We start from the raw sequence: 143,191 nt of genomic DNA on the forward strand, positions 1-143,191 counted from the left end.
ACATGCACATAGATCAGGAACATATTACACACAGAAATATTAATGCATGAAGCAGCCATGAACATCTCTAGCTCTCAAAAAAGTCACTGATGATATACCTCCAGCCGAGAAATAGGTTGAGGACCAAAGCTTCCCTCATCTGTTGACAAATCTGCACTTTCATCACACTGCATTTGCATGGCCATGGCACAAAGTATTCCGTCAACGTTCCTACAAAAGTAAGAAGTGTGAATAACATCATTTAGTATTCAAAGCAATGAACATGCATTAGTTTGCTTGCAATCAAACTCCATATAGGCAAATGTCCCATGTTGAATGGGTCCTTACAGCTACCTAGTGAGTTCACAGCAGAGACTACATGAACGTCAGAGCCTGGCTCAATTGCATGCAGCGCCATCCCTTTCTAATATCCCTCTCACCTTTTGACCTAGACATAAGGGCTGATGGATCTGTGTTCTAATTTGTGTCTGACAAAGTGAACTTTGACTCACAAAAACTTAAACCTTGGAAAATGTTGTTCGTCTTTAAGGTTGTAAACTTGAATTTTATTTCCCTAAGCAGAGTCACACCCTTCTAAGGTACAGATGCTTAGGTACAGATGCTTAGACTAGCAAATACCAGAAAAATATTTTATTGGAAAACTATAATTTATCAATCGTTACACCATGATTAGATTCAAGAGTGGAACAGCAGACAGACATTCCTTTAGCGATTCTATCCCTGCTCCTTCCGCCGCCCGTTAATCCACTGTTAATCCACTAATATGTATATGTTGCTAAAATCAGTGCTGGATGACTAGCAAACAGAAAATGTCACCCTAACTTTTAAAAAGGGGTCCAGAAGGGATCCAGGAAATTACAGGACAATTAGCCTAACATCTGTTCCAGGTAAATTAGTAAAAAATGTTATTAACAAAATTAAGCAAATTGAGGAACAAAGTGTGCTAAAGGGGAAATCACCCAGGCTTCTACACAGGGAAGTCCTGTCTAAGCTGCCCCTTGGACTTCTTTGAGCAAGTTACCCAGCATGTGGATTAGGGAAATACAGTAGACCAGGGGTAGTCAACCTGTGGTCCTCCAGATGTTCATGGACTACAATTCCCATGAGCCCCTGCCAGCATTTGCTGGCAGGGGGTCATGGGAATTGTAGTCCATGAACATCTGGAGGACCACAGGTTGACTACCCCAGCAGTAGACAACATATACTTTGATTTCCAAAAGGCTAGCAGTCATGAGATCAGAGTACTGGTCCTCTCATATTTTAAAAGTTGGTCAGATGGCAGTAAATAGACAGTTTGTGCAATGGAAGAAAGGGAACAGTGAGGTCCTGAAAGATTGGTGTTGGAACATGTGCTATTTAATCTGTTCATAAGTAATTTGGAATTGTGGTTGAGTAGTGTAGTATTCAGGGTGCTGACAATCCATGCAGATTATTGAGAGCCACTGGACAGGTATTTAAACTGGGTGACTGGGCAACAATATGGTAAAGGAAGTTCAGTGTGAATAAGTGAAAGGTGATGCATATTGGAACAAAAAAATCCTAATTTTAAATGCATGCTGATGTGATCTGAACTGGATGACACTGAAATTGGAAGAGTTTGTTGTGGCAATCTGAATGTAACTGCCAACCCAGTGTACAGTAGAAATGAGAAAGACAAACCTGTATTAGGGATTATTAGGAAAGGGACTGAAAGTAAAACAGCTGATATTACAATGCCCTTGTATAGATCTATGGTGCAGACTCATTTGGTATACTGTGTGCAGTTCTTGTCTCCATATCTCAAAAAAGACATTGCAGAGCTGGAAAAAGAACAGAAGAGGGCAACCAGAATGAGTAGAGGGTTGGAGCACTTTTTCTATGAGGAAAGGATGGAGAGTCTGGAATGTTTCAGCCTAAAAAGGAGACAACTAAGGGGAGATGTGGAGATTTATATAATTATGCATGGGGTAGAGAAACTGGATAGAAGCTTTTAATAATACTAGAACTCAGAGGTACCCAGAACAGAAAAAAGAAGCATTTATACAATGAAAATTGAGTCCAGTAGCACCTTTAAGACACATAAAGTCTTAAAGGTGCTATTGGACTCAATTTTTGTTTTGCTGCTTCATTTCAATACTTTATTCAATGAGTAATTAAACATGAACACCGACATTTTAGGAATCAGTGAACTAAAATGGACAGGAATGGGTGAATTTAATTCAGATGACCATCAGGTATACTACTGTGGACAAGAATCTCGCAGAAGAAATGGAGTAGCCTTCATAATCAATAAGAGAGTAGGAAAAGCAGTTTTGGGATACAATCCCCAAAATGACAGAATGATCTCAGTTCGAATCCAAGGCAAACCATTCAACATCACAGTGATCCAGGTCTATGCCCCAACCACTGCTGCTGAAGAGGATGAAGTTGATCAGTTCTATGAAGCCCTACAACACCTTCTAGAAGCAACGCCAAAAAATGATGTGCTTATCATCATGGGGGATTGGAATGCTAAAGTAGGAAGCCAAAAGATAACCGGGATAACAGTCAAGTTTGGCCTTGGAGTACAAAATGAAGCAGGGCACAGGCTGGTAGAATTTTGTCAAGAGAATACAATGGTCATAGCAAACACTTTTTTCCAACAACCCAAGAGACGACTCTACACATGGACATCACCAGACGGTCAACACAGAAATCAGATTGACTATGTGCTCTGCAGCCAAAGATGGAAAAGTTCTATCCAGTCAATAAAAACAAGACCAGGAGCTGATTGTGGTTCAGATCATGAGCTTCTTGTTGCAAAATTTAGGCTTAAATTGAAGAAAGTAGGGAAAAGCACTAGGCCATTCAGGTATGAACTAAATCATATCCCCGACGAATACACAGTAGAGGTGACAAATAGATTTAAGGAATTAGATCTGATAGACAGAGTGCCTGAAGAACTATGGACGGAGGTTCGCAACATTGTACAAGAGGTAGCAACTAAAACCATCCCAAAGAAAAAGAAATGCAAGAAATCAAAAAGCTTCTGAGGAAGCTTTACAAATAGCCAAGGAGAGAAGGGAAGTGAAAGGCAAGGGAGAAAGAGAAAGATACACCCAATTGAATGCAGAATTCCAGAGAAAAGCTAGAAGAGATAAGAATGCCTTCTTAAATGAACAGTGCAAACAAATAGAAGAAAACAATAGAATGGGGAGGACCAGAGATCTTTTCAAAAAAATTGGAGATATGAAGAGAACGTTTCATGCAAAGATGGGTATGATAAGGGACCAAAATGGTAGGGACCTCACAGAAGCAGAAGAGATTAAACAAAGGTGGCAAAATTATACAGAACAACTATACAAGAACAAGCTTAACATCCCTGATGACCACAGTGGGGTAGTTACTGACCTGGAGCCAGACATCCTGGAATGTGAAGTCAAATGGGCCTTAGGAAGTCTGAGCAACAATAAAGCTAGTGGTGGTGACAGCATTCCAGTTGAACTATTCAAAATCTTAAAGGGCGATGCAGTAAAAGTGCTACACTCAATATGCCAGCAAATTTGGAAAACTCAACAATGGCCACAGGATTGGAAAAGGTCAGTTTACATTCCAATCCCAAAGAAGGGCAATGCCAAAGAATGTTCAAACTACCGCACCATTGCACTAATTTCTCATGCTAGCAAAGTTATGCTCAAAATCCTACAAGCTAGGCTCCAGCAATATGTGGACCGAGAACTTCCAGAAGTACAGGCAGGATTTCGAAGAGGCAGAGGAACTAGAGATCAAATTGCCAACATACGCTGGATCATGGAGAAAGCTAGGGAGTACCAGAAGAACGTCTACTTCTGCTTCATTGACTATGCTAAAGCCTTTGATTGTGTGGAGCACAACAAATTGTGGCAAGTTCTTAAAGAGATGGGAATACCAGAGCATCTTATTTGTCTCTTGAGAAATTTATATGCAGGTCAAGAAGCAACAGTGAGAACTGAACATGGAATCACTGACTGGTTCAAAATTGAGAAAGGGGTTCGGCAAGGCTGTATACTGTCGCCTTGCCTATTTAACTTGTATGCAGAGCACATCATGAGAAATGCGGAATTAGAGGAGTCACAAATTGGGATCAAGATTGCAGGGAGAAATATCAACAACCTCAGATATGCAGATGATACCACTCTAATGGCAGAAAGTGAAGAGGAACTAAAGAGCCTGTTGATGCGGGTGAAGGAGGAGAGTGCAAAAGTTGGCTTGAAACTCAACATCAAGAAAACAAAGATCATGGCATCCGGCCCTCTCAATTCCTGGCAAATAGATGGGGAAGAAATGGAGATAGTGACAGATTTTATTTTCCTGGGCTCCAAGATCACTGCAGATGGGGACTGCAGCAAAGAAATTAAAAGACGCTTGCTCCTGGGGAGGAAAGCTATGGCAAATCTAGACAGCATCCTAAAAAGCAGAGACATCACCCTGCCAACAAAAGTGCGTTTAGTCAAGGCTATGGTCTTCCCAGTTGCAATGTATGGCTGCGAAAGTTGGACCATAAGGAAGGCCGAGCGTCAAAGAATTGAGGCTTTTGAACTCTGGTGCTGGAGAAGACTCTTGCGAGTCCCTTGGACTGCAAGGTGAACAAACCGGTCAGTCCTAGAGGAGATCAACCCTGACTGCTCTTTAGAAGGCCAGATCCTGAAGATGAAACTCAAATACTTTGGCCACCTCATGAGAAGGAAGGACTCCCTGGAGAAGAGCCTAATGCTGGGAGCGATCGAGGGCAAAAGAAGAAGGGGACGACAGAGAATGAGGTGGCTGGATGGAGTCACTGAAGCAGTAGGTGCAAACTTAAATGGACTCCGGGGAATGGTAGAGGACAGGAAGGCCTGGAGGATCATTGTCCATGAGGTCGCAATGGGTCGGACACGACTTCGCACATAACAACAACAAATTAAACTGTGGAATTCATTACTAGACGCCATAATAAAAATGAAGTCCAATAGCACCTTTAAGACCAACAAAGATTTATTCAAGGTGTGAGCTTTCGAGTGCAAGCACTCTTCCTCAGACTAATGAACAACCATCATAACTGTGTAGAAACAAGGTAAAAGCAAATTATGGTAAATTAATAAACTGTGTCATAATATCCAAGTTAAGCCATATAATGCCATAGGATAATTCTTTGCATAATGATGTCTACAAGGGCAGGAAGCTTTAAAATGAGGATTAGGCAAACTCATGGACGAAAAGTTCACCAGCCATAGCGACTGAAGGGAGGCATGGAACCTCTGAATACCAGTTCGGGGGATGGGGTGAAGAAGGGGGCAAGGGCAGGCCTCATAGTCTGAGGAAGAGTGCTTGCACTCGAAAGCTCACGCCTCGAAGAAACCTTGGTTGGTCTTAAAGGTGCCACTGGACTCTTGTTTTGTTTTGTTGTTCCTCTCGGACCTGTTAGGCTGACCCTCCAGAAGAACTAATCGGTGGCCGCGTAAAGCAGGCGGCTGGGCCACTGGTCGGCCCAGCAGGCGCCTGTTATGTCCTCCGGAACTCCGTTCAGCGTATTAATGCCTGGAAGTGACGCCAGGCGAGACAGGCCGCCGCTTAGGCGCTATTAACAAGCGCCTCATTCCCCACCTCACCTTGCCAGGTAGCCCGACGACGACAAGTCCCGAAGCCCTCTCGGCAAGGGGGAAGGGCGGGGGAGGAGGGCAGACGCCGCTCACCTGGGACGCCTCCCGCGACAACAACGCCGCCGCCCGCCTCCCTCCGGTTTCCGAAGAGCCCGCCACCGCCTCACGTGACCCCTGCGTCAGTACGCAGCAACGCCCCATTCGCGCGCTGAACGGAAGGAGGGGGTGATCTTGCGCATGCGCGCTGCAGTCGGGCCGTGTTTTGTGTTACTCCCGGCCTGCGGAGCTTGCTGGTGGCGACGGCGACGGGAAAATGATCTAGCTGCCAATGGGGACCTCATATAGGAACGCACGCTGGGGAGAGGAACAGGGGCGGAACGCGGAGCTTACAAAATAAGCCGCCTGGAGATGGTTCGTGTGTCGACAGTCTTGCCGAGCGGTTTCCTTTGTACGCACCTTGTCATACAAACCGAAGTGACAACGTTTACTATAAGTAGTAAGGCCTCGTCTTTGTTAAATGGTGCAGTGGAATCGCTCTGCACGTCTACAACAGCCAATAAGCTCCATGACCCCCAAGACTGAACATTTTACTGTATCCCTTAAAAGCGAGAAAATGAAGGCAGTTTGGACAGACTCTTCTGATTTCCTTTCAGATGCTTGCAGGTCCCTACCACTTTAGGAGGTAATGCTGTTTATTGCATCAGTGCTTGCATGAACTGAGCCTGTATGTGATGCTTTTCTGAAAGAATTCTGGTGAAATAATTTAATTGGAACAATTTGCATTGACAAAAGCTAGTCAAGCTACTGTTGGCTTTATAGCATTAGACAAAAGGCCCCTGGCTAGGGATTACTTTTTCTACCCTGAAGATGGGCAAATGGCAAGTCAGACAATAGATTTACATCACAGAAAGCCAGAGATTCTCAAGATCAATATCAAACTTATATTAGATGCAAAAACTGATACAACCATCCTTAGCTATGTAAAAAACATGATTGCCAAAAATATAGCAGCAATTGCCATTTTGGAACATTTAAATGCTTAAGGCTGTGTAACAATTACACAAGCACAGAATTAATCTGTTTCCATATAGCAGCATCCAGGCAGGTTTGCCCCCTACTGAAAAAGTTTGATCCGTGAACCTTGTTTCTGGGAAGGTGGTTGAGAGGGTTACCACATATCAGCTCCTGGCATACTTGGAGGAAACTTCAGTGCTTGATCCATTCCAGTCTGCCTTCTGACCTGGCCATGGGGTGGAGACAGTGCTTGTCACTCTTATGGATGATCTCTGGCACCAGTTGGACAGAGGTGAGTCAGTGCACCTCGTGCTGTTAAGATCCGTCAGCATCATTTGATGTCGTTGACCATGCTGTTAGCCCAGCACCTTGCCAGGGCCAGAATATGAGGGACCAGAACCACACATAGAGGATTGCAGTGGGAGAGGAACAATCGCACAGTTACCAGCTTCCATGCAGAGTCCCTCAAGAGGTGGTCCTTTCTCCCATGTAATTTGATGTTACATGTGCGTTTTGGCCCAGTTGGTCATCAATATGCCGATGACACCAATAATCCTGATTGGCCCTGCCCCTGCAACTCCCGCTCTCTGTCCCTGGACTCTAGCCTCTTTGCTCTCAGATGCGCCTCAGTGCCTGGAGCCAGCAAGCCATGTACTTGCTTTTAGAATTAATCCTTTATCAGAAGTATAAAGAACTAAAGTTAATGTAGAACTATCTATTTCTGGCAAACACATGTACATATTCTATCACTTTTATTCCAGTTACAAAATATTGTATGGGTGCCCTCTGCTGACTAATTACAGCCATAACATTTAAACTTCTGAACAAAGTTTAGTGTCCAGTGGCACCTTTAAGACCAACAGCATTTTATACATAGCATAAGCTTTCTTGTGCACACACACTGTGTCCTAGCCCAACACCTTAATCACTACACCACTCTGCTTTGAGTTTATTTACTGATTTGTGTTAACTACTGGAACAATGGCACAAGTATATCCAGCAGCAATTAGTAGACAAGTATACTGTTATGCACATGAGTTTTAGCATTAAGTAAACATGATAAACATTAAGTAGATAAATATGATAAGGACAATGGGAGTACCATATATAGTGAAGATATTTTTTCTCTAATACATTGAAGGATTTTGACAAAGGAACCATGAAAAACAAAGAAATAAACAAAAGTAAATTGGGTGGGGGGAGAAAACAAACAAGAAGGATCAAGAAATAAACATTAGGAAGCTGGAAACAACAGTGATTTATATCCTAAGACTGAATACAGCTAAGAGTCGAGTGTTAACACATAGAGCATTTTTTGCCAACATAAAACAACGTCCATAGATGCACATAGTTGTAGTATATAGTCATTTAAAAATTGCTAGCACACAAGTTAAGGCAATAAAGAATATGAATACACATGAAATACAAATGCATTCTATGAGGGAAAATGTGGGGAAAAGGCAAAGGGACAGTCCAGAAATTATGTATCTTCTAACAATGTATAAAATAAAAAGCTTTTGAAAAGTTCCAGGTGAAAAGACTATGCAAAACATGTCTAAACTAGGCAAGGGGTGGGGGCTTCCAAACACTGTCTAAAATTAAAATTACAAGTAACACAGAACAATATAACTAGGAATAAATAGAGGATGTTTAATCTTTCAAGTCACTTCAAATACAAGTTTATTAGTGTAAATACATTTACTGTCTTCAATAGAAGAAAAAAAAACATTTCATAAAAATACCAATTCCCAGGATTCACAACATGTTATAAAATGATATACTTTACATACGTACAGAAACTGGCAGGTAACTAACTATACATCAGAGAGGAGAAATTCTGAATGCTAGAGTATGATATTCCCAACCATGTATACCTATGAGGACCATCAGCAATGACCTAAAATACATCACTTGTGTTGTGATTGAGATATTGTCAAAAGTTGAAGAATTCTGGCAAACAGAATATGAAAGCAATAGCTCATCCTGGAATCAAGTCTATTGCACAGGCATTGGAAAGAATGTTTAGTATTTGAAATACAATATTTTAATCTTGTGGTGCCAATAAATGTGATTTCAGTTTAGGGGTTATTTCAGCTAGTTTTTGAAAATAAAACATTATTTATGCTGGGAGGGGTGTTAAAGGCTAATGCAAACCTAGATATGCACAAAACTTGGAAGATACCCGTAACTCAAGTAAAAGACTTTTCAAATTGTAAAGACTATTGCAATTGAATTACATCACTTTCATGGTTTAGAGGGGCTGGTTTCCTAAAAATAAAAAAGTCATAGGCAGCACCAGAAACTCTGGAAAAGTGACTGGGGAGGAGGGGAACCACACACAAAACCAAAAAGGAGCCATATTACATTCTTTCATTATTACTGTTTTCCATAGGCTTCATGATACTATGTATTTGTGCTTAGATTGTGTCTAAAGATCTGACCACAAATATTGCTTTCTTGGCAGCTGACATGTTTCTCAGCATTCAACAGTCAAAGTGTGCCATTTGAGAGTTGCACAAAGAACTATTTTCACTGTCTGTGAATTATTGAGGGATTCTGGAGTAGACTATGATGAATCTGACTGACTATTCTCTTCAAATAGTTGGCTCCCACTGGAACTCTAGTCAAAACCTCAGAAATTTCTTCTTGGCTGGGAAGAGAAAAACATACAATTATTTTCTTAAAACTGTTTCACAGAACTGTAAATCTCTGGTTTGTTTTACTTACCCAAGATTGCCTGTGTATTTTTGAACAGTGAAAGCCATAGGGGATGTAGGGTAGTTGGCAGAGAGAGAAAGCTCAACTTCAAACTTTGCAAAAACCAGAGAACTGGAGAATAATAGTTTCACTCTGTATATGAAGCAAAATATAGATACAAAAGTTAAGGTTAGGGTTGTATTTCATTACTTGAATGTTGGTCTGCAGAGGTAAAACATATCAACTTTCTATTAGGCACATACAATCTTAGAATCATAGAGTTGGAAGGGGCCTCCTGGGTCATCTAGTCCAACCCCTGCACTATGCAAGACACTCACAACCCTATTGCTCATCCACTGTAACGTGCCACCCCCTTGAGCCTTCACAAAATCAGCCTCTCCGTCAGATGGCTATCTAGCCTCTGTTTAAAAATTTCTGAAGATGGAGAACCACCCCCTCCCAAGGAAACCTGTCCCACTGAGAAACCGCTCTGTCAGGAACTTCTTCCTTATGTTTAGATGGAATTTCTTTTGAATTAATTTCATCCCATTGGTTCTGGTCCGTCCCTCCGGAGCAAGATAGAACAACTTTACTCCATCCTCTTTATGGCACCCTTTTAAATACTTGAAGAGGGTTATCAGATCTTTGAGGACCCTGGGGTTTCCTGACAGCCCTGGTAGTGTTTTGGCAATTGGGTAGGAGTTACTTAATGTTTAATATATTTTTAATTTAAAAAATTACTGGTGATATGACCATATATGGTCATGTTGGCCTGCCCCTCCCATGACCAGTGATGGCCCCCAGGAAGGGCCATACCCTAACTGTCTCTGTGTGGGGATAGAGTGGCCTAGGCCTGCTCTGGCCCTGTTTCTGGTTTGGGGGAGAAGGGTGGAGGTAACAGAGCACGGTAGGCCTGCCCAAGCTCTTTTTCTGCTGGCTCCCACTGCAGGCTCCCTTTTGTGAAGAAGAGCAAGCTGGTAGGCAGCCCAGAGTGCAGATATGGTTCTGTTCACAAATCATCTGAAAATATTTTTGTGCTGTCACTTCCAGTGTTGTGTGAGTGCTGTGGTGAAGTCACATCCAATGGGAGTATCCGAGTGATGTCATTTCTGGTGACATAGGGGTGTGTGGCAGGAAGGTGAGGCCTGCTGACATAACTTCTGGGGTTTCTTGAAGCCTGAAGAATTTCAGGGGTTTCTCAAGGGTAAAAAGGTTGAGAAAGGCTGCTTTAAGCACTTACTTTGTATCATTCACTGCTGTCTTCAGAAGATTAAATTTCCCACCCCATCTGTTCAGAAACACTATCTCTTCTCCTAGGAGCTGACAGTGACTCACCACAAGAGAGATGTCATGCAGCAACTGATGTGACAATCAAGAAATTGCAATCAATTACAACATTTAAAAATGGCAACTCTATAAAGCTAATTTTATCCTATTTTATTCTACATTTTCATACACCCTCTTGCACAATATGCAGATGACATCCAACTCTTCCTCCTGATGGATGGCTGCCCTGACCCCCCCCCCCCCCGAAACAGCCAGCTGCCTGGAAGCAGTGTCGAGATGGCCTCTGAAGCTCAATCCTTCAAAGATGGAGGTCCTGTGGCTAGGTAGGAAGAGTCCATGTGAGGTAGCGCATCTGCCCACCCTGGATGGTGTCCAGTTCTCAATGGCTCATTCTGGCCAGGAACCTAGGCATGATCCTGGATGCTTCTCTCACAATGGAAGCCCAGGTCACAAAGGTAGCATGGCTGGCATTCTACCACTTCCGCCAAGCCAAACTTGGCCCCGGAGCACCTAGCCGCAGTGATCCATATGACAGTCACCTCTAGACTGGACTTCTGTAGCTCAGTCTATGCAGGCCTGCCCTTAGCCTTGATCCAGAAACTACAGATGGTCCAAAATACAGTGGCCAGGGCAACACCATGGAGGTCCCACATTCAACACATTCTCCATCAACTATAGTGGTTACCAGTTGAATTCTGGATCAGGCTAAAGGTTCTGGTAATTGCTTTTAAGGCCATACACGGTCAGGGCCCAGTGTATCTGAGGGACTGCCTCCCTGCCTATGCCTCTCAAAGAGCTTTACGCTCCACCACCACCAACTGGCTAATGATCTCTGGTTGTAAAGAAGCCTGCCTGGCCTCAACCAGGGCCAGAGCCAGCTTGATATAGTGGACAGGAATGTGGACTTCTACTCTGGTGAGCCAGGTTCGATTCCTTGCTCCCCCACATACAGCCAGCTGGGTGACCTTGGGCTTGCCACAGCACTGATAAAGCTGTTCTGACTGAGCAGTAATATCAGGGCTCTCAATCTCACCCACCTCACAGGGGGTCTGTTGTGGGGAGAGGAAAGGGAAGTTGAATGTAAGCTGCTTTGAGACTCCTTCGGGTAGAGAAAAGCAGTATGTAAGAACCAACTCTTCTTCTTTTCTGTCCTGGACCCACTTGGTGGAATGAGCCCCTGGAGGAAATTGGGGCCCTGATGGAGCCAAAACAGTTCCACAGGGCGTGCAAAAGGGAGCTCTTCCCTCAGCCATTTGATTGAGACCCAGTGATATCAGCAACATCTACAGGACCCCTGCTTCCTCTCTCCCATAAATACACTCATGCATTCTGCCCCTGGACCTGTTCGTACTGTTATAGTCTGTTACCTCTGTTATAGTTATTATGGAAAAAAACAAGATCCATGTATTGTTTTTGGCTTCTTTTTTTTACGTTCTACGTAAACTACACTGAGTCTCAGGGGAGGGCAGTATATAAATATAATAAATAAATAAAAACAGGATTAAAATAAATTATTTGGGTAATCATAGCATGAATACAGTATCAAATTAAAGCCAAGAATATACAGATTTTTTTCTAGAAAAATATTGATATATCCCCAAAATTTCAGAAACATGCAAAAAAGCACCATGTGTAGCAATAATAAGCTACTGTCTGCTGCAGTTTTTGCTTTGCTTTTGCCTTCAAATGAATTGTATCCCTTACCCCCACCCCATCAGGTTGCGGGGAATGTCATGACTAATTGCACAGCAGTTAAGCATGCAGGGCCTGTGCATGAAGTGAAGTAGTGGCTATTCATGAAAAGGATATAGAGAAGCAAAGAGCATTGACTGAGGTGGAGCAGGGGCAGACAAACAGTGCCAACAAATTCATTTTAGATACTTTCCCTATGCATTCCACAAGCTCAATGTTGTACTAAGCAGTATAGCTCAGCAAGACTTATCACCAGAGATGCAATGCCCAATCTATGAAGGAAGCTAAGGGCCAAACTGAAAACCTACATTTTAGAGGAAAAAAACAGCCATTTAAAATTGCCACATGGATCTGATTCCATGGTGGCAACAGGCGATCCTGTTCCCCCAGTTGGCCAATTAAATTAGCAGAATTTAAAGACATTATTGGCTGCACTGGCACAGCTTGCTACAGATCATATTCTAAACTTTACTCAGAAAAATGCTTCCTGTTACATTACCTGATCAAGCTGCTGTACTGTTGAATATTTCTCTTGCCATGTACATTGATCAATACACTGGAAAATGAGCTTATGCACTAGTTTGGAAGAAGTTGGCGCTTTTGCTTCTGCAAGAACAACCAAAGTTTTGTGGTAAAATAAGTTAAAGCCAAGTCATTTCATTCATAGCGGAAGAGTTCTGTGGGTCTGGCGAGCACATGGAAATCCTTGGTAATTCACCAGAGTTCCACAATGGAAGAATGGCAGAATATCATAAAGAAACACATCTGAGATGCAAACTTCCCAGCTCAGAGAACACTAGGCCACAATCAGAAGCAAAATTGCTAAGTGAAGGACAGCTATTGCTCAGCTGCACAGGCCTGATTAAGCTGCAGCCATATTTTGATCCTACCATTTCAAAAGAGCCCTGCATCTTTTGAATACGTAGTTCCTCATCAACTACATATTTCTCTCACTTTTCTTGATTGTTCTACCATCTTCCCCTCTGACCATGACTAGGCTTCCTATCCCAGCTTCTGCATTACAAAGTCATATTGAGAAAACTGTGAAAATGCATAAGGAACATCACGCCGTCAGCTCTCTGCCTTGATATACACATATAGTGAACAACACTTGAACCTCACTTCCTAGGAATGAAGCCTATACACGTGGCAAGGAACAAATAAGAGAAAGAAAGGTGTAGGAGAGAAGGAGCACTCCTGTACAGCTCCTGCCTAGCTCCTGTCTGCTTAACAACTAAGCCAAATAGAAGGAAAGCAGGGAGAACTCTAAACAAACATGCGGTCTTGCAAACCTGAAGATCCAAAAAGCAACTTTCTTGCTCAGTGGAGGCCTGAAGTTAATTGGGAGGGACTTTTTCCAGGAGTTGAAGAAGCAGTATCTAGAAAGTCCTGCCTACTGAAACAGAAAGGAGGCACCTCTATCACAGCTCACTCTCCTCTCGAGTAAATATAGCTGCATTTATATGTATTCTAAATTGCTTTATTGACTGCCCCAAAATAAATACTTTTGCATTGTTACAGCTTAGCAATTTCACTGTTTTTCTATGGAGTAGTTAAGAACAAGGACTCATAAAACTAGATTTTTTAATATTTTAGTGAAGGACAGACTGGGAGGTTATTTCCCCTGGCTGAAGATTTAAAATCCCTTTCAAGGAGAAAAAAGTTTTTGAGAGCAAAACAGTTCAGAACCTTACCATCCAACAATGACTCAAAGTGCAAACCGATTATCTTCCTGTCGAGCTTTCTGGTGGTGAAAGCAGCAACATCTACGAAAAAGCCAAAGCAAGATAAAGAGCGAGATGGATTTCTGAACTTGTCTCTAGGCAACACCACTTCAAATCGCAGAGGAGGACTCACATTAAATAAATATAAAAACTCTGAACACAGAAAAGAGGCATGCCAAGGAGAAGGTTGGCTGGAACTTTTCTCCCTGACATCTAAGCTTCCTGTACGGATATCAATTGGTTTTGTAGAAACCAAATTCACATCTGATTAGCCACAGGTTGACTGCCTTAGTCATGACATCAGAATGGAAGGCAAAATAATACTCCCATCTGCATCCATCAAATCATGCACGCTGTATAGATCTGATACTCTGAACAAAAAGATCTCCAGCTGCTCCCCAGTCATTCCATACTTCAACTGGTGCTTAAGGTTTTTTACCTAAATTTACCCAAAATTAAATAGTTTTCATTATATTTTCTCAGTTACTGTGAGAATTCTGTTGAACTTTACTACTCCAATAGATAATAATAATTCAGTCTGGATTTTGGGTTTGTTTGTTTTTGCCAACAAGTCACAGCCCATGTTTAGTGACTCCAGAGGGTTTTCAAGGCAAGAGACATTAAGGGGTGGTTTGCTATTGCTTTCCTCTGCATAGCAACGTTAGTATTCCTTAGTGGTATCTCATCCAAATACTATCCCAGCTATGCTGGTCAGGGCAATAATTTAACATGCTGGAACATATGAGAAAATAAACTTGTCCAACATGCAGTAATGGTGAAACTTATTTGAGAAACAGTTCAATTATGAAATTTGCAAAGAGATGAAGTGTATACTACACAAGCAGGAGACAAATTTATAATGCAAAACAGTTTACAATATTGTATACAAATATATGGTAACGAAGAAGCACAATGTGAACTAGTTTTACATATAACAGCCTGAACATAAATATAAGGAAGCAGACTACAGAGACACATCTTCTAAAATGTTCTCATTATAAAATATAATAGACTTTCCTTCTATATTATTGCTATAATGCCTACATATTAAACATATTAGCAAGTATGCAGAAAAGATGAAAACATGCAATACTGAATGAGCAGCAATGTTAAAGCTAATAATGTAGCTATGCAATAGACTAGTTACAAAGTTTGAAACGTAAAATGATGAATATAAATGTACCCACTATCAGAAGTAAGTATCACTGCCCATTATAGACAAAAGTCCTAAAAAATGTTCAATGTAACAAAGGGGCGTTGTAGACAAATATATTATTTTATACTTTGTTATACCAGCTGGGTGACCTTGGGCTCGCCACGGCACTGATAAAACTGTTCTGACCGGGCAGTGATATCAGGGCTCTCTCAGCCTCACCCACCTCACAGGGTGTCTGTTGTGGGGAGAGGAATGGGAAGGCGACTGTAAGCCGCTTTGAGCCTCCTTCGGGTAGGGAAAAGCGGCATATAAGAACCAACTCTTCTTCTTCTTCTTCTATATATAATCATCTTTGATAATCACCTTCGGGGAGGGCGGTATATAAATCTAAATAAATAAATGTATAATTATGCTAAGTAACCCTTACTTTCCTTTCTGTATTTCCTCTGTATTATTTCTTTGTTTCCTCAAAATAAAATATTTTTAAAATACACTGAAAAATAAAAACATCCATTCAGCAATTCTTTTATGAAGCAGGAACAAATTCTTTCTGTTTTTTCCACTTACCTATGGGGCATTCAAGTGCAACAATAAGTTCAATGGAATCACAAAGGAAGGTGAAAACAGCCTGCTGATCATTCCATTCTTTCATCACCCACTCAGAGAAGCTACAGAAAAATATTATAAATATCATTTATCAAAAGACAATCAGAACAAGGCAAATATGCGTGCTATTAAGCTTTTGTGGTTTATTTTCCTTTCTTTCAAAAGTCAGGAGCATTTCTAACTAAAAAGTGTTTAAAAATGCAGTGCAAAGATGGGGCTCAATATCCATGGACTACTTGTCTACAAATTGTTTTTCTATTCTGCATATTGAACACAAAAACAAAGTATTGTGGAATCTTCCCTCACCCTACCACACGGAGGGAGAAAGGCCTGTTTGTTCTTTCTCTTAAGAATGTCTCAGTGCAGACATGTGGTCACTGAAAGTTATAAATCTAGGGGCAGATGCAGGATAAGAAGCTGTCACTATCAACACTACCACCTCCTTACTGTTGCAGAACGACATCAAGGATTAAAGCACCTTCCCCTAATGGCAGAGACAGAAGGATGCACTTATGTGCTCCCCTCATGCTGCAGGGCCTGAGGCACTTAAGGCTTAAAGAACTAAGTGAAGAGGGAGGCCAAGAGAAGAAAGTGCCTTCTCTCTTTGACCTTGATCCTATCCCTCACTCTGTAAAGTTAGGGTTAGTCTTCTGTCAGTATTTTTTTAAAGTGTCTTAGCATTAAGCTACAGAACCTCATATTGGGCATGGTTTTTGTCAAGAAGATAAAGATGCCACATGAGAGCCATGTGTACTCTTGTCATTTAAAGCACCAAACAAAATTTACTGTTTTGTAATCCTTATTCTCTTAAGATCAGTAGCAGCTGTTCACAAAAAGCAGTTTCAATTTCAATTTAATTTTAGTTGCCACTGAGAGAGATGACTTACATACTTAAATTGAAGTTGAGTTCCTAATAAAACATAATTAAATGTCATATCTGTATGTGAATGTAATTAGTGTTCTCAAAACAGAGAAAATCCACCACCCCTCTGAAATGGAGTCAGTCCTGAATTCTAGATTCACTGCCCCTGAGGATGAAACTCAAAGACATCACCAGCCTTAAACACATTGCAATGAGATATGCTGGCATGTAGCTAATTGGCTGGTGGGTAGCATCAGAATTTAACCCTCTTACTTGTATTTCTCCATATGTTCCTGACAACTTTCGGCTTCTTCCTGGAGATGTCTTATTTCAGAAACTCTCTGTTGTTGCTGTCCTCTAAGATTTGACTGATCTCTGCAAGTATGCCATTAAAAACAACAGCAATGTATGAACAAAATACCCTGGGTAAGTTAACCAAGAAAATTTTGTAGGATGAAAACGCAGGTAAAAATCTACCTTTGAAGTGCCTCCTCCTGAGCTTTGTAGTTTTCTAGCTCTATGAAGGGGGAAAAGACAGTAAGATTCTAAAGGCAGGCAATAAGTACATAACTATTTGATTAAGATACTCCAGTTCCCAGCAAGACTGAAATGCATGTTTCCTCACTAAAGGCCAATGTGCACATTATGAAGTTCTTACATGGAAATAATTTCAGTATATTATGAATCGTACACGATGGCCCTACAGGAACGCAGTTCACAGCATTTACATAAAACATACATGTTCTGACAAGCTACAACCAATCACAGCTTTCCAGTACACATACACAAAGATTATGATAGAGAGATTTACCATTTGGAAAGCTGGCCTAAATGTACAAAAATATGATCTTTAATTTTAAGCAATACTATGGCAGTCCATCTTGAAGTACTTAAAAAGCTGGACACACCAATTCAAAACATTTATTCCTGACCGACAATACATCTATCACTTAATGCAAAACAGCCCTCATACCTTGCTCAGTCTGTCTCACTTTGGACTCATACTTTGCCACAGATTGACTGACCTCTAGTTCAGACCCTGCCAATTTAGCAATTTCTGAAAAGCAAGCAGTACAATTGTCAAGCCTTATACTTAGCTTGAGTGAACCCAACAACAAATGCAAACTATGTGACAAAGTAATTATAGAATCATATAATAATAGAGTTGGAAGGCACCTCATGGGTCATCTAGTCCAGTGGAACCCAACCTGCGGGCCGCGAAGGCCATGGCGCCGGGCTGCAGCTCCCTCTCCCCGCCCCCCCCCCCCGCAGTAAAAAACTTCCCAGGCCGCAAGCTTGCGGCCCGGGAAGCTTCTTACTGCGGGAGGGCGGGGAGAGGGAATCAGGGCCGGGCCGCGCATGGGGCCACGATTCGACCACGCATGGCGCATTTGTGCATGCGCAATGCGTGGGCGTGGCCCGATGCGTGGGCGTGGCCTGCAGGCGTGGCCCGATGCCCTGCCAGTCCCCAGCCTCAGAAAGGTTGGGGACCACTGATCTAGTCCAACCTCCTGCACTATGCAGGACACTCCCAATCGCTCATCTAGTGTAACCTGCCACCCCCTTGAGCCTTCACAGAATCACCCTCCCCATGAGATGTCTATCTAGCTTCTGTTTAAAAATTTCCAAAGATGGAGACCCCACTACCTTCCAAGGAAGCCTGTTCCACTGAGAAACCACTCTATCAGGAACTTCTTCCGGATGTTTAGATGGAATTTCTTTTGAATTAATTTCATCCCATTGGTTCTGGTATGTCCCTCTGGGGCTTGAAGAATTCAACTTCCAATAAGCAATAAGCAGTAATTTTATTTAAGTAGAGTTATCAGTTGTCCTCTTTTTAGAGGGCATGTCCTTTTTTTTGCGTGTCAGTCTTTTGGGGGGCTCTTTTTAAAAAAAAAGTGAAAAAAAGCCACTTTTGGCTTTGGAAGATTAGGAATTAGTAGCAATTATCACAGCTTAAATAGGGATATTTAAAATTAGATTTGTTCTAGTGATCACTTGTTTGAAGAAGTCAGTTGGGAAATATGTCCTCTTTTTTGCTTTTCAAATTATGGTAACCCTAATTTATATTCACATTCCTTCAACCTTTTGCCAAACAGCTCAAGAGAATAAGTGGATATGTAAAAAAGAAACTCTCAGGCAACCGTAAATTAGTGGTATTTTATTTTTCATAGTATCATTAAATATATCTTAGGATAATGAGCCAATACCAAAATCTCCAATATCTTTAAACAGCCCGTGGCGCCACGGGCGCCACGGACTAAATAATTCGTTAAGCCCCCTAGAGGTGGGCTTTGTCCGTGATGAGGAAGGGTCCGGGTTGGACCCTTCCTCACGACAGACAATCGGAGGGACCAATCCGGATTGGTCCCTCCGATTCCCAGCCTGAGAAACTGTGAGCCACGCACAGCGCGGCTCGCAGTTGCTCCCGGACTGACGCGAAGCGCCTCTCGCCGCGTCAGACCGCCGCCCGAGGGAACCCCCAGCAGTCGCGTGAAGCGCGGCTGCTGGGGGTTCCCTCCCTGCCGGTCTGACACGGCGAGAGGCGCGAAGCGCCTCTCGCAGCGTCAGACTGCCGCCCGAGGGAACCCCCAGCAGTCGCGCAAAGCGCGGCTGCTGGGGGTTGCCTCCCTGCCGGTCTGACGCCTTCTCCCCTTTCAAAACCCCTTTTTATAAAGGGGCTTTGAAACTAGTATTAATATAATGTAGGAGATCCCGTAAGATCCTATATTTATTTTACTTTTGAAGTGCAGTTTAAGACGAAAGCATGTTTAGTCATTGGGGCTGTCACTGGAAGAGGTGGGGCCACGCAAGGTTTTGTTGTGGTTGGGGACTTCTTTCCAAGGGAGCCCTCCAACCCTACATGTATAGCCTTTCTCTTCAGTCCCAGAGCTGGGAAGGACTTTTGTTGGCTGTACCGCTCGGCTTGACTATAAAGACCCACAATACGCCTCCCCCACCCCCACCCTGCTTTCTCTTTGGAGTGGGCATGCCTTACATATGAGGGCACAGATAAAGGAGAAGGGTTGGTCCTTATATGCTGCTTTTCTCTACCCGAAGGAGTCTCAAAGCGGCTTACAGTCACCTTCCCTTTCCTCCCCCCACAACAGGCACCCTGTGAGGTGGGTGAGGCTGAGAGAGCCCTGATATCACTGCTTGGTCAGAACAGCTTTATCAGTGCCGTGGAGAGCCCAAGGTCACCCAGCTGGTTGCGTGTGAGGGAGTGCAGAATCAAACCTGGCTTGCCAGATTAGAAGTCCGCATGCCTAACCACTACACCAAGCTGGCCTAAAGAATCCAGGCACAGTAAATAAAAAGGACTAATTTATTAAACAGTACAAGTATTTGTAAAGACCAGATTAACACAGAATATGTTACAGATACACAAGGCAAAAATTCCAGGGAAAGAAGCTGTCCGGAAAACAATAGGGTCCCCTAACATAACTATCTGACTGGACACCTGTCAATATTTCACCATCTGATCCCCCCTTCAGGTCAGACTCAACCCCACCTTGGGGTTAAGGGATCAGGTCACTTGATAATAGCCCCTCTGGAGAAACGACATGGGAGTCCAGCAAAGGCTTTTATCACTCAGGAAGGACAGAAATGGAGGATTAAGAGATGAGACCTTTGGCTCAGTGGCAGAGCACATTCTTTGTACCCATCAGGTCCCAGACTCAATCCCTGGTGTTTCTAGTTCAAATTCTGACTAGCAGCATTTGATTTACTTTTGACAAAAAGCACTGTCAGCAATACTTCAAATCAGTTCTAAATCAAATTAATGTTTTGGGACTTTTCAGAATAGTCATAGCTAACAGAGTTGCTCTACCAGGAGAACAGGATGGTCTAAAAAACACCTGAGGCTGTACCTGCTTCCAGAGTGACGCGACAGTTATCCATTTCTTTGAAGAGTTCATCCATTTCATTTAGTCTTGACTGAAGTTTTTCCCACTGGAACTTAAATGGAAGAAAAATTTTAAATCTAGTTTTTATTTGTTTTTTTTCATTTTGGCAAGGATTCAGTTTACTTAATACCAAAACAAAACTAGCTTTTAAAACTCCATTCTCCCTTTTATCTAACTCTTACAAAGATTATCATCTAGGAAATTAGAACAGATTCACACTTGCTTATCCTTAAAATTACCACAAGTATTAGTTATTCCCAATTGTGACCAGGATAGTACAAACTAATCTGGGTCTTGTCAGCTATCAGAAGCTGAGCAGGGTTGGCCCTGGCTAGTATTTGGACAGGAGACCTCCAAGGAATACTAGAGTTGTAACATGCAAGCAGGCAGGCAATGGCAAACTGCCTCTGAGCATCTCTTGCTTTGAAAACCCTGCAGTGTAGCCATGAGTCAGCTATGACTTGACGGCAAAAAGCAAAATAAAAAAATAGTTATTCCGATACCATCTACTGGTCCTCTTTGTTATGTAGTCCCATTCCTGGCTCCATGTCGTAAATCAGAGGGTCTGTCATGACTGTATTTTCTGTTATTTTCCCATAGGCCCATTGGCCTTAACTCACCCCTCTTCACCCCTCGGTACTCCAGGGTAGTGTTTGTTGATGTTTTGTTATCTTTATGCCTAGCTCTGTTCAGTGTCTGAAAGCGTGAATGACCTTGTGTCTGAAATGCTTTCACTTTGCTTTGGTGATAAACAGGGAATGTATTTTATCCTGATTTTGCCATGAGATATTGTCTTTAGCAATGATTTGCTGTGGTGACTGGAAACCCATAGTTGCTCTCTAGAATCAAAATAAAGCAACAAGAACTTTCCTCTAGAACTGCCTATGTATGTTTTTGTTGGTCCTTAGATGTACATCCCAGGGTTATGACACCCTTGTCCAATGGACAGATTTGCAAGAGGAGCTATGTCTGGGTTAATCTGCTGCCACCACTCAGTCCAGTAGCACCTTAGAAACCAAGCAGATTTTGGGGGTATAAATGTTTGAGAGAAAAAGCTTTCTTCATCAGGTGGTATCTGACAGAAGGAGCTTTGACTCTCAAGAGTGTATACCCTCCCAAATCTGCTTGGTCTCTAAGGTGCTACTGGGTTTAAATCTAGCTGTTCTATTAGAGACCAACATAGCTACCCTCTGAAAATAGATATTGATGTAAAATGATATCAAACAAGATTACACATTTTTAAAAGTGATACAGCTCCAAGGCTCTTCCCATACTCCATTGAGATCCCCTACCATTCCACTAGCCTCTTTATTTACAGCCCGCAGACCGTATAATCCAATGCCTTCCATTTATTTTCAGTGTTACCATGTTGCTACTACATGTTGTAACACAGCAGAAACATCCAGGACACTGAGTATCTATTCAAGAATGCATGAGAAAACTGCTTTTGATGGATTAGTTTCTTGCCATTTTGCCAACAAGATTTTGGGTGGTATACGTGGGGTTTTCATGTTTCTCTCAAGAACAACATGGGGTAGCCTAGGCTGAGACATACCGATGGGTCCAAAGCCTGATTTATCGCTGAGCAGGAATTAAATATTTTCAAAGCACACATAACAGCTACATATTTTCGAACTCAACTTTTTTACATTTGGCCTCTTGTTTAGAATAGGAACGCCTGTTGATAGATACTTCTATACTGGGGGGGGGGGGGAGCCACGATTGCCTCACACTGGCTTTCTGAATCAGTTTTACCTGTGCATTCTGTACCAGTTTCATGTATAATTTAGCTTTTCCTCTGTGGGCCAGTACTTTGGTCTTCTTGGCCAAACGGGATTTAATCTTGTTCAGTTCTGCTCCAAACTGTTTAAGCTGCAGTAGAATTCACCATAGTACCAGGAAGAGTAAAGAAGATAATTGATTAGGTTGAGAATATGGTAGTAGCATGTTAAAGTCCCAACAGAATAAAGTTTCAAGCCTAATTACCTATTTAAATAAGAATAAACCTGCAGTTGAAAAAACAAACAAACTGAGGTGTTTCTGCAAGATTTAGTAGGATTTTTGACAATATTTGTGAACAGCTTTTTTTTAGAGTATGGACAGATTATCTTGGACAACAAAACTATCAGGCCTAGTCACTTCTGCCTCAGATTCTTTTGTTTCATTTGTGACTGATTTAGTGTGTACTTTATCCAGTGTCTTGTTGGATGCTTCACATATGGATTTAGTGTGCAAGTGAATCCTGCTCCCATAAGGGTGCTCAGTTGTTTTTGTACATGTACACATATTTTTGTTAAAAATCCATCTCTGAAATTCTAAAAAGAATCAGCATGTATGAGTAGACAAACAGTGCACAAAGAACAGTTGTTGGGCAACCATGTATAGAAGAAGAAGAAGAAGAAGAGTTGGTTCTTATATGCCACTTTTCCCTACCCGAAGGAGGCTCAAAGCGGCTTACAGTCGCCTTCCCATTCCTCTCCCCACAACAGACACCCTGTGGGGTGGGTGAGGCTGAGAGAGCACTGATATCACTGCCCGGTCAGAACAGTTTTATCAGCGCCGTGGCGAGCCCAAGGTCACCCAGCTGGTTGCATGTGGGGGAGCGCAGAATCGAACCTGGCATGCCAGATTACAAGTCCGCACTCCTAACCACTACACCAAACTGGCTCTCGAAACAATAGGTGAAACAATACATTAAAAATAGCAACAATGGACTCTAAATACACTTCAGTAGCTACCGTTACACAAATACATGTCCATACCTCCTCATCAGAGCAGGTTCTCATTACTTCCCACAGACTTTTATGCACATTTGCCAGAAGTTTATCTTTATTATCAGCACACAACTTGAGTCTGAAACATTAATAAAAAGTGCATATTTTAAATTAGTTGTAGATTTGGGAGTATCAAGTAAATTAAACTGTGCTTTCAACTGACTGTATAATCTTAAAATGTTTTCTGGTATTCATTCTCTTTTCTGTAAAATTAATAAGGACTGCTGTACTGTTGATATTTTACATCTGAGTACAGGATTCTTTAATAGCAGCAACAGAGTTTGGGACATGTAAAAACATACTGGTTGGGAACCAAAGAGCCATAAAGTATGAAGGTGGATTTCCTTCAGTTTTGTTTTGATAGCAGCTTCTGGGGCTGTAGCTGGCACAGTGGAGCATCCCATAAGCCTTGAGAGCAGCTTTCAAGCAGACCTGGGAGAGTGGGGGCTTAAATGCCTTGGTGAATACATATTACAGGCTCAGACTACAGTGGCACCCCCTCCTTCCTTTGGCTGAGGCTTTATAAAAATATTTATCTGCATAAAGCCCTTCAAACTTTTTGGAAAAGTTTCCCCTGAGAGCTCAAATATTCTTCTGTAAAACAGGACAAATATCTACAATATTACAACACATTTTGCCTACTATTTACTCAGACCTCCAGCCCTTCAGTGTTGCTGAGTTTTCTAAAACTCAAAGCCCACTCCAGCTCTCTTGTTTTGCTCCATAGACACAAGCAAATACCAAAGCCATTGTGGATAATTTTCTACCTGATAATGTTAATTACCAAGACAGTTTTGCTGATGGCTATGGCCAGGTATTTCTACTATGTTCTTGAAAGTCAGCAGCACCCTAATAGGAAGGGGGTTGATAGTAAAGGTTAGTACATGGAAGTGATTAGGCTTGTTTTACTATCCTTGAAGAGTAAGAAATCTTAACTCAAGTTCAGAAAACTTGCAAAACTCAGCAGCTACAGTCAAGCAAACTGGTGACAGACAACAGAATGCCAATGATAATACAGTTCTTTCAGATTTCAGTTACATGTTAACACATTAAGAAAAACTCCAAGTAGCTTACTCTTCTATTGTCTCAGAGAGAGCTTGACAATCTTCTTTGTAAATCTGCAACTTGGGATGGTAAACGTACTCGCTGAGAATCAAATCTTCTGCGGTAGGAGGTGCATTGACTGTGTACTAGGAAACAGGGAAAAAGCAGACCCAACATAGTTCTATGCATTTCAGATCCAAAAAGATGATGCCTATGCACAGGCAGAGCTTAAATGTGACTGTTTTTGTTGCAGCAATCCTGGAGAAATAATAAGCAGCTTATCAAACTGTGCAGCCACTTGCCTCTTCCAAACCACCACAGCAAGGACTAGCAACTATCCCTATATGGTCTGGCTGCAGAGTATTCTGGAGCTCATTGGAGTATGAGTGGCCCCTCCTTCCACTCTAAAGATTTTTCTCACCTGAGGAGGAGGGGGTACATCTCTCACTCCTAAATTCTTCTGAGCAGCTGCAAAACCCTGCAGGTATGTTTATTACAGAGCCTGGGAGGGGGGGGGGGATGCGGGACAGCATAGTTGTCACGGATCAGGCAAGTAGTGCAGCTGTGGAGCCCTTCCTCGATATCCCAGCTTAGTGACTACCGATGCTTGGCATTTCACCAGAAGTTAGTTTTATTGAAGAGAGGACATACAGAGGAACACTCAGCTAAGGCAATACGTAGAACAGGAAAATTGACTGCAACGCCGCTCTTAGATCGGACCCAGGTTTTATAGGCACATGAGTAGAACCTCCCCCCCCCTTCCCCAAGTTCGCAAGAAACGCTTTCCCAAAGGGAAGTGTTTGAACCCAGCCGGGTGCGACATGCTGAAGATGAGCAGGCTGGACTGTCTGCTCATGTTTTTAACACTTCAAAGCCGAGCACCAGATCCCACTGCCCAGAGAGATGGAGAAGAGGGGGGAGGAAGGAAAGCAGGAAGCAGCGATCAGGGTGACCTGGAGAGATCAGAGAGGGGATCTGAAAAGGCACCTGGGTGGAACGGAAGGAGCACCTGACAATAGTTGATCACTTGATGGGATGGACAACTGTTATAGGCAAGAACAATGCTGATTTCTTCATCTTATTCTCTCAGCAGTCCCACATGAGAGATTTAACATTAACATTGAATTAGATGGTGGGTGTGAGGCTCACTGCTGAATAAACTTTGGTAACAGTTTTTCCCACTTCCATCTCACTTCTAAATATTACTTCAGTTGAGTACTGCTGGTTAAATGCATAAGGATCAGAAACAGCCCTACACACACCTACTATAGAAACTTTCCTCAGAAAGTTGGCTGCAGATGCTCCAGCTGTTTGATTGCCCAGGGCACTCAATGGGCACTCAACTGCTGATATCCTCCAATATGCTGTTATCAAGAAAACAATCCAGTGGAGGTAAAGAGCATCTGCTCAATCTTTCCTTTCATTTTATCATCATAATAACAACAGAACTTTTTCTTAAATCTCTCCATAAGGCATGCTCTCCACATCTCAAATGACTGGAAGGTAGAGAAAATGGTTAGCAGGAGAAGGAAGAATGTCTCATGCTCCAGTGAGCTCTAGAATATTCCATGGCTGGACTTTGCAGTTCCCATGTGGTACACAGACTATGAAGATCAAAAGATAATATTGCTGCACTGGTTTTAGGCAGATGCATGTGCCATGGATGAGATAAACATGTTGATCTATATACTTACTTTGGGTGGGAGCAGGCTCTGGCGAGGCTTCTGTATGAGAATATGAACTTGGAGAAGTGTAAAAAATTCCCCAACTGTGATGACACCTTCCTGTAATTTCTGAAAATGAAGAATTCAGATTCTTCAAAGCAGGCTTATACAAATAAACTCTAGAATTTACATCAAAAGCTATCAATACAGTTCTTGCCAGAGAAGGAAATTAAGGGCTATTAAAATGACTAACATACCTCCTGCAAATTTTGTTCACATATACTGTCCATAAGAAGTTCAGCCTCTATTTCAGCATGTCGCTGAACTAGGAAAGAAAAGGAGGCCTGATTAGCAAGAAAATGTGCTTTTAAATATATATCAATAGTAAGTAAAGAACCCATGTAGTTAGGACCAATAAGATTTTGTTGTCAACCTAGAATTCTCATCCACATTTAAATTATAATCTTCTCCCAGCATGACATCTGATTGGCTGTGCAGATTATCTTAAAATATGGTCTCAGCAGCATCTGCCACTACAACACAAGGGTCTTCACTTTGTGACTGAGGTAAACTGTTTGGACCCAAGAATATACTTTAAACAATGTGTTCATTTTAAAAGGCATCCTATTAAACAGATCATATGCCTGAAATATTATATTATAGTTATGCATAACCTCATTCCCTGTCACTTCATGGCTAGTTGGACTAGATGGCCTGTATGGCCCCTTCCAACTCTATGATTCTATGAACATTACCACAAAATTGACTCCAGAAACTGGATGGATAGTCCTTTAAGCATCTCCACATTGCAACCTTCTTCTAAAAGCAGAAAGGATGGAAAAGGAAGCCTGCACTACAGAACCAAGAATGCTGCAGATAAAGCCCAGGAATGGATAAAGGCTGTTCTAGTCATCGTTGGCGATTCTAAGGTAAGCAAATGTTAATAAAAGAACGAGTATACCCAGCAGATGGATTAATATAGGAGGAGACAGTCCCTGACAGTCTCAGGAAATAAAGTGTTTTAAGAGGAAAGAACTGGAACCTCGTATATAGTCTGGAAACAGAGAGAGAATCAATACAACTGCAGTCTCAGAACTAGGGTAAAATGCTCCACTGGTTCATCCTAGCCCACATGTGGGCAGCTGCATTCTGTGTCAACTGCTGTTTCTAAGCTGTCTTCAAGAGTACACCCCATAGTGTGTTACAATAACAACCATCAATCGGTGTAGCCAGGGGGCATGAAAGCTTCTGTGCCAAATGTCGGTAAAAGTTCCCTAATGTGACTTCACTCTCCTTCAATACCAGATCCTCCTTAGGTCAATACATCAGCTCCTTCCAGTGGCTACCTCACCACAGCCCAGCTTTGGGGGTGAACAGCCTTTCTCCCAGTGCAGGGCCTTATAAACCTTGCAAGACTCTGCCTCCTCTAGAGCCTGGCTCCCATTTCCCCTTCCATTCTCCCGGGTCTACTACAGAATCTTGAAGCCTGAAAATTTATGCCTCCAAAAAAATTTGTACCAGGGCCTGAGTTGGGAGTGTTAGGGAAAAGCTGTCTTGAGGCCCATGGGTCACTCCAATCTTCAAACTCATTATTTCCCCATAATGTCACAGAGGGCAAAAGAGACTACTCATATGGAAATCTTTGTGTCTCATTTGCATTGTCTTACCTCTTTTGCATACGTGTATGTTACACACACAACACAGCAGAGTTCCTTTACCTACTGAAGTTAAATTAAGCAGTTTAGAAAGAATTCTTACTACTCAGATCTGAATCAGCCTTTGAATCCAAGGAGCTGCCATTACTGCCATGAGTCCTTTCCATATTTGAAGCCACCATGTCTTGGGTGATTTTGCCTTCAAGAGTTTCTTCATTAGGCACTTTCATGATGGAATAAGGCTGAAAATAACAATCATTCAACATATATTAGGTCAGTGAGAGAAGAAATAATTTAAAGTATCAATTGCCTGTGGATCATCATAATAAAGAGCCTCTTGTGGTGCAGAGTGGTAAGGCAGCAGACATGCAGTCTGAAAGCTCTGTCCATGAGGCTGGGAGTTCAATCCCAGCAGTCAGCTTAAGGTCAACTCAGCCTTCCATCCTTTTGAGGTTGGTAAAATGAGTACCCAGCTTGCTGGGGGGTAAACGGTAATGACTGGGGGAGGGAATGGCAAACCACCCTGTATTGAGTCTGCCAAGAAAACGCTAGAGGGCGTCACCCCAAATGTCAGACATGACCCGGTGCTTGCACTACCATCACAATAACCAATTTTTAGATCATAAATGAGGTAATTGATTTTTCTCCAGGCTGCTTTTTCTACAGAAGTTTTCCAAGTACAGCAAGTGTTAAATGTCATCAACTGACCTGCAAAGTGCCTCACATTATAGAATTAAACTACATTCATTAGAAGAAACACTAAAAACCCTGGTTAGCTGTATATTCCCTTCATGCTTGATTTTTCTAGGTGACATGAAAAAAAAATTAAGTATATAACCTACAATAGAATCAAATGTAAAATCTAGGTGGGCAGAGGCGGGAATCAACTGTGTATGTCATGTTTCTCAGACTCCCAGAATAAGTCCACGGGCTGACTTGAAGCTATATTCATTCATAATTTAAATAGTACCAATAACAATTGTTGAAAGGAAAAATAGAAATGCTTTAAAATAAATACTGGATATAAATAAGCGAAGTAGACTAAGAGGTATAATTTGTTTAGAAAAATTAGTTCTTATGTTGCTTTTCTCTACCCGAAGGAGGCTCAAAGCGGCTTACAGTCGCCTTCCCTTTCCTCTCCCCACAACAGACACCCTCTGGGGTAGGTGAGGCTGAGAGAGCCCTGATATCACTGCTCTGTCAGAACAGCTTTATCAGCGCTGTGGGAAGCTCAAGGTCACCCAGCTGGCTGCATGTGGAGGAGTGTAGAATCGAACCCAGCATGCCAGATTAGAAGTCCACACTCCTAACCACTACACCAAACTGGTTTAATTGTATTCAGCACTCTTATGATAGTCCAGCACAACAGTTGGATATTACCTCCATGGCACTGAGGGGGGTGGGGAGAGGTGAGTGTGTAGTCACTACACTATATCAGCTTGCTTTAGGATAAAACTGTTAACTATGGCTTGGATCCATTTGTGAGTGTCCATAGATAGCAGTTCCCACCCAAGGAGCACGGGTTTCTTGCTTCCATCTGCAACCTTCAAGGGCATTATGGGCTACAACAGGAAAGAAAATGCACTCTGCAAGCAGAAATACTAGAGGACCCAAGCTCTCAGACTGTTCCCTCCCCTATATTTTATAGACTTTGCAGGAGTGGCCATGGTCATACACAGGACTGCAAACACATCACCACCATACCTGTGACCGAGTCCTGGCTGCCACACAGCCCATGAAAGTGTACCAACTTTACCAATAGATATAACAGAGCTGTTCCTGCACATTCCTGGGCCTTTCAGAACCAAGCTCCAATGACACCCAACATTGTGCTCTGTCTACATCGTCAAACTCCCATTAAACTACAGGTTGTTTGGACTGATTATGTAAAGCAGTATGAATGTTGGAGCATGTCAGAATATTAATGTAATATTAGCAATATTAATTTAGTAATATAATTTTAGCTACATTTGTCCTCTTATTCCCCAAGTCATTCACTCCACTACAAGCCAGCATCATGTAGTGGTTAAGACCAGTGGACTCTAAACTGGAGAATCGTGTTTGATTCAACTTTCTGACCTGCCTGGCTGACAATTTCATTTATCAAATGGTAGATGAACCCACAAGAGGTTCAGCCATACTGGACTTAATACTGACCAACAGGCAAGAGTTGGTGGATGAGGTAAAGGAGGTGGGGACCCTAGGGGGAAGTGACAATGTCCTCATAGAATTCCTTTTGAGATGGGGAGCCAAGGAGGCTTGTAGCCAGACGCGGACGTTGGATTTTCGTAGGGCAAACTTTAATAAACTCAGAGACATGATGAGTGTCATACCATGGACGAGAATGCTGGAAGGGAGCATGTGAAGGGTTGGCGCTACTCAAACAAGAGCTACTGCATGCTCAATCAATGACTATCCCAGAAAGACGAAAACACTGCAGGAGCTCTAAGAAGCCTATTTGGATGAACAGAGAACTTCAAGAGGAACTAAGAAAGAAAAGGAAAATGTTCAGGAAATGGAGGGAAGGACAGAGCTCTAAAGAAGAGTACCTACAGGTTACTAGGCACTGTAGATCAATCATCAGAAAGGCCAAAGCTGAGAGTGAGCTAAGATTGGCCAGGGAAGCCCATTGTAACAAGAAAAGATTTTTCAGTTATGTGAGGAGCAAACGTAAAGTAAAGGAGGCAATAGGCCCACTGTTGGGTGCGGATGGACAAACTCTAACAGAAGATGCAGAGAAAGCAGAAAGGCTTAGTGCCTATTTTACATCTGTGTTTTCCCACAGGTCAAAGTGTTTAGGCACATCTAGAGATGGCCGTAGCCAAAGGATAGTGTCTGGGTGGCAGGTTAACATGGATAGAGAAGTTGTCGAGAGGCATTTAGCTGCACTGGATGAGTTCAAATCCCCTGGTCCGGATGAAATGCACACGAGAGTACTCAAAGAACTTTCTAGAGAACTTGCACAGCCCTTGTCCATCATCTTCGGAACCTCTTTAAGGACTGGAGATGTCCCGGAGGACTGGAAGAGAGCAAACGTTATTTCGATCTTCAAAAAAGGGAAGAAGGATGACCCGGGAAACTACAGACCAGTGAGTCTGACCTCTGTTGTGGGTAAGATAATGGAGCAGATATTAAAGGGAGCCATCTGCACACATCTGGAGGACAATTTGGTGATCCAAGGAAGTCAGCATGGATTTGTCTCCAACAGGTCCTGCCAGACCAACCTAGTTTCCTTTTTTGACCAAGTAACAGGTTTGCTGGATCGGGGAAATTCGGTTGATGTCATTTACTTGGATTTTAGTAAAGCTTTTGACAAGGTTCCCCATGATGTTCTGATGGATAAATTGAAGGACTGCAATCTGGATTTTCAGATAGGTGGATAGGGAATTGGTTAGAGAACCGCACTCAAAGAGTTGTTGTCAATGGTGTTTCATCAGACTGGAGAGAGGTGAGTAGCGGGGTACTTCAGGGCTCGGTGCTCGGCCCGGTACTTTTTAACATATTTATTAATGATCTAGATGAGGGGGTGGAGGGACTACTCATCAAGTTTGCAGATGACACCAAATTGGGAGGACTGGCAAATACTCCAGAAGATAGAGACAGAGTTCAACAAGATCTGAACACAATGGAAAAATGGGCAAATGAGAACAAGATGTAATTTAATAAAGATAAGTGTAAAGTTCTGCATCTGGGTCAGAAAAATGAAAAGCATGCCTACTGGATGGGGGATACGTTTCTAGGTAACACTGTGTATGAACGAGACCTTGGGGTACTTGTGGATTGTAAACTAAACATGAGCAGGCAGTGTGATGCAGCGGTAAAAAAGGCAAATGCCATTTTGGGCTGTATCAACAGAGGCATCACATCAAAATCACAAGATGTCATAGTCCCATTGTATATGGCACTGGTCAGACCACACCTGGAGTACTGTGTGCAGTTCTGGAGGCTTCACTTCAAGAAGGACGTCGATAAAATTGAAAGGGTACAGAGGAGAGCAACGAAGATGATCTGGGGCCAAGGGACCAAGCCCTATGAAGATAGGTTGAGGGACTTGGGAATGTTCAGCCTGGAGAAAAGGAGGTTGAGAGGGGACATGATAGCCCTCTTTAAGTATTTGAAAGGTTGTCACTTGGAGGAGGGCAGGATGCTGTTTCTGTTGGCTGCAGAGGAGAGGACACGCAGTAATAGGGTTAAACTTCAAGTACAACGATATAGGCTAGACATCAGGAAAAAATTTTTCAGTCAGAGTAGTTCAGCAGTGGAATAGGCTGCCTAAGGAGGTAGTGAGCTCCCCCTAACTGGCAGTCTTCAAGCAAAGGTTGGATACACACTTTTCTTGGATGCTTTAGGATGCTTAGGGCTAATCCTGCGTTGAGCAGGGGGTTGGACTAGATGGCCTGTATGGCCCCTTCCAACTCTATGATTCTATGATTCCCCACTGCTCTACTGGGCCAGCTTGGCCAGTCACGATTCTCTTAGAGCTCTCTCAGTCCCACCTACCTCATAGGACATCTGTTGTGGGGAAAGGAAGGGAGGGCGATTGCAAGCAGCCTGGAGACTACTTCAGGTAGTGAAAAGCAGGGTATAAAAACCAACTCTTTTCTTCCTGAGGACACATTTAGAAAAAAATGTCCTGCTGTATCCTCAAGGGACCTATAGGTAAAGGTAAACGTATCCCGTTATACATTTAATTTTTTAAAAAATCAACACACCTACCTGCTTCAGCTCTGTAGTATCATCGCAGCCTTCATCAACTTTGAGTTTCTTTTCTTTCTGAAGTTCTCCCTCTTGATCCCAAACTCTCTTTTGCTTATTAGTTTCCCTAAGACATCCTTCATTAGTAGTAATCTCTTTTTCATTCATCACATCAGAAACCTCCTGCAGGTCACTGTTTAGAAACTCATTGGAATTCATTTCGCCTACACATGGAGGAAGTAATTCCTCGCTTATATAGTGTGATGGACTCAAATATTGTGTAATTTTATCTGAGGATTTCTTAACCAACAGAGAGTTTTCTAAATCTTGAGGTCTTGTTCTTATACCAGTGTCTTCTACATGAGCACGTTTTCGTTTGTTTGGCAGTTTAGGTGGAAAGATACCCAGGGGTAACTTTTTTATTTGACAGTTGTCCTTTTGCATAGTATTGAAGGGTTCAGGAAAAGAATCACCCTCTTTTAAACACTTATTTTTCAGTTCACTGGAATCAATATAATTACTGGATTCTATTCCAATCTCTTCAGTTAACTCCAAATGACCTTTTGGCTTCATTAGCTCTTCTCCAAGACTGGACCTACCATTTTGAGATATTAAACCAAACTCTGGCTTCTTCCCAGGGTGCGTAAGCTTTAAACAATCATTAACAATACTAGGTGGTTTAGACAGGAGGAGTGGGTCTTCTGAGCATAAGTTATTGATGGGAAGATCCAAATCAGTTTGCCAGTCTTTCGTAACATGACCCAAGTCTATTTTAGTTGCTGTGTTTGCAACTGGCAGACCTTCCATAACTCCAGTGGGGTTACCTTCATGTCTTGATAGATATAATTTTTCTGGGTAATCTTTTGAGGTCTCACTTTCGGTAAGTAGCATGCACATTCTCTCTATGTTCAAATTAAGAGTAGTGTCACCACACAACTCTGGATTTTGAACTACCATTTCAACTGGAAACATGCATTCATTTTCTTCATGACAGTGCACATAATTTGCAGCAACCTCTGCAAAATTATTATTTCTTGATGTATGGGTTTCTAGTTGATTGTCTTGCATTCTCAACAAATTCTGTGTATTGACATTCTTTACAGATACAGATAATTCCATATTAGAGGATGAAATTGATTTTTGAGGCATATGTTTGTAAGTTTTAGTAATGCCCAATACCTTTTTATTTGGGACAACCAAAGGAGGCACTTCAGAGCCAGATGCAGTCTGGGAACAAGAGCTGTGTTCATTATTATAATTATTTGTATTCATAAACTCAATTCCAATTGTGTGGTTTTTAGTCATCTCCATGGTCTCACCATCTGAAAATGCAATTGTCTTTTGTCTTGATTTTGTGACTGAGTGCTGTATGTGTTTCTCGGGATTTGGTCCATAACAATCCGGACCATAAATATTAAGTGTGTGGTTTCTAGTAATGTCTATATCATCTGTTATTCCATGGCTGGTAAACAATGACATATTACTTAATTGCTGGTTTGTGTTTTTATTTAGCTCATGTTTCTCTTCCAGGTTCTGATCAGCAGTAGCATTAGGAGGAAGCTTATTGATTTCTTTGCCATTCTGGTAACAAGTAAACATACTATTTTTATTGAGAGGAATTATGAGCCCATCTTTGCTAACTGATTGATGATGCTGAATTGTTTTGTTATTCATAAGCATTGTATGCCTTTTAGCACTCTCCATATTATCAACAGTAGCCAATGCTACCGTTTGGTCTGAGGACACTTCCCATTTAGACTCCTTTTCCATTTTCATTATATTTGCATGCATATTTTTCATATCATTGTGAGATCCTGTAGTGTCCATACAATCTTGATAAAATTGCACTGGAGGTCTTCTTTCATGCTGAGAAAAAATATCATGGCTCACTTTGACTGTGTCACATTTAATAATCTCCATTTCATTATCATGCAGTTTAACAGTAATACTATTGCCTTTAACTGGCCCAGATAGCATTGCCTTGTTAGGTTCCTTTCCCTTTGGTGGCAAAACTCTGCAATTGGTATTTTTCAGCGATGTATCTGTTAAAGGTTCTGTTATTTCCATGTCATTACTATGCATCCACATCAAAGTTTTATCTGCAGGAACAACACTTGTGGCCATGCTACTATTATGTCCAGACACCTTGGTTTTCTCTGCAGGAATCAGGGACAGTTCTTGGGATGCTCTCTCCATTTGTTGGATATCATGGTTTACTACAACTGTAAGGCTTTTAGTAATGTCCATCTCTTTGTCTTCATGTAGGAAAAATTTAACTGTCTCTTCCTTGACAAAACTTGGTAGGATTACCTTATCCATTTCTTTTTCTTTATTTTTCTGAGATGAATCTATTACATGTTCTATGGGTTTAGTTATTTCTATGTTGTTGTGGTGACTGAGCATCATTATTTTATCTGCAGGAATAAAATTTATATGTTTATTTACTGCCATATTATTGTCATCCGCTGGAGGAAATAGGGAGGATGCTTGACAAGCTCCCCCAATTTGTTGGATAATATCATGATTAACTGCCACTGTATGACTCCTGGTAATTTCCATGTTGTTGTTGTCTTTGACAAGAGAGAATTCAACAGACTTGTCTCTGGTTGATCCAGTGGGAGTTCTTCCATCAGCCTCTTTATCTAGTTTGTGCACAGCATGAGCACCAGCATTCTCCAGTGACTGATCTATTATGCATGAAATTGGCTTGCTCCTGTCCATGTCATTATGCGATGCATAAACAGCCTTATCAACAGGTTTTAAGGGCAATACTTGAGGGACTGTCTCATAATGCTGCATAAAATTATGGTTTACTGCCACTGTGCAGCTCTTAGTAAACTCCATTTCATTGTCTTCACCAAGGGAGAATACAACAGTCTTGTCACTAGCTATCCCCATTATCCTTTTATTTCCAGTTTCTGGACCTTGCTGGGATACAGCAAGAGGATCAGTTATACTTTTCAGAGATTTATCTATTGCCCCTGCAAGAGGCCTCGTTATCTCCATATCCTCACTACATGCAAACTTTACAGTTTTATCTGGAGGCACATACATTGCAGTGGGGATGTTGGTAAACTGGGGGGCATCACCATAGTTTAATGCCACTGTGTGACTCCTGGTAATTTCCATTTCATTCTCATCATCAAGAGTCTTGTTTCTGGCTGATCCAATGGGAGGTCTTCTGTCAGTCTCGTAATCTATTTTGTGTAGAGCCTGGGCACCATCGTTTTCTAGATACTGGTCTATTATGCATGTGTGGGGTTTAGTCATGCCCATGTCATTATGCGATGCACAAGCAACAGTCTTATCAACAGGCTGTAAAGGTAACACTTGAGGATCTCTCTCACAATGCTGTATAAAGTTATGGTTTACTGGCACAGTACAGCTCTTGGTAATCTCCATTTCATTGTCTTCATCAAGTGAAAATACAACGGTCTTGTCAGTAACTGGTCCAATTATATTATGGTTACCAGGTCTTGTTTCTTCCTGAGACTTCTTGTAAAATCCAGCAGTTTTCAGAGATTTATCCATTAGGTATGCTGTGGGCTTAGTTAGTTCCATGTCTTCACTGCTTGTAAACATAACAGTTTTGTCTGCAGAAACTGGACGCACTCTAATATTTGAACAGCCACTTTTCCTATGAGTTTTATCATTTACAGCTGTTGTACCACTCAGTTTAGAAAAGACTGCTTTGTCATCAGACAGAAAAAACTGACATTCTCCTTGCTTTACCTCACTCTTGGCAACATAATTTTTACTTAAATCTATGCCTTTTGCAGAGAAGAGTCCCGACTTGTCACTCAGTAGTGATACAAGCAGAGCATCTTCTTTCCTCTCAAGATGGGAGGATGTCCAAGGAACAGATTTTATACTTAAATTTTGTAGCTCCTTATTTCCATAAAGAGCCTCTTGCTTTGAGGCAGTCATCTTATTGTAGGGGATGAAATGAGGAATACCATTCAGATTAGCATCTGTAGAGGCTTGATTTTCTGTGATGTCCATATTACTGTCTCCAAAAACAGTTCTTTCCATTAGCCTAGAGACAGTCTTGCTCTGTTTTTCACAAGTTCTATGGACAGGTTTGCTAATTACCTTAGAATTAGCATCACAAGTGAAACCTGTGCAATTTCTAGTCATTTCCATAACTGAACTGATGCTGGAAGAAACAGTATTTTTATTACCATCAAGAACTGGTGCTGGTCCAAAAAACTGCTGGGTCACAGATATTCCCTGATTAGGGTGCCGTGAGCCATCATTGCTTATCAACTTGACACCATGTTTTCCAGAAACATCTGCTTCTCCATTGTTTACAGTTGGGGGTGCAATGGTCTTCTCATTAAATATGCAATGTGGTGTAACAGCTGCTTTATTATTAAGTTCTCCAAAGGCATTCATAATGTTGCTTTTCCCTTGCAAGTGGTGGGATGCATTCACCTCTGAAAAGCACAATTTCTTTTCTGGGACTTCTGAAGGGAAAAAGGATATTTCACCTGCAGGTGTGGGAAAGGGTTTAGCTGATTTCAAACTTTTCAAAAAGTCATCAAATTTAATTTTCTCTGTGCTGCCAGCATTTATCTTCTGTTGAAGTAGAGAGGTCTCCTGCCCTTTTATAGGGCCACCAAGGAAACTGTTCTTGGGCTTAGTTTCTTCATAGACTCCAACATCATGAGTAATCATTACAGTATGACCAGCAGTCATATCCATTTCATTTTGTTCTGAAAACAGAAGCGTTCTGTCCATTTTGTTCCATTCCAGACCAGAGTTTATATTATGGCACTGGAACAAAAGAAGACAATTATTGACATTTCTAAATATTACATTGCAAGTCACATTTAACCAGGGTTTCACAAATGACAGGAACTGCGCAGCCAGTTCTCCTTATTGATCTCTTAAAAATCATACACATATCTAAATGAAATATAGATTCCTGCTGGGAGCAGCTTTTAATCTAAAATTTCATACAGAGGAGGAAAATGGAAGGGAGAGTAAATAGGAGTAATATCTGTATGTTTCATTTTAAACATGTAGTCTTAGTTTCAGTAGAAGATGATGACTAAGTAGTTATGCCAAAGGCTTCATAAAAGAGATGGAGTTTAACATGAAAGAGAGATGGATACCATCATATGCTCCAAGCATAAGGGACAGCAGCAAGAGAGAGAAAGTGAGGGGGGAGTGAGAGAGAGAGAGGTGAACAGAGTAGCAGCCCTTCAGATATGTGGGAATGTTTAAGTTGGTGGGATAAAAATACAGAGGAAAGTCCATAGCAGAATATGAAGTCTGAGTAGAAAGGAGGCAGGGAAGGCTATGGATGGCCTTGAAGGCAAGAATGAGGAGCTGAGATAAGCAGCATGATTTCAGTAGGAATGTCAACATGACCCAATCCAATAAGAGGCCAGTTTTCCAGAATTGAGGACAGAAAAGAGAACGCTTCAGTAGCTGAGGAGTAAGAGGGGAAGAGAGGTGAGTGAGAACTGAGAAAAAGCCAGCGGAGAATGAAATGAAAGCAAGAAAGGATAGAGGAGTGATTTTCCCTTGCTCATGTACTCTTATGTTTATATCTCCTGTTTAAAATATTCTTTGAGTGTAACAAAGTTCTGTATTTTTACCTCTATTTCTTGCAAAGGTGTCTGGATGGGGGCATGAAGTAAAGTGTTCATCCCTTTTAGGAAAAAGATAAGGAAAAGGTTAATTTCCAGCCAACACCGTTACTATAAAGATTTTGAAACAAGGAGCTTGCAGCCTTCAGGTTGACTGGTTAGTACCACTGCCAGTCCAACCACTGCCTAATTACTGCCTTACTGTCAATAGCACACATGGTGTCTAGAGACAGGTAGATTTCGACTCTTCCCCTCTTTAGTTTCATGTCTTTCTTGCTGACTGTTTTCTCAAGATCTTGTTTCTCAGGAAATTTCCTGCTTTGTTTCAATTCCTTCAGCCACCTTCTGTATTTACTACCCTTCCTAGCATAGTTCCAACAGAACTGAGTCCTCCCAGGTTCAAGTGCCGAGTTAGTGACAATTCTTCAGAGCTTTCTGTGATTAGCATATTGCCACCTCAGTTCCCTGTATGCCCTGCCACTTTCCCTCTAGCTGCATTATATATCTAACCTCCCTTTGGATTTCTTTTCCAGTGTGATGTCTATTTTGTATCTTTATTTCTGGATTCCTTGCTAGTCCATTGGCTTCCTGTGTTCAAGATTTTTATTTCAAGCACACTGACAATTTTCCTTAATGTGACTGAAAATGTTCTAGTTTCCTGAGCAACTGAACATTCCATGCCACCACATGATCTGTGCTAATCAGCATTACAACATTACACTGGCAAAAAAGTACAAGTTATGTGCAGCGATTATTTTTAGGTAATGTATTCCAGAACAAAGTCTAATTACTCAGAAATCACTTAACATTTTTCAAAGACTGTTCAAACATAAGCATAAGAAGAACTACTCATCTGTGTACTTACCAGTGATCTCACACTGGGTAATGTCTAGTTTTTCTTTTCTTTAAAAAAAGCACATAAACACAAACAAAAAATAAGTTATTTATTACAAATATCACTGCAGTAGCAAAAGTGAGCATTAATAGAAAACTGGATAGTACCTACTCCTATGCAACCTAAACCCTCCATAGCTGAATGGATCCTTTTTAGAATGACTGTAAATGTTATAATGAAGCTAAAGCAGTAATTGTCCTACCAACTCTCAAACTTGTAACTAGCCTTTCTATACTGTAGGTCTAATAATTCCTAAACAATACATGAAAGCCTTCTAGAACACAATGAGGAATAATAACAATTAAAAGGTGCTGTAGCTTTGAAATGCCAGATGAGGCTGTCCATAGCATGACTTACTGCTCTAGACCTTCTTCCAGTCAGCTGGGGGTCAATTTTCTTATACCTTTGCACTGGCTGTGATTGGAGCATAAAGATTTAACAGAATTACCTGCTGTCAGAATATGCTACCAATTACAATTGGACACTATTCTAGAAATAAACTTGGGTGAAACAGTAAGTGTGGAAACCACTGCATTAAGCATTAATCAACAGTTGAGGTTAAAATCAAGTTGGGAGCCCTCTAAATCGGAATATTTGTTCAGCCAGGGAATTCCTTCAAAACTTACTGATTAATTGGTTCCTGATGCCTTGCTCCTGCTGTTTCCTCTAAAATTAGAAAACCAAATACTGTGAAAAGTGTATCATGGCATGCATTTATTACAGCAGTGCAAGTAAAAAAGCTTCATTTATTATTCCTAGTAAACTAAATGCAACTCTAAATAGAAATTCTTACCTAAAGGATCTGACTCCGCATTTGTCTGAAGATCGGTTGGGAAAACCCTAAAATCCCAAACGAGAGTTTTAATAGCTTGGAAAAAATAGTTTATGAACACACACACAAACCCTCTAACATCTAATAATTTCATCCTGTCTACTGATCAGTATTTAAACCAGCCTTTCTCAATGTTTTTACTGTTGAGAAACCCCTGAAACATTGTTCAGGGTTTGAGAAACCCCAGAAGTGGCATGGCCATGCAGAATATGGTCAGGAAGCATAACTGCGTACACGCCCAACCAGGGCCCCTCTACATCCCACTCCCTTCAGGCCCAACATTGGCCATTTTGGGATGGGAGGGTGGGTTGACAAAACCATATATGGTGATATCACCCATTAACTAACAAATTTTAAAAAATATATTAAAATTAATTAACTCCCACCCATTTGGGAAACCCTTCCAGGGCCATCACAAAACCCCAGGGTTTCATGAAACCCTGGTTGAGAAAGCCTGATTTAAGCAGTAGCATGCAAGTCATCTAGTATGCCTCCCATTACAAAAGAGGAAAAATGAAGGAGCCAGATTTCTCAGACAAATCAACCTGCATTCTAAGATCCTGAGCTTAATTTTAATTGTGCATTGTGATGCTGTACTGAAAACAGAAAAGTCACATTGGTTAAGCATTTCTATCACATTTCCGATATAGCCAGTGTCTTTGCAATGGAGATTCATTCAAAACTGGGTTTTGACTGTCTTCAAAGAGGCCACAAAACCATTAGCTAGGAACAAGCATATATTTTTGCATTCAGTGAAGTGAATAATGGGTTGATTGAAATATGATTTAAATAGGCAACGGTTTATAAGTGCTATCTTCAGGCCGATGGTGTTGTATAAGAATATTTATGAGGTTTCCTATGCTGGTCTATGACCATAATGAAGATCTGGCTGACTGACTGATGAAGTTTGGAAGCTCACTGGATGCCATGACAGTTCTCGTTTGCTTTTAAAAAAACTTAAAAAATTGCTTATTGTGATTCACTCTCAGGTAATTTTGCACAAGATTGCTGCCTGTTACAAAACTATGTCTTAAAATATTTTCCAGTGTTATCATGCAGACATTTCCCCAAGTACCCACGGTAGACAGAAGGTCACCGAAAGCAACAAACAGCGATCTCTCTCTCCTGAACGTATACTAGATAGGTCATTGCTTTACAATGTCCCACAGTTGATTTACTCTCTCTAGATATGGCCTCTGACAAAACTTGATTTTTAACAACTCAAGCCTAAAAGTTATTCAACAGGCACTTCACATAACTAGGGTTAAAGGTAAATAAATTAAACCACCTGGTAAATAATTCAAACTGCCTGTCCAGACTCAGCACAGAAATACCTTTTGGTCTGCCTGCCCCAGGTGAAAAAAGAAAAACAGAAACCATAACCAGCAAAAACTTAATTGAATAGAGAATCTCATCACAACCAACTGTGAGCTAATGGTGCACTAAAGACCTGTTAAGTTCAGTATATGTATTTATAACATTTGAATGTATTTAAAACAAACTTCTAAGGTCAGCAACTTTTTGCCTGAAGAAAATCCTGCACAAACTAGCATTTTATAGATGCGTATTTGAAAAAACAAGTTCACCTTATCGTTTCTGCAAAACTGACACGCCGGGAGTTCCTCTGACGTTTCTCAACTTCGCAACCCTGAACATGTAATACAGAAATCAAGCCCATATAAACTTCTCTTTTATATGATAATTTCCAATAAGTATATTTATTTATTTATTATTATTTATAATTATATTTATAACCCACCACTCCCATGCCTGATGGCTCATGGCAGTAACAACAATATAGAACCACAGTAACTTTGAAAGCAATTAAAGAATTTAAATAAGTTAAAAGTATACATTGCATAAGCAAACAACAGACTGAGCAAAGGTACCTTCCCTCCACCTCCACCAGATCAACTTCCTTCCTGTCCATAGGACCTCAGTAGCCTGAGGTTCCATATCTTAGGTATAATGCAGCATTGTTCTTCTCCGGGGTCATCTGTATTTTTATGGCCTAAATGCACCAGGAAGGTAATTGATGCCAATTTGATTCTCAGCTTTCCTCAGCAAGTCTTCTGTGCCCACACAGTGTTAAAATCCAGCAATTACTCTCTGGAGATCTGAATTTGCATACTAAACTTCTGGGCTGGAAGCCATTTCACCACAAACTGGAGTTTTATTTCCAGTCAAATATGACCACTCAGTCCTCCTGCAGGTGACCCAAACAGCAATAATTCTGCATGTTTTATATTTTCTAGGGGCAAAAGTTTTCAAGTGAAAAACAGCCAAATCACAAATAATTTTTTCTACAATCTCTTCCTATAAAAGTAAATCTGTTCTACAAAAGTAAAATTTTACAAAAGTAAAATCTGTTCTGATAAAAGAGGATGCATAATGTAGCACAAGAAATTCTGATGGAAGCTGAAAAGTAATACGGATTAACCTTTATAGAAAATATCCATGAAGTATTACAATCTGATATCAAACTCCAGTCAGTCCTAGTGATTTTAGTTAGGCTTACTTACATAAAAATGCATTAAGAAATTATTTCTGCTTATATTGATTTCATTATTGATATTCTAAGCAGGATGTTTTACTGACTTCAATTGGAAGCCTGCCTAATTTTTAAAATACTTACAGAATAATGGTTTGATATTTACCTGAATTGGCTCATTTCCATTCCCTAAGTCACGGAGAGGGGATCGGGGGGCTTTTAAAATCTAAAAAGAAAATATGCAGAATTGTGATGAAAGTTCCTATAGTATCACTATTTCTTTATTTTTTTTAATGGTCACCTATTATTCTTAACTCTGTTGTACAGCTGACATAGGGCTTGCTTTCCTGAGAGGCAGTTTCAATAGTAAGAACTCCAGAAAAATATCTTTGTCATAGATTGCATCCTTGCCTGTACATAAATGTACTTTTGGATCATTGCATAAATTAAATCTGCAAACGAATACAGAAAAACAGCCTAAAATGGTAAACATCTCCTTTAGCATTTTAGCTTTGCACTAGCGTTTTTCTTTATGCAAATGAAAGAACTGCCACCTCAGTGGTTCTCAACCTTGGGATTCCAACCTCAATTTGGGTAGCCTGGACCTGTCCCCGGGGTCACCAGAATGGTGGCTGCTGTGGTGGCGGCCAGCAGCAGTGGGCAGAGACAGTGGTAGCAGGCGATGGACGGCGGCAGTGGGAAACGGCGGGGAGTGGTGCTGCTGGCCCAGCACGGTGCGGATGTAGTCGCCTTCCGAGGTGCCCAGCATCGCTGCCATAGCCATCCCCCGATCCCTGCCCTGCAGCTGCCTGCTGCTGTTGCGTCCCGTCTGCCCGTGCTGTGCTACCGTCAAGGCTCACCCTCAGGCTGGCCTCCCCAAAGGCTCCTCCAGGCGCCGCAGCCCCGCCCTCGTTGCCCACCTGACAGTCACCCCCCCCCCCTGCAGCTGCTCCGTCAGGCACCTTGTCGCTCTGAACCGGCCAAAAAGTGGCAGCGGGCAGCAGCCCCAAGTGGCAGTGATGGTGGCCGGTGGTGGAGGAGCCATGGCAGTGGCTGCCTTCACGCCGCTCCGAATGTTCCGCCGCTCCGACACACATGCTCACACGTGCACAATGCCTGCATGAGTGCACACGCCAAGCCTGCTGCAGTTGGGGTCGCCAAGGCAGAGTGGTTGAGAACCGCTGACCAATCTCTTCAGAAAAAAATTGACCTTTGTCTCTTTATACTTACAGATGAAATCCTTCTTTTAATTGTGTGATCACTAAAAACAAATAAAGAGGAACTCAGTGTACAAGTTAAAGGACTCCTTCCGATCCTCATTAATACTTATCCAGTACAATAATAGCAATCACCATGCAGAATGTAAAATAAGAAGTTTGAATGTAATTCATTCTGCCAGAATTTTCTGACATTGCACATTTAATATACTATCTATCTTCTTGAACAATCCGTATTAAAAACATACTTCTCAGAACTGTGAGAAGCTCCAACAATTGTCCAGGTTGATCTTCTTGGAATATAATATTAGAAACTTCTAGTTCCCTTGCAGTATCTGTGCCTCCCCTTGTACTCTACCTATATATTAAGAAGAGGAAGAATAGGAATTGGTTCTTATATGCTGCTTTTCTCTACCCGAAGGAGTCTCAAAGCGGCTCACAATTGCTTTCCCTTTCCTCTCCCCACAACAGACACCCTGTAAGGTGGGTGAGGCTGAGAGAGCCCTGATATTACTGCTCAGTTAGAACAGCCTTATCAGTGCCGTGGGGAGCCCAAGGTCACCCAGCTGGTTGCACGTAGGGGAGGAGCGTGGAATCAACCCGGCTTGTCAGATTAGAAATCCGCACTCCTAACCACTACACCAAGCTGGCTTTATATGGGTGGAGCATGAAGGGAGGCACAAGGGCACAACTACCGGACAGCAGCTGCATTATGATACATCAGATCTTCAGTGAGACAGATACTTTGTATGTACTTCAGCAACTCTCACAGCAATGGCTCTCTACATCACAAACCAGCACACAAAGGACTGCAATGCTTTCATTCAGATCTGAAGACTATCTGCCAATCTCCCTAGCTAAATAACAGACTACAAACTAGAGAGACCATTCGACAATCGTTGGTCTGCTTGGGTTTAACCTCTAAACATCTACAGAGTGCCAAGTAAATGTTAACTTCAGCCCATTACAATTTGTTCGCTGGTATGTTTCACCACATCAGATTCTAAATGTAGACTCCAAATTAGCACCTGGTATTCTGTGGTTTTTTTCCATCACTGGTCAGGAGTCCAAATTGTGGCCACAGAATTAAGAGTTGGAAGGAATCTCCAGGGTCATCTAGTCCAACCCCCTTCAGAATGCAGGAAATTCACAACTACCTGCCCACCCACAATGACCCCAGTTCCACTACCCACAACAGTGACTCTAGTTCTCACACAGAGAAGCCCATGACTGGACTCTGAGCAAGTTGTACGCACAGAAACCAGCTTGGCAAAGACTGACTATGGAGTCAGTAGGGCCCCTCAAACAAATCTGGGAAGCCAGGCCAAGTCTCCACAAGAAACGGCTATAAGAGCCAAGCTCAGACATAATCCCTTCCTGCCCACCCCTTACAGAATCAGCATTTCTGTCAAATGGCTATCTAGCCTCTGCTTAAAAACTTTCAAAGAAGAAGAACCACCACTTCTTGAGGAAGCCTGTACTGCTGAAGAACCGCTCTGTCAGGAACTTTTTCCAGATGTTAAACCATAACTTTTTGAATTAATTTCATCCGTTGGTTCTGGTCCAACAGAAAACAACTTTGCTCCATCCAACTCTGCATGGGCTCTGCACTTTCATTGGGAGATGGGCTTCCTGTCATGCCTCCTTCTTTTTTGGTCTGAGCATGTGCAATAACGCACTTATGCTGTAATGCAACTTTCAAAACTTTAAAAATATACTGCCTCATTCCTCAATTCCTATGACACTTGTAGAGGCAGGGCTAGCAAAGTTATGCTCAAAATCCTACAAGCTAGGCTCCAGCAATATGTGGACGAGAACTTCCAGAAGTACAGGCAGGATTTCGAAGAGGCAGAGGAACTAGAGATCAAATTGCCAACATACGCTGGATCATGGAGAAAGCTAGGGAGTACCAGAAGAACATCTACTTCTGCTTCATTGACTATGCTAAAGCCTTTGATTGTGTGGAGCACAACAAATTGTGGCAAGTTCTTAAAGAGATGGGAATACCAGAGCATCCTATTTGTCTCTTGAGAAATTTATATGCAGGTCAAGAAGCAACAGTGAGAACTGAACATGGAATCACTGACTGGTTCAAAATTGAGAAAGGAGTTTGGCAAGGCTGTATACTGTCGCCTTGCCTATTTAACTTGTATGCAGAGCACATCATGAGAAATGCGGGATTAGAGGAGTCACAAATTGGGATCAAGATTGCAGGGAGAAATATCAACAACCTCAGATATGCAGATGATACCACTCTAATGGCAGAAAGTGAAGAGGAACTAAAGAGCCTGTTGATGCGGGTGAAGGAGGAGAGTGCAAAAGTTGGCTTGAAACTCAACATCAAGAAAACAAAGATCATGGCATCCGGCCCTCTCTATTCCTGGCAATAGATGGGGAAGAAATGGAGATAGTGACAGATTTTATTTTCCTGGGCTCCAAGATCACTGCAGATGGGGACTGGAGCAAAGAAATTAAAAGACGCTTGCTCCTGGGGAGGAGCTATGGCAAATCTAGATAGCATCCTAAAAAGCAGAGACATCACCCTACCAACAAAAGTGCGTTTAGTCAAGGCTATGGTATTCCCAGTTGCAATGTATGGCTGCAAAAGTTGGACCATAAGGAAGGCCGAACGTCAAAGAATTGAGGCTTTTGAACTCTGGTGCTGGAGAAGACTCTTGCGAGTCCCTTGGACTGCAAGGTGAACAAACCGGTCAGTCCTAGAGGAGATCAACCCTGACTGCTCTTTAGAAGGCCGGATCCTGAAGATGAAACTCAAATACTTTGGCCACCTCATGAGAAGGAAGGACTCCCTGGAGAAGAGCCTAATGCTGGGAGCGATCGAGGGCAAAAGAAGATGGGGACGACATAGAATGAGGTGGCTGGATGGAGTCACTGAAGCAGTAGGTGCAAACTTAAATGGACTCCGGGGAATGGTAGAGGACAGGAAGGCCTGGAGGATCATTGTCCATGGGGTCGCAATGGGTCGGACACGACTTCGCACATAACAAACAAACAAAGAGGCAGGGCCAATCAGGGTGCAGCTGGCTGCTTGTCCCTGGAGAGGCCTGATTGGCCCTGGAGAGGCCGGACCGTTCATCCCCCAAGGCTGTTTCACAATTATTAGGTAAAGGTAAAGGTATCCCCTGTGCAAGCACCGAGTCATGTCTGACCCTTGGGGTGACGCCCTCTAGCATTTTCATGACAGACTCAATACGGGGTGGTTTGCCAGTGCCTTCCCCAGTCATTACCGTTTACCCCCCAGCAAGCTGGGTACTCATTTTGCCGACCTCGGAAGGATGGAAGGCTGAGTCAGCCTTGAGCCAGCTGCTGGGATTGAACTCCCAGCCTCATGGGCTAAGCTTTCAGACGGCTGCCTTACCACTCTGCGCCACAAGAGGCTCTTTTTCACAATTATTAAGAGGCACCAAATGGATAAGGACAGGCGATAATAGCTGAAATTGGATTAAGGCAATTGTCAAGATCTGTGAATGGTGTAAATAGGCATACAAATATATGAGTTAATTAATAGACATGAGAAGAAGATTGAGTCCAGCAGCAGCCCCAAAGCTCATAAAGTTCAACTCCAGGTACCAGCAGTAACTGAAAAGCTTTTCACTCTGTTCTCTACCTATATGTAATGCTTGAGGATATTGTTTCACTGTATCTGACCAAGTGCACATGAAAGCTGATACCTTGTAAAAATAAAACAAGAGAAAAGGATAAGAATGTAAGCTGCTTTGGATCCCCAGTGGGGAGAATGGTGGAGCATAAATTAATTTAAAAAAAATCTATTGACAGTCCTTAATACAGTAACTAGATAAAAGACACTTTGTAAGTTCAAATGATACATTTTCTTTTGTTTACTATAAAACATATGGTTCATGTTCAACTTTTTTCCTGCTTCTCAGTTCACAAAAACTAAGATGTCCTTAGATAGCATAGAGTGCAACAGCTTGCAACTCACCTCCCACCCTGAACCCTTTGGTTAACAACCATATAAACTAAGGCACTTTTAAACTTCACAAATTTTAAACTTCATATACCAATCTATATACTAAGAAAGATATAATTTAATCTTGCTATGCTGCTAAAACTGGTTTAAGGACGTTAGCATTATAAAATATTTCAATTTCTCTCAAAACCTCCTTCCCTCCGAAGATATCCATGTTTTACAGTTTTAGCATTTCCATAAGAATGTACATCTATAAGCCACATGCATACTAGTCACATACTACTTATGGAGGCTATTTTCTGGGCAAATAAGTGCTGAATTTTAAAACAACATCAGAATAAAAACAGCTTTTGTGGAAGTTCAACTTACTCTTCTGGGTATATTTCGGAATAAATTCTGTCCATCCTGGCGGGCTCTGCTTCCTGCAACAGCCGTAACAGCAGAGTCTCAAGATACAATGTGAAAGCACCAGAGCACAGCAGAGGACCGTTAAGAGGCCTCTCGGGGCACTTATTTTTTTCTCCCTGGAGAATTGCTGCTGTTTTTCCCTTCCCCAAATGACCCCATAAATGGAGATGTGTTACTTATCAGATGACCACGCACCCCCCCCCATAAATGCTCCTCAAGGTTTTAAACATGGAACAGAACTCCAAAGATTACAACAACGTCGGCACCCTTTCCTTAATCCCCGTGCGAAGGGCGGGACAGCAGATAAGGGCAGGCTAGACCGACCCTCCCTCCCTCCCTCCCTCTCTCTCTCTCTCTCTCTCTCTGAGGGGGGTTTCTTTCGGGGCGGGGGGGGGGGCTGCTGGGGGCTGGCAGGACCCGCCGAGCCTTTGCCTCTCCCCGCCGAGCGGAGTCCTCCGTGGCATGGCCGGTCCCTCGCTGCCTCCAGGCCCGTCCTCCCGCCCCCTCCAACCCACCTTCCGGGCCGAGACCACGAGCGAAGCGGGCCTGACTTCCGAGGAGACGCGTGTGGGCCGGGGGTCTGCCGCGGCCGCCGAGTGAGGCAACCGGAGCTGGGATGGGGACGGCCGGGCGAGCGACAGCTGCCAGGGGCGCGGGGGACGTGAAGCCGTCGCCGGCAGGCCTCGAGCGAGCGGCTGCGGAGGGGCCGCCTCCCGCCCGACAGGAACTCTCGCCGCAGCGGGAGCGAGCGAGGGGGTCGCCGGCGGCCCCGACCCCCGTCCACGATCTCCGCTAGAAACCGGCCGCCGGAGTCCCGCCGCGCAGCACCGCCGTCGGACACGGCTGGGGCCGCCACAGCATTCAAACTAACCGCCAGCCCTCGCGCATGCTCGCCGAGCACAGGAGCGCGCGTCCATCATGGCGGCGTTCACGTTCCGTACAACATGGTGGCCCCCAAGCGGGCGGGCCTGCTCCGCCGCAACGGCTGGGAGCTCGCCTAGAAAAGGCTTGAGGGCGAAATCCGCGGGATTCTCCAAGGAGCTCTTATTCGTGACTGCTCCGAGTGCGTCCTGCGTTTATTATCCGCAGGACAGACCGCATATCCAGGCATATTAATGAACAGTAGGAATACATAGTTGGCCGTGGCAGTTTCTTTTAGCCTTGGAGAGAGCAGGGATTCCTGTGACGAGGTGGCCGAGTGGTTAAGGCGATGGACTGCTAATCCATTGTGCTCTGCACGCGTGGGTTCGAATCCCATCCTCGTCGTAACCTTTTTCCTAGGAATTTAACAACTCCTAGCGCTCTTTTCTGGTAACGATATATATTGGGTTTTTCCAGTGTTTATTCGCCAAACGGACGGTGTATTTTTAATATACGCTTCCTACCTTTTACTCTCCTTTAGACATCGGTGTTTGCTGAACTACTAACAGAATATAAATGCGGTAAAATGTAAACGCTAAAATTACAAAGAAATTTATTTCTCAAGGCTGTTGTGCCTATAAAAAGAAATCTTTGTTATATAACCGTTGCTCTTTGTTAATCCAGTACTGTTTTTTTCAAGATAAAAACATACACAAAATTTCCTACTGCCAAGAAAAATACCAGTAAATAAAAACAATACAACACAGTCAAGAACATAATTTGTTGGGGGACTGGGTACTTTGTACTGTACTCTGCTCCCATTGTGGATCCAAAGCATAGATTTGTCTTTGATTTAATGCTATAAACGCCCTTGTTCTCAGGGAGCACTTTGTTACGGAGACATGCTGGTTCTCGGGTGACCTGGCAGTTTCTGGAGGAGCATGGAGGGCTCCCAGGGTCACAACTCCAAAGCTCTGTATGTTCTGAGGCAGCGGTCCTCAACCCCCGGACCAGGGACCGGGACCGGGACCAGTTTGTAGATCAATCGGTACCGGGCTGTGGCTCGTCCTCGGGGGCTGCCCTGCCAGTGTGCTGTCAGCTCACCTTTGGGGCTCTCCGGCGGCCACCATGGCTGGGGCTCCCCCTCGGCGTGGCACTGCACAGCTGCTGCTGGCAGTGCCTCCCTGTGGGCAGCGGGAAGTCAGGGGCGCCAGCAGGAAAGCAAGCAGAGCAGGGGCTCAGGCGGTGGCGTACCTTGGCAAAAGACTACCCCCTCCCCGGGCCTCAGTAAAATTGTCAAGCACTGACCGGTTCCCGGTGATAAAAAGGTTTGGGACCACTGTTCTAAGGGACCTTAGAATAATTCAGTTTAGCTGTGTTGGTCTGAAGTAACACAGTAAAATCAGAGACCAGTAGCATCTTTAAGACCAACAAAGATTTATTCAAGATGTGAGCTTTCGAGTGCAAACACCTCAGCCTGAGGAACAGTGCTTGCACTCGAAAGCTCACACCTTGAATAAATATTCAACCTCGTGAGAAGGAAGGACTCCCTGGAGAAGAGCCTAATGCTGGGAGCAATTGAGGGTAAAAGAAGAAGGGGACGACAGAGAATGAGGTGTCTGGATGGAGTCACTGAAGCAGTCGGTGCGAACTTAAATGGACTCCGTGGAATGGTAGAGGATAAGAAGGCCTGGAGAATCATTGTCCATGGGGCCGCGATGGCTCGGACATGACGTCGCACCTAACAACAAAAAGGTGCTACTGGACTCTGATTTTACTGTGGAAAACCAAAGGAGCTGACAGGAAGCCGCACTGGTCCAAACCACATTTAAGAACAAAAGTAATACAATACTTTTTATTAACACCATCCAAAATGATACGAGCTTTTGAGTTCTCCAGAACTCTTCCTCGGGTACAGGTTAAAAAGGGAAAGAAAAACACTCTGCTCAGGCCATGGTGGCAAGCCATGCTTCCCAACATGGGTGTACAGTTCCCAACATTCCTTGCAAAACTTCTGAAAATGGGTCATGAGCCATCCCACCCTAATGGCCCCCCTGCCCTTTCCATTGTGCTAGGCTTTTTTATTTTGGAAGCCAAGATCTGATGGTAGAAACAGTATCTTCCTTGTCATATATTTTGTGTGTATATATAAAGTGCCCTCAGGTCTCAACTGATGACAATTCCAGCAAGGGGCTTTCAAGGCAAGTGAGAGGCAGAGCAGTATGACACCTCTTGCTTAGTAGTCTAGAGAGAGTAATGGAGGAGAGGGTGGTCAAAAGTTGGAATGTGATCTCCATAAGCAAAGGCTGTGTGGGTTGAAATGCTGCTTCAATGCTTGTTTATTTCTCTAAAACAGCTGGTTAGCCACTGTGAAAAATGGAATGTGAGCTAGAGGAGTAGCAAGGTCATAGATGGCCATAGATCACAGCCTTGGAATGGATCATTATACCAAGTAAATCTGGAATTGTGGGATACCAAGAAGTATCACTGGTGTCAATGACTGTTTGTCGCTGGTGTAGGATAGCTGTTGGAAGCTTAGCAATGCTTTATTAGAGACAAGGTGGGGCTAACTGGTATCTCAATCTTCCTTTAGCATGGTTTGTGGAAACAGTGGAAAACTGAGACGCTTACAGGCACAATTACTCCATGTTCCTGTAATTCTTGCACATATAGTGAAAAGCAACTTCCTGCAGTGTGCAGGGGGTCGGACTAGAGGAACCTGGAGGTCCCTTCCAACTATATGATTCTATGATCTTTATAAGAAAATTAAGACAACAAAATCACAAACTTTGTGCTCAGTTATTGGAAATTATCCATAATCCTCATAAATCCAAAACACGACCTAATTGAAGAAACATTGGCAAACCAAAGGATTCTGATCTTGGAAGAGAAATTGTTGCTACGAACATGTTATGATCTGCAAACACTGACTGTTGTGCAACAAAGACAAGGTGGAGATCCATCCCAATAGCTGAGGGAGATGAAAAGATGTCATCTCCAAAGAGATCCAGGATGGGAAATCATGAAAAATTCTGAACACAAATATGAATCTGGGAGAGAACCCTATCTTACTATAAAAGAACAACAGAAAGCTTACATGGAAATGCTGTAAATCTGCAAAACATGGGGAAACCTCCATGTAGAAATGAACAAAGAAGGGACTCACCCTTCAGGGTGAACATTTTTCTGAATAAAGGATGAGTATATTATTAGTATATAATTTGGACAAATAAATTTGGCAATGATTACATTTCCTTTTTATTTTATTTGACAAAAGTAGAATAGATTGTTAGGCAATTTCAACAGATAATATTGGCAACAGTGACATTGTAATGACATAGGAATTAATATTATACTATTACAGATTTGGACTCAAAATATTGAAACATGGATAAGTTTATATGAGAATTTAATGGGAAAGAAAAGGGGGGATACTTAACATATTTATTGAAGGGGTAAAATGGAGAATAAGGAATAGTTATTCTCTTTTATTATATAGCTTTTCCCCTCTTTTCATAATTTTGTTTTCTGTTTCTTCTAGGCTAATCTCAGCATTTTAACATTGGTCAGTATGTAGGGGTAGAATATTTCAGATGGGAATAGTATTTTTAGTGCAGAAGGGGATAGAATTAGTGGGGATAGAATTACTTATCTCCCTTGCTATGAGAAAAGCTGGTTATTGTTGTGATTTAATTTGGACAAATTACAATGTAAAGATGTTATTATTATTGATACAGATAAAATATCAAACTATTACAATGATAAATATTCCTTATTATAATTCAGCCTAATTGGGATTTATAATTTGTTCCTCTTAATATTCTTGGTTAGGCCTTGGAGGAGGAGCGTGTCTCATGTCTGAAGTGCCAGTCAGTGCTTAACACCCACTCAGGATGGCTGTCCTGCCCCCGAGTGCCTCCTCCTCCAACCGGCTTGCCTGCCTGTCCAGCAGCCAGCCAATCGTGATCCATCCCCCACCCCCTCCTCCTTCCACTTCCCTCTGAGGCTTGGAGGCTGCAGATCCCTGCTGCGTGAGAGCTGCCCCTGCCGGTGAGATACCCAAGAGCTGCCTGCAGCCTTTCCAGGTCCTGGGGGGTGGGGGAGGTGGCTGTCTACAGAGTTCTTCCACTCCACCCCCCTAATCTAGCACCCACTGGCCCCTAGTATTCTATAACTTTGATTCATTGTCTGCAATACCAAAAACAGACAGTAGATGTCAGATTAATGTTTCAAATGAAATTTGTAGACTTCTTTCTTAACAAGAGCTCCTCCCACCCCAGGTGATTACCTCACTTTTAAAGACATCGGAAACATACTAAAGGTATACAAAAACGTCAGATGAGAAAATATCTTAAATGCGTTGTCTTTTGAAAAAAAAACAATATAAGAATATTAACTAACTGGGTTGTCGATATTTAAAAATCATAATCTTTTTATTTGGATAGATTAGGTATTGGGGAATGTAGAATGTTGTGTTTTTGAAAAGTGTTCCTCTGTTAAGATCTTATAAGAAACTAAACAAATTTAGACAATTGTATTAAGTGATAAGAATAAATATAAACAAAGAATGTAGCAATCATCAATATTATATGCTGTACTGTTATTTTCTTTCTTCTTACTAAAATAGTATATATATTTAAAAACCTTATGACCGATCAATTCTAATGTTTGTCTGGTTGAGTTTTTTTTTGGGGGGGGGGGGGAGGCAGGAGGCTCTATGAATGTTCCTGTGAATTAAGAGTTGGTTCTTATATGCTGCTTTTCTCTACCAGAAGACACTTACATTTGCCTTCCCATGAAATCCCAGGCTGAGAAAGCTAATTCCTCTCCCACTTTCAGTTGTAATTATGTAAGCGTATTGTGAGGTAAAGACAACTAAACACACCATTGCATTTCTTGGGTCCATGTTTCAGGCATTAGACCACGCCCAAACAAAAACCCTCAGATATTGTAACCACAAATCATGATTGCTAAAGGGCCAGAATGACTCCATCATCACACAGATTTTTAAAGCAGTGTAGCTGGCAGTGAAAGTATCCCATAGGGCAATTCTGCTCCACAGGTTAACTATCATTGCAACCATTCAATGAGCCCCCTTGGCCAGTTCATTTCCTGGAATGAGAACGTGCAGCGATCCAGGAAGAAAGCAGCAGAACTTTAGCCAACCATAGTAAAATTATGCACGGAAACATACAGCATTCAAAAGCCTGAATACCCAGTCCTGCTGAACCATGTGGCTCAGTTTCCTCCTCTGTTGCCTCCACCCCCCTTAACACCAGAACACCATGGTCTTCCATGCCGACTATGACTGGTCCTTGAACTTCATTCTGAAGTCTCCTCCTGTCCAGAGAAAATAAGGTTAAGCAGATGGTGGCCTGAAATGCATGCCTGGGGTGCCCCAAACTGAACAGGTCTACTCTGCCAGGTTGAAAATTTTAGAGGTATAAGCAGTCCTCTTCATAGTATTTAGTAGGCACAGAAATCTCCCAGCTATGTGCATAGTGGCAATTTAGAGATTCAACTATTCATTTAGCTATTTATAACCTACTTTTTGTAGCTGCCCAGAATATCCTGATTTCATCAGAACTTGGACACTAATGAGAGCTGATACCAAGAGCCAGTGTGGTGGTGGTTAGGAGTGAGGACTTCTAATCTGGTGAGCTGAGTTTGATTCCTGCCCCCCCCCCCCAACATGCAACCAGCTGGGTGACCTTGGGCTCGCCACAGCACTGATAAAACTGTTCTGACTGAGCAGTGATATCAGGGCTCTCTCAGCCTCACCCACCCCACAGGGTGTCTGTTGTGGGGAGAGGAAAGGGATGGCAACGGAAAGCTGCTTTGAGACTCCTTTGGGTAGAGAAAAGTGGCATATAAGAACCAACCCTTCTTCTTCTACTACTTAGATGGCAGACCACCACAGCAGAACAAAGCTGCAAATGCAGAGGAATGCAGTGTCAAGACACATCTGCTCATTTCTGGCCTTGCAAATCCCATGAGATGGAACTTCACGGGTTACCAAAATTGGTTGCGATGTGACAGCACACTTTACCTTTACTGTGCTTTTCTCTGCAAGGGAGACCCAAAGCAGCATACAACACTGTTCTCCCCTCCTCTGATTTAGCCTCACGACAACTGTGCTGCAAAGTAGCTTAGGCTAAGAGTGCCATAGGCAGTAGTGATTGAAACTTGAGTTCCCCAGATCCTAATCAGACGTCCTTTACACATGAGGGGTGGAGGAAACAAAGCAGTCATGGCCCCTTGCATCTGATTCAGGCATCTCCTCTCACCTGGTTTCATGCACAGCAGCCATAGAATCCTGTTTATCAGAACAAGGGAGGAGAATGGATAACACACCTGCCAAGGGAACAGATGGGCAGGGCTGAGGCAGCCCCATTTCCAATTGCAGTGGAAGGTTGGAAGCTACACCTCTTGGCAGCAACATAGTGGGCTACACTTCTTGGCTAGTGAGGACAGTAAAGATATTTGATTATGTGATTGGGTATTATTCTCCTTGCCGGTGGAAAGCTTAGCATCTGTCATCCCTAAGTGATGCTGCAGCTTAAGTGAGGGACTCAGTATCCTACTCAGACCCATTAAGGATTCCATTAAGTCAGCTGTTTCCAATTCTCTGATACCGCAGAAACATTTCCCATGCTTTGAGGTATCAGGAAGTGATGGCAGCTTGCCACGCCTGTCACAGCCCCCAGAAATTAGAGATTCATCTGGCAAAGGTTTAAATGGTTGGGACCATTTATCTCCCCCTCCAGGTGCATCACTGGCCACTTTAAAAGGGGGTAGGTCAACCTTCCCAAATAAGGTTAGAATCCTTCTAAAAATTAACTTTTTTCTTTCCTCTTTGTTTGGAGCCAGAAACTGCAGACACAGGATGGGAGGGCTCTCTCCAGCCATCTTTTTGAAAGCCCCAACACCATGGTACTATTGAGACTTTCGTTGTCCCACAGGTGGGAAACCTTGCACAACCTCAGTGTCATCCTGGGGCATGGCAGATTAAAACACCAAAGATGAAGTTCAGTATAAAGCAGGATGACTATTGGAGAAGGGACTCATTTACAAAGTAAATTGAAGCAAGAAAATTGCAAAAAGTTAATTTCATTAAACTGAGAGTTTCAAGTGATATGCAAATTTGAGACTATTTAGAGTCTAAACAGTTCAGTTTTATTAGTTCTGAACTGAATTAGATCTTAAATCTTTTTGGGAAGAGACAATGCTTCTTCTTTGTTTTTGACACCTGTTTTGTACACTGCTGGAGCTAAATATATACATGGACTAAGGCCAAACCCCAACTTCATCAGAGATAGGCCATAATGGATGGATAGGATGAAGCTCTTCCTAGGCTGAGTGAACAGAATTGAGAAAACTTCATCAACTGATTGAAACAGAAGGAAAGCATTGAAGTACCAAATTATTATATGGAATCTGTTGATACAAGCCTATGATTAGAGACTTTAACATTCTACTAGCTCTTGCACACAGAGAGCATGCTAGGTATAGGCATTTTGGAAACAATACAGGTGACTGCCAAATCTTAGAACATTCTTTGTAATTTTCTCTAGTTCCTTTGCAAGAAAGAGTCAAAATATGCAAGGCAAAATCTGAAGGACCACCCTTATGAATCTACCTGGCCAAGGCTCTGCTCTAGGACCCCCACCTTCTAAGTTGAAGCAGGTGGCAGTGTGGGAGAGGGCCTACTCGGCTGTGGTCCTAAAGCCCTGAAGCCCCAGGAGCACCTTGTGTTGCGATCATCTGCCAGTAGGTGAACTTTTCCATTTTGCTTGGCATTCCTTCAGTGAGCCCTCCTTCCTGCCCAATATTTCAAATGCTGTTCTTGTGTGCATTTGAACTGGTATTTTAATTAGGTTTTATGATGAGTCTTTTGGTTGGCTTTGATAGTTTTAAGATGTGCTTTTACTAGGTTTGAGTTTGTTGGCGGCCTTTGTGTCCTTTATGAGGGCAGAAGTGTGGGGCATAAATTTTGCAAAATAAATAAACCACACTACAAAAACTAGTTTATGGGACATTTGGAGTTGTCAATGGCTTCCACAAACAAATTAAAAAGGAATTCTTCCTCGTCCTCTACTATTCAATGAGACCAGCGATTACTAGGTGATTTTGTTAAAGCATTTGTTGGGAAACATTCTTGCCATATGCAAACTTAAGTCTTTACAAAACATTATAATCTCAAGTCTCTTCCCAGTTGTCCTGTGCCCATTTAGGCATCTTGGAGCAATATTCAAAGTCTGTTCCTTTGTAGCGCAAGGCATGAAGATACATCACAAGATCTTTGGGTGACGGATCTGGTCTCACTATCCTGCATTCTCTACATAAAGGATCCTTTTCATCCTGGTGCTCACTTGTGCAAGCTTTTCCATTCTCTGACTCATGAACTTGTAACTGGAGGGCAGAACTGTGAGCACACATTGATGTTCCACCTTCTTTTTCACTCTTTGATTCTTCGGTTCTGCCAGAAATAATGCTTATAGGGCTGATCTGGGCAGGCTTTACAGAGTTTCCTGGACTCCCACCTTCTTCTACAATTGATTTCAGATCTTCCTCAGCAATATCCAAGATACCTCCACACTCTTTCAAAAGTTGTTCTTTTACCAATGCCCGAAGAAGCTCCTCGTCTGTTTTGTCAATATTGCCACCTTTACCTTTTGCAGGTCCCCAGACATCTGTGTTATAGATGGGGTCATTGAAGATAGGGTGTCCCAGAAACTGCAGATGGACACGAATCTGGTGGGTACGTCCAGTGTATGGAAAGCATTTCACCACGCTAGTCTTGCCATTGTAGCTGAGCCTCTGGAAGACTGTTTTGCAGGCTTTACCCTTGGGGTCCACTCGACACAGCCCCACTTTGTAGGAAACAACCAGGATGGGTTCTTCACAGGTCACCTCAGCTTCTGGAAACTCTCCAAGTACACGGCACACATATTCCTTTTCCAGCTTGGGGGGGGGGGGGGGGGAGAAAAAACAAGAATCAAAAATAAATTCAGGATCCAGGGTGTAGATGTCAACGTCAACAAACTGCAGCCTAGTTGATTTTACTTCCTCTTATTTTAGGGTACCCCTACCTACAGCATTAAGAGCCTCTTGTGGCGCAGAGTGGTAAGGCAGTGACATGCTGTCTGAAGCTGTCTGCCCATGAGGTTGGGAGTTCGATCCCAGCAGCTGGCTCAAGGTTGACTCAGCCTTCCATCCTTCCGAGGTCGGTAAAATGAGTACCCAGCTTGCTGGGGGGTAAACGGTAATGACAGGGGAAGGCACTGGCAAACCACCCCGTACTGAGTCTGCCATGAAAACGCTAGAGGGCGTCACCCCAAGGGACAGACATGACCCGGTGCTTGCATAGGGGATACCTTTACCTACAGTATTACTTGCTTCACTTCCTTAGGCTACTTATGTCTGACCAAAGGAGTCACTTGAAAGCTTATATCCTGAAACTCTTACTGGTCTCTCGGGTGCTACTGGATAAATCTAGCTGTTCTACTACAGACAAACACTGCCACCCTCTGAAATATCCTGTTGTGTGAAAACCTACCTTGTATCCCATTTACCTGCTACTGAAAATTTAAACATGGAAGTCACAAAAACATCTCAGTCCATATCTGGCTAGCTCTTGAAGCACCACAGGGAAAAAATACTAATCAATTTAACAGCTAAGAATATTTGAGTATTCAGTTGGACATTAATGGTATAAATGACACTTTAAATAAACACTTATTTCTACATTATTAGCTTTGATGGCTATCCATACACCCGGGTTTGGATCCTGTGGAGGATTTCCATATACTAGCAGGGGAGGGGGTCATCAACCCTTTATCCTGTTCCTGAGAATGGATCCCTTTCCACAGGAACAGCATTTCAAGGGCGTATTTTGGACATATGGAGGTAGGGAAGGCACATTCTTCACACTCTGCTGAATCCAATTCAATACTGGAAAATTCTATCAAGAAACCAATTACTGCCATCAAGAAGAAAAGTTGGTCTTTATACCTCACTTTTCACTACCCGAAGATGTCTCAAAGCAGGTTACAATTGCCTTTCCTTCCTGTCCTCACAACACTCTGTGAGGTAGGTGGGGCTGAGTGTGAGAACAGCTCTAACATGACTGTGACGAGCGCAAGGTCACCCCGCTGGCTGCATGTGGAAAAGTGGGGAATCAAACCCATCTCTCCAGATTAGAGGCCACCACTCTATACCAAGTTAGGTTCATCCCACAAGCCATATGCAGCACCAATTACATAACACAGTGAAAAGGTTGGAAAAATGAATACCGTATATACTTGCATATAAGCCGACCCGCAAATAAGCCGAGGCACCTAATTTTACCACAAACTCTGGGCAAACTTATTGACTCGCATATAAGTCGAGAGTGGGAAATGCAGCAGTTACTGGTAAGTTTACATTAATTGAGGCACCAATAGGTTAAATGTTTTTGAATACTTATTTCAAAGAAAAAACAGTAAACTAGCTCTGTAAATGCAAAAGAGGGCCACAGCAAACCAGAGCAGAACAACAGTATGCAGAGTTGGCAACCTATTACAACAAGTACAACAGCTACCAAACTGGGAGAATGGACTACTCTAACTACAATTGCAGTGCCCCCCCCCCAGAACAAAACACTGAAATAAAGAACAATAAAACTCAACACTGAAATAAAGAACTGTAAAAATCAACGTAAAAGAAACACAATCCCAAGAAGAAAAGGCAAACAATGCAGCCCCTCAGAAAAAAGAACAAATAAACATTAGGAGAAACAGTAAATCCCAAAGCATCACCAAAACCCACCCCAAGAGATGACTTCATATTCTTTCCCCCTCACAGATACGCACATCATTTGCAGGGCTGTAAAGTACAGCAACAAGAAAGTTAATGCACTGTTTTTATTTCTAAAATCCAGAAAGTTTCTCATCCTCTAATCAGGTATTTTAGAATCTGGAAGTGCAAAATGTATGATACCATCAGGCTAGCTACATGCAGGATCATGACAAGACTCTGATGGATGTGGGACAGCTGCCAGGTTTGAAACACTGTTGACATTGCAGGGAAGCATCAATTTTATAAAGCATAATAATCTAAAAGCAACCTAAAAGAGAGCCAGTTTGGTGTAGTGGTTAGGAGTGCGGACTTCTAATCTGGCATGCCAGGTTCGATTCTGTGCTCCTCCAGATGCAACCAGCTGGGTGACCTTGGGCTTGCCACGGCACTGATAAAACTGTTCTGACCGAGCAGTGATATCAGGGCTCTCTCAGCCTCACCCACCCCACAGGGTGTCTGTTGTGGGGAGAGGAATGGGAAGGCGACTGTAAGCCGCTTTGAGCCTCCTTCGGGTAGGGAAAAGCGGCATATAAGAACCAACTCCTCTTCTTCTTCTTCTGTGCTGTAGCAGACCAATGGTCCATCTAATCCAGTTTCTTCTTTCATTCATCAACCAAACAGGAAATCAGGGCAGGTTTCAAGATGACTTGTCATACAATACAGTGAACAACATGATTGTAAACGTACAACATTTTAGTAGTGGAAGAACTTGCGTAAACTAACAGTAACATAACTTTCTAATGACTTTTGACAGCACAATTGTAATTCAATTTTTCTGCAGCACTGGCAGATCTGAAGTTGTTCTGGCCTCTGTTGGTGGTAGTGTGAGGGGCCTTTGGTGGTGTTTCACTGACCTCAATCAAAAGCTTGGTGGAAGAGCTTCATTTTGTAGGCCCTGCAAGTACTGTTTGAGCTCTGGCAGGTTCCTGATCTCTTCTGGGAGCTCATTCCACCAAGTGGGGGCCCAGATAGAAAAGGCCCTGGCTCTGGTTGCGGCCATATAAGCCTCCTTAGGGCCAGGGATCACCAGCTTGTTAGAGCTTTTAGAGATAAACACTCTCTGGAGGGCATAGGCAAAGAAGCGATCCCTCAGGTATGCACATATTCTGTTGCCCCATGTGCAGAGTAGGAGGGGGGAGATGTAAAAGTGCAGCAGTTTTCACAATCATAGCAGTTCTTGTTTAAGCGGCTGCAGATTAGAGTAGATTGCATATCTAGGCAGAGGTGCAAGTTCACATAATCAATGTTTCCATGTAGGCCAGATGGGATCCACCAACTATCTAAACCAGGCCAAGGAAACACTTCAAGTGCTGTATTCAAGGACAACCATTACTGTACCTATTGCAAGAAAAATAAGAAGGCATATCAAAGGAAAAAACAACATTTGATCTTTACCTGCCGTTCTCGAACTTGCATATCAATGCGCTTGGACACTTCTGCAGATTTAGCAAACATGAGGACCCCTGAGGCCAGGCGATCAAGCCGATGAATCGTGTGCAGCTCCTTCAGATTATGCTCTTTACCCAAAATGAAGATGACAGTGTTATGCCGAAATCTGCCGCATGGATGGACTGGTAAGGACGAAGGCTTGTCCACAACTACCACCTCCTCATTTTGTTCCAGAAACTGAATTGGTTGCGCTGTAACTGGGGGTTCGTGGCGATGCACTATGTTTTGCAGAAAGTCGTTATTCTGTAAGCAATACAATTTATATTTAGAATAGCAGTGAATTTTCAGTAATAGCCTATTTGCAGAATTTATGGGTAACTACACAGAGTAAATCGACTCCGGGGAATGGTAGAGGACAGGAAGGCCTGGAGGATCATTGTCCATGGGGTTGCGATGGGCTGGTCACGACTTCGCAACTAACAACAACAACACAGTAAATATATATTAACAAAAACAAGCTAGAAAAACACCAGTAATTTCAATAAATCTATATCATTAAAACTATCAATGTATGTAAATTAAAAGTCGATGATCTGAATAATCAACAAAGGGAGTTAAGCAACTTGTATATTAACCTCTGAAATCATATATCTGTATTTTAACTAAATCACTGAAGGTGGTTTCAAAAGGCCTGAACTCAAAAGCTATCCAGGTCTTTAAAATTCTGGGGAGGGGAAACAATTCTTTCAGATACTGTCTCCTTTCAGTTATTTATTCACTCAATTTAAATCTGAGTGTGTCTGACTGAGCCAAGATTGCTCAGCAAGGTCCCATTCACATTTGTATGGAACACAGTTTGATTCCCTGTTTCTTTTTATCCTAGTGACAATTTTTACCTTTACAGCACAAGAAGTAGGCCAGCAAGGGGGACACAACTAACTCTTACTTGGCAATATTAACGTTTCAGAAAATTTGAAGACATGGAGTGCGGTGCCAAGAAAAACAAGTATATTTTGGAAATCTGTACAATGAACAAAGCCTCTTCACTGCCCACTCTACTCCTGTAAGAACATGGATTATACCAGGAGTGGACAAACTATGACCAGATATCCATGGACTATAATTATCATTGTTTGACAACCAAAACAGCTCTACTGAGAAAACTAAAGTTTTGTCTTTTGCTTTTCTGGCAAGTGTTCAGAAGACAAAAGATTGTATGTATTGCTTATTGTATGTATTATCTCATCTGTACTGCATTGTGTGTGACGATTTGTAACCCAATTGCTGCATTGGTTACCACACATCAGTTAAAGGTAAAGGTATCCCCTGTGCAAGCACCGAGTCATGTCTGACCCTTGGGGTGACGCCCTCTAGCGTTTTCATGGCAGACTCAATACGGGGTGGTTTGCCAGTGCCTTCCCCAGTCATGACCGTTTACCCCCCAGCAAGCTGGGTACTCATTTTACCGACCTCGGAAGGATGGAAGGCTGAGTCAACCTTGAGCCGGCTGCTGGGATTGAACTCCCAACCTCATGGGCAGACAGCTCCAGACAGCATATCGCTGCCTTACCACTCTGCGCCACAAGAGGCTAATTTATTGTGCTTTCTTTATTAATTGCTTTATTAATGTTTGTAATTTGCTTTGAAGCACCAGTGAGAAAAAGCAGACCATTAGTCCATCAGCCATTCCCCATCTACTGCTCACAATTCACAAAGGCAAATAGAAAAAATAAATTTTGCATTCCCAGTGTTGTGGGGCTGCTGTGTTTAAACCAACAGTCCCATCATGAAGCCCAAAAACAAGCAGGTCCATGGATAGATAATTACAACTCAATAAACTATTGCTCCTAAACAAAAATATTTTCAGAAATTTTCACATAATGTAACAAAGACCTTAGACAGGGTTCAGTACATAATACCTGCTTCCAGTGCTCCTCAGTAGCTAAAGCTAAAGTGAAATAATAAAAGTTACAATCATCATAAACATACTCCCCTTTTGCTACAGCCATAATATAATCATAAAGGCATACTTTATTACAAAGTATAAATTGGATAAACCTTCTCATAGGCAATTAGCTCAAACTGGGGTAAGTCTCAAATTCTGTGGAAGCCAAGAAAAACATCTGTGCTATTATTTAGTTACCACAATAATTCAATATGAGTAATTTAGTAAGTCATAAATATCTATTATCAGCAACCACTGGAGTTACTCCTAAAGAGCCATCAGTCCTCCTGGTCGTTACTAAATGTCAGAGTAAGGAACTCTATATCTGATCTGAGTTTATTGTCTATGCAGTTAGGAACACTCGAAGGTATATCATCACATATCATGATTCACCTAAATATCAAAACCTAATGCAACCCTGCCTGCATTTTCCAAGAAGAAAAAAAGAGGGGGAAATGAGGAGAGGAGCCATATATCTCCCATTATCATCAAGTGGACTTACTCCCCATTCCTGACATGCTAGCCTTGAGTATCTTTGTACCTCCATGGGGGAAGGGTTCAGACATGTAGCATGTACACCGGTAAAGCGCCTCTTCATCCCACTGGCTCGAAGGACACCGAATGCGCTTTCCCGGCTGCTAGCTGAGCCTTGCGTGTTCTTGAGCACCCGCTCCCTTTTCAAACCGGTTCCCACGGGCGAGCTGCTGCCCCCGCCCGCCATGGCGACGCCTCACTCGCCTTGAGCACGACGCGGAGGTCCCGCACCGGCTGCTCGTTGAGGCGGAAGCGGCCGGCGCTGGCGGCGGCTTGGTAGTAGTCGAGGGGCTGGGCGCGGAACTCCTCTCTGAAGACGTCCAGGAGGCTCCTGCCCACCCAGCGGCCCTTGCAGTAGGTCTGGAACTCGAAGGAGTAGGGCCGCACCTTGCGCAGGCCGCCCTCGAAGTAGTAGCTGGTTTCGGCGAAGTGCGCCGCGCTGAAGCCCAGGTCCCGCTTCCTCGGAGGGGGCACGTAGCGCTCCCCGCCCTCCTCCGCCCGACGACGACGACGCCGCCGCTTCAAAGGCGGAGGGGAGCCGCTCGCGTCGACGGGCTCGGCCCGCGCCTTCTCCGCCATGCCTAAGCGAGCCACGGCGGACAAGGGCCGAGCAGCCACGAGGGGCAGGAGCCGCATGCCCGCCTCACGAGGCCCGGCGCCTCCGCCGCGCCCCGCCCCTCGACCAACCCCGTCGGCTCTGCCTTCGTGACGGAGAAAGGAGGCGCCAGGGAAGAGGCCGAGGCGTGAGTCGCGCTTAAGCCAGGAAGACCGAGGCGGGAACAAGGCGGCCAGTGGGCGCGCCGGTCTGCAGGGGGAGAGCAGGATTCGAACCCAGGAGCCCCATATAGACCAAGAAGAGCTCGAGACTCAAAGGCCCCTTCACCGGGTAGGAAGGAAGCCGAATGCCGAGGTCATGGATTGACTACGTTACGCCTTCCTGCACATGAGAAAACCAGCGAAAAAGGAGGAGGTGATGGAGTTTAGGGCTAGTTTGTGTTCCATATTCTTAACGCGAAGCTGTCATTGATCACCTGAGAGGCCAAAGATACATTTCATTCTGCCACCATCCCTACCATGATACTACATGCTAAACTCTTGGCAGGATTAGGATTACGAAGGATATGTTCTGACCCAGGATGGTGCAGCAATTAAAGTGTTGCACTAGGATCTTGGAAATCCAGGTTCATCCCCCCATTCTACAATGAAGCTTTGCTGGGTGATCTTGAGACAGTCACACACTGTCATCCTAACCTACCCATAGAGTTGTTGCAAGGATAAAACAGGAAAACAATGTAAGACACTTTCAAATCCAACAAAAATTCCTGACTCAAAAGGTCCCTTCATCAGGACCTTCCTCGTGCCAAGCTATAGCCTTAACACTGAGCCATGGTCTTATGGCTACTGTATAGTGAGGAAAACAGTTATCGCCCACATTGCATGCGACCTCTGAAAGCCCTCAGAATACCTATAAAGTACATCATGAGTTGAGGAACAAGCCTTCCTCTCTGGGCAGAGATGGAGGTGATTTTCACCAGTTATAGTTTCTTGTTCCTGACCCCCAATGTTCCCCCCTCCATGCTGTCCCTGGACAGCCCTTGCATCCCAGCATTTTAGGTTGCAAAGGGAGGGGAGAGGCAAGGAAATCATACTTTCGGCATGATATAAATAAAATACCATATACCCCTGTATAGTGATAGTACTAGCTATGTAGTCAGATCAGCAAAACTAAACTTGTGTGTAGAGTATCTCTACACCAAAAGGGAAAGATAGAAACATTGTATTTATTTGATCTCCTAAATGAAAGCTAGGTGGACATCAGTAGAGGTAAAATGGAAGACTACAGAGATCTTGATTCAGCACAACACTTCCACTCAGTGAGGAAAGGAAGCATTAAGAGCCAGGTTTAATATTTTATTAATTAAGCTGTTACAAATCCGTGTATGTCCAATATAGTACTTTTAGTAAATGGGAACATTTTCCAAGTAGCAGCTGAACAAATAAGGTGAATTTAAAATATATTAATTTAAGCTGGGTCTACCTGCATGTTTCCTTCTGCTTCTATATACAGAATTTTAAACATCTACAACAAAGGACAGCTGGATCAGTGTTTACTGTTATTTTTAAAACTTACCTAAATGTTTTGTCTCATTTCCAACTGTGTGGGATTAAAGATACTGTGTCAATTGTTAAGCTTTCTCTTTTCATTATCCAAAATTGTATTTGTGAGAGTATCAAGGGGGTATAAAAGAGGTTTATTTATTTGTATATGCAGCATGTAATTGCCTGTTCCAAGCACGGTTCACAGGCTTTCCCAGAGATCCTTTACAAATGATTTAATTTGTTTAAATTTCATCCCTAGAGAAAGAGAGACAATGGAATATTATTATCATACCTTTTCTAAACTCTGGTATTTGCGCTTGCTGTTAAGAATATTCCCAAAGCTGAAGCTACATAGTACAATTCCTTTGTACTATAAACAATTAGCACAATCCTGTGCATAAATTTTCCAATTTTAGCCCTTGGAACTAAATTATTACAGTGTAATAAAAGACTGCAACCTTATTTTAAAAGAAGTACTGCTGGAAGCAAACAATATCTACGGTATATTATGTTTATTTTATTTCTTACTCTGTTCTATTAACATGGACAGTTTTCAGCAGCAAGAACCCAAATGTTTGTCTAATTTCTGTTTTTAGACTGAGGGGTTCATACATCAGCCTTCATTTTACTTTTCTCAGTATAGAATTATGGTGAGATTCTATCTGGGCAGAGAAGGAAGCAATTTTCACCAGTTCTCTTTTCTTGTTCCTGACTCCCCCTCCCCCCTTCATGCTGTTCATGGACACTCCTTGCCTCCAGCATTTTCGGTTGCAAAGGGTGGGGAGAGACAAGGAAGTCATACTCTGCTCCCATCTGTGGCAATGTGCTTGTGGTTTGGGCACAGTTTATATGGGTAAATCTTAGCTCTGTCTTCTAAATAAATCATTTATCATGTACATCAGGATACCTGTTTTCTCCCTGTTAATTTCATGCCATGCATACTCATATCCCTATCTGTTCCTCAACTAAGACAGAACTTCTAGTTACGTTGTCTGCATGTGAACTGTGATGTGGTGTATGTGTGTGAGAGAGACAATGAACAAACAAGGATTGTTAGGGGGAGCCCTCCTCAGAGGTCTGCAAAATGTAACCATAGTTAACGAAGACACATGGATCTGCCGTATACTGAATCGGAACCTTGGTTAATCAAAACCAGTAAATTGACCAGCTGCAGTTTTCCAAGATCTCAGGCAGGGAACATTCACATCACTTGCTACCACATCCGTTCAACTAGAGAATCTGGGGATTGAACCTGGATCCTTCTGCATACCAATCTGTTGTCCTACCACTGAGCCACAGCCCTGTTGCCATCCCATAGTGAGGGAAAGGGTTGTCTCCCATAGCACATGTGACCTCTGAAAGCCTTCCAAATACCTACAAAGTACACCACGAGTCCAGGAACAAGTTCTCGTACCAACTATTTCCTCAGTTCCAACTATACCAAGCTTTGTGTGTATTACCTTCATGCCAGAGGATCTACTACTTAGGAGAGGATTATGCCCATATTGGTATACCTATGAAAGTTTCCCCAATATCTGCAAGTTGGGCTGAAGGTACTGTGGACTCATGCATCAACGTTGTTGAATTACTGGCCTCTCTGAATACATCCAAAATTCTTATTTCATCTACATTCTAATATACACTTTATTCTCATCTGCCCAGTTATATATTACTCTGAAGTAGTACTGTAGTTTGTTAGCCTCTAAATCATGATACATAGTCCCCAAGACTTGGTGTTCCCATTTTCCTGAGAACAAGAGCTAAATATTAACAGTGATTTTCCCTTTTACAGTACCTGCTTACTACATCTGAGGCTGCAGGAATAACCATTTCAAGAACTATTTACACCACAGGAGTTGCACTGCCCAAAAGTGTTATGTGAAATTATGGAGCCTTGGTGCAGGATGTACATCTGTTATATAATCCATGCACAGCCTGCCTGCCTGCAGGTTTATTTAGAAGAAAAGCCCATTAAATATAGTGGGGCTTACTTCCAGATGTGCACAGGATCACAGGACAATAGATCAGCTATCCTATCCTACTTCAGAGCTGTTGCGAGGGATAAAGTGGAATCATTGATGTACAGGGGTCCTGAACTCATTGGAAGAAGCATGACATATCCATGTGGAATAAGAAACTTAAGGCATGAGCTTCTTTTCTGGGGTTCCCAAGGCACTTCCCTGACTCTTGAAAGAACTTTTATAGTAGCTGCATTGCACACAAGTCTCCTTGCTTTCCCTAGTAAAGGAAGAAGCGATTGGGGATTTTCTTTTCGCGACTATGATGTAACAATAGGAAAAATGAACTTTCCCAACTGCCTTGCAAAAGAGAAGGGCTAATTAAAATTTTACCGAGGCCACTGTTTCTCCTTATCTGTCAGAGGAACGTATATTACATTCATCAGTTGCTTCTCCACAATTTGTCCATTTTTAGTTTTGTCATACTGCATCATAACCTGGTTTCCACCCTCAGGCCCTACTGGCAAAATTAGTCGTCCTCCAGGTTTCAGCTCATTCAGCAACTGGTAAAAAAGAAACAGCATCAATCAGATGAACAGGACATGAAATGGAAACTGAGAAAGCCAACATTGGACATGAGGTCCATAGCAAGTGCATCAGAAAGTATTTGTTTCTAATCCTCTGAGAATGCCAACTTCTCATCTACTTGTAACCCAAACTGGGATGAAACTACTAGTTTATCACTCCTATATCAATTTAAAAACCCCATAATTCTATCTGTTTTGCTTCCTATTTCTGAACTGGCTATTCTATTTCAGTGAAAGGTTTTATAACTAGGTATTCCCAAAGGGAATGCCCAACAAAACAAATACTCCGTATCAATTAAACACTATCTCAGCAAAATTATTCCTTATAGAAAATAGGTCTAATGTCCTCAAACCACTAGGTCAATTATGCTATGTTCTATTCACAAAACAAGGGACATGTTGCCATTAAACTGTCTTTCCAAAAAATTACAAATAGCTGCCAAATTTCCAAAGCAATTCTATTTTTTGAAGTAGCCTATGAGAATCTGGGGAATCTAGTTAAATAGTATCTCACAATATTTTGATTATTATTTTATCTAGGTTCAATATAGCTTAATTCTGACAAAGATGAATTCAATAAGCCTCCTAAAGTCACAGACTATTGACATTTACATGAACTTTCTGAATATATTTTCAGTTTGGCAGATAGATGCCAACAGTAAAGGATTTTATAGTGTTTTTCTTATATCTATTTGCAGAACACAAAGCGTGAAAGCTCTAGACACAAAACTTAGTAACAGATTTCATTATTAACTTCTTTGACGGATCTAGACAACATCAAGATGGAGCCTGGTTTCTTCTTTCTTTCTTACCTCGCTTGGAACTGTGGGTGCAGCTGCTCCAACATGGATGGCATCATAAGGGGCTTCTTCAGGGTACCCTTTCCTGCCATCCCCAACTGTGAAGAGAGAATTTGTAGTGAAGGTTCTTGTTCAGATGGTATCTGCTCCTAAACCATCCGTGTCTACCTTTCCTTTCTTTTGAAACCTACATGAAGCTTGTATACGGATTATGTTTGCACAAATGGGACCCATGAAATTTGTGGGGGGAAGGGTTCCGCTGCCCATTGCTGAGTCTTGGAGCCTAGTTATGGCCATGTCTGGGAGCTGCTGCAAGCCTGGAGTGGTTCCCCAGTGCCTTCTACTGCTGAACCCACGAGTGGCTCCTGGCATCTGCAGCTGTGGCAGCAGGGCCACAAATGGCTCCCCAATAGCCCACCATAGTTTTTAAGCTCCATCACACAGATAAGTAAGGAACGTCCTCTCTGCTTGTGCACAGAACACTACTTTAGGGTAGTTTTATAAAAGCAAAACCAAACTTTACTGCATACCTAGGGAATGCCCCAAATTTGCTGGAAAATCTGTTTAACCTCCATGTAGCTCTTACTGACAGATTTAGCTATCTACAGATGGGGGTCACGAATGGCTACTAGAAGATAGCCATTAGAAGAGTATTGTAAGAGGGAGTGGCCTAAAACACCCATTAATCAATAATATAAATATAAGATTGAGGAGATCCCCACACAATATGGTAGCCATACTGGGGGATATTTCGCTCTTCAATAGTTTCTTCTTGGCTAAATGGGACTAGGAAAGCAAATAGTAAAAGGAAGAAATACAGAGAGAAAAGCTAAAAGGATTTTAGATCCCCAGTATCTAGTTATCACTTCTAGATATTTGACTACGAAGAAGCAATTCTCTGGACAGTTACTTTTGTAATAAACCTTCTAAGCAAGCTGTCAGGATTTGGCTTTAAATTGAGTTTTAAAAGCTGATTAAAAAGGACATCTTGCATGAGCACTGCCAACTTTATATCCAAGGATATATTCCACATAACTCCCCCTTATTATTTTTAGAATTTGATCCTGATTTAGTAGATTTAAAATCTCTACTCTGCTACAGAAATTTTAACATTTAACTTAGAAGTGGTGAATTGGGAAACAGCTGATGTAGGAATATGAGAATTACAAATCTCTGCCTTGTACAACAGAATTATTTATTTATTTTATTTATATTTATATATCGCCCTCCCCTGAAGGCTCAGGGCGGTTTACAGGGAACAGGAAACAGGTACAGAAAACATAAGGAAACACATGTGACAACAGCAATAACAATACAGCAATAATAACTCCAACATGATAACAGCAGTAATAATAAGATAGAACTGCAAAGGAGCCTCAGATCAACTCTTACTGGGACCCAGTGCGTTAGGCAGATTAGTGGCGGTCATAATAGGAGGCGGGGGATTAATTAGGCATCGTTGATTCCATATATCTGCCAGCTAGGACCATTTGATTTCCCAGCTCCTAATTTAACTTTCACAATTAACACCACACTCCAAACACCTTTCCACATCTTGATATAGTTCTAATTCTACTTAATTTCAACAGCATTTTCAAAGTCAGAATGTTACTCAAATGTCAGGTGAGCCTGTTTACAACAGAAAATCTCCATAAAGTACATTCGCAAAAAGTTGCAATAATTTATCACATGCCATTTGCCTCTCTACATTTTTTCTGATAGCACAACCACTTATTTAATTTAACAATATATAATTAAGCAATATATAAATGTTTACCATAACAAATATGTTTCTTTGGAGCACTGCAGGCCTTTAGCAAGTTGCCGGTTTGAAAATGCACAGCTATCACATCATTTAGCAGAGTCAGACACAGAAGAACATGTCTGTCAAACTCCCAAACCTTCACCTGCTGCTTAGACACCAGGGGAACACAATCTCACATACTCACTTAAAGGCTTGCTGAAACAAACACACAATAAATGGTCTTCCTCAATTTTCTAAAAATAAAAAAGAGAAACCTGAGAACTTTCCATATGATGGAGTTCTGGGGCAAAGTTTCTGCTATACCAAAGCTGTAGTTCTTTGTCATCACTATTCTGAGTCCCCTCAGATGACTGCATTTTTTGAGGAGGAGACTTGTAGCTCTCCAAGATAAATGGTGCGGGTCTTATCTGAAGGAGTGTGCATGCATGCAAAAACTTATACTTTGAATAAAACTTTGTTGGGCTTCGAGGTACCACTGGACTCAAACTCTGTTCTGGTGTAGGGCTGTTTTGTCATAAAAGCTGATATTGGTGACAGTAAAGCAACCTAGTTCTCATGTGGTAATCAAATGCACTTCAGCGTTGCTCTTGGACAAGTTTACACCAATGGAGAAGGGTAAATGGATCCCAGTAGAAGGAATTTGTACCACCGCTACAATCCAAAGAGCTCACCTAGAAGTTTCACACGTCCAGAGCTAAGCAAAGTTGGGTCGTCCTCTCTGACATTTCTCATGGATTCATGAACCAGCTGTTCAATGTGTTCAATTCCCACGGCTTTCCCTGTGGGACCCATCTGTAAGGGGAATGATATGTGTTTCAAGCTATGTTGTAGCTACAAATTAAAGAACTGGACATTTACATGCAACGTCTTTATCCAGTTGCCAAATAACAAATGGATAAACAACTAGCCTCTGTGGATTGTGTTAGGTAATGTCCAGGGTAGGGAAAGGACATTTCCAAGAGTTTCTAGAGACTACTATGTGTACATTATTTAACACTGAAAAACTTGATTTAACGGATCATAACACTCTCATTTAATTTATTCCATCAGTTTGGCTCAAGGGAACATTCCACTAGACCAGGGGTAGTCAAACTGCGGCCCTCCAGGTGTCCATGGACTACAATTCCCAGGAGCCCTTGCCAGCATTTGCCAGCAAATGCTGGCAAGGGCTCCTGGGAATTGTAGTCCATGGGCATTTGGAGGGCCGCAGTTTGACTACCCCTGCACTAGACATTAAGAGCTTCTAATACATATGTCATACTTCGGTGTCCCACAAGCAGATCCCTCATGAACCTCGTTTAAAAACAGGTGTCTGCTTTTCGCCAGATTCCCAAGAAATTAAGACATTTTACTTACCATCCTTGCAAAGCATGCTGTGAGGTATCCACTTCCTGAGCCCACATCCAGTGCTTTTGCTCCTTCCACTAACTGATCCTTCAATAACTCAAGAGCATGAGCATGCTGTAGAAACAAGCAATATTTCATAATCTCCAGTATACAGAAATTTATCCTACAATCCCTGTGCCCAGGGCCAATAAAAGGGTATGGTTAAGTAGTAGAAGAGTTGATTCTTATATGCCACTTTTCTCTACCAGAAGGATTCTCAAAGCGGCTTACAATCTCTTTCCTTTTCCTCACCCCACAACAGACACATAATATAAGCAAAAATGTAGAAAGTATACAGTTTAGGCAGGCAAATCCGATAGAATTACATAGTTCCTGGATGATCTTGCATGATTTTGAAGACAAATGGCATAAGCATGGTTAGGGTTAGGGATCACATGTCCTGCCCAGTTTAATGATTGGCATTCCCTGACTCTCAGGAAACAGCGTATTATTGCTCTTTGAGGCAAATAAAAGCAGCTGCAAGTTGCATAATTTTGAGCATACATGAGATAAGGGAGTTAGTTTTGTATTGTAGTATTCTTACATCTAGACTTTGCTTCTGTTCCACCAAATTGTAGGTATGTGCACGTTTTATATAAATCTGTACACACAAATTGATAAATTTGACACCAACAGATACCAACAACCATTTCAGCTAAAAAAATCTTCCAGCTCAAGATACTAGAATATTAATTTAACAAGAGGTACAATGCACCTGCGTGGCACATGAGTACATTTAAATGGTGCCTAACACATATAACAGCTTTACAATGCTTCTAAGAAATGGGAAGGACCATATTTCAGTGGCAGAACACATGGCTTGTGTGCAGAAGGTCTCAGCTTCCATTTCTACTGAAGTGGAAGAGAACTGAGTCCCAACAGAATTGCTGTTATCAGAGCAGACAGCACAAAGCTAATTGGGCAAATGATCAGATGTAGCACAAGACATTTTCATTTGTTCCAGTACTTTTGATTTCCCTCTGCTAAATACAATTAGTGCTCATTTGTCCTCAAGTGCAATTTAACTCATGAGAAAGTAGGCCTTACCATGTGAGGTGCACTGATTGTAGCCTTGTACCCTGAAAGAAACATTATCTTCATGTCAAGACTTTATAGTAACTTGAGGATTTTCTATGGAATTGAATGGTTATAATCAGCAAAAAATCCCCTTCCCTCTTTTTCCTAGGCAATTCAAAGATTTCCTGCTCTGTCTCCTATAACGCTAGCAGAATATTTGCTCTATCCACAAAAACTTTCCAGAATCCATTTCTGCAGTCAAAGCTGAACTCTCTCTAGAAGTTTCAAGAAGATAAAACTCACCTTTTGTGAAGTGTAACATTCTTTATTAACTTGTAATTATCTATGACATTTCTTACCAATGGACTGAGGAGAGTCCATATATGGAAAATACTTGATGTAGTGTGCTCGATCTGTGGCCAGTAATACATCATGGACTCGCTGAGACTTAATCACACCATTTTCTACAAAAGAGTGGATAGGAAATAAATAAAACAGATAATCCTGCATACATTCATGTGAGTCCAAACACACAAAATCAGATTGTAATTTTGATAATCTTGCAACAGCCTTATTTGGGCTACTGGCCGGACCTCAGTTGAATAAAGAAATATGTTGTGTCATTAGTTTTATGTGAAATTAACACTGACCAATCGATTCAAGGAAGTTGGTTTTTACAAACCATAGTATATGACAAAGTGCCAAATAAAAGAAGCCAGTTTTTACTTCAGAAGTAGTAGTTGGGTCAGGTCTGTGGAACTCTCCATGAAGACTGCTGGAGAAAAGTATCAATTTACCAAGATTTAGCTTGTATAACAACTAATGCTGTGTTCCCCCAGGTGCCCTCCACATATGACAGCCCACTCTAGGGGGGAAAACCGTGCAATTGGTCCTCTCCAGATACCTTTAAGCAACAGAAACTGTACACCGAAAGAGCCCACAGAAAAGAAGCTTCCATGCCAAGGGGGTCTCGGTTTCCAGTCAAGAAATTATAAGCGGATGGATGAGCAGATACAGAAAAGGCTGCAGCTAGCCACTCTGGTTTCTTTTTACAGTAGCGCCTGCTGTCATCGAAGCAACAGAGACATGAACATGCTCACATTTCACATTGCTAGAGAGAAGAGTGCCAGCATACTGACCACTGATGTATTTCAAGGGGAATAAAACAAAAGGAATGTAGAAGAAATTGCTCTCTGCACCAGCTGTAGTGGAGCTCTGCCACTTCATCCACTCCATGGACAGACATATTTTCCTATACTAGATACTTGGCTGTCTTGCTCAGGTAATTCCTTACTTACAGAATTCATAAGCATGAATCCAAAGTAATTAGAAAGACATGTCCAATTATGTTTTTTTTTACTTTATTTATGTGCCACCTTTCTCTCACTTAGGGACCCAAAGCAGCTTAGCTTTTCTCTCCATTTCATCCTCACAACAATCAGGTTAGGCTGAGTGAACACACAGATGACCCAAGGTTACTTCCATGGCAAAATAAGGATTCAAACCTGGGACTCCAAGGTCCTAATCTGATGTTGTAACCAGTATACCACACTGGCTCTCCATAGCAGCCCCATACAGATATCTACATTTCAGAAAGTTAACTGAGACAACACCTTTCCTTGGATGACACAGGCTAATCCATTCTCATCAGATATTGGGAGCTAGGTAGGGGTCAGCCCTGGTTAGTATTTGAATGGGAGACCACTGAGGAAATCTAAGGTGCTAGACAGAGGCAGGCAATGGCAAACCACCTCTGCTCAACTCTGCCTTGAAAATCCTGTGGAGTCACCATGTCGGCTACAACCTGACAGCACCTTCCACCACCACAGAGGCAACATCATCACTAAGAATAAATCAGCATGTGTTAGACAAATTCATTCAGGGTAACGCAGATGTTTTTAAAAGTTCCCCACATATCCAGTCATTTCAGCCAGCAAATGAACCTGGGATGCAGGCAGCTGCCTGTACTCACTGTAAAGATTGTTGATCAGTTCCACATGCGTCTTCCCAGTCGAAGTCCAGGCCATGGTTCTGGTCAGCAGTAGTCCCATCAGCAAGGTAGCAAAAGGGACCATACAGCTCATCACACAAAAATGTACAGGGGGTTCCCAGACCTGAACAGCCAGTCATGACGAAGCAAAGAGAGGGGAGAAATGTGTAAGGCAAGCTCATGTAACACTCAATAGAAACCAAATCCTCTGTAAGCAGACACAGCCAAGTTTAAGAATAGATGCAGACAAAAAAAAAGAAAACGGGAAAATATATTTACTGTCAAAGTAAAATACAGATTACTTGACATTAGTAAGACAGTGTGCCACATCATGTTGGCAAGTGTTCTTTTTGCATTACAAGTATAGTACATATCTCTCACAGCCAGACTACCCGACTCCATCTATTACATGTGGACTCGTTAGCATGATACTATTTTAAGAACTGCCAGAAATGTAAGTTACATGGTAATTTTCACAGTATACAGCTTATAAATGCAGGGAGAAAGCTGGATCAAACATCACGGACAATTTTTTACAAAATTTCGCCTCTCTATCCACTTTGACGTATTATTGCTGGTTCCTATCTCACATATCCCATTTAAGAATTGGAGAAAGGGGGAATATAAAAAGAAGTTTCAACTCCTATTCCAATCACTACTTTTTGTTCAAAATATAGGTCTTTTCAAAATAGTATAGTACTGATTTTGGCTCATGTACCCAATTTTTTTCTGAAGAAAAAAGCTGGAGATTGGAGCCCAAACTGTCTTGATACTGGTTTTCTCTGGCTGCATTCTGGCATTGTTAATTAGTTTCCTAAATTCAAGTCAATATTTTAGTTCCAAAAAGGTTTGTGAGAATCTCAGGCAAGAAGCTCTGTCTGTAGGATTGGAACACATGAAGCTGTAGCATAGAACTGGGCTGTATACAATCGATTGTTTGGTATATGTAGGATGGTAGCAAAAGGCTATCATCTACAAATATAGATTTGTAGAAATACTTGTTTGTAGACTAGAAAGTAGATTTGTTTGCTTGTCAGTCACTAGGTTTTGGATATAAGGTGATGTCTATGCATCCACTGTGTATTATTTTTTACTTAGATGGGTTCACTGTCAGGTTGACGGTGGTTTGAAAATCACTGAAGAATTAGTGGAATATGTCCATGAAAATATGGCTACTTTATGTGTTCAGACAATAATAAAGATGTCATCAATGTATTGCAGGTACAAGAGAGGTGTGAGTGGGTAGGAGTTTAGGAGATGATGTTTCAAGTTGGCCGTAAAGATGTTAGCATATTGTGCGGCCATTTGGATGCCCATAGCTGTACTATTTGACTTGAACGAATAAATTGTCAACAAATATGAAGGGGTTATGGGAGAGAACAAATAGCAAAGTTTGGTGGCAAAGTCAATTGTGTTGTCAAAAATTATATTCCTTATGGCTCATAATCCATCTTTTATGTGGGATATTGGCACACAAGGCTTCCACATCCAGTGGCTAAAATAATATTCTCTGGAGGGCTGTTCAACAGCTATACTTTCCTCATAAAATCTGAGGTGTGGTGCACATAACTAGGAGTGTTGATGACATGGGGTCTTAGAACAGAGTCCATGTATCCAGGTAACCCCCATGGTAATTGTGCCTATCCCTGAGACAATGGGGTATCCTGGTTTGTGTATTTTGGGCATAGTATGAAGGTGCCTGATCCTGTGGTGTGTTTTAAAGTAGCGATCCCCAACCTGTGGGCCACGGACCACATGTGGTCCTTCGACGCATTGGTGGTGGGCCCCGAAGGATGCCTCCCCCCCCCCGGCCCTTTACAACACACTTCAGGTGTCATTGTCTCCCATCACTCCCAGATGGGACTATCTCATTGCAGAGAAACAAGCTCAGAGTTCCCATTGATTTGTCATTGTCATGAGTTAAAATTTCCATGAAAATAAAATGTTCCTTATGTTCATTGTCTGTATCTTATTTTGAAGGGATGTTTAAACATTACCATAGCGATCAGAGAGCGTTAGGGCAATGGTTGAGAGCAGAGGAGTAAACTATCCCCCCCACCACCACCGGGCCTCAGTAAAATTGTCAAGCATTGAGTGGTCCCTGGTGATAAAAAGGTTGGGGACCACTGTTTTAAAGGGTTTGTTCCTGAATGTGCAAGGGTAATTATTTTATAATCTTGTTTAGTTCTTTGTTGTATTCCTGTGTGGGATCTGAGAAGAGTTGTTTGTAAAAAGCAGTATTTGAAAGTTGTCATTGAGCCTCCTAGATATAGTCTCTATTCATGATGACAATGACTCCGTCTTTGTCTATCTGGATTGTTCCTGAGACTGTCTATGGCCTTCCTTTCAGCATAATTGAGATTCTGTTGTTGATCACATTGGTTTGGATTCTATGGCAGAAGCATTCAATGTAGGGATCCAGTGTGGTATTGCAAACATCAGGAGGGGTCTATATGGAGTCTCTTCTTAATAGCATTGTTTTGAGGGCTGTTGGTGGTCAGTATCTTATTCATTGGTGGGTTGGAGAGATGGCAGCTACTCTACAGTAGATGTGATGGTATATTGTGAAAATGCTACCAATTCTTTCTTGTCCTGTTCTTGGGTAAGTTGAAAGTATTCCTTCACGCACAGACAGCACAAAAAAGGCTCTATGTATACATAAACCCTCTACTTATATGTAATGGTTGGTGACATCTGCTTCAGTGTATCTGAAGAAGTGTGTATACAAACTGAAAGTTCATATCCAGAATAAAACTTTGTTGGTTTTAAAGTTACCACCAGACTTGTTCTTTGTCCTGCTATTTCAGACCAACAGTTACCAACCTGAATGTATCTTGAATGGCATCAAGTTCATTCCACTGCTACATTTTGAATGATAGAATTGTTATACTTCTAGAACATGCCCTAATTCCTATTACAAACACTTTATGATACTGTAGTAAGAATATAAGATCCTTGCTGAATCAGACCAGTGGTCTATTTAGTCCAGCATCCTTGTTTGCACAGTGGCCAAGCAGTTGCCTCGGAGGGCTAATGAAGCACAGAGACCAAGACCTTCCTGATCTTGCCTCCCACCACAGGCTTTCAGAGTTTATATAGTCTCTGAACATGGAGGTTCCCTTTTGGGCACTACCATTGATGGGCCTCTCCTCTATGAATCTGATTAATTCCCTTTTAGAGCTGCCTACCCTCTTGGCCATTACTACCTCCATTCACTGTTAATTCCATAGCTTACTTACTCATTGAGTAAATAAAGGTTTCTTCTCCTCTGCCCTGTACCTACTGCCCATGAACTTCATTCAGGATCTATTATGGAGAGAGAGAAAAAGTTCCTTCTATCCACTTCCCGCATCATTTTACAAACCTCTAGCATTTTACCCCCAATCCTGCTTTATTTTCCTAACCTAAACAATTCCAACCTCTTCAGCCTTTCCTCGTCAGAAAGATGCTCCAAGCCCTTCGGTTGCCCTCTTGTACACTTTCTACACCTTTTTGAGACAGTAACCACATCTGTGCACAGTATTCCAAAAGAGGCTGCACCCTGGCTCTGTACAATACCTGCCACTGCGGTATTTCATGTTTTAGTCTCAATCCCTTTCGTAAGAAACCCCAACAAGGAATTTGCCTTTTTCGCTCCTGCTGCTCCGGGGACACCAACCTCTTTCTTCTGGGCCTACACATTCATGTCCAGCACATGCCAAGCAGATCACTTGAAGGGTCAGGACCTGCCTTTGCACGAGATGATAAGCCTGATGCAGACAAGGCCCTGGAAGTTGGATGGTTCACCCGCCTCCTTTCCCTTGCCCCAGGTGACCCCCTTCTCTGCAAAAGAAGCCAACCACCAAACGAGGTCCTGGCGACAGCAAGCGGCAGAAGAGAGAGCTGCCGTCAAACAGCCAAACCCACTCGCCCTCCCAGGAAAGGTCCCTGCCCCAGACCGCCACTTCTAGACAACCCCCCAGCGAAGAACGGCACACCGGACTGACCTGCGCAGCCGCAGAAACCCTCCTGTCCTCACATTAGGGCAGCTGCTGTAGAGGCTCAGAACAGGAAAGGGGCGGGAGAAGAGAGAGCCCCACCGTCACTTACGCAAAAGGGCAAGACAGGTAGGTTCTGCCAGGCAACAAGATGGCGTAGGTAACTACACAAACCCGCCTCGCCCGCTTTTCTGAAAACGTATAAACAAGCAAAAGGAGATGTCTGGACCGCTCTCTTTTCCGGTTCCGATTAGAATCATTCTCCGCCTGCCCCCCCCCCCAATGCGGGGCAAGAAGGGTGGAAATCCACCAGTGGGAAAGTGCGAGCACAGCAGGCAGCCCCTTTTCGTCTCAGCGCTTTGAAGGCGTCGCTCACGTCCTCCCAAAACTCTGTTTCGACTTTAAAGATCCATGTTGGAAGTTTTGTTTATAAAAGGCTGTGGGGGGCAGAGATTCAACGCTTGTGGTTTCCCCCTATCTCGATGAGGCGGTGCCCTGGTTGAATTTCTGCTCGTCCTTAAAAACACGGGGCAGAGACCCTGCCTCGGTTAGCTTCTACCGCATCCTTAAGTTGCAATAGAGATCCGCAGAAGAGGTCTTCCTCGCGACTACTTCATCTGGGAAATGTCTGTCTGGTATACAACATTTTAAAGTCTGGGATCTGCCACGGAAAACATTCAGCTTTGACTAGGTTCTTTTGGGTGCGCGCGCGCGAGTGTGTTTTAAACCTTAGATGGCGCGATTATTTCGAAGCCCTGCAACGAACGCCACTCTCCGCTTCTGCCCGCGTTATTTGAGACCGTGACATTAATCCCGATGCGCTTTCACGCGGTTTGCCCCGCATATGGAGAGATGCGTCAACTGCGGCTGGAAACCGGACGTAGTTCCGGGCTCGCGGCCCCCTCGTTACGTCGTCGAATCCCTTGAATCCCAGAAGCACAAGCGGCGATTGCTTCTTGCGGCCTCCCGTCGCCTGCGGCTGCCGCGTGTCCCCGCTCCGTTATCCGATTGGTCTGTTTAGGAGAACCCGCCCACCGGCCTCGGGCGGCTGAGAGCGCGCCGTTTTGCCGAGGAGCCAAAGCGGGGGAGGGGCAGAGCGGACGCCGCGTTCCAGGTAGGGGCGGGGCCGGGGCCGGGAGAGCCCCCCTTGCCCGGGCTCTTGCTGTGGCCCGTCCGTGCCCGCGTGCTGCTGCTGCTGGGGCCCCTGCCTGCAGGGCCGAGATCTCCGAGCCCCCCGTCGCCCTCGGTGGGGCTGCGGCTGCGGCAGAGGGCCGCGGAAGAGTTGTCTTGGGCTCAGCCAGATCTGGTAAGGGACCCCCGGGGCGCGCTGCCTCTGTGGTTGTCTCCTGCCAGCAGGTGAAGCTTGATGGGTTTTACCTCGCATGCGCTCTCTGACCATCTGTTTTGTGTATGGGCTTTGTTTAATGGTTGTTTTTAATGAATGTTTTACTGTGTGTTCCAAAAGCTTACTTGAACCTTTTTTTATGGCTGTTTTGGGGTACTTAGGTTGGGTGGACATACTATAACTAAGAAAAGCAATTGCCAGTCGGGAATACATGATTGACCACCGGATGTAAGGGGCAGCACAATTTATTATTTATTTGTTTATGTTTATTATATTTATATACCGCCCTCCCCAGAGGCTCAGGGCAGTTTACATAAAATGTAGAAAACAATGCAAGAAACAATCCATAACATATAGATAACCATAACATTAATACTATCAACGCTGTTAATTATAACAATGATAACAGTGCACACAGGTCCAGGCGCCGAACACATTGATGGATTTCTGGGAGGGAGGGAGCAGGGGCCCTGCAGATTTGCTCATTCATATATCCCAGACATCAGGCGTTTAAGCTGGAGTCTCTCATTTACAAACCAAACACGCAATGCCATATTGTCGGTCCTGTTATTATAATGTCATGACCCTGTGTGTCGGTTAAACTGGTGATTGCCTGCTCCTGTGTGTACCTTGTACCGGCTGCACCTTCTCTGCCTTGGCAAGGGTGTCCTGGTTGTTGGAATGTTGTTATGGAATAGTCTCCCTGAGAAGGCACTATCAATCCCTGCTTGCTTTCTCCAAAGATTTGTAAAAAGGGCCTATTGGAGGGAGCTTTATTTTTGGGTGTTTGAGTGTGTGGACATATTGTGTACTGTATGTTGCTGGTACTATTGGTATCCTCTTATTGTAGCTTTGTGGCAGTTTTTCTTAGCCACCTTTGAGTCTCCAGAGAAAGCCAAGGTATAAACTTGGTAATCAATAAAATGTTTTAAATGTTGAGAAGTTGCAAAGTATATTTAATGCTTTGTCCTTTCTCCATAATAATGGGATAGTGATTGCTCTGCAGTTTGCACATGGTTTGTCTGGGATGTGTATCAGACTTGCTGTATTTATACTGGAACTAGTAATCAAGCCCGCTGTATCTAAATACAGTGGACGCTAGACCAGGGAGCCCCCGGCAGTCGTGCGGAGCGCGGCTGCCGGGGGCTCCGTTTGTCGGGGGCCCCCGGCAGCCGTGGTCCGCGCGGCTGCCAGGGGTTCCCTTTGCGGGCGGCCTGAAGCGGCGAGAGGCGCTTTGCGCCTCTCGCCGCGTCAGGCCGCCGGGCAGGGAGCCCCCGGCAGTCTAATAGACTTTAAAGTCTAATAGACTTTAAGTGTTAGTTTTAGTTTCTACTATCATTTCTAAAGTGTGCGTTTAAAGAGGAAACTCTACGAAGTTATAGAGGTCAGCTGTGTACATACTGATCGTAGGCATGTTCACTCAGAAGCAGGCATTTGAAATTTTGGGCAAATTTGGAATCCAGTGAGGTTTTCTTGGTCTGACAGGAAGAAAAACTTTCAGCACCCGCCCAAGTGTAAAACACAATTCTGTTTTTTTTGTTTGTTTCAAGTCCTTGAATTTTTCCCCAGGCTATTTAAGAAGTTAAACTTTTGATCAAAACCTGAGAACTAAAAATGTCCCAGCTTCTCCTTTTTGTGTGTTTAGGGCGGAAGAATATGTGAACTGTTGTGCAATAAAGGTCCTAAGCCATCTTATTTTTCCTCCCAGGGTTTCTCCATCATGATCATGATTGAAAGTGTCGACTCAATAGTCAGTATCTCCAGCCAGGACCTTTGGGCTGAAATCTGTTCATCTCTTCCACATCCAGACCTGAATGAAGACTCAAGCAATGCATTTGCAGATTCTTTTACAGATTCTTACTTGGACATAGAAAGCCAGAACGCAATAATGGATACCTCTTTCCAGGCAAACTTGAAGCCCTGGGCACCTCTAAAAGACTCAGAGGTCTATTTGGCATCTTTGGGTTAGTGTATCTCTTTGACTGTTGAGATCTCTGCAGTTAGTGCTTGATCTTTCAGGGAAGCATGTTGCATGTAATGATTAAAGTAGCCTACAAATGAAAGAAATTATTGTATGTATGTCCTTGATACCTAACAAGATATAAAACTGAAAACAAAGGCTGTATTTTAAAACCCATTTTCTCAAGGTCAGTTTTAGGTTGGTCTACCAGAGGAGGACGTGGACTACAAAAGTAATTAGCATTGTTTATCTTGCAGTTATTAATCTCTATCTCAAAAATGCATTTTGGATATTTTTGATACTTAAAAATAAAATGTATAGTCTTTTTTTTTAATTGAAAGAGTAAAGTTATCTTTTCACTTCCCTCCAGACTTGACAGAAACACCATGTGTGTGAAAGAAAGAGAATGTTCAGGCTATTCAGTTTTATTTGATTTGTTCCTTGATAAAATCCTGAAGCGTCTATGAGAGCATTCTATCCAGTATCTTGAGTTAAGAGGGAGAAATGCAATTTATCTTGTCTGTCTAGTCAGGAAACAGGAAAAATGTCGTAGCAGTTTGAATTTCCAAAAATAGAACATGGAGATTTTCATGATTTTGCTCTGCATGGAATAGCATCAGTTGATTCTTTCCTGGGTGTCCTTGGGCTCGCCGCAGCACTAATAAAGCTGCTCTGACTGAGCAGTAATATCAGGGCTCTCTCAGCCTCACCTCCCTCACAAGGGTGTCTATTGTGGGGAGAGGAAAGCTGTTTTGGGACTCCTTTTGGTAGACAAAAGCGGCATATAAGAACCAACTCTTCTTTTAGTCAGCCTCCTTTCCCCATTCTGTTCTAATAAAGCACTTTTCCCTTCTGTCTCTAGAGAGAAGATTGATGAGAATAAAGGGTTTGTCTCAGGAGGTGACGTCCAAGGATATGCTGCATACCCTTGCTCAAGCCAAGAAGGAATGCTGGGACAGGTTTATGCAGGAGAAGTCTGAATCGGACTTTTATTTGGATGGAATGGAACCTGATGAAAGGTATAGCAGCTAAGGTCTAATTCAGGCTTTCCCAACCAAGGTTTTGTGACGGCCCTGGAAGGGTTTTGCCCATTGGGTGGGAGTTGATTATTTTTAATATATTTTTAATTTTTAAATAAAATTATATGGATATGACCATATAACGCAGTAGTCCGCAGCCTTTTTTAGGCTGCAGACTGGTGGCTGTGGGAGGGCGATCCAGCGGCCACGTATGCACGGCTGGTCCGCGCATGTGCATTCACGCCATGCGCAGCTGCAAGCGCACACGCGGAGCAGTTTCGCACATGCATGGCAGGTCTGCACGTGCCCGTTAGCGCCATGTACGGCCGGAAACGCACATGCGCGGCACTTCTGCAAAACTGCCATTTGTGGGTGTTGCAGTTGCACATCGGTGTTTGTGGCCACACATGGTGCAAACGCGCATGCGCCCGCGCTTCCCTCTCCCCCCCTCCCGCAAAAAAAAGCTTGCTGGTCCGCAAGCTAAATTTTTTAAAACTAATATAATTAACTGATGACACATTGCTTACTTGTCAGTATAGTTTTCCTTCACCTCCAGATGATGGAAGGTGGTAAAATAAACCCTGATGGCCTGGTCATGCTATTCCCCTATGGCTGTCCAGCATTTTGACGTGACTCTTTTTCTTTCTTGCAGCACTTTGGAACACTTGAAACGCTGGCTGCAGCCCGATAAAGTGGCCGTCAGCACTGAGGAAATCCAGTATCTGATTCCCCTGGAAGCCCGTCTAGAGAAGCAGGAGACTGAAGAAGAGGCTGTGGCTGCAGAACAGTGAAATGCATTCTGGCCTCACCTCATGTCGGGGGCTGGCAGAGCTGGTATTTAAAAGAGCATGAGGCAGGAAGTGCCAAAGCTTTGTTAAACTGGGCTGGGGTTTTTTGCCTCTGCACTTCCTCCTCTCTTACAGCAGCTCTTCCAGGGTGACGTGTCCCAGAATTATAGTCTTAACATAATTTACTGAGGCCCCACTGAAGCAGAAAGACAGTGGAGTAGCTTCAGCTTGGCTAACATGAACTGGAGCAGGATGTGCGAGTTAAGAGATCATTCCCTTGTATTATCTCCCCCAGCTTTCCGGGGTCTGTGTTCTCAGAACAGCTTACTCTGTTGTTAAAGGACTGACATTCCCACGGGTTCCTTGTATAACTTTTCCATAAACGTAATGTGCTCTGTGTCAGCAGTCCCCAGCCCTGCCATGAAATGTGTAAAAGACTGCATTTTGAGACTCCTGCATATGCTGTGCTATCCTAAACAGAGTTATATCTTTCTAAGCCCAGTGACTTCCATGGACCTCAAAAGGTGCAGCTCATCTTAGGACTGAACAACTAAAAACATGCTTGACATTCCTTTCATGGCAACATGCCATTCCCTAATAATCATTCATAAGGCTGTTATTCCTCAGTATTTGCAGTCATGTGCGTCTTTCTCCAAACACTGTTATTTGTTTCCGTTTCTTAACCAAAATGGTGCCTGAATCTTTTCTTCTGAGGGGTGAAAAACAGATGGGGGAGATCAGTGTTGAGCAGACCCACTTCTGTTACTTTGTTTTTTGAAAACTAAATGTCCATATTGCTCTCTGTTGTGTAGGTTCTGCCTTAGAGATATGAGAAGCAAAAGAAGCCCTTTCCAGAATGAAGATTTCTCATGGCTAAGCCATTGTGACTTTACATGATCATTTTAATAGAACTTTGAATTTAAAACTGTTCAGGAGTTGAATTTTCTTTGAACTATCATTTGTATTATGTCGGTATTTGATATATTCTCTGTCCAGAAATCTGTTTGTAGCCAATGTGTTCACAATTTTCTTCTTATTCAGCCTCTGTTTCTATCATTGCAAAGAGTGAAAGCCAGTGAATTCTGTAGCAATTCTGGAAAAGCTTTATTTAGTCATGAAGCTGAATAAGACAGTGAATAAAATATGCTTATTGAAATACGTGATTCCAACTTATCTCATGCTTTTCCTTTTTTCAGTTTCTGAGAGGTTCTGCTTTTTTTAACTGAAGTTGTTGGAGATTGTAGCCCATCGAAGTAGACAAAGCATCTTAATACCTGGGAAACTTACATCGTATTTTTTCATTTAATGTCATGTTTAGCACAACTCTTTCTCCTGCTTCGATATGTGTGGCTAATGAACTGCATACTTTGCGGTTGTACTGGTGGCACATGACTATAATTGGTTTGTATGTATAATTAGATTTTTAAAAGATATCTTGTTACTTTTGTCTGTCTAGCAAAATATGTTTGCGTAGGAGCAATCACTTGTTTAAAGGAAGCGAGTAAAATGGTCACAAATCTGAAATTGAGGAATCTCAGGATAACTGACATTAAATGCCCCTGACTGGTATGTAGGACCATGGGTCAGTGGTGGAGCATCTGCTTAGCATGCAGACGGCCTCAAGTTCGGTCCCTGGCATCTCCAGTTAAAAGGGTTACGGTGTGGACAGTACCATCAAGATGTAGCCAACGTATGGCTTGGTTTTCAAAGCGAGAGGGCCAGCCCTGCTCACTATGAACCAGGATCTTTTCTGGCTAATTACCGTTAATTCACATCCTATCAAGGGAATATGGGAAGTGAGGAAGTTTTGACCTGGTGGACATTGCTTACCTATTTAGTAGGAATTTATGAATAAGCTCCTACTTAAGGCTCTCAAATCAGAGCTTCTCAATTCCCACAGCTGCTCTGAATTGTCAGTGTATTCATCTCCTGTTTCCTGGTTGTTAGTCCATTACCAATCCATAAGTATTCAGCTTTAGATGCTGTGACTATTAAGATTACTCAGGAAGGTTTGTTGGCAGACTTTGTTAAAGGCTTATTGGAAAAAATATTTGATCACTCACTGATTCCATCCCATACCTGTTGACATTATCAAGAGGTTAGTAAGTCAGGACCTCTTGTTGCAGCATCCATCCCACATCCTCCTGAGCAAGCCTTATTTCCTGTTAAAAACAACATCCACTAGGTACTGAGTCATGCACACCTCAGGGGAGAGAGCTGCTGCCACTGCGAGCTATAGGTACAGATATCATGTGGGGTGGAGAGAGAGTGGGCCTCCTCTTTGTTCTGCCTCGCTATGCAAAGATGCCCTTGAATGAGTAGCAGGTGTATCTTGGCCTCCGGATCTCTGGGTTAGTGTTCCCCACAAGCAACTCACAGCTGCTGAGTGGAAGAAGACTGTGGGTTTCCTAGACTCTAGCATGACTTTGCCTCCCAGTCTGGTTTCTCCTAACATCCTCATCAGGCCTCTGAGCCCCTGAGTCCACTAGACCTCCCTTTGCTTTCTGCTGCCTGGTTTTCTTACCACTTTATGGATGACTTTCACAAATCCTAGTCATGGATTTTTTCCCCTCTGTCTTGTACTCTTTTCTTTGATTAGACCTTCTACCTGGCTGTAGGCTTGGCTGTTCAGTCCTGATCTTGTTTCCAGTTCTTCATAGTTCATTATTAGTGCATCCACTTTTTGTCAGTCCAACTCTCTCCTACCACTGTCTTTCTCTTGTCTGTCTTGAAAATGTGCTCCACTCCTCTGCCAGGCACTGGCCCTTCATTCTGGGACATGTGCTTTACTTCCTGTGTCCTTATGGTGCCTGAGGCCTAGTAATGGGAGTGAAGGTGTTTTGTTTGCTTCAGGGACTTGGACTGTGTCTGCCATGGACTGTGTCTGTCTACCTCCCAGTGGAAATGTGCACATCAAGAGCTGTGTTGAAGAAGAAGAAGAGTTGGTTCTTATTTGCTGCTTTTCTCTATCCAAAGGAGTCTCAAAGCAGCTTATAATCGCCTTCCCATTCCTCTCCCCACAACAGACACCCTGAGAGGGAGGTGAGGCTGAGAGAGCCCTGATATCACTGCTCAGTCAGAACAGCTTTATCAGTGCCATGGGGAGCCCAAGATCACCCAGCTGGCTGCATGTGGGGAGCGCGGAACCAAACCCGTCATGCCAGATTAGAAGTCCGCACTCCTAACTACTACACCTAGTTCGTCCTCTACGTCAAGATGGCTCTGTTGACTCCAGTTTGTGTGGATACACTTCACACTTGCAAAGTTCCTGCAATTCATTAATCTTTTCAGTTTTTGTTCCCCCCTTTTCTTTGTTTGAGAAAGGAGCCAGTTCATAGGCAGGAAATACAATATTTGAATAAAAACGGTGTATCAAATGCATAATTTCCTTTTGCTTAGGTTGATTAAGGGAGGGGGAATAATGGACTTGGACAATCCAGGAAGGGAAAGAAAAATATTCCATTTAGGCACATTTACTTCGGCCAATCATGGAAATCATTTTAAATCACATGGCGTGATCTGCTGCCAAATCCGCTCTTTTCCTCCCAGGGTGGAAAAATATGTTAACTGAACAAAGTTTGAGTTCAGTGGCACTTTTAAGACCAAAGTTGTATTCAAGGTTTACATTTCTGTGTGCATATCTGATGAAGTGTACATGCATGTGGAAGCTCGCACTTTTGATAGTCTTAAAGGTGCCTCTGGACTCAAACATTTTTTGCTGCTTCAGGCCAACACAGCTGTCCACCTGAATCTATATACGCTAACTCAGAAAGGGGACATCACAAAGGCACTTCAGATTTGAAATCCTTCAAGAATTAAAGCATGAGCTGGCATGACTAAATAGCAATAGTATGTTTCTCCTTTGGAATAATACTTCCTAGTTGGTAGACTTCGTTTGCAGATATAACAATTAGCCCCTGTCATGCCAGTCTGTGGCACTTTGTATAATGAAAAGCTGCTTTTCATTCTGCAGTTTCGATTGGAAAGTGTTCAATGGAAAATTCCTGAGTACAGAAATACCTCTTTGAGTTCATTTATTTGGAGTTTAACTTGCTCTACTCTAGTTTCAGGAGAGAAGTAACTAGCCGAAGTAAGTGCTTTCAACTACCGGTTTTATTGGCAGAGATTTTAGTGTACACCTGGCTCCCTTATTTAAAATAATGATTAGAAAGTGCTTAATCTCATGCACTCTTTCACTTTACCTCTCTGTGTGTCCAGTGACTCCCATTTACTCCTAGAAACAACCAGTTTTCCTTAAGGCGAAGTGACACTCCAATGACACTGGAGGTACATCTATACCAGGTTTTTTTCTGGGATCCGGCTTAGGTGTCAAAACCATGTATTCCTGCTTTTGCCATTTGTTGTTTTGTTTGCTTTTCATCCTGTATAGTCGATTACCTAAAGTGTGGATTGTAGCTGATTTAGGGTAGTATAGCAAGCACCAGGAATTCCAGCTGAGAGGCTTTGATGTGTGGGAAAGTGACTCTTTAAAAAGTTCATGGCCCAGGACTAATATCTAAGGACTGTCTCTTGCCACATATCTCTATGTGCCACCTGCTGTCCTCAGGGTGCCATCTACTAGCAAGTTTAGGTAGTTCATTTGGCATCAACCATAACTTGGGCCTTCTCCATTTGTTGCTCCCACTCTGCTGGAAGTGGTGAGGGAGGTGCCATTTTTAGAAATTTTTAGGAAGTTCTGTAAGAACTTTCCATCGAAAACAGGAGGGTTTGTTTCCTTTCAACTGGAAAAGTTTTAAATTTTGATTTGTAAACCAGTTTGAGCCCCAAGGAAAAGCAAGATAAAAATATTTTAATAAATATCAGTTTATTTTATTTGTTTGTTTTTTGTTGCATTTGTTTCCTACCGCTCTCGGCAAGTCATCTCACAGTGGGTGACACGGTAAAAGCCCACATAAAACACAACTATAATATCCCCATTAAAATTATGTCCCCTGGCGGCAAAAAAACCCTATCCCACCATCCCCACAGCCATGATAGGCTGTCTGCCTCTTGGTGCGCCATATAGGAATTATGCATGCCGGCAGTTCACTAGCAGCGATAGTCTGAGTTGGTGGTGTTCTCTTCTAGGGGATCCATCTTATCTTCCATGCCATGGCCTAGGCCTGTGCACCAGGGGCCCAATCCAGACCGATTTGGCTTTGGTGCCCATTAAAGTAAATGGTGCCATTGACTTGAATGGAATTCCAGTGTTTCTGCCTTTCCTGGGGCCTGGGGATGGGGTGGGGCTTTTAGTTACAGCCTCCAAACTTTCAGGGTAGCTCTGGGAGGCTTTTTCCTGACCCCCCGTCGAATTTCATAATGATTCGACTACGGGGGTCACTTCCAGGGGTTCTATACAATGGGACAGACTCTCCAGGGTTAGGGAAGAGCCACCTGGAGCTATCCTGAAAGTTTGGAGGCTGTAACTAAATCCCCCAAAGCCAAAGCCAAATCTGCCCCTGGTGCACAAGCCTATCCTGGCCTCAACCACATACTTGGTGGTAGAGCTCCGTCTTGCAAGACCTGCAGAATGCCACAGGGCCCTCAGCTCTTCTGGGAGCTCAGTCCACCAGGTTGGGGCCAGGACCAAAAAAGTGACTGAGGCCAGGTGAACTTCCCGGGAGCCAGGGACCACCAAGTTAGTACCTGCAGAGCGTAAAGACCACGAGGGGCCTAAAAGGTCAAAACCTCAAACCTGATCTGGGCTGCAACTGGCAATCAATGCAGCTGCCTCAGCACTGGCTGGATGTGGGCCCTCCAAGATATTCCCATGAGGACCCTAGCAGCTGCATTTTGCACTAGGTGCAATTTCTGGATCAGAGAAAAGGGCAGGCCCATGTAGTTACATAAGTCAATTCTGGAGGTGACCGTTACATGGATCACCATGGCCAGGTACTCTGAAGACATGTAGGGTGCTAGTAGCTTTGCCTGACATAGGTGGTAAAATGACTGGCAGGCTACCTTCATGACCTGTGCCTCCATAGATAGCAAGGCATTCAGTCACCCCCAAATTTCTGGCCAGGGTGACCCTGCTTGAGCCATCCAGCTATGGCTTCCAAACACCACACAAATGGCCATCCATCCATGAGGAGATAGAGCTGGGTGTCACCAGTATATTGACGACAATTCAGCCCAAAGCTCTGCACCAGATGAGCCAGAGGGCGCAGAAAGATGTTTAAAAGTGTGTGTGTGTGTGGGGGGGGGGGTGAAGCACTGCCTCCTGTGGAACCCCACCAGGGAGTCGACAAGGGTGTGACAACTCATCCCCCACTGCCACCCTCTGTGTCTGGTTCTGCAGGAAGGAGCACAGCCATTGAAGGGCTGTCACCCGTATCCCTGTCCTGGGGAGGCGGTGAGCCAATAACTTGTAGTTAACCATGTGAAATACAGCCGACAGATCTAACATGTGGATGGCTGAACCGCCCCAATCTAGCTGGCAGCAGAGATCATCTGTCAGGATGACCAACACCATCTCCACCCAGTGGTCATCCAGAAACCCGACTGATATTTTGAGTGCTGAAGTTGGTCCATGGCAGCCCTTTCAACCTCCTTACCCAGAAATGCAAGATGCGAGACTAGGCAGTAGCTGGCTGGGTCCCGCAGATCTAGCGATGGTTTCTAGCAGCAGCTCAGGGAACTCCCCAGTAGACAGGGAGAGATTAATAATATTCATGAGCTGGCCTCTTATCCACTGGCCACCCTCTTTGAGCAGCCAAGACAGACAGTGACCCAAGGGGACAAGTGGTTGTCCTCACTGAGCCCAGCAACTTATCCACTTTGGATAGTGAGAGTCATCTGAAACCATCAAACATCACCCCCAAGGATGGCCAACAGGCATTCAGTTCCTTATCTGTATCAACCGTGGTGGAAAGGTCCCGGCAGAGCGACAAGACTTTATCCGTGAAAAAGCTCACTAATGCCTGACAGCTAAGATCCAATTTGCTAACATTCTGGCCTCCTTCCTCGAGAGCAGTAAGAGATCAAACTATCTTAAACAATGGTGCCGGGTGAGAGCTCGCGGACACAATTTCCATGGCAAAATATCCTACCTTGTCATAGGCCCTAATAAGTGTGCAATAGGATGTACTTGTCGCTTTTTCACAAGTTTTCCACCACACTTGCTCTAGTCATCTCACTTCCCTCTTCCTCTCCCAAAGCTCCCTGCTGTGTCATGGAGCCTATTTGAGGCGAGGACATCTAGGGGTGATCTTGTCTATGGCGGCCAACAGGCAGGACTGCCAGTCCTCCATCAGCGCCGTCAACAAGTCACCACAAGGCAATGGGTCTCGCAGAGCATTCCTGAATCCAATTGGATCCATACATCTCTGCAGGCAGGCTAAAATATGCCCCTCGCCCAAACAGAGAAGGGGTGGCACCTTGAGCTGGGCCTGCAGGGCATAGTGGTCTGACCACAACAACAGATGTTGCCCCCAGATCCACCTCTATCTCAAAACTGAAGATCAAATTGAGGGGTAGGACTGTTTACAAAAGTTCCTACTCCCCCAGCAATAATCCAAGTGCAGTCCCTCTAGGAAACCCTGGCAGAGAGTGTACCAACCAGCAATGATGCCACATTCATCAGGATGAAGTCACTGTTGTGTTATCATTTCCTACTACCTAGAAAGGGCCATTTCCTTCTCCTCTCAGTACGCAATGATGTTCAAGACTAGCAAAAGATTCCTGCCAGCAAATGATAGATAATTAAAGATGATTGCTCTTCACAGTGTAAGTAACCCTGAGACAGCTTCAAACATACTAGGCCCTGCAACTTCTCTCTTTTTGAAAAATTTAGGTCTTTTTGCTGGTATTTCTAATAATGGGTCCCATCCTGGAGCATCAAAGAATGCTTCCTGCTGATTTTTCAGCTCCTTGATATCCATGGTGTGAAAAGAAATGACACAATCTTTTATTTGGGCTGAAACATTTTGAAAGTAAAGAAGACTAAAGAGGGGCGTCCTGTTTGGGAGTTGAAATGTCTGACGCTGCTCTGACTTCCTTCCATATCTGCTGCCAGCTCATTAAATGAAAGAGCACATCTGGCCTTCAAATGAAGTCTTCACTGAAGCAAACATTCTGGTTTGGTTCTGTTTTTCAAAAACAAAAAACCCTGTGATTTTTAAAAAAGACAACTCTGACATTTCACAAGGTAGTGGGTCTATAAAGCCATAATTTCTTCCCACCACTTTAAAGCATGAAAATAAGATTTAAAGGCCCAAAGCTTTTACGTATTGATTGTCATAGTAACCATTAACCTCTGAAGAGCACACAAAGTGTGTCTGTAATTGCAAGTCCTGCTTTGTTTTGTTGCTTATTTTGAGGCCAGAGCTAGGTGAAAAGTAAGCACACCTATGGCTGTCTTCATGCCTATTGCTTTACCCTCTGTAGCCTTTCAGATTTCCTTTGAAGGGAAACCAGAATGTAATTGGACAGTTTCCCTGTGGTTTGCTGAAGGAACAAGATTGGTCTCTTAAGACAGGGATTGTTCAGCTTCCTGTGTTGTAACTTCTCTCTTGAGCATGAAGACAGTTGCAGCAACAAATGTCCAACCGGTATTGGTTCCCAGATCCCACTGGATTCAAAGGGAATGTTAAACCCATGCTTCTTTCTATTACACTGAAATAAGTGAACATATGAAGTTGTCTCATACTGAATCAAACCACTGGGTCATCCTGTATCAGAACTGTGTGCATTGATGGGTTGCAGTTCTCCAGGGTCTCGAGTACCGGTCTATCACATCACAACACGTGCTGCCTCATCCTTTTAATGGGAAGTTTCTGGGGATTGAACCTGGGACTTCCTGCATGCAAAGAAGTTTTAGTGTAGCCATAAGCCCATTGCGTTCTAAGAGATAAGTGCATATCATTCACAGCTTATCTACAGCCAGTTCTGAAATATCTGGATTCAAACTCAACTATTTATCCAGGTTTAGTCTGGACCTGTATGGTTGTTCCATCAGGGCAAGTAGCAGCTCTAAGAATATATTTTGGGTTGGGAAACTGGCACAGGAAAAAAAACTTCATCCCTTGGTCCATGCCTCAGTCTCAGTCTAAATTGGGGCTGATGCTCCTGCTTTTTAAAGGGCGGGTGATGCTAAGGACTTCATTCACAGAATTCAAGTTGTATGAGGAAAGGTGGAGGGAGCTTGGTCTGCTTACCCTGGAGAGAAGACTACTAAGAGGCGATATAGTAACCATCTTCAAGTACATGAAGGGTTATTACAGAGTTGTTTTCTGTTGCCCCAGAGGGTTGGATCAGAACCAATGGGATGAAATTAATTCCAAAGAATTTTCAGCTAAACATCTGGAAGAAGTTCCTGACAGAACGGTCCTTTACTGGAACAGGCTTCCTTGGGAGGTGGTGGGTTTGCCTTCTTTGGAAGTTTTAAAGCAAAGGCTAGGTAGTCATCTGACAGAAATGCTGATTTTATGAACCTTGGCGGATTGTGAGTGGGTGGGCATGTTTATTGTACCTTGGACTTTGCATGTGCAAAGAATGACTATTAGGATATTGTGTGTCACCCACTTGGATGTAATCCCCACAAGGGGATGTAATAACGGTAATGAACAGTTGCTGGCATGGTGGTCTGGAAGACGCTACTTGCCAGCAGATGTTCTAACCAGTCTCAGAGATGTTCTGGGATGGTCCTTGCTTGTTACAATGCCCGTTCTCTAGCTTGGAACATTCTGCAGAAGGTGTGTGTCCAGATCCAAATCCACTGAGAATCCCATGAGTTTCCGTTTCCTGTTCCAAAAAGAAAATATTTTTCTTAGTATTATTCAATTATTCAGCTATTTTTTTGGTTAATTTTCTTGCTATAATCACTATTCATTATCTTAGGTGGGAACTATTTGCACAATTGTTGTTATCCATTACCCTCACACACATATAACATCCAAAACTGCTGACCTTCCTGCCAGGAATCCATGCTCCAACTAAAAGGTATTATGTGACCCTCCCCTGCCTTTTTCCATGAAGGAGAGAATGGGCATTTACTCTTGTTTTAATAATTTATTAACTCAAATTACTATTTTTGCCTTTAACTTAATTGATGGAATTTTATCGACGTAATCCAGCCAAAGAGCCTCTTGTGGTGCAGAGTGGTAAGGCAGCAGAAATGTTATCTGAAAGCTCTGCTCATGAGGCTGGGAGTTCAATCCCAGCAGCCGGCTCAGGGTTGACTCAGCCTTCCATCCTTCCGAAGTCGGTAAAATGAGTACCCAGCTTGCTGGGAGGTAAACGGTAATGACTGGGGAAGGCACTGGCAAACCACCCCATATTGAGTCTGCCATGAAAACGCTAGAGGGCGTCACCCCAAGGGTCAGACATGACTCGGTGCTTGCACAGGGGGTACCTTTACCTTTAATCCAGCCAAAGTTCACAGAGAGCGGGTGGACAACAAATCCAAATGTAAATAAATAAATATACACACATAGAGAGAAAGGCAAGTAGAGGGTGACTCATAAAGTTTTCCCAATAAATGCATCAAGATGATGAGAAACTGACAGGGTTTTAAATGTGGAGGTCTAGTCAAGGGAGTAAAATATTCAGCTTAGTTCTGAATGACTGTAAAGGCAGAAATAAACCCATTGAGTCCAATGCCAGACAACCCAAGAGCCAAGGAAAAGAACACCTGTAGGTATCAGCATGCCCTACCTTACAACTACTGAGGAAATGGAAGGCTGACGAAATCACCATTGCTGCTTCAGAAGACCGATGACTTCAGTAGCTTTACTCACACACACAATCATCCACCCACCTTCGGTGCATTTGGTGCAAGGGGATACTATGAGGGGAGGGTGAACAGTAAAGTAACCAGCTCATTTGGATTCAAACAGAGGAGGCAGCAGAGGGAGGAAATTTCCCCTCCCTCGCTCACTTGTGGAGTCAGGGAGAGCTTCGTTTCAGCACCACAAAGGGAGGACAGCTCCTCCTGGGGGGTTCCTTCATTCTGACTTGATTTATGGGCGTGGCAAACAGGGAAGAGCACCAGCGATCCCCCAAAATAGCCGAGGAAAGTAAGGGGAAATAACCTGTTTGGAAGAAGTGTGTTTTTATATCAGCGCTTCGTCCCAGAGAACAAGACTTTATTGGTGAGGGTTTTTTTGCAGCCCATCTTCCAAGCCAGCGTTAGCAATGAGTAACGACCCTCTGGGTTTGCCTGAAGCAACGGACGGATTAGCCTAAGTGTGGGAGAAAAGGACTCGACAGTTGTCTTTCTCTTTCTCTCCTTCCCTTTGCAGTTTCTGCGTAATACTCATTCCCTGTCCGCAGCTCAGAGACTGGAGAAAGGGTCGGGAGATTCATTCAAGGGGTAAGTAAGCGATGAGTAAGATATAGGGGGAGGGGGGGATAACAGGATTGTTAGCCTCCCGAGAGACAGCTGAAGAAAGTGCTGTGGAATTCTCCAGGGCTCCTTGGGGTTCTAAGTTCTCTTGCTGTCTCTCTCTCTCTCTGCATTTCTTACAACTTGGCACCTGTCCCAGGGTAGGTAGATCACACAATCCATCTTGTGATGAAAGCTTTTGAATTCTCTCAGATCTCGATCACACAGTTATATTTTTCTTCCACTGAAAGCACTTTGAGCTGGGGAAAAAGGAATAGATTTGCATGGCTATTCTCGTTGGTAATAAGGTACCTCTATCCCTTGCCTGGATAGCCAGGCAAGCCTGATCCCGTCAGATCTCAGAAGCTAAGCACTTGGATGGAAGACCTCCAAGAAATAACAGGGTTGTGATGCCAGGGCAGGCAATGGCAAACCACCTCCAACCGCCTCTTGTTTGGCAGTCAGACTATTTTAGGGTCTCCTGGATACATTACACACACCTGATATACGAGGAATAAATAAATGGGTGCATATGTGTCTTGCAGCATGATGCATGCAAGGGTCCTGGGGGGACCTAGCAACATGTGACTTTTCCCGCTTGCTTTCCTCTGTGTTCAAATGCTTTCTGTATGACAAAAGCATGTTGTGCAAAGGAGTGCCTGATGGAACTGGTTAAAATTCAGCTGAGTGGCATAGGTCTGCTGCCCTCATTAGTCATGCTGGTTAACATGCTCCCGTTGGAAAGGGAAATGACAATCAAACAACTTTTTTACAGTCTGAAGACAAGGGGCTGAGTGACACCAGGCAACCTTTGGTCTCCCTAGTGAGCCAGAAGTGGAAAGGAAATATCTTTGTGTGCTCCACTCTAGAAGTGATTACCAGGCAGCGCAATCTCTAGCACAGACTTCTCTGAAATGCATCAAGTGACATGCAAATAAATGTGTAAATATTAGTTTTTAATTAATGGAGTTCTGAGGGAGATCTATTTGAATTGCGTTAAAGGGGGAAAATGGGTTCCTAGGCTGGTACACTCACACCACATTATGGAAAATTGGAATAGCCACCTTCTACTGAGTAGGACAATCCCTCTAGCACAACACCCCAGTAGACTTTTCTAGGCTTGCTCACTGGGGATCCTTCCTGTAGCCCAAGAGACGAGGGACTGAACACAGGGACTTTTGACATGCAAAGCATGGGTTCTACTTTGATGGTCCTTATCCTTCTGAACCATTTCAATAAGAAAAAATGAGGCATGCCACCCTTTCATTTTTTATTTTACAACCAAATCAGTGCTTCGTCAGGGTGACTTTAAAGAGACCTGCATGTCATTTCACGAAGTTAAAGAAGGGTAGGATTGTGCATGATCAAACGTTGTGACAGAGGTGACTGCATTTATCTTGGGTAGGGTCTTAAAAATAAAAGCTGTGTGCTTGTATTGGGTGTGAAGTTTACATTTGTGGTAGTGCCATCAAACATGACTCAACAGTTCACTGACCTAAAGTTATACACTCCCTACACTGAAAGTACTTCTGTGTAGGAATTACAGGTTAACATAGGTGTAAATCTTCATATGGCAATCCCGTGTGAGTGATTCATTTTGTGCTTGGAATACAGACATGCAACTGGCTGTAGCTTCCATCATAGAGCACCCACTTGTAGGATCGTCATGGGCCATGATGATTCTCTGTATCCTTACCATAACTAAAAGCTGGTATTACAGAACTGGAGAGATAAATGCTCATCTCCAGTAGATCCATGAATTGAGGACCTTCCAGTTTTATCCACATTTGAATAAATGCCATATAAATGCCAATCCCTAATCGACTTGTTTTCAACAGTTTGGAAATCTCTTACAGAAAGGTATGTGTGCCACCACTGTTATACTTTTGTTTCTACTTTATGTATACTTTTTAAAAGAAAATTTAAAAAGGGGAGTTGCTGAGTTTTGAGCATTCCCCCACCCCCATTTCCTGCTCTTCTTTTCTGTGATCAGGGCTCCATGGAAAATGTTCTTAGGACAGCAGTGTTAATGGACTAAGGCGCCTTCAGTGGCCCACTGGTTCCAGCCTCTAGTGCCAACTGTAATAATAGGTTATTCCTGAAATAAGTTATGCCGGCAACTGTGGAAAAAGCAGTCCCTATTATTTTGTTTACACAGAAATAAATTCTGAACTGGAGTTCCCCACCAGAACAGACGTTCCTACTCTAGGACATTGCAAGAAAACTTTAAATGGTGTGCAGTCTGATCTACAAATGGAACGGCTCATCTTTTAGCAATGGACATTTCCTCTATTTCAGAGGGATGAAAACTGCATATTTCTTGCAATTGCATCTGAATGGAAGATAATATAACACTATTTTTCATAGAAATGAGAAACAGCAAGCTGTATAAAATCAAAACAGCAACCTTCATTTTCCACAGAAGAAAAACAGCAGTAGGAGCAAAAGGTTAAAATTTTACTGAGAGCTGAAACAATGAAAATAAATGAAGAATGGAGTCACGGAATAAAAGAAAAAAGTGAAACTTGTTTCAAATATATAATAGGGAAGCATGCTTCACATAGTTTATTACCTTTAGAACTAGCCATCAGTCAGGTCTTACTCTGGACTGGGACCCCCAGAATCTCTTTTCAGCCTCACTCCTGGACCACGGGGAACAGGCACTCATCAAAAGTAGAGCCCTTGAATATACACAGGGTCATGGAAAGGCTAGAAAGAACAGCCACAAACACACCCACAGAGCCTGGCCACAGAAACATGCCAGGTGAGCCAATGTGGGGAATGAGTTCCACAGAGTGAGGGGCCAGAACAGATAGAGTGCCTCTGGCACGAAATCTTATCTCTGAAACTGAGAGCATGGAGAAATGAATAACATCTGGGCAGGTTCAGACAAAAAACAAAAAGAGGAAGACATGATGACACGAACGGATTATGCACAGCGGCTGCCACACCTGGCCACCTGCCATTTCTTGCAGCAGGGCAGCATGCCCCACCACATCCCGTGTATGCATGGGGGATGAAATCCCCTGGCATACATGGTCCGCCCTGGAGCTGGAAGATTCCACCACATGTGGGTGATACGGGGTGCAAGGTTCCCACCGCATGATGGTGGAATAGTGGCATGCTGCTATCCTATCATTATGGGGTGTGTGTGTAGAAATGCCCCATTCAGCTCCACAGTACCGCAAAGCCAAATGGGGTGTTTAGTGTCCCTGCAGGGACACTGTAGATGCGGGGGGAGGAACCAGGCCTGGATGGCCTAACTCTTTCTATATGCATGAGCCTGGCTGCAGCAATAATGGGAATGCTGAAAAATCAGGCCATCTAGTCTAATCTTCTACTCAATGCAGGATTTATCTAAAGCAGTGGTCCCCAACCTTTTTATCACTAGGGACCGGCCAACACTTGACAATTTTACTGAGGCCCGGGGGGGGGGGCAGTCTTTTACCAAGGGACGTTGCTGCCTGAGCCTCTGCTCCACTTGCTTTCCCGCCAGTGCTCCTGACTTCCCACCGCCCGCTGGGGGGTGCTGCCAGCAGCAGCTGCACAGTGTCATGCCAAGGGGGAGCCCCAGCCATGGTGCCCGCTGGAGAACACCAAAAGGGAGCCGGTGGCAGAGTGGCAGGGCAGCCCCCGAAGCAGCAGCTGGGGAGGAGGATAAGGAGGAGCCATGGCCCAGTACCAACTGATCCACGGACCAGTACCCGTCCCCGGACTGGGGGTTGGGGACCACTGGTCTAAAACATCCAGGATAAGTATCCGTCCATCCGCTGCTTGAAGATGGTCATTGGGGGGAGCTCACCACCTCCTTAGGCAGTGGATTCCACAGCTGAACCTCTCAGACTGTGAACAGTTTTGCCTGATATCTAGCCAATATTGTTCTCCACATAGTAAGCCCATTACTGTGGGAAGCCCATTACTGCGGGTTCTATCTTCTGTCCCAACATGAACCTTTCCCTGCCTGCCTCCAAGTGACAACCTTTCAAATACTTAAAGATGACAATCATATCCCCTCTCAACCTCCCCATCTTCACATTGAACATTCCCAAGTCCTTCAGCCTTTCCTCATAGGACTTGGTCCCCAGGCCCTGGTTAATTCTTGTTGGTCTCCTCTGAACCCGCTCAGTTTTGTCCACATCTTTTTTGAAGTGAAGCCTTTACTGTGAGTGAAGCTCACAGTACTCCAGGTGGGGTCTGGTATACAGTGGGACTATGACATCTTGTAATTTTGATGTGATGTGATACAGGTCAAGACTGCATTTGCCTTCTTTACTGCCATATCACACTTGTCTGCTCATATTTATCTTACAGCACACAAGTTCATGTTCACACACACTGCTGCCCAGAAATGTATCTCCCATCCAGGATGCTTGTTTCTTATTTTGGTGACCCAGATGTATACCTCTATACTTTTCCTTATTGAATTGCATATTGTTCTCAGTTGCTCAGATTTCCAGCATGTTCAGATCTCATTGAACTCTATATCTTCTAGGATGTTCACTACTCCTCCCAATTTGGTGTCATCATCTGTGAATTTAATAAGGAGTCCGCTTACCCCTTCATCCAAATCACTGATAAAAATGTAGAAAAGTCCCGGACCCAGTGCCAAGCCCTGTGGCACTCCACTGCTCACCTCCCTCCAATCTGATCAAACACCATTGACAACTCGTATTTGGCTACGGATTTCTAGCCAGTTTCCTATCCACCTAACTATATGGGGGGGGGGGGGAATCTTCTGAGCCACTCAGTTACTCTCATCTCTTCAAGATTGTTTTATCTCCAAGAGAAGGGAAGAAGGGAAGAAGAAAGGGAAAGACAAGAACAGGTTAGCCATGGAAAATTACCGCTTTGTGTTTCTCTTGCATTCTCCTGAAAAGGAAGACAGAGCATGCTCCTAAACAAAGTGAACTTGTCTCTGTTTCTTAAATCAAATTTCAGAACAAATTCTCGCCCTTTTCTGAGGAGGCTGAGGGGACTGAAGAGTCCAAATATGCAAAGGAGTTTGCTTATAAGGAGGCACTGCAAGATCAAACTAAATCCATCCCAAGAATGTTAAGCAATATGAATTAAACTTCAGAGGTTACTCCTCTTTCCTCAAAGGACCATCTTCCTTTGTTTGACAGTGATAGTGACACTGATATACTTACTTTGATGGCCTTACCATCATTTCTGATAGCAGAAACTCTCCAAAAGTTTTTGGAGTTATTTCAAATGACCATGTTAATCATGAGACCAGAGGCACCTTTAAGACCAACAAAGTTTTATTTGAGATGTAAGCTAGACACAATGAAATGGGCATTTTCCAGTCAGCACATATATAGGCAGAGTTTAAGTAATAAATTACTAAACAGAGACAGGAATAACAGGCTAAATATATAAAGTTATCATTTGTTTGGGTTCAACTCTGGGGAAAACACATGATAAAAAAGAAATATGTCAAGATTGGAGATTAATGAACAGATGCATAGAATAGAGAATAATTAAATGTCACTAAATTCCAATGATACTAATCATAAACAAATCCTTGCTGGCCAAGGCTCATCGTACATGGTAGTAACCAGAGTGCAGAGAGGTAAGTGCTGGATCCACCCAAACCAAGCCACATGTACTGTAAATGTCTCGGGCTCCAGCTGTCATTATTCACTGTTGTTAGACCTTCACAAGGTTTTAAAATGTCCGTTTCTCCCTTCAATGGTGGGATTATAAACCAGGCCAGTGTGTATTAAGGAACACAGCCTATTTTTTTTTTTTTTTAGAAAAGAACAGAACAGAAGAATGTCTTCCCAGAGATATTGATTTAAAATTCTTTGAAAAACTCCTGGGTTTTAGAGATAACTTCATTCCTTTAATTCATCACAAGTTCCTGTGTTGATTTTAACATATCAGAAACCATTAATCTCTCATGAGATTTCCCCCAAACATTCTTTTATTCTTAAATCTCCAATACTACTCCCCCCCCCCAACTAGCTATGCCTCTAGAAATTGGGCAAAAACATTTTTTACTCCCAAAAGACAATGGGAATCGCGCAAGAAAGCTATGATAAAACTCAAATTGAATTTTATTCTACTAGTCAAAATCTGAGTTCTTGATTAATCAAAAGGGCTGATCCCAAAAGGGGTGAGAAAGATTTCAATCCTGGCCATGAGCTATTGGATGCTCCAGCCAACAAACCCTATGTCAAAGATGTGGTGCTATCTTGCTGAACCAGAAGAACATGAAATACCCATCCAGGCAGTCTTCACTGTCATTCTGCAGCAATTCACTTTCTACCTAACCAACTTTCCTTTCTCTTTCTACAGATTTTTTTAAAAAACAAAAGATTGCCTAAGCATCAGTACAGCCGGAACTCAACATGGAGGTCCACTATCATCATCCTAATGGTTCCTGCTTGAATAGCTCAGCTCCAGTTTTCAAGGGCCTGGATCTCCTCTTTGAACTGAAGCCCCTCTTCATCCCTCTCTATGCCATCCTGGTGACTGTGGCCTGCACAGGGAATTTCCTCCTCATCCTTCTTATTGGATTCACCAGAAAGCTACATTGCACCACTAATTTCCTCATTGGGAACTTGGCATCAGCTGACTTGATTATGTGCATATTCTGTGTCCCACTGACTGCCTCTTATGCTTTTGAGGTTCGCGGGTGGCTCTTTGGGATGTTCATGTGCTACTTTGTCACCCTCATGCAAGTGACTACTGTGTTTGTTTCTGTCCTGTCCCTCACAGCTATTGCTGTGGACCGTTATATTGTTGTTGTGTATCCTATTCGCAAGAGGATACGATGCAGATCCTGTGTCTACATTGTGGCCTTCATGTGGCTGCTTTCCTTCGGATTATCTATACCCACATTTATGCGTACTCATTATTTGGATCTCAACAGCATTGGTCATGATATGATTATCTGCGAGGAATTCTGGACGCACCAGGAGACTGAGAGGCTGATGTACTCTTGCCTGATGCTCCTCTTGTCATACATGCTCCCACTTTCTGCTGTTTCTATCTCTTACTGGGCCATTTCACACCACCTTCAGAACAGAAGTGTCCCAGGAGCTGCATACCTCAACAAAGATAAGTGGATCAAAAAAAAGCAGAAGACTTCTCGGATCCTGGTCATCTCAGTCATGTGTTTTGCTGTTTGCTGGCTACCTCTTCAGATGGTTAACCTTATCAGAGATATTGACGAAGATTTTACAATCCTAGACAAGAAGTATGTGAATGTCATTCAAGTGTCTTGCCATATGATTGCAATGAGTTCTGCATGCTTCAATCCATTCATCTATGCCTCCCTCCATGACAAGTTCCGACTCCACATTAGAAACTTTTATCACAAGAAGAAATCCAGCATCATATCCCGCAAGACTTCCCGGTTCAATACTTGCTCAACTTTAGCAGATATTCCTATGGGGGTAACAGAGAAAATTGCGCTGCAAGGAAAGTTTCCTTTTAATGCAAATGCAGAAACTGTACAAATATGAACACATCTAATCTATCATTGCAGAACATAGGCTGGACATTTCCTTGAGTCCAATGGCACACGTAAGACCAACAAAGATTTATTCAAGGCGTGAATAAAGGTGCCATTGGACTCAAATTTTGTAGTGCTACTTCAGACCAACACGGCTACCTACCTGAATTTCCTTTTGGTGTCTATTTCATAAATAATATAACACACACCCTACAACTATAGAGCCACAAAGTTTAAAAGCATTTGCTTTTTAAAAAGTGCACACAAATGCCCAGATCTGTAAAAGTGGCATTACAAAATGGGAGACAGAGAATGAATCAGAAAAAACAAAAGCAGATGAGATTTCTGGTTGACAAAGCAAATATCATGAGAAATACACCTGTTATTGTTGTTGTTGTTAGGTGCGAAGTCGTGTCCGACCCATCGCAACCCCATGGACAATGATCCTCCAGGCCTTCCTGTCCTCTACCATTCCTCGAAGTCCATTTAAGTTTGCACCGACTGCTTCAGTGACTCCATCCAGCCACCTCATTCTCTGTCGTCCCCTTCTTCTTTTGCCCTCGATCGCTCCCAGCATTAGGCTCTTCTCCAGGGAGTCCTTCCTTCTCATGAGGTGGCCAAAGTATTTGAGTTTCATCTTCAGGATCTGGCCTTCTAAGGAGCAGACAGGGCTGATCTCCTCTAGGACTGACCGGTTTGTTCGCCTTGCAGTCCTAGGGACTCGCAAGAGTCTCCTCCAGCACCAGAGTTCAAAAGCCTCAATTCTTTGACGCTCGGCCTTCCTTATGGTCCAACTTTCACAGCCATACATTGCAACTGGGAATACCATAGCCTTGACTAAATGCACTTTTGTTGGCAGGGTGATGTCTCTGCTTTTTAGGATGCAGTCTAGATTTGCCATAGCTTTTCTCCCGAGGAGCAAGCGTCTTTTAATTTCTTTGCTGCAGTCTCCATCTGGGGTGATCTTGGAGCCCAGAAAAATAAAATCTGTCAGTATCTCCATTTCTTCCCCATCTGTTATAACATGCTTTATAAAACTATTCAGTTAAAATTGTAGCCAACTTAATTGGTTCTGGCTAAACTTTACTCATTATTAAACATGGGCAGTGCATGGAAAATTCCAGTTTGGTTTAGGGTTCGGGGGGCTTGATTTGGGAACACCACTAAGCCTGATGATCCAAGCCTCCCAAAATGAACCGGTATGGTTCAGGTTGGTTTATTTTGCTCCTTTCTGCTTAGAAGTGGTGGTGGTGGTGGGGAACAAAATGGTGTGCTGAAATGGGATGGGGCTATAGTGGAGAGGTGCGCACCACTTGCTGTCAGTCCGAAATCAGATCTTCTCCCTCCTGCTTCAAAGAGGAAAGGAGAAAAATCTATTACTGAAATGGCTCGCAGCCATTTTGAGGTGACAACAGGACACACATACCTGTCTACTGGCAGCCTAAAATGGCTGCCAGCCAAACCCCTGAACCGGACAAGGGTCTGTGAAATGTTCAGAGAGGTGCCTCCCCCGAACCTTAGTTTGCAAGGCACAAACCCAGCTACTTTAATGGGAAATTTTGGGTTATGCCCCTGTTTGTGCCCATCCCTACTCATTACTTTCATATGTGACAACATTGCAGAAATGCAAGATGCAATCCATGGATTTAATTCAAATTAATATTTACATTTTCTACTGCCTTAAAAATGTGACACAAGGTTCTTATGAAAGGTGTTTTGCAAAAGCTGAACCAAAATGTCAAAAGTTATAGACCAACCGACATGACAATTGATGTACTTGCATTTCAGATTCATAGTTCAGGGCTGTCTTTGACTTTGCCTCTATATTGCTTGTAATGTAAACCCAGTACCCTGTGCTTCTAATGTGTTTTCAGGAATCTTCTATTGTGTTACTACAACACCAGTACTATAGATCAGTGGTCCCCAACCTCCAGTCCGGGCTGTGGCTCCTCCTCATCCTCCTCCCCGGCAGCTGCCTCGGGGGCTGCCCTGCCACTCTGCCCCCAGCTCACCTTTGGTGCTCTCCGGCAGCCGCCATGGCTGGGGCTCCCCCTCGGCGTGGCATTGCATAGCTGCTACTGGCAGCGCCCCCCAGTGGGCGGCGGGAAGTCAGAGGTGCTGGTGGGAAAGCAAGTGGAGCAGGGGCTCAGGCGGCGACGTCCCTTGGCAAAAGACTACCCCCCCCCCAGGCCTCAGTAAAATTGTCAAGCGTTGACTGGTCCCCAGTGATAAAAAAAGTTGGGAACCACTGCTATAGATGGCAATATTTAGGGATGGTCTAAATCTTTTCAGCAAGGGGTAAGGCAAGATGGAATCCTATGAGGCTTCAAGGATGAGGAACCCAGGTGATCAAAGCTACTACTCAGTAGGTATGAGCAGTGCCAGAGCACCTGTGCACATTTGCATGTGCTGGCAAGCAGTCTTCGGATTTTGAGCTCAAAAAGTTTAAACATACCATTATGTGTGTGGGAAACAGCACCAATACACTTAAACCTGTAAACTACAACTTGGTCAGGAGTGTGGAAAATCCACAAACAGAATATCCTAGACATATCTTTAGAATCTTTCCTTTTGAATTATGAATACAGTAGCAATAAAGCCCATTGTAAAAAAAAGAAACACAATGGGCTCTGGAAAACAATGCACAGGAGAAAGTTGGACACATAAGCAGTATATACATAAAAGCAAGGAAATTTTAAAATCCTTCCCTTAATATCTAGCACAATTCAATCTCACCCTTCGTTCAAGGATTTCCAAACAGGATACATGTTTCTCCTTTCCCTCAGGAAACCCTACTTAACTGTTAGGGTGAAGAGGAAAAGAGAGAGAGAGCAACTGTCCCAAAGCCACTCAGCTAGCCTTAGAATAAAGGATGTGAACCTGCTTGTCTAGAAGAGGCTTGCTCATCCATGAAGCGGGGCAAGGCATGTGATTTGTTCTCTTGGGACAGATGGGATGGTTCAGCTGGTGAAAAGGACACCACAGGACCTCGTAAAGAATGGTGGGCTCATGAGGTCTTGACTGGGAATAGGGATGTTAATTTTGGGTTGGGAAATTCCTGGTGGAGGTGGGGCCAGAAGAGGGCAAGGACTTCAGAAGGGTATAACTCAGCAGATTTCACCCTTCCAAAACAGCCATGTCCTCCAATAAAATTGATTTCTGTCTTCTGGAGAAGAGTTGGATGTTTTGGGGAACTCTAGCCCCTACCATCCCCAGTGAGAGATAGCAACCTTAGAGCTTCCTCCCACCACCACCAAATAAACTGGTTAAGACTCTGGCTTTCCTCTGGGATTAATTGACTTTTTCCATTATTAACTTAACCCTTAGAACTGACTAATCTATTGATTACAGAAATTAAAACTGTCAGCTCTGAAAAATATACAACATAATCTAGTAAATGTTTTGTTTTTTAATGTTCCACTGATTTCAGTGACAGGTTTAAAAAGCTCTCCTACTTAGTTAGATTTTTGTGATCTGTGTTTATTTGACATGAACACATCTAACTTGCCTTCTCCCCTATCTCAATGTAAAGTATTGCTGGTAATAGCCATCTCTGCTTTTCTAACATGGAGTAATGTCTCTTTGGCAAATATAATTTGTAGATGAAGGCTATCAGGAAAGTCTTATTGCTGTAGAACTTGGTTGGCTGTACTTCAAATGCAGCTCAGTGAGACGTACTCAGGCAATTTGGTTCTAACATACATTGTTAACTTCCTGAAAAATCTGATTTCAAATGTGGAAGAACTATCTCATGACTGCATGTTTAACAAACTTTGTGTGTTTTAATTATGCTTTCGCAATGTGTACATTACTGTCACTTACATACACTTGGCTAAGCAATGTAACAGAGGGTGTTTGTAATGCATTTTACAATGGATGGATTCAAATTGTATACAAATTTTACAGCTATCACATTGGTGTATGTATATTGAACACAACACATAAAGCTACATGTTTTATTCAATAAAGGCATTAAAACCCCATATTCTATAGGATTTCTGATGGCATGATGGCAATACAGAAACCTACTCAGCACAATGAATTTTTTCTATAGAATGAATTGCATCTTTCCAGATAGTCTTGCCTTTTACTGCCTAACCCAAACTATATCCGGTTTTAGAAGTTTTACCCAACATTGGTCCCAAACACTACATTTGTGGCCCTGAGGAGTCCTATAATGGCAGAAGTATAGAAGTCACAAAATAAATAAATAAAAGGTTAATCCTATGGAATCAAAACCACATTCTTAGGGCAGCCAAAGACTGAAGATCTGTCTGTCTTCTCAAGCTATGAGTTTACAACTTCAGCAGACTAGCAGGGTGAAGAAACTACACCATTCAGTCCTTCTATACGGTGGAGGACTTAAGAAATACTCCCTACCAAATGGAATGGAGAGGACTTCATCGTAGAAGTGAATCACTACATCCAAATTTCCCTTTTTTGTCCTGCTTACCTTCCTTTAGTACTCTATTAGTCTTGTATCCAAAGATGATGAAGAAGAGTTGGTTCTTATATACCGCTTTCTCTCCCCAGAGGAGTTTCAAAGTGGCTTACAGTCACCTTCCCATTCCTCTCCCCACAACAGACACCCTGTGAGGGAGGTGAGGCTGAGAGAGCCCTGATATTACTGCTTGGTCAGAACAGTTTTATCAGTGCCGTGGCGAGCCCAAGGTCACCCAGCTGGCTGCATGTGGGAGAGCGGGGAATCAAACCTGGCTCACCAGATTAGAAGTCTGCACTCCTAACCACTACACCAAGCTGACTCTCTGCCAGTAAAATTGTCCCTTCTTATCTAACTTTGGTTGTACCATTCTTTGAAAAGTAAATAAATATAATGATGGCTATAACAGTACATCAAACATGCAATTCAACACAGACTGAACCCATCAGAGAATTCACTTCCTCTGGAGCCTTGCACATATTTGATAACGATGGAGTTCAGAGAAAATATTTCTAGATCAGACAAACTCTCTCTCCAAGAAAAGATAGGGCAGCACAGTTCAAAATAATACTTGTTCATAAAGCTGGATGGTTTGCATTTGTATATGCAACTTTGCAGAGGAGAAGGATAAAAACGGAAGAAATAAATGATAGCATGAAATTCTCATCCTAAATTAGTAGACTAATTCAAAACACATAAATATAAGAATAAATAAACACACAAACATGGGATCCAGTAACTGAAATGGAACATAGTTTCATTAATTTAAATACAAGAATGTACTTATATAAATATACACATTAGGTTTATGGCTTTAAATTGGCTTTACATTAACTGTCACTGATTACCCCACAGAATTCTAAGAACTGTAGCTTTGTAAGCATGTTGGATATTTCCCCCATTTCCAGAACAGAAATACAGCTCCCTGGATTCTGTTGGATAAGAAAAAGTCCGTACAGCTCCTACTGGAGAGGATTAAGTGCTGACTTAAAAAATCACGATGTTTAATGTCCACTGTTTCAGTCTCCAAACCAACCCGGTTTTGGCAATGGAATTGCTTTGGTTGTTGTGGTGGTGCTGTACATCAGGAGAGAAACAAGGGCAGCATTACATGGTTGATACTACGTGGCTTTCAATGCATACTGACACCAGGGCAGAAAACCACTTGAATTGTTCTGTATACTAGAGAATAACTGTGAATAGCCTTGGTCAAACAGCAGTCACAAAGATCTCTGATAGAATAACCAACATCATTCCTCTGTCACCCAACAGGGACCCAGGAGAGTGCCCAGAGAGGATAATGTGGCCTACTTATACTAATATTGATTCTCAACACCCAGAGTGACTGGAGTCCTCGTTTCTGGGTTTTTTAAATTAAATTCATGTTTATATTGAAAGTGGCATACAAAAAATCTAAAATCTAAAAATCAAACATCACCACAGATCCTAAAGCTTTAGGATACTTTAACAATAATGGAAACTCACCATTATTAAAGCACTTTGGGATACATATGAAAATGACTGGTTTGCTGGGCAGGTATATTCCTTGTCTCTTCTCCCCTTAGGTTTTTGATCTCTAGCTTGGGCCCCCCTATCAAAGCCACCTTCAAACTGAAATCTAGTTCTAAGAAAGCTGAGTGATATATTTGTTTGTTAATGTTGACATTGTTTATATTAAATACTTTAAGTGTTTTAGTTCAGTGGTCCCCAACCCCTGGTCTGCAGACCGGTACCGGTCCATAGAGTAGTTGGTACCGGGCCATGGCTCCTCCTCATCCTCCCCCCCCCCCGGCTGCTGCCTCGGGGGCTGCCCTGCCACTCTGCCGCCATCTCATCTTTGGTGCTTTCCAGTGATTGCCATGGCTGGGGCTCCCTCTCGGCATGTGCACTGTGCAGCTTCTGCTGGCAGCGCCCCCCAGTGGGCGGCAGGAATTCAGGGGCGCAGGCAAGAAAGCAAGTGGAGCAGGAGCTCAGGCGGCAGTGGCGACGTCCCTCGGCAATAGACTACCCCCCCCCCCCGGGCCTCAGTAAAATTGTCAAGCATTGACCGGTCGCCGGTGATAAAAAGGTTGGGGAACACTGTTTTAGTTTAAACCTCTTTTATTATATGTTGTTAATTAGTTTTGTTATATTGACATGTTGTACACCACCGAGAGCCTGTCTGCTGGGAGGGCAGTTTTGAAATCAAATAAATAACAATAACCATAATAAAAAAAATTCCCAGAGATCATGGGGGAGAGCAGGGAGCTCAGTAGGAATGAGATGTTATAAAGTCTTCCTTCTGACACTGCAGTTGGAGCATTGGGGACTTCATGCCCATCTGGCAACCAGGGGCTGAGAACTGCCCCAGTTCCATAAGGGGATGCACTGCAAGCAAGGATTACTGGCTTGAACTCATCAAAGTGGATGAGAACGCTGTTGGACTACAGGAGACTTTCCATGGTGTTGAATGCCTTTTCTTGGGCTTGGCCCCAGACCCCTGGGGCTTTCTTGTCCAGGAGACAATGCACGGGCTCAGCAATGTGTGGGAGAAATGAGTGGTAGAAGTTGAGTAGGCCCAGGAAAGATTGAAATTCTTTTTTGAATGTTGATGAGGGCTGCTCTGTATGGCCTCAACCTTGGATGGTGTGCTGTCAGAGTCAATCAAGAACCTGAGTAAATTGACCAAGGGTATACCAAGTTGCTGGGAGCGATCGAGGGCAAAAGAAGAAGGGGACGACAGAAAATGAGGTGGCTGGATGGAGTCACTGAAGCAGTAGGTGCAAACTTAAATGAACTCCGGGGAATGGTAGAGGACAGGAAGGCCTGGAGGATCATTGTCCATGGGGTCGCGATGGGTCGGACACGACTTCGCACATAACAACAACAACATACCAAGTTGGCACTTCTTGCGCTTCACCTTCTGACTGGTGAACAGGAAATGGTGCAGGACTGCAGGCATAGTGCAAGTTCAGTATCAGAACTCTTGAATAAAAGAACATCATTAAAATAATAATTCCACGGAAACCCTTAAGGACATCTTCCATGAGTCTCTGGAACATTCCCAGCACAACGCTGACAATGAATGGAAGTTTCTTGACTTGGAATGCCTTTGTGGGTTACTATTGTCTGTGCTTTGGCAGTGGCATTGTTGACAGGCAGCTGTTGGCAGGCCTGAGTCAGGCTGATCTTTGCAAAAACTTTTCCTCCAGACAGTGAATTGAGGAGGCAGATCACCATTGGTACAGGATACACATGCTGCTGTAGGGTCTTGTTTAGCCTGCACTTGTAATCTTCCCAAATTCTAATGTCTGTATTACACTTGAGGGGATGCTTTAAGCTGATCCTGCATTGAGCAGGGGGTTGGACTAAATGGTCTGTGTGGTCCCTTCCAATTCTAGGATTCTATGTATAAACTAGGAAAAGAGCCCATTGTAAACCAAATACAATGGGCGCTAGAATGTGGGGGTAGAGGGAGGGACAGGGCAGCGCGCGGAAGGAAGGGCACCTTATTGAGGAGGCGTCATTGAGGGCGGGCGGCGGCGGGGTGTCCTCGGCTCCTCGGCAGGTCCGCGGTGGCCATTTTGAATTGCAGGCGGGTCTTTCGCAGCTCTGATTGCCAGGGGCTCGCTCGGGCGGCGGCCTGACGCAGGGAGAGGCGCTTTGCGCCTCTCACCACGTCAGGCCGCCGGGCAGGGAGCACCCGGCAGCCACGCTCTGTGCGACTGCCGGGGGCTCCCTTGCAGCCAGCCTGATGCGTCGGAGGCGCTTTGCGCCTCTGACACGCCAGGCCAGCGGCAAAGGGAGCAACTGCGAGCTGCGCGCAGTTGCTGGGGCTGGGAATCGGAGGGACCAATTGGCAGGCGCTGCGCGCCTGCCGATTGGTCCCTCCGATTGTCTGTCCGGAGGAAGGGTCCAATCTGGACCCTTCCTCATCACGGACACATCCCACCCTAGAACCCCTTTGCCTTTTATTTAGTCCGTAGCGCCCATGGCGCCACGGGCGGTTTAAAGATACCTGGATTTCAGATGTTGGCAATCATATAAATCTGCACAGTTGTGAATTATGATTAACCGTACAGCTCTCTGTAGTGTGCAAAACATTCTATGTTACCTCACTCTTTCTTGTGACAACCTTATCAGGAAGTGATCCTTTTTAAAGATAGGAAGCAGAGAGATTGGGGCAGCATTCAGACAATGCTGCATTTCATGACAAACTGCATTTCACAGCTTGTTGCTGTGCTTACACATGTCCCTTATGCCTCCCACCCCCTCATTGCTCCATGTTTGGAGATTTCTAGTTTAACAATGACGTCCAAATGAAGGTGCCTAAGTGAACAGGTTTGCTTCACCCAAAATGTTGGTTTAATAACTGTTCAGAAATGAGCCATTAAAAACACTAAAGAGAACAACCATATTAATGCAAAGAAGAGCGCATGACTGCAGCATTTTCTGATGCTAGCTTTCTGGAAGAGAGCTGTCAACAATTTCATCTGCTACAGCTGCTGCGTATTCAGATGCAAATTTCCAATTGGGCCAATCTAATCATGTTTGAAAAAAAAAGTATAGCTTGTAATGCAGTGATTTACCATAATTAGATGCTAAGCCTTGACAATAATTCTTGAAATGGTCATTTCTCAATATAAAATTGTTATTTTGATCTCTCTTCTAGCGGCTATAATCAGACCTGTGTTATTCTGATTTCCCTGACTGTAATAGTGCAAACTTTGCTGTTAAGTGAAGAATTCAAAACTCTGGAAATATTTGCTATCTTTTTTAACAAAGCAAGTTTTACTTTTACTGACTGCAGGAACTCCTGGGAAAGATCCTGACAGGCTTTCATTAATTTCTCCTGAATAAAATTAACATGCTTATTAAAGAGATCATCCCCCTGGATTATTGCAGCATATACATGGTTATAATGTTTATACATTTCTAGTCTCTGTGTTAAAATGAAAAATAACTATATGAGTTCCTAGGATACGTGCTGTGTAACACATGCATAACCTAAAGCCTCTCCTTTTCAAATTTACAATGGCATGACATCATTTCCTTAGAAATTCCATAGGGTTTATTGTGATTCCTAGAAAGGATTGGCATCACTTCCTGGTCCTCCCAGAAATATCATCACAAAAATGCCCTCCCTATCCCCAATCCCCAAGAGCCTCTTGTGGCGCAGAGTGGTAAGGCAGCAACATGCTGTCGGAAGCTGTCTGCCCATGAGGTTGGGAGTTCAATCCCAGCAGCAGGCTCAAGGTCAACTCAGCCTTCCATCCTTCTGAGGTCGGTAAAATGAGTACCCAGCTTGCTGGGGGGTAAACGGTAATGACTGGGGAAGGCACTGGCAAACCACCCCGTATTGAGTCTGCCGTGAAAACACCAGAGGGCATCACCCCAAGGGTCAGACATGACCCGGTGCTTGCACAGGGGATACCTTTATCCCAAATCCTCTGCAGGTAGCTAGGCTGGACCTGACAGTGGTATTCACTGTGCATCTGGAGCTGGCCCAGAGGCTGGCATCGCACAACTGGGACATAGTTCTCCAGGGAGAGGGAAGGAAGAAAAACTGACGATATGTGAGTACGTAAGTGTGTTGGGTATATTTTGTGTAAACGTAAGACAAGGCAGTGCTAACAGGGTAGGGAAAACTGGAAAGTAGGCCAAGAAAAAGACATAGCTTCTATGACCTCAGTCAGGAGCGCTGCACCTAAGCTGCTACATGGTGAAGATTCAAGATGAATCTCACTCTGCCTAAAGCAGATCTCCTCTCAAACAAAGGGAGGAAGGAGAATCCTTCTCTTCCTGTTATAGGTGTGGATGTGAGGAATAGGACCTACACAATGGAGTCAAGAAATTACATATCTTTAAACAGACCACATGACCCTCGCTGCCTGTTCCCCATTAGCCACAACTGTAAACAAACAGTTTAACTCTTGAACTGACAGTCAGTGGCTGACTCTTGCTAAAAGACAAAGCCTAACAAAATGTAGGTGGGCTGGTGGGTCGGAAGGAGGAAAGGAAGCAGGGAAGGGCTATGGGGGCTGGCAGGAAACGGGAAGAGGAACTTGTGTGTGTGTGTGGGGGGGGGGGAATGATGTGCCCCTTGCAAGTACTCTGCAGGTCTTTTGTGTGTTTACTGTTAAAGCTGGATGCCCTTTTGCTTTCTGTGTGATTACACAGATATACCTGTCCTCGCCATTAGAATAATAGAATCATAGAATTGGAAGGGACCTCATGGGTCATCTAGTCCAACCCCCTGCACTATGAGAGAGCCAGTTTGGTGTAGTGGTTAGGAGTGCGGACTTCTAATCTGGCATGCCAGGTTCGATTCTGCGCTCCCCCACATGCAGCCAGCTGGGTGACCTCGGGCTCGCCACGGCACTGATAAAACTGTTCTGACTGAGCAGGACTATCAGGGCTTTCTCAGCCACACCCACCTCATAGGGTGTCTGTTGTGGGGAGAGGAATGGGAAGGTGACTGTAAGTCGCTTTGAGCCTCCTTCGGGTAGGGAAAAGCGGCATATAAGAACCAACTCTTCTTCTTCTTCTATGCAGGACACTCACATCACTATCGCTCATCTACTATAACCTGCCACCCTCTTGAGCCTTCACAGAATCAACCTCTCTGTCAGATGGCTATCTAGCCTCTGTTTAAAAATTTCCAAAGATGGAGAACCCTCCACCTCCCGAGGTGGTTAGTTTGACCCTTTGTTTTAATAGGAAAAAATGATGTGGTTAGCCTTAGAAGCATAAGCCATCAAGGTGCAATAGTGAAGACAGGAGGGCAGGCAGGGAATAACCAGGTCTGTTTAGGAAGAAAGTTTTATTTTCCTTTTGTTAGCTTGCTTTGGCATAGAAGTGGATAAAAATAACACTGGGCTTGTTTTCTGCAGGACGCTTCTTTATGTTGATGCTGGCTACACAGCAATAATCTACGGGTAAGAGATTCCCTTTCATTTTCACCCCACCTCGCAGCACAGTGGGCTGGCCTCTTCATGGTGTTATTTCCTGGCCTCAACCATAGGCCTGGCAGAATAGCTCTGTCTTACAAGCCCTCTGGAACTGTTGAAGGTGCCAGAGGGCCCTGATCTCACAAGGGAGAGTGTTGCACCAGGATGCGTGTGCTTAAAGATCTGCCATTGAAATCAATGGGATTTAGAAATGCCTGGCATTGACTGGATTGCGCCCTCAGTTTTTAGGCTTGTACAAGAGAGATTATAGGGTAATTTATTCTTCATTTCTGTTTCTCTGTGCAACATTTAAAAAGAATTGTCTGAAGGATGTTATGCAAGCACAAGTCATTAACTTTATGTAATTACTGCCTGGTTAACGCTGACAGCTGCAAAACAATGAAATGTTGCCATTTCTCTCACAATAAAGATAGATGTAATGCTACCCACTTATTTCCAAGCTGAAATGTCAAAATCTTCCTGTGTTCTGAGCTCCACCCCCTTGCAGTCATTTTGCCTTTGTACTTATTACTAACGAAAGTACTTTAGATAATTTCACACATGTCCTGACTTGGCTGGTTTTCCACCCTGTCAAAACATTCTTAGTATTGATGGCCTTATATTCTAAAATGTGGATTTCGTAATCAGCTGCATGAATAATGGGTGATATAGGCCTTTGTCGGGTTGGTAACATTGGACACATTTAAGGAGCCATAGCCCAGAACAGAAATTACTTTCAGTTGTTTCCTGCTCAAGGGGAACCATCTAGCTTCCTATTTCTGACTTTTGTCATAGCTGATATACATTACCGGTGGCTGTATATTGAATGGTAAATTGAGCTCAGTTAATGGCAGTATTCTGTAATGTGATTCAGAAGGGATATCAAAATTATATATCCTTTTTTGATTGGTAAGCTATTAATGCACACGATGTTGGTGTATTGTGTGTTTTGGATTTGGACGCAGAATAAACAAATTTTTAAAATAAATATCATAACATATTGAAGTTATTTATTAGCTTTGAGTGTATATTGTTGATTGCCTACATGAACCTTTTTATTTTGTTTTGCCCATACTATTTTTGTGTGCTCCCGTTGCTTGTGAAATGAGAAATCCAGCATGACATAGTGGAAGTATATCAATAGTATTTTTATTCTGTTGCAGTAGGATAATTTGTTCACTAATTTCAGTGTTCAGATGTTTTAATGTTTTCATGTCCACCATCTTGGGTACTTAATTGGGTAGAAAGCCAGCAGAAAACCATTTTACATAAACACATGCCTGAGATTTTTCCCCAAACACTGTATTCCTAGGGCCATTCCGCACCAGGATCTATGTAGCAAATTGGTTGCAGAAGGAAAAAACGCCATTTTAAATAGTGGAATTCGTCATTATGCATACCTGCCTTTGTAGTGGAATCCAGTTACGTTTCTATCGTTTCCCACAGGTTTCCGATCTCGGCAAAAATTGCTAGCCAGGAAGCGATATTGCCGAGCTTTGTCCCGCCCCTGGCCGTCAAGCAGCCAATGGGCGGCCATTATCATGCTCCCGAAAAGCCCCTTTCCCTTTAAGGAAGGTTTAAAAAAAACACACACACACACGTTGCAATGAATCTGCGTTGATTCGTTGCAACGGAGAGACCCATCTAGCTAGCAGGTGGTGTTTGAGCTGCCGTTTCATCATTGCCACGCTCCCCCCAAGTGAAACCCCCCCCCCTCCGCAAGGGCGCGATAGAGTGAAAAATAAAGGGAAATAAACCAGCAAACGGGGCTGTGTGGTGCTTGGTGCTTGGTGACTTAAAACAGCTCTGGGGAGGGACTGCAGCCAGGGAAGCCTCGCTGGGTAAATGAAGGCTCGCCGGTGCGTTGATCTCCGCTCGCTCCGAGAAATAAAAATGGCAATCGCTTCGCCGGAAGATCAGAGGAGAGAGCCAGGCGGAGGGACTTTGCAGAAACCACAACAATGGTAACGCACAGAACTTTCCCACTAGTGTTGCAGATTGGTTGCAAGAGTGTAGCGCTTTCCAGAGGGTGAATCCACTTTTTGGGATTTCCCTGAAAGCGCTACAACAATGCGCTTTTTGTGGATCGGTTTCAGGAGTATTGCAGATTGTCAACGACGTTGTGCATAACAGCAAATCAGTAGCGATTTCAATTTGCAACCATTGTGCAATTTTGAACGAGTGCGGAATGGCCCCTACTCTTCACCCAAGAAGACCAAGTCATGGTTTACATTCATTTTATTTTCTACATTTATTCTTAGAAATTCAGCACCGATAACTGGATTCCAAGGTGGTCTGTCATCCAGGCACTGACCCAGAAGTACATCTGCTTAGTTTCTCCTGTGGTGCTGTTCCACTTACCTCCAAATAATTCCCTGGTTAGAAATGACTTATGGCACTTTCCTTTCAATTGTAGCACAAGGCTTTCAGGTTGGAATGGATGAAGTGCTCTCATATCATATCTCTTGGTTCAGAGAAACATGGCAAACAGAAGGTGGTGGCAATCTGGGAATAGAGTTTAAATTCACCTCCAATCATGAGGAAAGGTTATGAGTGTTTTAATAAATATCAAGTAAATAAATAAAGATTTCCACTTGAATATTGTGTGAACACATTCTCTCTCTGACCTCTTCCTCATGGAGGACTCGCCCAGCTGTTATGCCATGCTGTCCTCTTTTCTTGGGTAGCTGTCCTGATTTTTCCCCACAACCACACGGGGAGCCTTTGGCCCACTACACCCCCCCACCCCCCGTCTATCCCTGGATTTTTGCTCCCACACAAAGTAGCCAGTAGACAGAAAGTGGAAACTTCCTGCTGGTATTACCCCCCCCCTTTTCAATCATTGTCACAATGTCAGTGTCCCTATCACCGTCCAGTGCCATTTTGTCACATTTGAGTGCCTCCCTTCCAAATCCGAAATTTAAAAAAAAACAAGGTTATTGTGTTATTATGCAATTAGAGAGTTTAAAATTTTTTAAAATGCTCCCTACAGCTCTCCCGGGGCTCCACAATGCAGCTCTGGAGGACTGGAACGGGCCTGTGGAGAATGGAGAGGAGCAGAAGGACTTTGTTCTGTCACTCACGCCCACTCTTGACTAGCGGGGAGAATCATTTCTCTTTGTCGGCTGCATTTTAGGGATCTGGAGCTGCGCTATGGAGCCACAGGAGAGCCGCTGGGAACATTTCTAATAACCATTTTAAACACTGTTATTGAGTTATTCTGAAATAACTCTATCTAAAATAATTAAATGGGTGGAAGGGGCCAGGTGGCATGGAGAGACCTGCAAGTACCTACCCATCCCACCCTGCAGCAGCTTTGCCCATTTTAAAAAAAGGGTCGGGAAAGGTCGCCAGGGTTGATGACAGAAGTGATGCTTGTCGGTGGGAAGGGTGCGAGGGTAAGGAAAGCATGACTGGGGACAGCCTGGCTTTCCCCATGTCTGCATGGCCCTGCCCCGATTTATACTCCATTGTATCCCATGGCTAAAAAGGGGACGTGGACCCACTGAGGGCATAAATCAGGCCAGCCCTGGGACCCTCCCAGGAGGGGCTCTGTTCCATGTGGAATGGGGATTTAAAACTGTGTGCAAGGTAATAGTGATTGGGGCCTAATCCGTCATGTGGAAGCGGTTTCTGACTCCCTTTCCTGTTTCTGTTTCACTAAGTCACTCACATTGCCTACTTAGCACTGATAGGGAGCAGGAAATGATCATGAAAACAACCTGTAGTTGCTGCAGTCTCAGCGGTTTCCTCGGCACTGGTTCTGCATAAGACCAATATAAGCGGGTCAACTGTGAAAGAGGAGCTGGGACCAGGGAAGGCACCACAGCTGACCTGCTAATTCTTTAACAAGTAAGACTGGTTGGGGAAGAAGCAAAGCAAAACAAACTATGAAAGAGTGCCTGTAGGAAGTGCCCTGCCCCCCTAGCTTCAGCAGAAGCAGCACCGGGAAGCTGCCCTGGATAGCAAGAGAAGGAGAAGCAGCAACCATGTTAGAAATTGGCCAGTTGTAGATATATTGTAGGATTTTAAAACAAAATGAGGGTGGCGTGCTGATGAAATGGCCCTAGCACATACTTTGCTGCAACTTGGAAAAGTTTCATTCTGTTAGTTGAGTTCCGTCATAGCTATTGTTCATTAGCCGCAGCCGACTGATCCTAAGATCTCACTTCAACTTTGATTACTCCATAAGTACAGTATCTTCTCACTAGAGCAAATTTAAACCATCATTGATCATTCATTTTGCTCACTCTTTAGTCTGCCATATTAAAAAAAACCCTATTAAGCTATTCTTGGGTGATTTGTTCAAGAATTGCTTTCCTGTGGCCATGAGAACCAAGGCCTTCACCATCATTCATGTTAGTAATGCTATGGAAAGCTCAGCTACTTTCATAGGGACAAGGGATGCTTCCTTCATATTACTTATATCCTTGTACTAGAACATCTCCCATTCTGCCATTCTGTGATAGTAACAGACATTCCTTTTCCAGGTGTCCTAAAAAAATAGGTCTTAAAAAAAACAGAAAAGATATTTAAGATTAAGTTCAGGTCCCCCATTTAACATGTTTTAAGATATGCACATTTACACAAGAGCCATTTTTGGCTTGAAGCTTTATCCTAACCTTGCCATAAGTGTAGAGAAGTAATTCACATTCTTTAATCAACAGTGGTCTACATGAGGTGAGTAGTTGGAAATGTGTGATTTAATAGCTAAAACATTGCTCAGAGACAGATTTGTTTGCAACTCACCAAGATGCTGAGATTCATAGCAGGGTTTCTAGCACACATGACAGTCTACGCTGAATTTACCCTTTGCCCAAGTCTGACATTAAGAAGTATTGTCTCATAATAATGAGATGCTATCATTACTCCAAGGGCATAAGGAGCTTTCACTCAGACTCCTTTACCCATGTCAATTTCTCCAAACCAGAAGGATCTAAACCAGTGGTTCCCAACCTTTTTACCACTGGGGACTGGTCAACACTTGACAATTTTTCTGAGGCCCTGGGTGGGTAGTCTTTTGCTGAGGGATGTTGCCACCTCCGCCGGTGCCCCTGACTTCCCACCACCCGCTGGGGGGCACTTCCAGCAGCAGCTGCGCAGTGCCAGGCCGGGGGGGGGGGAGCCCCAGCCAAGGCAGCTGCTGGAGAGCTCCAATGGTGAGCCAGTGGGAGAGTGGCAGGGCAGCCCCCGAGGCAGGAGCCGGGGAGGAAGACGAGGAGGAGCCACGGCCCAGTACCAACTGATCTATGGACCGGTACCAATCTCCGGACCGGGGATTGGGGACCACTAATCTAAACTACTTGGTATGCTACTACCATCTGTCTATTTTGGATACCGGAAGAACTTAAAATATTCCTCTCAATAGAACCCTCCCATGCTACTCAGGTAAGCATGGAGGAGACTGGTGCCCAAAGTAGGTAGTGGCTGAAAAAGCTCAAGGCACAGCAAGCAATTTAAGCGTAAAATCAAATTAATTTGAAAGAAAAGAGGAGCTTAAATGACATTTAAATAGAAAATGAAGATAGCTCTAAGCCTGGCATTAAGCATGAAAATAAGGGAAATGTAAGGCCAGTGGTTCTCAACCTGGGGGTTGGGACCCCTTTGGGGGTCGAACAACCCTTTCACAGGGGTCATGGCAGTGTTTCCCCCCCGGGGGGGATACCGCCACTGTTGCTGCTCCTCCTGAAGGTGCCCGCCAATTTATAAACAATCATGAACGATGGATCTTCACACCATTGGTCAGTTACGGTTTAATTTCTGTGAAAGAACATTGCATAATTTTATGGTTGGGGAGTCACCATAACATGAAGAACTGTATTAAAGGGTCGTGGCATTAGGCACGTTGAGAACCACTGCCTTAGGCAATGGTGTAATGTGAGCATCCCCCCCCCTCACATACACATAGTTCCAATAACTATAAGTTTCAAGCAATTTCAGAAGGTTTCAGGAGCATAGATGGGATGACGGATCCTTGACTGCCATGGACCCTAGACATACATGGTCATAGAATCAAGGAACAACAGGAAGCTTATTAAAAAAAAATCCAGTTCTTAGCAGGACAGTTTTCTGGGATCTGAAGAAAAATGACAAGCCTTTAAAAATAATGTCATGGCTTTCTCTCCTGGTTTTAAGAGTTTATCTGCTTGGGACTGGTGGAAAGGATCTGAGCACTATACAATAACATACAACTAGGCCATAAGGTTCTTGAAACTCATGCAGATGAAAGGGGGATGGTTGCTTTGGTCTATGGGACAGACTGGGAATTCGTAAAGAACGCAGGCTCTCACATGTTGTCACCCGCCTTGAGCTACCAGGAGGGGTGGGCTACAAGAATGAAGATTTATTTATTTGCATAGACCAGAAAAAGGACTGCTTTGGGGGTCTCAGCCAGACAAGACTATAAAAGATGAAGAGTCAATAACAGCTGCATGGTCCTCTAATTCAGATCAGGGCCATGGTACCTCGCACAAATGGTTATTCACTCCAGAAAGGTAAAAAGAGGGCAAGCAAAGAGAGGCTTTGATTAAAGGGTTAGATTTCTTCTCTCTGTGTCTCTTTCTCTCTGTCTTCTTTTCCTCCTCCTCTCTCCATGCCCAGATCTGAACTGAGACGTCCATGTAGTTGCTGCTGGCCTTTTAAAGATCTCAAATTAGACCTCACAATGGTTTTTTTGATCCGAGAAAAGATTAAGTTGACCAAATCTGAGTAACCTGGGAATCCCTCACTCTCTAGAGTTGTCACCTCAGCAACTAACTGCAATCAGAAGTGCTTATACTCCAGGAGAGATATATTAAGAGAATAATTTCCCAGCTTACTAATGCGCTGATATCTCTGTGTTATGTGTTTACCCACCTCAGCATTTATAATGAGGTGCTTTTAGCAGAGAGTGAGGAAAAGCAGAAATTAGAAAGTGCTTGCTTACAAGGATTGTCAGAATACTTATTCTGATTGCTCTGTACAAAAATATTTATAAAGTTATTATTTATAAGGAGAGAAAAGGGTGTTTATAGCTGGTTAGCACAGTGCTGTGCTGCTCATATGCTAGAAACATCCCAATTTGCAGGATAATCAATCTTAATCTCAGGAAATAAGGCTAGGCGGTTCATTATTACACAAGTTGGCATTAATAACACTCTGTTGCTATAGGAACAAATAAGTAGGGTGGGGGGAAACAGGAAGCTTCGCTAATATGTCTAATTGAATGCTAAAACTACCATGCTGGAGAGTTTTGTTTTCTCTTTACCCAGAACTGGCATCCCTCACTCCTAGGGTTGGTACCTCTGGCAGCTTCAGAAACAGCTGTGCAGTGAACCGAAGAAACAGAGCATGGTCAGAACTACAAGGTCCAGGATGTACCTGACATGCAAATACATGAAACTAAGTCCTAATGTCTCTTCCCCATCTTTAACTGAAAGCCAGGTGTAGTGGTTGTTAGAGGACACCTTAAATGAATGGGGGCCATATATATCCACCTCTGAAACTAGCCACCTGCCTTGAAGCTTCCATTACCCCGATGTGGCCTTATCCCAGATCCCCGGGCCAAACTGAAGCTTTATAGAAAGTTGGGCGATCTAATTCCTTAAAACACACACAGCCCTTCAAAACGTGAGCCAGAACTTTGAAAGAAGGCCAGTAAAAAAACAGAAAACAAACAAACAAACAAACAAAAGCTTTGAGCCTCCATCAGGTAGAGAAAAGTGGCATATAAGAACCAACTCTTCTTCTTCTAAAGTTGATTTAGAGTGTATCCACAGAGGCAGATGGGCTGTAGCAATGGTTGGCAATTGGATTCTCTTATCCACAGAGGAAAATCCAGTTGCAAAAGATTATTTATTTATTGTATGGCATGTGTGTGTCCTAAGATTGTCTGGCAGCTAGGCAAGATGCATTTGAAGGTAGTTTGCCATTGCCTTTCCCTGCATATTCCTTGAAGGTTGCCTTTCAAAATGCTAGCCCGGGCCAGCCCTGTGGAGCTTCTGAGATCTGACAGGATCAGACTTGACCAGGCTATCCAGCTGGGGTTAGCTGTAGTAGTTTAACAACAACACAATATCCAAAAATGTGGGGAGGCAAACTCAGATGTTGTTTTCTTGCAGATGTATTATTCCCTTGTCTGCTTGTATGTGTTGAAAATGTAGTTTATGAAAGTAATCTGAAAGTGACAAGCGTTTGCATCTTAGAGAGTGGTCCATGCTCATCAGCCCCAGTCACCAGATCAGAATCCCACCTAAACATATTTTGAAGATGCACACGAATTCCAGGAAAATATATGGACATCTTCTGCAAGACAACAAAAGATTTCTCCCCAATGAGGAAAAAGTAACTGAATAAATCCACTTGGTTTTAATTATTAGCATTTTTGTTCCCTATTTGTGTTCACAGTGTGGCATAAAACTTCTTGCTTTCATGAGGCACAGAAGGTTTTGATCAGGCCTTTAACACACCCACAGGAAGTATGTTGTCTGCATAAAGTCATTCCAGAGCTAGAATCTGTTGCATCCAGAGGCAGACACCTGAGGCACCTTTAACGACTTCAGTGGCATGCATTTCATGAAACAGCCCCTCTGCTGACAAATACATAGATTTTATACTACTATATTGGAGCTCAATAGGGCCTGGAAATCACTACTAGGGTCATCAACTTATAAACTGGTCCTTCTATCTGTCCCTTTAATATCCATTTGATTTGTGACAGATAGCAGGTGATATTACTTAGCTCCATGCCATGAACACCTTCAATAATTCATTTATGCACAAATTAAAGGACTTCAAAAACAATGGCCTTTTGCCTCTCCTTCATCATTGTCCTCCTTAAAGGCTTATAGGTACTCTCTTCACCTTCCTTTACCTGTTCATTACCATCTGCTGGGAGTGATCCTTTCTTCTTCTGATTAGACAGTTGACTCAACTGGAGAGTTGGCCTTCTGATTTCCTTTTTACAATTATTCCTGTCCTCCTGTGTGTGTCTGACAATGGTGGTTCTTGCCACAAAACTTTATGGCACAATAAATGTGCTGGTCTTTCAGACGCAGCAAGACTCTCTTTGAGTATGTCTATAGGGTGTTTCAGCAGCCACAGTTAACTCGCCTCCCTGTTATTCGTTTGAAAGGAAATGACAGGTCAAACTATCAAAAGAGAGGGCATGTTAATAAAACACCATCATTTCCACTTAGTTGCAACAATAATTATAGTATTGGGAAGGGAAAGTAAACGTTGCAGATCTAAGATTTTTGGACAGAAGTGTAGATGGAAAAGTGTGAAGAATCAACTGCTTTCTGGAGTGGCCTGTAGAATATGTCCAAATTCTTGGTAATGCATAAAACAAAAACAAAAAGGCTGGGAGCTAGAATCAGAGTGAGTCCAACTTCCAAATGACCATCTTTCTAACAGGTAATCTGAAATCCATACCCCATTCACCACAATAATAATAGCCTGCCCTTCCCAGCTGGCTCGAGACAAGTAACAGCAAGAAGAAAACAATGGAAAATAATGGAAAACAAGGTACCTTGCCCACCAGGCCTGGAAGCCTGAGAAACAGCTGCCTGAAGGTAGTTTTGATTCACTACCTTGATTTTAATTCATGATTAAGGTGACCAGATTGTCCCACTTTTGGAGGGACATCTGGGGGCACCTGGCAATTTGTACTTATGTTGAAATTTAAAATATATATATTACAATACTATTTTTGCATTCTATGCATTCTATGAAACTTTTTGTTGCTCCATATAGACCAAATTTTTAATCAAGAACCCCCCGGTCAATGGTATCCCGCTTTACCAATGTTAAAATCTGGTCACCTTATTCAGGATGGTGCATCATGAAAATCCACTTTAATTCATTTTGTGCACCATGAAAATCTGCAGGCCTACTTTTCTATCTGTGGCCACCTGCAGACATGTCCTGAGCTCCCACGGAGGCAAATAACAAGACTTGTTGAAGTTTAAGAGTCTGGAAAAAGAGCTATTAGTTGTCGCTTTAATTTGGCACTCAGATCACTGGCTCATTAAAAACCAACTGGCACGGTTTCTGGAAACCCTCCCCCAATAGCCACCCCATGATTTCCTTGGGGTTTTTCTTCACTAACGAAGGATTATCTGGTTCAGCAGGTCTGAGACATTTGTCCCAGCTAAATATGGTATCTGCTTCCTGCCAGCAATCTTGGCAGCCTGGGAAATTTCAAAAAGACTAATACCAATACTGATGCTTCTCTATCAGTAGCAGCAGCTGGAAGAGTCACCCAGCTGGGGGAAGGGGGCATTCAGCACTGCCTCTACCCGTTTAGAAAGAGAACAATATGAAACAGACCCACATCTGTCAGTTCAGATCCACTGGAGGGGGATAATAGTCTTAATGCATCTGCAGGCAGATGATTAATAGACCTTTATTTAATCAGCCTGAAAGATTGACAGGGCTTACTGAGGCTGCCAGGCTGCCGTTTGCCTGACAAACAGAGCAGAAAAGGCCAGTGTCTGTTTCTGTTCCTCCAACTCCCCAAAGAAAAAGTGCAATCAAAATGCTCTTGCCTGCCTTTTCTTAAGCTGAACAGCAAAGAGCATCATAACTCTTTGAATAATAACAACAACAACTACTACTACTACTACTACAAGTTCTGGCATGAGGATTTGTGAGTTTCCTTTTCCTAAGAATGAAAAACATGACATTTTAATGACATGAAAGAAGTCTGGACCGATATCATACAATCTCAGATATTCACTGAAATTATTTGGGAAGAGCTATGTGGCTTATATTTGCAGGTGGACTTTCAAGCAAGTTGTGGGGATGGATTCTATGACCCCCGAGCAAACTGGCTGGTCATCATATGCACACTTTCCTTATTCCCTATGGAGGATCTTTCAAGAGAGTTGGAGCTCCTATTTTTCAACCAAATGACAACAAAATTGGAGTGAAGCGAATACTACCCATCCTAAAAAGCCCAAAATTTTAAATAAGATGGATGAAGGGAAAAATTCTTTGTGTTTGGAACAAGGTGCCCCAGCTTTCTATTTTCCTAGGACTTGCAAAGAATCAAAAGGTTTGCCCCTATAAAGGAAGGAGGGAAAGAGAACTGCAGCTGTCTGTTGCTTGTGTGTACAAATGATTGGTTAGAAGAAATCAGTGCCCCTCCTTTACAAGGATCTTATTGGAAGGGAGAAATGCCATTAAGAAACCAGTAGAATCAAAGAAAAACATAAGCACATGCTGTAGCCAAGTAAGCAGCATCAGAAGCTGAAAAACAACATGATTGTTCGGGAGAAGGATTTTCCTAACCCCAAAGAATCTCAGATGTATGTTACCATTCCAGAAAATCACAGTAATGACCTGAACCAGCAATTTCTGTGTATATCTTCAGCTCAGGAATTTCATTATGCACATCCCTAGTAGGATCCTACTTACAGCAGCAGACAGTATGAACTACAGCATAGACCACAGTCCCTAACCCCTTACTCTAGTCTCTTTCTGAACCATTTTGTTGAGGTGCAGCCCTATTATCTGTATAGAAAAAGCCTTTTGAATAATGCATTTTCTCAGTTTGTGGGAAACCAGGAGACTGGGAATGTTTCTGACCTCAGCAGGCAGGTCATTCCATATGGTGGGAACCACAATGGAGAAAGCATATATGCAGTTGTTGCTTTTTCCCATTTGCAGGTTGGCACCTGGCAGATGAGTGAAAGTGTTGTAGAGGTGCATGGGGGAGAAGCAGTCTCACAGATACAAGGGACCAAAGCCAAGTTTGCTTTTTATGTGATAGCCAACACCTTATATTGAGCCCAGTAACTGATGGCCAACCCCTGGAGTGACTGCAGACTGCAAGTAATATACATGCTCTGTCTGTACTGGCTGGAGTCTCTGAATCAAGTTTACAAGGAGATCAATGTTGAGTGCATTAGTATAGTCTAGTCTCGATGTGACTGTGGTGTGGACCCAGGTGGTGAGATCAGCCATGTCAATGAGGGGGGCATCTTCTGGGCTAGACTGAGTTGGAATAAAGTGGGTTTGTTTGCAGCTACTTTAACTTGCTTCTCTGAATCACCCAATTACTGCCCAGACAGTTTATTGAGTGTTATTACTAAATTATATGCAAGCCCTCTACAGAAGAAGTTATTGGCCTGGCTAGATTTCGAAAATAATCCAGAGGAGGAAGAACAAGCTGGTTTAGAGCAGTTCATTCAATAGCCGATCAGGGACTTCTGCATTTAGTAGACAAATATGCATCACCAAGAGGTGGTTATGCAGCTTTCATTGATTTTTAGTCAGTATTAGATCTCATTTTACATGTTAGACCACAGATTAAACTTTAAAATAGCAATATATATATAGACAGCAACTAATTCTCATCTGTTGCCCATATGAAGACACATGGCTATGGGTTAACTGTAACTGTGCTGGGTATCTGTGCTGACAGAACCTAAACAGTTCCACAGGGCCTGCAAAAGGGAGCTCCTCCGCCAGACATTTGGTTGAGGTCAACCAAACCACCGCTTCCAGTTGGCCCTCAAGCTCCCCCCCCTCTACGACCAACATTAATCGGCTGCCCACAGGGTCCAGTAAGAGTTGAGCTGAGGCTCTTACAATTTCTATTTTATGTATCATTGTTATTATCATGTTAAATTATTATTGTTATTACTGCTGTTATTGTTACCTGTGTTAATTGTATCCTCCCTGTTTTCTGTAAACTGCCCTGAGCCCTTGGGGAGGGTGGTATATAAATATAATAATAAATAAAATAAATAAAAAGAACCCTGTCAGTTCCTGTTCATACTTGTTACCTGGCAGTGTGGTAAGCGGCCAATAAAGACGCAACACCTTTCCTTGGTGTTAAAAAAGGCCACAACTTTATTAACTGCCCCATAACTTAGGGGTTGGCCTGGTACGAGGTGAGGAGTAATCCCGTGCAGCCATCCGGCTGGGCTCAAGGAGCGCCCTGGGTCCTCCTTCCTCCCAGCCAGGAGGAAGGCTCCCTTGCCCCTTGCATGCCCTCCCCTGGGAGGAGGCCAGTTAATGGTTGTTGGGCGTCCACAGCATACAACCATCCCTACCTCCTGGCTCCGAGCCCCTGACCTTCCCAGCCGGTATCAGCCGGTCTCTTATGCAAACTGGTCCCTGGCCACACTGCTCCACCTCATGCCCCTATTCTGCAGTTGTGACGAAAAACTCCAACGTCTGGGCGGGAGGGTGGGTGACTGTCCTCTGGCTCTCTCAGAGGTAAAGGGGCGAGTTCCCTGCCTCGTGGCGCTTAAATACAGCGCCCAAAGCCCACCCCTTGCCCCGTCATTGGGACGCACTGGCTGGTGCGTCCCGACCCCTAGTGGGCAGACGCCTTTGCGTCCTTTTGCTCCGCCCCCTCGCCGCAGCAACCACGGCCACCGCTGACTCGCAGCCGTTTTTTAAGCAGGGTTGTATTTTGGCACCCACATTTTCCAACTTCTATATAAATTCATTGGTTAACAGTTTGTCTGACTCTAGCTTTCATCCCCTTTCACTGGCCTCTAGACCACTCTCAGTTTTACTTTATGCTGATGATGCAGTCCTGCTGTCTTGTATTAGTATAGATTTAAAGTGTATGTGGAGAGCCCTTGCAGCATATTGTAATAATGAACATCTAACAGTTAATTACAGTTAAGTCCAAAATAATTGTGTTCAATACAAGATCTGAGCATGGGTGGTTGATTTAAAGAAACATTATTGAACAGGTGACATTACTGAGCAGGTGACCAGGCCTTACGCGGCTTGGGCCCTACTTACCTTCGGGACCACCTACCTCCTTATGCCCCCCCCAGAGCCTCCACTCTGCAGGTATGAATCTGCTGAAGGTCCCAGGGCCTCGGGAAGCACACCTGGCCTTGACCAGGGCCAGGGCCTTTTTGGTCCTGGCCCCTACCTGATGGAATGATTTCCTGGATGAGCTGTGGACCCTGTCAGGACTGAGTTCTGCAGGGCCTGCAAAATGGAGCTCTTCCGCCAGGTGTTTGGTTGAGGCCGGGTGGGAACCCTGGGGTATTAGATCTGGTCCTCCCCCCCATCCCGGCTCTTTCTGCGGTGGTAGACTGTGTTGGGGGTCTGTTTCCATCTCCCAGCTGGTACATATACATATATATCTTAAGACTGATGCCCAGAATATGGGGAGCAATTTTTAAAGTTATTAGTATACTGCCATCTTGTATTCGTATTTATATTTTACATTGTTTTAGTGTTCTATTGGGAGTACTTTTAATTGATACTGTTTTTTTTTTTTGTGAACCGCCACAAGCCAGTTTCTGAGAGTGGCGGTATAGAAATGCAATTAATTAATTAATTAATTAATTAATTAATTAATTAATTAATGTTTTAAATACTTAGATGTAGATTTTCATTATTTTGAGTCTTGGAACACTCAAATCAAGAATGTGGTTAGGAATGCCCAGAGAATTGTCTCTGCTCTGAGAAATCTTTTTTACACTAGAGGAGACCAGCATGTTCCTTCAGCTATATATGTCTTTCTCTTTTTTTGTATAGCTCTCAACTATGCACATTTGCAACGGTCCTCTTGAAGTCGTAGATTAAATTCCAGAGAGCCGTACTGGCAGTTCCTCACTGTGTTGCTAATGCAGTTTTGCATCTAGAAGTGGGTTTAATCTCTCTGGAAACTCAGACAGATACATACGGTTTATTACTGATTAGAGTCCCCCCCCCCCTGGTAGTTCTGATATTAATAGACACCTTTCAGTCAAAATGGAAATGGTCTCTCTCAGAGAAATTACAACCCATTACATTTTCTCCCAGCAATTTAATAACCTTTGGGTACTCAAAAGCAAAATCAGAAATTAGAAAGCAAATAATCTGGGATATCATATAAGACCACTTAAATTCCACTGCAAAATAACATAATTTTAGGAACAAGAAATTAGAGCTGCCAAATAATTTGGCTAATCTACCAACCCCCCCAAAATAGAAAAGATTTTACTCTGCCCCGTTTTAATGCTCTCCCATGTGCCTTATTAGAAGGGAGGTATCATAATATTTGTTATACCTGCACCTGCTGCATCTCCTGTTGAGCTGCCGGAGGGCACTCCAGAGGTTGTAGCTGACCCAAGTGCCGCACTGCCTTTAGATCCTGACGGTGATGACACACAAATCTGACAGTTGTCAAAAGATCAGCTTGGCGGACAGCCCTGATGGGGTGCAGCTGAGGACCCTTCCTGAGATAAGGACTAGGCCCAGGTGCAAGCCCTCTGACTAAAGACCACTCTACCCTGTCAAGGTGTACTTAAGGAGAGGATTGAGGCAAGCCTCTCCACGGATGCAACATGTATGTTTCCTGCCTGTCTGCCTAGACATCCGGTGTTCCTGTTCACTATGGCAAAGCTCTGCTGGTTCATTCCTGGTTCTTGACTTTGGCTTTGACTCCTTGACTTTGTTCCCGGTTCATGACTTTGGCTTGGTTCTACTTCGTTCCTGATTCTTGACTTCAGCTTGCTCCTTGACCCTGGCTCTTGACTCCAGCTCGGTTTTTGACCTTGCCCCCCAGCTACTCAACCACAGTACAGCTTTGGAACTCTCTCTAGTATCTGCCCCCGCCCCCGCCTCCCTTGGTGGACTGACTCCCTTGGAAACAAGGGAACACTGGAACATTGTCCAGCATCACTTGGCTGAAATATGTGTGCAGCATTGCTTGTTGGAAACATTTTTCCTGAATAATTTCCTCTGTATTACTCCCATTACATATCAAGATTTAAACTGGAAATAAGACCTTTTAATTATTTATGCTTTATTTTATAACTAGATATTGGCCATGCACGGATTATTGGTTCTTTTTTTGTCATATGTTGTTGTGTTTTCCTGTATTGTTCCTATGCACTATATACATGCCGTGCAAGTTTAAGAAGAATTACTAAATAGGGCCCTTCTTTTTGTAGATAAACTGGGCCACAGCAAACAGAAGCAAACAGTATAAACTCCCTTCATGAAGCTGTTTTTTTCATGTCCCAGGGATGGCAAGGGAACTGAGATAAGGGCTAACTGGGAAAGTACTTTTTGCTGTCTGCTGATTTTCTCAGGTCTCCCTGTCTTTCACATTTGATTTCCAAGAGACACGTGGATTTTGGAATTTAATTCACCTTTAGACTTTGGCTTCCAAAGGCTGACTCTCTGCAGGAAAAGAATTTTTAATTTCGATAAAACAAAACAGGTGTCAGACTTGTTTCAGTATCTCTTAGGATCCTAACCCCCCCCCCTTGAAGTCCATATTTCATATTTCCTTCTTTCCTGTTCTGTTTTTATTAATATGACATGAGCATCACAACATATAGGGGCTTTTATGAATAGAGAATAATTTTCCTGTGGCTTGTCACTTTATCTTTCAAAACAGAGGCTCTTTAAAGGGAGAAAATTGCCCATTGTGTTGTTCAAGCACTTTGAAAGCACAAACCCATCACTTTTCTTGGTGAAGAAATGGCAGAATAGCTTGCAATTGCTGAGGCTTATTTCTACAGAAATACCTCTGTAGTTTAATGATACAATTTTGACTAATCTCTCATACCGTATGTTTTTTCTCATACCTGGGAATTCAGACATACAGGGTCAAAATGGACCAGAGAGCAATGAGTAGAGAAGTATAAGAGCAAACAATCTCCAAAATAATTAAGAATCCAGATTCTCAAAGACAATAGGTACCAAAGGTAAGAAATCAATTGAGAGAAAGTATTGGCTTGGACCATTTGGGTTTGAGGAGAAGAATTCTTTGCTTTAGAAGAGAGGCCAGAAATATACAAGAACTGCTCCCCCACATCAGATCCCCAGGAAGAGAGAGAGAGAGAGAGAGAGAGATCCTCCAAGGACCTTGGTGAATACTCAGCAGTGTCTCTCTGTTTCTTCTAGAATCTATACTGCTTTTTCTTTTTTCTTATTTACAAAGAGATAAATGTTTATGCCATCCCTTCTGTTAATTCAGTATATTTTTGGCCCTGGATTGGCCCAGTGACACCCTCCATCTTTGAACAAAATAGATTTAAGATTCTGACCCTGTACAGTTTGCCACCAGAAATTATGACTTTTGCTGAGGCTTTAATGATACAGCATTGCCTGACTGCTGGGCCTTCCATGAGGAACATCCAACCAAAACCAGCTGTAAACACCAGGGCAGAATCTGCACGGGAATTTCTATCCACCCTCAGTCTGAATACATCACCTCTGTCTACACTGAATTCAATTTCCATTTTGATTTTGGGCGCTTTAAATTATCCCTCTGTAACATGCATGATTGAGCTGCAGTGACCCTACCTTTTCCCTGCGATATCCAGGAGCGAATATAACTCAGGATAATTGATCAAGTCACTGAGGTAGAGAAGCAGTCTATCCCTGATTGGCTGGGCGCCAGTTCAAAAACTTCCTGGTTCCTAGTTGCAAAACTTTCCTCCCAAGGTTTATTTTTGCTCTCCTTTTGGAATCTGTTTTAAAGTGACTGCACTCCAGAAGCCCACAGCAGAGATTTGCCTTGTTCTCTGAGAGGCTGCTCATTGCTGATCAAGCATGAACACAGAAAAACACACACGTACCTCGATAAACCCCCGCGACTCTAATGAACAAGAAGACGAACCTTATGGCTGGTAAGATGTGAAGGCTATGGGGTTTCACTTCCTAGATCCTTGGATCCGGATCCTCGTTAGACTCAGGGCAGATGACAGTACAAGTAAAAACATATAAAATAAAATTGTAATATAAAAATAGAAATTTAAAATAAATTATAAGCATCAAAACAATAGTTAGACTCCTTGCCTGTTCTTTCTGTCATGGGAAGAGGGGATCATAAGGAGTCAGTTGGTGGATTGTGACAGGGAGGCCAGTAGATCCTGTCCTGGTTTTAGGCCAGATGGTTCAACCTTAGTTCTGGCAGAATAGCTTTTTCTTTCAAGCTCTGAAGAACTGTCTGAGGTCCTGCAGGTCTCTGATCTCGGTTGGCAGAACATTCCACAGGGCAGGGCCCAAAAGATTAGATTTTAATGGTCACTGGGGGAAAGGCCATCCCATAGGTATGATGGCACAAATTTAAAAATGTATGAATTTAGCCAGTGGGGGAAGAGAGAGAGGTCATCTAGTTAGTTTGTGGAGTCTGGGAATCTTTGGTCCACAGCTCAGGTTTCTAGACACTGCACTACTGAATAACTGTAATGTTTTAGTTTAAAATGAAAGTTTCCTATGTATACAATCTGAATACATTAAGATGAGAAACAATAAGTAATGACGAAGGAAGGAATGTACTCATGGTAGCAACAAAACAAAAGAAACCCAGAATAAAAACTAAATTCATGAATAAAGGACCAAGGAAACAAAAACAGGAGCAAAATATCATATAAAATAATCCAGTTCTATCATCAAATAAGATCAGCCAGACACCATGAATCAGATACAACATGTTCTGAAAAAAGATCAAATCATAAACTGAAGGCAAGACAAGGTTATTTTTTACAGAGAATAATAATAAGAAGCTGCCCCCTAAAACACCAGGAAAGAAGAGTGATCTGTTATTGAGGGAAAGTTTCCAGAGGCTTGGAGCCCCCATTATGTGCAGCCACTGGGTGCCCTTTCCCTCTCACGTCATGTACAACAGGAACTGTAGGGTTTGGGAGCCAGCAGCTTTCTCTGTTTCTCAGCTGAATGAATGTGTAAGACTTCATATAAGAAAGTGGACATTTTAAAGCTGCAATGGACATGTTCAATCCATTCCTTCTGATATACTTGGGTGAGTCCCTTGGGAAATAATGCATTTGTAATATCCAATAAACATTCAGTATCCTCCATTGCCTTCTTTGTAGAATAGAAGATCCTACCAAGGAAAGTAATAGGCACCAGCCCTGATCCTAATCCAGTGGAAATGGTTCCACTGTAATGCATGTGATTTATTACAAAACCAGCAAGAAAGCCCATTGCAAGCGGAATACAATGGGCACTAGGACCCAGGGGACATCGGGAGGTGCAGATCTGTGTGTATGTGTGTGTCTCATTCCCTCTTGCTGCATGCCTTGAAGCAGGAGGCATAGCAGGTAATTAGGGCTGCTTTGTAGGAGGGAAGGTGGGCTGGTATACAGTTTGGGGCAGCTCTCTCTGTGTCTCTCTCTGCCTCCCTCACAGCAGGAGCGATAGGAGGGAATGAGGGCTCGTGTTTGGTCTGGCAGGCCTCTGTGTATCTCTCTCTATCTCTGGCGTGTCTGCGAGGAACATGTCTAGCGTCCAGGGAGGAAGGAAGGGAGCTGTAGGGGCAGGACCAATTAGAATGCAGCCAGCATTGCTGGCTGCACCCTGATTGGCCCTATTCCAACTTGGACAGCTGGACACGTTCCACCCCTAGGCTGTTTCACAAATATATAGAGGAACCATGGATAAGGATAAGTGTAGGACTTGGTGCAAATTTCTAAAATCCACTTGTGAATCAACAAGAGCACAGTGTACTATTTTATTATACTGAAACCTGTGTTCAAAATGTTTTTCAAACAATGAACTGGTGTAGTAGTTAGGAGTGCAGACTTCTAATCTGGCAAGCCAGGTTTGATTTTGCTCTCCACCACATGTAACCAGTTGGGTAACCTTGGGCTCGCCACAGCACTGCTAGAACTGTTCTGACCGGGCAGTAATATCAGGGCTCTCTCAGTCTCACCCACCCCACAGGGTGCCTGTTGTGGAGAGAGGAAAGAGAAGATGACTGTAAGCCACTTTGAGACTCCTTCTTTTAGAGAAAAGCAGCATATAGGAACCAACTCTTCTTCGTCTTCCTCTTTTTTCAAGAAACATATCCTTATGTTTGTAAGGTATTAAAGGTAGGCTTCAAAGCAGAAGAACAAGCATTACCTTTTATCAGTTCTTTGTGATTTAAATACCCCTTTCTATTGAAAAATGATCCTCTTAGAATTTTAGCAAACATTGTTTGTAAGGATGAGAACTCAGCTGGCTAAGCTCCTTTGGCTTGGTCCGGCCTGGGTGGATTCCAGGTGATTTTCTTACTCCCTGGGGCTAGTTCTCTGCTCAAGCCACCACAGGAGCTTTGCTTGTTTCAAGTGGCTGCCAGTGTGAAAGACACCACCTTCTGGACCTCTACCACTAGCAGCAGGGCCCAAGTCAGGCTGCCAAAGCATTGGCACCAATGCCAGGTGGAAGGTCCACCAGCCTGCTGGCCCTCAGAGGCACAGAGAACACCATGGACATACCTTGCTTGGGTGACAAGATTTGCAGTGACCCCCCCCCCCCCCACACACACACCAGATTTTCCCCTCCAAGTACCCCTTTCAATATTTGGCTTCTACTCATAACTTGTGCTGTAAACTAAAATTTTCCCACATTTGTATCCCATCTTTTCCCCAAGGTTCTCAGGGATGTATATATGCAGCTATCTTTTTTCCTCTTCCCTTTCAAAGGCCTAATGAGGCCTAATGGGTCTTGAGTATGGAAAAAGATTTGAACACAGGTCACCCATGCCTGTCAGACATCCCAGCTGTTTCAGGAATACCACAGTGGCTCCAATTTCCAAAGGGCAGAATAGCAGAAAATATTACACATGCATTGATCAACCAAACAACGACTTTGCCCCCACCCCCTCCGAGGCCTCTGTATTCCTAAGGGCTCCCACAAACAGAAGTATAGGCAGATTCCATCTTGGAGGGAGAACTCAGGGAATCATGATAGGTCATGATGAGCCAACCAGGTCTTTGTGAAACACTTAGATTCAAGACCAACAAGGAATAGACATCTGCATCCTTTTCTGCCAGGCAGAAGGTGGGAGGGAGGTTGTAAGGAATGCCCATAAAGGATGTCATGGACCATGCACATTGCATTCAGCCTGACTGGGGCAGAGAGAAAGTGCTTGGGGGGGTGGGGGACGACCACATCTGTAGTAAGAGAAGAATTCCACGTCCTCACTCAGCCCTGGGGGTGGTGTGTGTGGGCGCATCCATTGTTAACTTGTGAGTGAATTCAGGTGCCACAATCTTGTGCTGTAATTGTTTCTAATCCCTGCTTGGCTTCAGGTCTTTTCCTAGATTCTGTAGCACACAAAAGCCCTGTTCAAGTATGTATTTCCATACTTTTTGTGCTCTTAGAATACAGGAGTGATTTCTAGTCAAAGATCTTTTGTTTTTCACTTTTAAAGAACTCAGACTGTGACTCCACCGCTTTCCCTTAGGCCTAGCTGCCCAGCCACACAGAGATCAGACTCCTGGCTGAGCTATCAGGCAATGTAGGGGGTGCAATAGCAACCTACCACAGGCACCCTCATTTTTGGTGAGTCAGACCACTGAAAAGGAGAAAAGGGCTCAAACAGAGTCTGATCAGTGGCGGAAATCTTTTGGAATATTTAACATCTGTAGTGTGCATGAAGACTATTCCACAGGGGGCAATGGAGGAGGTGCATAGTTACCACATTTCAATATTAGAAACTTCCTGGTATTTTTCAAATAATCTCCTCCAGAATCCTGACTGGCTCAGTTGGAGACTTCCTGTTCCTTTGAACTTACTTCATCCCTGACTGGCTTCAAAACAGACACAACAGGCTGAATGAACAACAGAACAGTTAAACAGCGATCTCTCTCTCTCTCTCTGTCTACAACATTGTTTCTCTTCTAAATAAAGCTATTTTATTCCTCCAGATTGCCTCCAGAAGAACACAGTTAGCCTGTTAAACTATTAGGACTATCTTTTTCCTCTCTCATTTACATGGTAGTTTCTCTTCTTAATAAATCTATTTTATTACTTAAGCAGCCAGTATGACACTCCTCCTTTGCATAGTAAAATTCTGCAAAATCTACCTGATAAATTAGCTAGGAGCTCCACTCCTTTGAACACACCCTGATCCCCCGCTTCTTATAGTGTTGCAGGACAAAAGGGGAAGAGGATCAAGATACCCGTTCCTGACAGAAAATGGCACATTTTGAGGACAAATGGATCCCCTTTTAGACAAGCATTTTAGGTTCAATCCAGTCCAGTGCAATTTCACTCCCAGAACCAACCGTCCACCATCCTTACTCTTGAACAATGCTGCTCATGGATCAGACTCATCCTCTGCCCCACCCAATGGTCCCGCTCTCCCCCTGCCCCCTTCGTGTTGCTCTCACTACTGACTGACCCAGATCTCTTGCCTCCCCCCCCCTCCCCTGGGCCCCTGCTCCAGATCTCTCTGTCTCCTCCGCCAGGCTGAGTACTCTCACTCCCTTTCTCCTTTCTGCACCTAAGCAGTTCTGGGCATGAGTAAAGGCTGCATACTCCCAACACTACAGTTTAACAGGTGCCAGATCTCAGAACTGCTGTTTGAACTGAAGCAAGCTGAAAAAGCAGTTGAATTACACACAGAGAGTAATAGAGCTCTGGATCACAAGGAGTAGCAAATTCTCATGGAAGATCTACTGAAAACATCCCCAGTCCTGCATTGAGAGAAGGCAACTAAAGAGTAAATGGAAACATTTAATTTGAAACACAGACTCAGTAGTAAGGTCTTCCATTTCCTTTCTTTACAGTGCAGATGAGGACATCTTGATGATGGTTAGGATATATTTTCCTTCATTCAGCTACAGAAAATTAGTATCATTGGAAATACAGAATGCGCTCATAATATTGAATGTCTACTACTCATTCAAGCAGAGATAACATTTTGATTTCTCTCTTTCATTTCCTAGGTACTGTGTCAAAATGTCAAAATGTCACCATGAAGACATGGCCTTCTCTCTAGCCAAAATGAAAATTCTAACCCTTTGTGTATGTTCAGCATAGAAATGTAATTTTCATAGCACGAAACTCTACACAGAAGAGAGACATCATGTCTTTGTTTCTACAGAATGAAAAGTCAGTAACATTAACTTCATATTAACCACTTCTCATATCTAACACAAGATTCTTTCGGTGGAAAATGAATGCACAAGCAAAGTGGAAAATGGGTCAATTGCTTTTAAAATGGCACTAGAGGAATCTGAGTCTGAGCTTATAAATAAAACAGTAAGAGGTTGCTGGGAGGAGTTGGGACTCATCACCTAACCACCAATCAGGTAGGCTGTCCCATCCCTGATTGGCTGTCTATCCAATGAATGGCCAATCAGGAAGGATGTCCCACCCCTGGCCGCATCCCCATCCATATTACTGTTTTAATATCAATAGGCCATTAGCTCAAAGGTACTGGGGAATGTTAGTCAAACATTAGTCTTTGACTAACATTCCCTGGTACCTTTGAGCCAATGGCCTATTGACATTAAAACAGTAATATAAGGAAAGACTGTAGGATTTTCCCACTGTTGTTACAACAAATTGATATTGGAGGACTCAACCACTGAAGAAGTCACTGAAAACGGAAATCATCTAGAAACCGTTATGGTTTATTCTTCACGCATATAAAAGAAATTGTATTGGAATTAAATATATATATTATTACAAGAATATTGCCTTGGAAACGTTCCTTGTTTTTCTGTTGATATTCTATTGTGAACCTTCCTTTTTTGTGTTGTCATCATTGCTCAACAAGGTGTTCTTCAAATCCAATTTTTAAGATTTCTCTTTGTGTGGCCTCTTCTAGGGACCCTCTCAAGGAAATGCAGATTTCTTCCCCATCCACTCTTGTTCAGTGTGTATTGAGGAATAGTACAATTGTTGTTTTGTTTTTAAAAAATGCTCAGGACAGTTTCTTCTCCAGTTGTTCTAGGCAGAAGATGGAAGCAGTTGTGCTCAGAATGTTGCATTTCATATGAAAGGACAACACTGTTTAAAAGGGAGGATTTTCCATGCTGCATTTCCATCTCTTAAGGGGAAGGACGATTTTCAATGCCACCTTTCTGTTTCTTGACGTGCACATAGAGTGCAGAGGAGCTAATGGAGGGATGCTTTAATTCACTCTGCCGAAACAACAGGCACGCCATGCGGTGCTCCTGCAAGCCTTACTAGACTTAGAAGCTGGCACGCGCCCAGCAAACAGCAGGCCCCCCTGAGGCACAGTCAACTGGCAAAGGAAGTAATGTTTCAGCAAAAGCAACAGGAAAAACCCAGAGGAAACATGGAAAAATACAAGACATGCACAGAACACACAGTGGTTTAGGCCACAAAGAATGTTGCAAACAGGGGTCAGCAACTTTTTACAATTAAAGAGCCAAACCACACCAAAATTCAGAGCAAGAGAGCAAGCATGAGACAGCACAGGAAAGCTTGTTTGCAGAAATGAAACTATGTTGATTACTAAACCATAAAGTTTCTGCGGCCCAAACACTGGGGGCTGGTGAAGCTTCTATTAGGAAGTGGCACACGCAAGCTCTCACAATAATTAACACACACACAGAGGTTCACTCTGCACAATTGTTTTAGTGCACTGGCATGACTCTGTACATAGCTGGCAATGGGGTTCCTGGCAATGGGTCAGCTCTGCCATTTTCCTTTCTGTAAAGCCTCTTGGAAAAGCTCTTTAATGCCACACATTGCTTATTCTAGAATCCCACCTGCCGGCCAATATATCTTTAAATCTTAGGGCTAATCCTGCGTTGAGCAGGGGGTTGGACTAGATGGCCTGTATGGCCCCTTCCAACTCTATGATTCTATGATTCTATGATTAAAGACTTGATTTTCCTATTTTAAAAACAGTCATAGTTGGTTCTATAGTGAGCCACATTGGGCAGTAGAGCCATAGGTTGCAGATTCCTGTTTTAAAACCATTTTGGACTCCATAGTTAGATTTGAGCTGCTGGACGTGAAAATAAGTAGAGGTGTTGGGAGAGAACTGTGGTTCTCAATCTCTCTCTCTCTGTACAATAAAATCAGAGTCCAGTAGCACCTTTAAGACCAACAAAGATGTATTCAGGGCGTGAACTTTCGAGTGCCAGCAATCTTTCCCCAGACTAAGAACTCCTTACATGACTGTGGGAATATATAGCAAAAATTAATTCTGTTACATTAGTAAACTGTGTTAGAATCATAGAATCATAGAGTTGGAAGGGGCCATACAGGCCATCTAGTCCAACCCCCTGCTCAACGCAGGATCAGCCCTAAGCATCCTAAAGCATCCAAGAAAAGTGTGTATCCAACCTTTGCTTGAAGACTGCCAGTGAGGGGGAGCTCACCATCTCCTTAGGCAGCCTATTCCACTGCTGAACTACTCTGACTGTGAAAATTTTTTCCTGATATCAAGCCTATATCGTTGTACTTGTAGTTTAAACCCATTACTGAGTGTCCTCTCCTCTGCAGCCAACGGAAACAGCATCCTGCCCTCCTCCAAATGTCAACCTTTCAAATACTTAAAGAGGGCTATCATGTCCCCTCTCAACCTCCTTTTATCCAGGCTGAACATTCCCAAGTCCCTCAACCTATCTTCATAGGGCTTGGTCCCGTGTTATACATCCAAATACAGCCAATGATAAGTCTTTGCCAAAACAGCCAATCAATCCCCTTGAAATTCAGTTGTTGTTCACACAAACATGGGAGAAATAAAACTCTGTGACAGTGATCAAAGGCTTCCACACCACCGTATGCTGCAGCTTGTCCCATCTGTTTCCATACCAGTGTGAAACATTCTTACAATGTAATTGCCGGTAATTATCTTATCCCAAGGCCAGGGAGTAAATTCAACATTCTAAAACATTACCATAACTTTATCACAATAAAGTTGAACAAGGTTAGCATGAATAGTGAGATTAAAAACCTAAAGTCCAGGGTAAGTCATAGTTTGGAGTGTTGTAATAACTTGCATTTCTGCAATCTCCCTTTCTAGCCTGTTCTTGAAGTTCCTTTGCAATAAAACAGCTACTTTGAGGTCCCTTATTGAATGTCCTGGAAGGTCTCTCTGTGTCATTCTGTAAAACTATTGAAAGGAACCCTTGCCCCCCTGTAAATTCCCTCCAGGCCCTTTCTTATGATCCCCAGTTTGACGCCAAAGAGGAAGCAAGACTGGCTGGCTGGATGAAATGCCTGTGATTTCTGATGCAGAGAGCTGGTGGGTATAGAATCTATGGCCATGCTAGTTTGGGAATGTACCCTTGTCTCCTTATTACCTCCCCACAAAAACTTGGTGAGCTAACATTTGCAGAGTTCCTCTAAAAGAGAACAACACGTTATTTAAAAAATCAAATGGCAAGAAGGAGCTAAATGCAGAGTCAATAAATACTTTCCTGAGTTTGACAAAGTCTGTGCTGCTAATATATTATTGCTTAAGCAAACACAGTTTTTAAATGTCAGGGTTTTTTAAAAAACCCATTTTGCAAGTCTAAACATTACCTAATCCCCATTCCATTATCAATATTCTTTAAAGTGTTTGAACAAAACCCTTTTTATCTGGAAGTATTGTTACAAAATACTTTACAAAATTAAATATAAAAGCATTTTTTTATAACTGCATGAATGGATTGAGGACCATTTGAATTAAACCTGGAAACGAAAATGAATACGTAAGCAATAAAAAGTAGTTTAATTTCTTTTAGGCTTCTACAACAGTCAAGCTAAGAAGTCCTTTGAAAATGTTAGGTAAATGCTACCACAAGTAGTAAAATTACACAAGTAGCAAGGAAGATTCCTATTGAAATATTACCAGTATATTAAGTACCCCTCCCATGCTTTGAGCAAACCCTTCTTGACCTATGACAACTTCCCTCCTCTTTAGTGTTGCCACTTCCAGCCTGGGAAATGTCTAGAGATTGAGGGGTGAATCCTGGGGAAGATGGAGATTGAAGAGGGAGGGAGCTCAGCACAGCTTAGATAATGGAGAGTCCAATTTACCAAGCCTGCCTTTTCCTCCAGGGGAACTGCCTTTTGCCTTGCAGAGATCAGCTGGAGACTGACAATCTATGAAAGGGCAAGCTCTGGGCCTTGTGCTGGGGTCTTTAGTTGAGAGCAACCAGAAAGAGCAATAAGCAGTAAAAATGTTGGCCCTTTTTTCAACCCTGCACTCAATACTGTACCTCCAGAGCTGTTCTCTAGCAATATATATTTGCACATTTCCTGTGATCTACTTTATTTATTTATTTATTTATTTCATATTTATATACCGCCCTCCCCGAAGGCTCAGCGCGGTTTACATATAACTGAAACTATACATATAACCATACATATAATAATTACAACATTCATATTATTAACTGATATAACCAGGTAACAGTATAATATAACAGTATAACAGTATAACATAAACAATAGTAATTCAAATAGGTCCAGGAGTCTTACTGGGTTTCTGGGTGGGGGAGGGGGGCAGGGGCCCTGCAGATGTGGGTTTGGTTGGCCTGGCCTCAGCCATACGCCTGTGGAAGAGCTCCCTTTTGCAGGTCCTGCAGAACTGTTTTAGTTTGTGTTGGAATATGCAAGATCTGTAGTGTGCATGACTCAAATGCATATGAAAAATACCTTACAAGAGGCATCAGAGGAGATGTATATTTAGCATAGTTAGAAAAGGAACTTCCTGATTTTTTCCAAATAATCTCCTCCGGCATCCTGATTGGAGACTTCCTTCTCCTTTGAACATACTTCCTCCCTGCTTGTCTCCAGAACAAACACAAGAGACTGACCGAACAACAGAACAGTTATGCCTCTCTCTCTCTACAAAATGGTTTCTCTTCTAAATAAAACTATTTATTCTTTTAAACAGCTTAGTGCCAACATTTTGGTCGGCTTGTCCATGTCACACCCCATCACACAGGAACTGCATGCACCGTTGTTCCAGAATTTCCCCTCCCAGCAGCCTCCCTTTCTCTTGACAAAATTTAGAAATAAAACTTAGTCATAGTAATAAGCCATATGATTAAATCATTTTGGCAGTTGGATTTTACCATTCTATGCTAGCAGAAATGAAAATACTAACAAAAAAAATCACATGTTGTTCCACATCCATAAGATGGAGGTGCACTGCCCTACTTTCCCCTTGCACAGTGAAGGGCTATCCGGGCTAGTATGAGTTTGCTTTGGGGGTCAGTAGAATTGAGCCTCTTGGTACCATTCACTTGAACCATGAGGAAGGAGTATCTTTAGATTAAAGGGAAAAGTGTAATCTGTGCAAATTTGGTACTGTTATCTTTATAAACAGACCTCATATAGGCTAGATATCAGGGGGGGGATTTTCACAGTCAGAGTAGTTCAGCAGTGGAATAGGCTGCCTAAGGAGGTGGTGAGCTCCCCCTCACTGGCAGTCTTCAGGCAAAGGTTGGATACACACTTTTCTTGGATGCTTTAGGATGCTTTGGGCTGATCCTGCGTTGAGCAGGGGGCTGGACTAGATGGCTTGTATGGCCCCTTCCAACTCTATGGTTCTGTGATTCTGTGATATACATTCCCCACTGAAAATAATGATATTGAACTTAGAAACTACATGTATCCAAATCCCAAAATGCTTATGTCCTGCCCAGAAATAAGCAACCACCGTAACCCTCCTGCAAAGCTACAACTTCTTTTCTTGACGCACGCATGTACGTATGTAGAGTGTCAGACGTTGAAAGGACTCACAACCAACTTCTTTGAAATAGAAAGTTTTATTGAGAAATACTTCATACACCTAGACTAGAGAAGTCAAATCTGCCTGAGGACAGATTTGCTTCTCCTTATCAATACAATTCTCCCGCCCAAAACTTGAAAGTTCCCAAGGGAGGGGAGGAAGGAAGAGGAGTCAGATACAATTAAAAACAGTGTTACTTTCACATGTCCTTGGCTGTTTTCAGGCTTAGATAAGGTGTTATGGTTACCAGAAGCTGGCCCAGCCGAGAGGCCTCAAGGAAAGGAACATTCAGAGATAATGGCTACATCAACATAGTTTCACTTTTAACAAGCATGCATGATATAGGGGCCTGGAGCTCCCAGGCACCAAGCGGCAAAGGTCAATCTAACTGTCTAACTGTCATGTAGAAACTCAGGCTAATTTATGACAGGGTTTTTTAACAATCCTGACATAGAGAAGCGCTAATATTTGTGGAGCTTAATAGAACTGGCCAGAAGTGATCCTGCTTCTTGTTCTGTTAAAACAGTGAAAGGTACTGGATGGTGTTTTGATTTTGGACTTGAAGATGTAGGCTTAAATCTATACTGTGAGGGCAGCTTAATGGCTGCATACAGACGCTCTCTCTGACTGTAAA

General features: G+C 43.1%; 6 protein-coding genes and 1 non-coding gene across 21 annotated transcripts in view; 3 read left to right on the forward strand and 4 right to left on the reverse strand.

Annotated features, from left to right (window-relative positions):
• Positions 1-5,803, reverse strand: part of RAD51 (RAD51 recombinase) — a 16,559-nt gene extending 10,756 nt beyond the window's left edge. Inside the window, exons 1-2 of one of the 2 annotated variants that reach the window (XM_077322873.1) lie at positions 5,670-5,803; positions 99-210 (exon numbers count right to left, since the gene is read on the reverse strand). In XM_077322873.1, coding sequence (XP_077178988.1) covers positions 99-185 — 87 coding nt within the window. In that variant the 5' untranslated portion in view covers positions 186-210; positions 5,670-5,803. Of the gene's footprint in view, positions 1-98; positions 211-5,585 lie in introns of both variants that reach the window. The other variant, XM_077322872.1, reaches the window with a different exon arrangement.
• A 1,712-nt stretch (positions 5,804-7,515) lies between these two features.
• On the reverse strand, positions 7,516-49,148 carry KNL1 (kinetochore scaffold 1). The gene is made up of 26 exons (XM_077322871.1): positions 48,259-49,148; positions 47,705-47,757; positions 43,397-43,427; positions 42,333-42,392; positions 41,262-41,323; positions 39,637-39,683; positions 39,470-39,509; positions 38,814-38,851; positions 37,958-38,010; positions 32,373-37,127; positions 27,760-27,898; positions 26,259-26,326; positions 26,032-26,130; positions 24,368-24,483; positions 23,282-23,372; positions 22,275-22,391; positions 20,484-20,571; positions 17,588-17,671; positions 17,092-17,131; positions 16,888-16,989; positions 15,714-15,814; positions 13,961-14,032; positions 12,766-12,872; positions 10,528-10,646; positions 9,318-9,440; positions 7,516-9,240 (listed from the first exon to the last, which is right to left on the reverse strand). The coding sequence occupies exons 2-26, from the start codon at positions 47,737-47,739 to the stop codon at positions 9,120-9,122; spliced, it is 6,708 nt and encodes a 2,235-aa protein (XP_077178986.1). The 5' UTR covers positions 47,740-47,757; positions 48,259-49,148; the 3' UTR covers positions 7,516-9,119.
• On the forward strand, positions 48,928-49,009 carry TRNAS-GCU (transfer RNA serine (anticodon GCU)). Its single transcript has one exon. It is a non-coding gene; the product is annotated as a tRNA-Ser (tRNA).
• A 4,151-nt stretch (positions 49,149-53,299) lies between the features above and the next one.
• RPUSD2 (RNA pseudouridine synthase domain containing 2) lies at positions 53,300-64,656 on the reverse strand. 4 transcript variants are annotated; one of them, XM_077322875.1, is made up of 3 exons: positions 63,699-64,656; positions 60,839-61,135; positions 53,300-57,568 (listed from the first exon to the last, which is right to left on the reverse strand). In XM_077322875.1, the coding sequence occupies exons 1-3, from the start codon at positions 63,945-63,947 to the stop codon at positions 56,804-56,806; spliced, it is 1,311 nt and encodes a 436-aa protein (XP_077178990.1). In that variant the 5' UTR covers positions 63,948-64,656; the 3' UTR covers positions 53,300-56,803. The 4 variants fall into 4 exon arrangements, with proteins under 4 accessions (XP_077178990.1, XP_077178989.1, XP_077178992.1 ...); XM_077322874.1 differs by having other exon boundaries at positions 63,516-64,655; XM_077322877.1 differs by lacking the exon at positions 63,699-64,656 and adding an exon at positions 63,319-63,546.
• Positions 64,657-65,201: 545 nt separating this feature from the next.
• Positions 65,202-79,820, reverse strand: LOC143830406 (protein-L-isoaspartate(D-aspartate) O-methyltransferase-like). 8 transcript variants are annotated; one of them, XM_077322881.1, is made up of 10 exons: positions 79,620-79,820; positions 78,154-78,220; positions 74,897-75,038; positions 73,284-73,388; positions 72,955-72,986; positions 71,878-71,982; positions 71,193-71,313; positions 68,769-68,854; positions 67,763-67,932; positions 65,202-65,666 (listed from the first exon to the last, which is right to left on the reverse strand). In XM_077322881.1, the coding sequence occupies exons 3-10, from the start codon at positions 75,006-75,008 to the stop codon at positions 65,654-65,656; spliced, it is 744 nt and encodes a 247-aa protein (XP_077178996.1). In that variant the 5' UTR covers positions 75,009-75,038; positions 78,154-78,220; positions 79,620-79,820; the 3' UTR covers positions 65,202-65,653. The 8 variants fall into 8 exon arrangements, with proteins under 8 accessions (XP_077178996.1, XP_077178998.1, XP_077178995.1 ...); XM_077322883.1 differs by lacking the exon at positions 79,620-79,820 and adding an exon at positions 79,004-79,586; XM_077322880.1 differs by lacking the exon at positions 79,620-79,820 and adding an exon at positions 78,901-79,040.
• On the forward strand, positions 79,001-85,159 carry CCDC32 (coiled-coil domain containing 32). 4 transcript variants are annotated; one of them, XM_077322890.1, is made up of 4 exons: positions 79,001-79,020; positions 81,945-82,200; positions 83,059-83,215; positions 83,868-85,159. In XM_077322890.1, the coding sequence occupies exons 2-4, from the start codon at positions 81,957-81,959 to the stop codon at positions 84,004-84,006; spliced, it is 540 nt and encodes a 179-aa protein (XP_077179005.1). In that variant the 5' UTR covers positions 79,001-79,020; positions 81,945-81,956; the 3' UTR covers positions 84,007-85,159. The 4 variants fall into 4 exon arrangements, with proteins under 4 accessions (XP_077179005.1, XP_077179004.1, XP_077179003.1 ...); XM_077322889.1 differs by lacking the exon at positions 79,001-79,020 and adding an exon at positions 79,814-80,005; XM_077322888.1 differs by lacking the exon at positions 79,001-79,020 and adding an exon at positions 80,012-80,247.
• Positions 85,160-101,679: 16,520 nt separating this feature from the next.
• Positions 101,680-103,045, forward strand: LOC143828942 (prolactin-releasing peptide receptor-like). The gene has a single exon (XM_077319095.1). The coding sequence runs from the start codon at positions 101,680-101,682 to the stop codon at positions 102,796-102,798; it is 1,119 nt and encodes a 372-aa protein (XP_077175210.1). The 3' UTR covers positions 102,799-103,045.
• The last annotated feature ends 40,146 nt before the right edge of the window (positions 103,046-143,191 follow it).

The sequence above is a fragment of the Paroedura picta genome, chromosome 2 (assembly GCF_049243985.1).
Source record: "Paroedura picta isolate Pp20150507F chromosome 2, Ppicta_v3.0, whole genome shotgun sequence".
NCBI classification, from domain to species: domain Eukaryota; kingdom Metazoa; phylum Chordata; class Lepidosauria; order Squamata; family Gekkonidae; genus Paroedura; species Paroedura picta.

What these genes read in the sequence shown, in the direction of transcription:
- CCDC32 (XM_077322890.1), top strand. Translation starts at nt 81,957, where the DNA reads ATGATCATGATTGAAAGTGTCGACTCAATAGTCAGTATCTCCAGCCAG. An exon ending in GGTCTATTTGGCATCTTTGG is followed by an intron (nt 82,201 to 83,058) that starts GTTAGTGTATCT and finishes TTCTGTCTCTAG; the next exon opens with AGAGAAGATTGATGAGAATA. An exon ending in GGAATGGAACCTGATGAAAG is followed by an intron (nt 83,216 to 83,867) that starts GTATAGCAGCTA and finishes TCTTTCTTGCAG; the next exon opens with CACTTTGGAACACTTGAAAC.
- RPUSD2 (XM_077322874.1), bottom strand. Translation starts at nt 63,947, where the DNA reads ATGCGGCTCCTGCCCCTCGTGGCTGCTCGGCCCTTGTCCGCCGTGGCT. An exon ending in ACCTCCGCGTCGTGCTCAAG is followed by an intron (nt 61,136 to 63,515) that starts GCGAGTGAGGCG and finishes TATTGCTTACAG; the next exon opens with AATAACGACTTTCTGCAAAA. An exon ending in TGCAAGTTCGAGAACGGCAG is followed by an intron (nt 57,569 to 60,838) that starts GTAAAGATCAAA and finishes CCCCCCCCCAAG; the next exon opens with CTGGAAAAGGAATATGTGTG.
- KNL1 (XM_077322871.1), bottom strand. Translation starts at nt 47,739, where the DNA reads ATGGACAGAATTTATTCCGAAATATACCCAGAAGA. An exon ending in AGTTTTGCAGAAACGATAAG is followed by an intron (nt 39,684 to 41,261) that starts GTGAACTTGTTT and finishes TTGGGATTTTAG; the next exon opens with GGTTTTCCCAACCGATCTTC. An exon ending in GAACATATGGAGAAATACAA is followed by an intron (nt 15,815 to 16,887) that starts GTAAGAGGGTTA and finishes ATTTTTCTGTAG; the next exon opens with CTTCTCTGAGTGGGTGATGA.
- LOC143830406 (XM_077322882.1), bottom strand. Translation starts at nt 75,008, where the DNA reads ATGAGCTGTATGGTCCCTTTTGCTACCTTGCTGATGGGACTACTGCTG. An exon ending in CAATCAGTGCACCTCACATG is followed by an intron (nt 71,983 to 72,954) that starts GTAAGGCCTACT and finishes TTGTTTCTACAG; the next exon opens with CATGCTCATGCTCTTGAGTT. An exon ending in CAGCATGCTTTGCAAGGATG is followed by an intron (nt 71,314 to 71,877) that starts GTAAGTAAAATG and finishes TTCCCCTTACAG; the next exon opens with ATGGGTCCCACAGGGAAAGC.
- LOC143828942 (XM_077319095.1), top strand. Translation starts at nt 101,680, where the DNA reads ATGGAGGTCCACTATCATCATCCTAATGGTTCCTGCTTGAATAGCTCA.